The 121896-nt window shown below is 35.4% G+C and overlaps 3 protein-coding genes across 3 annotated transcripts; all 3 read right to left on the bottom strand.

The window, feature by feature from the left end:
- Positions 1-22661: 22661 nt before the first annotated feature.
- On the bottom strand, positions 22662-32619 carry LOC145989975 (uncharacterized). Its single transcript, XM_083125533.1, has 2 exons — positions 32554-32619; positions 22662-24195 (listed from the first exon to the last, which is right to left on the bottom strand). The coding sequence occupies exon 2, from the start codon at positions 24177-24179 to the stop codon at positions 23583-23585; it is 597 nt and encodes a 198-aa protein (XP_082981659.1). The 5' UTR covers positions 24180-24195; positions 32554-32619; the 3' UTR covers positions 22662-23582.
- A 26310-nt stretch (positions 32620-58929) lies between these two features.
- Positions 58930-98006, bottom strand: LOC145987014 (uncharacterized). The gene is made up of 12 exons (XM_083121478.1): positions 97898-98006; positions 93851-94127; positions 93161-93305; positions 91322-91492; positions 84449-84496; positions 83659-83730; positions 78843-79049; positions 74699-74930; positions 72648-72805; positions 71273-71352; positions 69837-70073; positions 58930-59779 (listed from the first exon to the last, which is right to left on the bottom strand). The coding sequence occupies exons 1-12, from the start codon at positions 98004-98006 to the stop codon at positions 59746-59748; spliced, it is 1770 nt and encodes a 589-aa protein (XP_082977604.1). The 3' UTR covers positions 58930-59745.
- Positions 98007-102489: 4483 nt separating this feature from the next.
- On the bottom strand, positions 102490-112926 carry LOC145989984 (uncharacterized). The gene is made up of 2 exons (XM_083125546.1): positions 112853-112926; positions 102490-104183 (listed from the first exon to the last, which is right to left on the bottom strand). The coding sequence occupies exon 2, from the start codon at positions 104165-104167 to the stop codon at positions 103106-103108; it is 1062 nt and encodes a 353-aa protein (XP_082981672.1). The 5' UTR covers positions 104168-104183; positions 112853-112926; the 3' UTR covers positions 102490-103105.
- Between the last annotated feature and the right edge of the window lie 8970 nt (positions 112927-121896).

Genomic DNA, 121896 nt, shown 5'->3' on the forward strand with positions numbered 1-121896 from the left:
TATATGTTCATATTTCTGAATTCAGCCCATTACAAGGATCTACATATCTGCCATTACCTGATAATATTAAAAACAGAAGAGCCGTGGTTAACATAAAAAATGCCGACCAGAAATGCTTTTTGTGGTGTATTTTAGCTGCTTTGTATCCAGTTTCAAGCCATCCTGAGAGAATAACTTATTATAAACAATATGAACACAATTTCGATGAGGCAATGGAGGGTTTGGAATATCCGATGTCTGTTCAGAATATTGATAAATTTGAAAAAAGGGCCAGGCACATCAACGGTAAACAATTATCTATTAATGTATTTATTTGTTCCACTGGTATTTGCCCGATAGCACCTCTCAGAATCAGTACATTTGATGATGAATCTGCTATTCCGATTGATCTGCTCTTAATTGAAGGGGATGGCAAATATCATTACACTCTGATACATAATCTTGAAGCTTTAGTGAGAACACAACTAGACAAAACTCATACAATATTTAAGTTGTGCAGAAGATGTTTAACTGTATTTGATGGTAGAAAAATGGTAAATGGGGTTCGTGAAAAAAATGCAGAAATTGCCAAAAACAAGTTAATTGAGCATCTGAAATACTGTGGCAACCATAAACCTGTTCATATGCTTATGCCCAATCCAAGTGAAAAAGCAAAATTCAAAAAGTTTGAAGCCTTGTTGGAACACCCAGTATTTATTGCATATGATTTTGAATCGAACCTCAAATCTCTTGCATTCTGCAATCCAGATCCTGAAGAATCTTCAAGTACACCATACCAGCTACATGAACCTTCCGGCTTTTATTATGTGGTTGTACAGGGTGGTGTGGTTAGTAAAGAATATTTATACATGGGACCAAATGCCGTCAAAATATTTGCACAAAGAATAGAAAATGAGTGCCGTGACATAGCATCTAACATCTTATTAAAATCAAAGCCTATGTTGCCTTTAACAGAGGAACAGATTGAAGATTTCAACAATGCAGAAAAATGCCCGGTATGTGATTCTGAATTTTCAGATGCAAATATCAAGGTACATCACCATTCTCATACAGATGGTCGATATAAACAGGCCCTGTGTAAAAGCTGCAATATTCAGATCAAGAGACCAAGATTTGTCCCCATATTTTGCCATGGAGCATCCAATTATGATTTCCATCATCTGATCAGATACGAGGGGTTTGACAAGCAGAATTTAAATATTTTAGCTGAAAATGATGAAAAATATATTGCCATTACCAAGATAATTAAAGTTAATGGTGTTCCTATTCAATTAAGATTTCTTGATTCTTACAGATTTTTATCTGCTAGCCTGGCTACACTGGCCACTCAATTACCTGATGATGAATTCAAAATCACACGTGCCTCGTTTCCAAATCAAGACCTGGAATTATTTAGGCGGAAGGGTGTATATCCATATGATTATGTCACAGATTTTTCTAAATTTGATGAGTGTTCCCTGCCACCACAAGAAGAGTTTTACAGCAAAATCAGAGGATCTGGAATCACTGATGATGATTATCACCATGCCCAGTTGATGTGGAACGATTTAAAATGCAAGACATTTGGTGATTATCACAAGGCATATTCGAAACTTGATGTAACCCTCTTAGCTGATATATTGCAGGCATTCAGAAAATCTTCCATGCAAAATTATGGACTGGACCCAGTGTATTTTTACAGTGTCCCGGGCCTAGCATGGGCTGCAATGTTTTTCAACACTAACATGCATTTGGATCTGATCCACGATCAAGATACGTATCTGTTTATGGAGAAAGGTATAAGAGGAGGGATGGTGCAATGTTCTCAGAGATATGCCAGAGCAAATAACAAGCATATTATGCTGCCTGATTATGATGCAACACGGCCATCAAATTATATACTGTATGTAGATGCAAACAACCTCTATGGTCACGCTATGATGCAAAAACTGCCATATGCAGGGCTTGAATGGGTTGAAGATTTCAATATTGAGGATCTTCAGGACTTTGATGACAGTGACTATGGCCTCATCTTAGAGGTTGATCTGACAATTCCTGATGATTTGCACAACAAATTTTCTGATCTGCCCCCAATTCCCGAGGCTCAGTGCTCACCTGGCTCTAAACAGAAGAAGCTCATGATGACACTGGAGTCAAAACAGGGCTATGTCATATATTACAAAAACCTCCAGTTCCTGATGCATCATGGTGTTCAAGTGACCAAAGTTGGAAAAGTTTTGAGGTTCAGGCACTCAAGATGGTTGGAGTCATATATTAATACAAACACAGAGCTTCGAACATCTGCAAAAAGCGAATTTGATAAGGGCTTGTTTAAATTGATGGTGAATTCTGTGTATGGCAAAACAATAGAAAATGTCAGAAAACATACCGATGTTAAAATAATTACTGACCCCAGCCTGAGCAAAAAATTGGTTGCAAAGCCTAATTTCAATTATAGAAGAATTTATGATGAGCACATGGCACTTTTCAACATGAAGAAAACAAAGATTAAGTTTGATAAACCTATTTATGTAGGGGCTGCAATATTGGAATCGTCCAAATTACATATGTTAACATTGTATTATGATGTGCTGAAACCTTTTTATGGTGATAATATAAAATTGATGTACATGGATACGGATAGTTTTATTCTTGATATTCAAACAGAAGATATTTATCAAGATATAGCACAGTCTGAATTGTTTCAATACTTTGATACCAGTGAATTGCCTGGCCATCTGAATATTCAACCCCACAACAAAAAGGTACCTGGCAAGTTAAAAGATGAGACACTTGGTGATGTTATTGTGAAATTTGCTGGGTTAAGTGCCAAGATGTATACTTTTAAAACATGTAGTGCTGTTGTCAAAAAGGCCAAGGGCATTGGCAGAGTAACCGTTGACAAAGAGCTTGAATTTGAAGATTATGAAAATTGCATCAAATCCCAGAATTCAATCAAAACATCAGAATGCAGAATTCAGAGTGTGGATCACTTGCTGACTAGCAATATTGTAAGAAAAGTGGCTCTGGACCCACATGATGATAAGAGATGCATTTTGTCATGTGGCATACATACTTTACCTTGGGGGCATTGTGATTTGAAAAATGGTAATCAGTGCCCAATTACAGAGCATGATTTGAAATAAATAAACATGCCCATGAACTTATTTGGGTTCAAAAAACAGGCTATTATGGACCTGCCAACACCACAACCCTCTCCTGATATGCTGTCTAAACTGAGTGGCTTGTTAATTATTCATCTGAACAGCATACTTACAGAAGTTGATGATGAAACAGGCAAAACATTGTACATATTTAACAATAATTTAAATCACTACCAATTACCTGTAGGTGGGCAATTGCAATTTATTACAACCCCTGAGGGTGATGTCAAGATTTCAGTAGGGAGAAATATTTACAGAATTAAGCACTCAAACATGATTTCTGGCACTGTATATACTGTTTCTGCTGGTGACTGCCTATATATTGAGGTCCCTGGATCATATGACAAGCTTATACCCTTTTTTATAGAATTAAGAATCAGATACTCTATAATAAATAACCGCTAAAACAAAAATGCCTAATGATATATTTGGCCATACAAGGCACGAAGATCACAGTGATGAGATTCTGATGCTTGATGTCAGAGTCAAGAAATTAAGAAGTGATTTACAAGCTTTACAAACCACACTCAATGCCAGTCTTCAATTAGAAATTACAAATTTGCAATCACAATGCATGGACCCTCTTCTTAAAATTGATTCTGAACTCAAATTGCTGCTTCAGAAATATACTGATCTGGCAACATTAGATAATTTTCAAAGTTTAGAAGAAGCTGTAGCAGCTCTTCAAGCCAAATTTAAGACCCAGGCTAACAACTCTGAGCAATTGAAACAACAATTGGAAGAGCAGATAAATAATGTCCAGACACAGCTCCAAACAATTGTCAAAAGCATAAAGTCACAAGAAGATTTTGATCTAGTGATTTCCACTCTAAAAGAACAGATTCAGTCACTCCAAATACCTAATCTGGACCCTCTGAACAATGCCATAGCCGAGGTTAAAGAAAAAATTGAGACACTTGAAAATTTTATGAACAATTTGCCATCTTCTGATGCTTTGAATGCAATAACTCGGAGTGTTGCCAACATTAAGCTGCAACTTGAAACATACGAAGATTTTGGAAAAATTCAAAGTTCCATAACCCATCTTGAAGGTACAATAGCAGCAGTGCAAAGTGATTTGGCAAATGTACTAGAATCCCGATTGCCTGGGATTGTAGATACCCTTGTCAGTGTCCAGCACCAAATCACAAAGCTTGAAAACCTCAACACTGAATCTGAACTGTCTCATTTTCATCACTTGATCGATGATATCCAAACAAAACTTGAAATTTTACAACAATCAACACCCACTCAGGCAGATATAGCCCTGCTCCAAAATGCTATGCAAAATGTGGCTGATGCTTCTGAATTAAACAATGTAAAATTGGCACTTGAATTTTTACAAAATACAGTATCAAATCTCCCTACATCACAGGAACTTAAAAATATAAAGAGGGCAGTGAATCGCATATTGAAATCAGAAGATATCAAGAATATCCAGGCAGAGATCAAACAACTCACTCAGACAGTGGCCACTCTACCAACCAATCAACATATTAATGAACTGCATGCCCTGTTTGAGGATATCAGAAGACAGGTCCATGATCTTACTGCTCAAAATTCAAAATTGGCAGTTGTTGAAAATTTGCAACAAATTGTAGCTAATATCAAGCAACAGCTAGGGACCATGGAATCCAATCAAGCAAATGCCCTGTCTGTTTTTGCAACCCAGCTACAAGAAATTGTGCAACAATACAAGAAACTTGTTGTGGACATAAAGATCAAGCCAGGCCATGACGATGTTGTTAGAACGATCAATGAGCACCTTGAATCTGTAACAAGCAGATTGCTCACAGCAGAAAAGGAAATAACAGGCATAATCGAGAATCCAAAACATACAGTAATTCTTGAATTGTACAGCATCCCCAACAAAGAATATGATTCACCATTTACACCAGGTGGCAAAATATATATGCTGTCCCCTGCACAATTTTATTACCAGTTTTTTGTTGGGGGCACATTGAGACCAATCAAGATCAAATATTGGCATCAACCACAGGCACACCACTACCCCACCTTATCAATAACAAATGCTGATAACAAAGTAAAAATCACCAGTGTAGAGTTAGAGGATTTTACAGACCCCAATACATTAGAAACAGCCTATACTGAAGATGATGGCACTCTGGAATTTAAAATACAAATAGGGGACAAATTATATTTAGAAAATCCTGCAGTCTCAGCTGCTGAACACCCCATAGTTGCAATATTCTTGTTTTCATATTATGTCTAGACAAATTATTGTTGATGAATTACACAGACAAGCCAGACATAATTTTAAGAGACTGCCAGTAGTCACAAAAGGCATAGATGATTTATGGCAGAGCGACTTGATTGAAATGGCAAGTGGACAGCTGAAAAACTTAGACAAAATCAACAAGGGCTACAAATATCTACTCACTGTCATAGACACATTTTCAAAATTTGCCTGGGCTGTGCCACTCAAATCCAAGACTGGAGCATGTGTTACAGAAGCCCTCAGGACAATCATCAATCAGAGTGGAAGATCACCGCGCTATTTGCAAACAGATAATGGCAAAGAATTTTATAATTCTGTGTTTCAACAATTTATTAAAAGCCAGTCAATAAAACATTATTCGAGTTACAGTGACCTCAAGGCCTCAATTGTAGAGAGATTCAACAGAACCTTAAAAAATCTTATGTATAAACAATTTACACTTCAAGGTAATTATAAATGGATTAATATTCTTCCAGAACTTCTACATAAATATAACAACTCGGTCCATTCCACAATCAACATGAAACCCTCTGAAGTAACTCCATCTGATGAGCAAAAATTGATCAGGACTGTTTATTATCCTAGATACCAGCCAACAACAAGAAAGGCCAAATACAGGGTGGGTGATCAAGTAAGAATCAGCAAATATAAGCACTTATTCAAGAGAGGCTTTACAAGAAACTGGAGTACAGAATTATTTACAGTGGTTCAAGTTAAACCCGGGACCCTTAACACATATATAATAAAAGATCACCGAGGAGAAATTCTCAAAGGCCGGTTCTATGAACAAGAACTCAGCAAAACTAAGCAGCCTGACACATATCTCATAGAAAAAATCATCCGCAGAAAAGGCAACAAGTTATTTGTCAAATGGCTGGGTCATCCGGAAAACAGCTGGATCGATGCAAACAAAGTGATAATATGAGCACCTGGGATGTTATAAAAAGGCTGCCAGAACCTGAACAGCAGAATAAGAGAAATGGCAACTTGCTGCCTGATAATATTAGGTGTCTTATTGTTGGACCATCTGCTTGTGGTAAAACTACACTAATGGCTGATAATTTTTTATTGGCACCCAACTGGTTAGACTGGAAAAACAGGCACTTGTATGTCTTCTCTAAGAGCTTGGAACAATTAAAATATCAACAGCTGATGAAGCTATATGATGGACTGGATATTGCCACTTTTGAACCAGATGTTAAGCCACTCCATGACTGTCTCGATAATTCTGTTGTTGTGTTTGATGACATTATACTGGATAATCAAAACAAAGTTAGAAATTTCTTTACACAGGGCCGACACAAAAACATTGATTGTTTCTACCTGGCACAGACTTTTTCAAAAATACCGAAGCAGCTGATCCGAGACAACAGCAATTTTATATGTGTGTTTCATCAAGATCATACCAACCTCAAACACATACATGATGAATATGTAGGTGGGGACTTGAGCTACAATGATTTTTCCAAGTTTTGCAGTAGGTGCTGGAACCAGGACAGTTATGGGTTTGTCACAATTGATATGACAAGAACACCTAATACTGGCAAATACAGAAATAAAATCAACGATTTTCTAGACGTTGAAACATAAATAAATAACCATGAAAAGGCCAATTATTGATGATCTTAAGTTAAGAGATTATCTTGTAAAAAGATTTAAGGGATGGAAATCAGAGAACCGGGGAATTTATGAAAAACACAAACAAGCAGAACAGCCTGTAATTGATGCTATTAATAATTTAGGTAAGAATATCAAAACTGTTACAGAGCAAAATCAAAATTTGATCACGGAGCTTGTACCTGTAGCTGCAAGGAACATATTAGATTATCCATTCACCCCACTTTCCAGTATTCATACACCTAGTCCTGTTGCTCCTAGAAGAATTGAAGCTACTCAGGATCCTATTGAATTGGGTCTTCTTGCTCAAAAATATTTAACCACACCTAAAGACAATAAAGATGAGGTGTTTGGGTTATATGCTGACACAGAGCGTGATGGTAGCATCATACATAGAATTGGCAATTTCAGAGTAACATTTATGGGAGATGATATAATTGTTTATTCAGAATCTCATCTTGGAGAAAGAGGTGCTTTTGTTAAGTATCCCGGCACGCCGGGATTGTGGGAACTGATGACTAGGAAGAGACCTGGCAGCTATACGGATCAAGATTATGATTATTACAAAGAAATATTAATAAAATCAGATGCTCTATACCAGAACAATGATCCCACACAAAAAAGAGTCAAGTCTAGCAGTGGAGCAAAATACAACAATTTAATCAAGCCCATATGGTCACAGATCAAGACTGGCAGTGGAATCAAACAATACAACACCCTGCCCAAAGAATTTGTGTGGGTTGATGATGTCAGGAAACTTGTAGATAGGTTATTGGTGATAGCTGGGGAGGAAAATGCTGGGAACCACAATTTTTACAATGAAAAAGTTGGAATTATGGACATGATAAGCACCAAATTGTCTAATTTTATAGTGAATGACACTAAGGGGATTGGATATCTCATAAAAATTATTAATACTCTACCACCTAAATTTTGGAATATTTCTGAGGGTCGGGGGTTGGTTAATGACATTATAAACAAGCTGCCATTTGAACTACACATTCCAGGCTATCAGTATTGTGGTCCAGGCACAAAATTGGACCATAGATTAAACAGAGGTGATCCTGGTGTTAATCCCCTAGATGCTGCTTGTAGAGACCATGACATAGCATACAACACACATTCTGATCTTGACAAGAGACATGTTGCAGACAAAAAATTAGAAGAGGCTGCATTTGGCAGATTTGTAAGCAAAGATGCATCTTTGAGTGAAAAAATAGCAGCATTGGGAACCACCATAGCTATGAGCACCAAACAAAAACTGGGGTGGGGGCTGTGAATATGTATATAATAAACCTACGATGAAGGCCAAGGGTGTTATGTATCAAATACCTTATGCAGGTCTCAAATCTCTTAAAACTATTGACAGCCTTTTGACCAAAAAGCAGCGCAAGAAAAAAAGCTCTTGTCTTGCAAAGGGGCATGGTATGAAATTGTTGCTTAGCACCCCCCAATTAAAAAAATTACAACAATCTAGAAAAAAATCACACGTGGGGGGATTTATATTTACCATCCCTGCCATCTTAGCTGCTCTCGGGGCCGTTGGGAGCTTGGCTGGGGGATCAGCTGCCATAGCAAAAACAGTAATAGATGCCAAGAAAAATAGGGCAGAATTAGATGAGCAGAGGCGCCATAACCTGGCCATTGAGAAACAAGGCAAAGGTGTTAAGAGAGCCATGAATAAGTTTAAAAAAAACAAGAGCCGCTTACAAACCAAGATATTGAAGCTTTAATCAAGCCACTGGGCATCAAACATTTTAGAGGTGTGTACATGTCTGATTCTTTGCCAGAACAACCACTCAACAAAGAGTGTGGCATAGTTAATTTGGATGAGTACAAAAATCAGGGCACTCACTGGATCTGTTATCTTAAATATTTAAAAGATGAGGCATTTGTGTTTGATTCATTTGGAGGTGTTCCACCTGAAAATTTAGTAAAATATCTAAAATCAGCTAATCTTTATTACAATAATGCCCGTGTTCAAAATTTCAAAGATGTTAATTGTGGACATTTGTGTTTATCTGTTCTTAGATATATGTCTCAAATAAATAAACCATCAATTGAAAATTTTCAAAAAGCCCTGTGGTATCTGAAACATCATGGGGGTATTCCATCTCACCAGCCAAAATTCAATATTGAAACTCAAATTACATGATGATATAGTGTATCCCAAAACAATAGCTCTCAGAGCATTTTACGGCATGTACCTGATCCCTAATATTACACGCCACAACAACACAATTGCAGTAGGGGATCAAAACATTGTCATCACTCCAGGGCAATATAATCTGTCCACTCTAAATGCTCAGTTACCCAGAGGTGTAGTGTTAAGTCAAAATTCTGTCACTCACAGAGTAGAAATTGTATCTGCTACAGAAACAGTGGATCTGAGTACTATAGGAGAGCTGTTAGGCTTTGAGAACAACACAAAACTTGAAGCAGGCATCAAACACACTGCTATGAATATACCTAAATTCTTAGCCATAGAGACTCTGAATATTCACTGTAATGTGGCAGAGGGTATGATCACCAAATCAAATGGCATAGGCTCTCACAAACAAACTGGCATCATTGCAACATTCAAACCTAATTCTGAATTTATGGAGCCCATCATCTACAATCCATCCCCAACATTATATTTTCCTGTGTGCCATAATAGAATAGATAACATTGAATTGATGGTCACTAATGAAAAAGAAGAATTAGTTGATTTTGCTGGAGCCACAACAACTGCAATCATAGAGATTAACATTTAAATAAAAATACATACAATGGAAAATATTGAGAGTTATGAGCTGCAATCATTCCCCCCAAACAGGAGGACATTTGCAAATTTAAATCAACCCAACACAGAGATAGAGGTGGATCTTGATGTAGGGGATGGCTTTATACACCCTCACAGAGCAGATCTATACATCAAATTTGATGTCGTAAAGCTCGATGGTACAGATTATCCGGCAAATACAAATATAAGACTTGTAGACAATTTTGTGCCGCATCTGTTTTCTGAAATTGAGATCAGAAAGCATGGCGTTGTTATAAACAGAATAGATTATCCCGGCATTACCTCCACAGCTTTGGCCACACTAAAATTATCCAAAACCGAGGCTTCTTACTACCAAATAGGTGGATTTGAAGCTGGTGAGAAAATATTATCCAAGAGCCACACTGTGCTGTTCCCCATGCGCCTGTTGCCAGGATTCTTCTCGGATTACAAAGATATTATGTGGAAGGGTGGGTTAAGAATCACGTTTAGGAGAGCTGCCAATGATAACAATGCTTTGATGAGGTACAGCACTTTAAACTCTACAGGAGAAGCTCTGCCTAATACCTTACCTGATGAGGGCAAGTGCATTATTCAGACTATGGAGCTAAGAATCCCAGTTGTTGAATATGAAGCCAGTTATGCTCTTAAATACAAAGCTGATATCCTAAAAAATCCACAGATTCCTCTGCAATTTTACACATATCAATCTGTACAGAAGCCCGCATCTGGTACATATTATGAGTTTGATGCTACAAATTCATTCTCCAGTATTCAATACGACATGCCTGATTTTGTGGTGGTACTGTTTCAGACTGGAAGACACAATAATCAGGAAAAAAATTCAAGTAAATTTGATAACTGCAACATCAAGAACATATATCTTAAAAATGGCAGAAATGAGGTCTTTCCTAGAGAAAATTACAATTTAGACATGTCCAAGGATGATTTCCTCAAATTATATGAAGCCTTTTCGGCTTTCAAGAGGGTCACTACAGGCAATACAGACATGTATTACACACCAGATGAGTTCAAAGCACAGAGACCCATGTTTGTCATCAACACTTCAAAAAGGAAACAAGTTGTGGTGAATGACAGGACAAACATTAAAATTATCTGTGAATTCCATGAGGCATTACCTGATGACACCATTTGTACTGTCATTCTCTTAGGTGAAAAATCATATGTTTATGATGTAAGAAATGAGAGGGTCACAGAGCAATTCTAGAAGATATTTGCTCTATTGTCCTGTTGTACAACACACAAACCTCAGCTGTATATCAGCTAGCAGTGAATATCTTATGTGTGGGCAGTTGTCAGATCGGGGGGCTATCAACGAGCAGTAATTATTCTCAAAATCTCACTTGTAGAGATATTATTTTGCAACATGTATTTCAATCTTAAATATTTTATCAGGACTCGAACCCTGAGCTTTTTGTTTACAAGACAACAATATTAACATTTTGCCATCAAGAGAGGCTTCACATTTTATGAGGACTTAAACCCGAACCTCCACACCTGAAAAATTAGGGTTTAAGCCCCTCTTGCCATTGTTTTAAGTATAGGTAAATCTATCTGTTGAGCCCTCGCCTTTTCTACACTAGAAATTCAGAATTTCTTAAAAATCAGAGCATATCACACCTGAAAAATTGGGGTATAGGCCTCTCTTGGCTTTGTTTTAAGTGTAAGCAAATCTGATTGTTCAATCAAATAGCCTCTCCTTTTCTACACTTATAAGTGGTCCTGGTTGTAGGTCCAATCCCACTACTAATATCTTCCATTAAGAAGCTGGTTCAAGAAAAAGTGCAAATTTCTTTCCATTTCTTAATCTTGGCCAAAAAAACAAAAACAACTGGATTTTTAAGTTTCCAGGCATCTGGGTATATTTTCAATATATCCGGACTTGGCTGTTACGCCCGCCCATAGGTTGATTTCCTCAAAAGTTTTGAAGGTTTTCTAGGTGATTTAAAAATATATGATCAAGAATCTACTGTATTTGAAAATTGTTGAGCTTAAGAAATTATCCAAGAGGATTCTTGTTTATAGAAAATCCAGATTTCAAAATATCTGATATCCATTTCGGATGCAACAGATAATTTGGATAATACAGCTATCTGGATATCAGATATCCCGATATCAAAGTATTGAGATAACCTGTGTCTGCAAATGGCTATTTACTTTTTCAAGTTCAGCAAGTTATTCTGGGAAGAATGGTCTGGAATTAAGAAAATAATTACCATGTAAAGGATCGGGACATCAAACAATGTTACATTCTTAACTGTAACCCTTTTACATTTTTGTTACGGTGGAAAACTGCATTTACACTGACCTTAGTAATGTAGATATAGATCTGTTTTAGTATAAAAAAAAGGTAAACATTTAAAAAATCTGCTGAGAATCCATAAAATGAATAAACAGATAGATTAGAAGAGGACTTTGAGAGAATCTATACAGTAGGATTAATATGACAATATGCGAAGAGCCCCAAAACAGATAAATAACAAACTGTCCAGAGAATCAATACATTCAGCTATTTCAGATAATTGTATAATCTGAATATGAAAATATCAAATTTCGGGATAGAAAATTATCACAAAATTTTGTGTTTGGTCATCTCTACATGCTATACATACATATGTAAAAAAAACCTCTGTCAGGGTTTATGGGCAATCAATTGAATGTTGCATTGCATCCTTAACTTCATGCACGCACCTATCAATAGTCACATAATAATCCTAAGTCAAAAACTTCTGAATGTACATGCACGGGTTTCCTTAGATAATAAATAAATTATACAATTAGAGAATATAAACATGCAGAATGGAGTGTTGCACAAAATGAATGCCAGAACATTAAACTGCACCACAGACAACACTCCTTCAGATGCCTGAACATGCTAATACACAATTTCAATGGGAAGGAAATCAATTTTCAAAACAAAAACAAACTTCCTTCAGCATCAGAAAACTTGTGGGAAACTCTGGCATGTAAGGAGATTTGCATTACCGAGAAACAATGTAAAACATGAAACGGCTGCAATTACTGAACAATACTTATAACCCCTACCTCTGCTGAATCGGGACCACCTCCGTATTCACTGAATCCTTGGTTTGGCCCACGTTGACCACGGGTAAAGGCCTGATGAGAAACGAAACTATCAAAGGACAAAAGCAAACCATGCTCCCAACATCCAATGCAGGTATTGGAGAAGGGATAGTTGGGAACCATAACTACAGTTCCCACTACGTAACACACTTGGGGACAACACCTTAATTTTTTTTTAAAAATTATGCAAGTTGCTCCTACTTATGCAGCTAACCAAATAGACAAAGTAAGCATGTTATTCATCATTCTTAAAAATAGCACATGATACAAGTATTAAGCAATAAAGCTACATTCTTCAGAGCAAAAATTTAACCACAAATTTCCTTAACATACAAGTAACCTTTATACCTATTCAAATTATAACAATCTGGATGTGAAAATAAGTGTACTTCAACTACCCTACAAGAATAACTGCATAGCACCCAAAATACACGTCCTCCAGGCACACCTTTCAACAATATGAACTAATCCATTTATTGACAAATAGGCCTGGATCTACTATACAAGTGATTTTTTATGCTCTTTCAATAACATTAAAATACATTCTTAATGTCACATCATAAGTATGTTTCATAAAAATGCCAAAGGCAAGCAGTGCACAAAAAATGACTAAAAAAATAGGTGACGAACTTCTATAATCTGTAAAATTCCTAGCTGGTAAATCAAGCAATACATAAAACTTTTAACAGAAGTCATACCTTTTTCATCAGGCATTACAAGGCGAAATAAATAGTGCTGAAGTGAATATTTACCTGCATTTCTTTCTCTGCTATCAGGTCATACACAAGCTGTTTTGCATACTGGAAGAGGAAAAAATAAAAACAAAAATTATTCATGAATTCTTGTAATTCAAGGCAAGGCCAGGTTTAGCATTAAATGCAGGAAAAAACACTAAACTAAGCCCATTCTGCAAACACTACATGTATGTTACACCCACAAATGCACAGAAGAAATATGTAAATTAGCAAAGCTCAGTCAGGATTAGTTGACCATCTAGTAATACTCTTATTTTAATATTTCATGTTCTTCATGTTAAGTATACAGTGAGTCACATAATTATTCAGACACACAGTAAATTTCTAACGTTTATGAGCGGGAAGGGAGTGAAATCTGTGTACAGCGTTGAAGTTGATTTTCGTTTAAAAAATGTCATGTTTAGCACAAAATTGGTCGATAAAAGGTTAAAAAACGAACATCAGCAACAATATAACGAAGGATGAATCCCTACCGTTGCAAAAATAGTGCCACAAAATTATTCGGACACATAGTAAATGTTTCCCCCAGAGAAGAGACAGTAATCTTGAGGAATATTAAAAAAAAAACAAAGATGAGTGCTCCAATGGTGTGTCCTGAGATAGCTGAGGAGTGTGGAAAGCATAGTCATCCTGAAACTATACGAAGAGTGCTCAGAAGGGCAAACTATCATGGCCGTGTAGCCAGGAGAAAGCCATTTGTAAGTAAGCCAAACAGGACAAAAAGACTGGTGTTCGCAAAGGAACACTTAGGAAAGGATCAGACATGGTGGAATCGGGTAATTTTCACTGATGAGAGTAAATTCAATATTTGTGAGTCAGATGGGAGGGTAACAGTGTGGCGTAAACCAAATGAGGAGCTCCGAGGGAAAAATTTGCAAGCAACAGTGAAGCACGGGGGTGGTCACGTAATGGTTTGGGGCTGCATGTCGGCCCAAGGCGTTGGTAAATTGGCTTTCATCGAACAGACAATGGACAGGTACCTTTACCTTGACATTCTGAAGTCAAATCTAAAGACTAGTGCTGAAATGATGGGCATTCTTTGTAACTTTATGTTTTATCAAGATAATGACCCGAAGCACACTTCCCGCGTAGTACAAGAATGGTTATTGTACAACTGCCCAAAAGTGCTCCATCCTCCACCGCAGTCTCCAGACTTGAACGTCATTGAGCACCTCTGGTGTAAGTTGGAAAAAGAAGTGAGGAAAACACCTATAACCTCGAAGGCAGACCTCAAGGAGAGACTTCAACATGAATGGGCCAACATATCGCCAGTGTACACCAGAAAATTGGTAGAAAGTATGCCAAATCGTTTATCCGAGGTATTAAAATTGAAAGGGATGCCTACCAGATACTGACATTTCTGTTCGTTGCTTTTCAAGCGTGTTCTCCTGTCTCTCCTTCCATGTGTCCGAATAATTTTGTTTAACCCACAAACAATGTTTGTTTTGTTTAATGAAAATATTTTACTAATATATTATATTAAACATAATTGAAGATAATTAACAGTGTGCTCATATTGTGTTTTGTTTGTTAAATAAATATTAAACATTTATCATCGTATTATATCACGACTACGTCAGTAAATATTCAGAAATCTTATCTGTCCGAATAATTATGTGACTCACCGTATATTTCTATAATGCTGAAGTGTTGGCATAAGCAACATTTGCAAGAGTACGGCCATAAGTAGGGCCCGGAACGTTATGTTCTATAAAACTGTAAAATATATATGTAATTATGTCAAAAATTGAAAAATATGTCAGAAAAAGGTAGAAATATTCCTAGTAAATCCAAAAATATGCACTACAGTACTTTTGAATTTCTCATAACATGGGATTCAGTATCTTCCAGGGAAGATAGACTAGGCTGGGGGTGGAGTATTAAATGAAGCCAGAATCCTGCACAACAATGAGTAGAGGCACATATTTTTGGTAAATAAAAAAGCAAAATATCGGTACAAAAACGGAGTCAATTTCGGGTTAAAAGCAGTAAATAAAATAAAATATCGGTGTTATAGCGGTGAAAAAATGGATGAAAAGTGGTATATAAAAAGACATATTGGTTTTAAAATTGTGAATATAATCCTAAATTTGATTTAAAAACTACACTTATTCCACAGAATTAACATTTCACTTCTAATATCACATTTATGTAGTTACCAGAGTATTAAGTTTATTTCAGACTTCAGAAGGTGTCGCGTCGGTGAATAAACCCTGAATTTCGTGTTTAAGAGTTAATTTCGCTTTTTGCAGTTCATTTCGCATTATTTCGTGACAAAATATGGTCACAAAATGCATCTCACACCTTTCAAAAACATGAAAAATTAACACTACAATGTTTTTTTTCAAATTTAGTTTTTTCATTAAAAACGAAATATGCATGCCCCTAACAATGAGATAACATCTTCCCTCAATAATGTTTCAATGAATATTAATTGTCAGCGGGATAAAAAAGGGGGTATTATTGTTCTATTTTCAGTTGGTAAAAGAAGACTGCAACTGCTTTTAAATTCTTCATTCGTCATTTCCTTATCCTAGCATCAATAATATGAACTATCAGTTGCGCTAAATATATGAAGAAAAATTAAATTATAAAACAACAGTATATGCAAGATAATTACGAAATTATACAGAAATATGTCTTATTACGAGAAAATTGAAGAAATTTGTAAAGAAGCAAAATTGGTAAAATATGTTAAAATATGCTTTATCAAGTTGGTCTACTTCAGATGATTTTCATCAGATATGTAAAGATCTCGTCCCAGTACACGATCTGATGCCAAATAAAAAATATGTTATAACCAAGTCCCGGGCCCAAGTCATAAGCATTGATTAGAATTTGCATTGGTTCAGACCTCAAGAACTGATAAACAAAATGCGCTATTATAAGTAGACCTGCAGCTTTATTGGTACAAGTTATAATACTTATCTAACACATCCTATCAGTTTAACAACTATAACAGAGTTCCTGCTTTTTATGTAAAAACATTTTCTTAGATATATCAAATTTCCAGATAATTCTGTAGTGTTTTCACTTACCCCAACTCTGTTTACACCTTAATTTTACGTTTCTCAAGGGACCGGGGTGAAGAAATTTAAAATTAAGTCTGAGCCAATGGTGATGTATTACTTAAAATTTAACCACTGATACCTGTAAACACTTTTCCAAGTTAAAAAAAAATGCCACACAATACTTCATAGAATTAATTCCGAAAAACGATGTAGAATTTAATTTAATTTTAGAAGGCCGAGTATTAGGATCTGAAAGTGACACCAACATAGGCTAATACTTTCCCCAAATCTGAGAATCTTGGTCCAGAGAAATGTCCTGCAACACTTCCATAGTGTGTCAATGTTATGGAAACTGCAAATTTCATATTTTTCATTATTTTTCTAACATCGTTGTGGGAAGACATGGAACTTGTAATACATTGGAAGTATGTGAAACTAGGACTATTCCCAACCAAAGCTGGTAGATTTCTATCATGTAATTCCAACAGTTTCACAGGTAAGCGTGTACTTCATTTCAGTATAATAATTTGCTATCTCAAGGACTTTAGTCGCAAATCACTGTTCAACTTGTAAAAAGTTCCATATCCATAAGTGTACAGCCTTTAATTGACATTGCAGGTTAGTGGGAAAACCGGCTTATGCACAGTTGAACAACGAGACTAAAATATAATGTCAACCATACTAGACCGATCATTAAAGAATCACATGGTGTATCCTTACCTCTACTTTTTGAAGATCTCCACTAATTCTGAGAGGTATCTCTTGTTCTTGCTGTGGACCATCCTGGATCATGACCATTTTTGCACCAGACTTCTCTTGAAGAGTCTTTATTGTTTCACCTCCTTTGCCAATTATCAGTCCAACTTTGGGTCCTGGTACCATAATTTCAACCTGGGTGAGGACAAAACAATTAAAATCCTTTTTGATTCATGGCTAAATAAAAAAAAATGATGTTCTTTGGAAGATGGTGACTTCATAATTGTTCCTGTTCTCTGTTGCGAGAGTGTAATGAACTGTGCCTAATGTAATCTGTCGATCAGAATTCTAAACCTAATCTAAGGATGTACATACATACTTATTTGGACCTATTTCCAGGTTCCAGGAATTAAAGTAGCCCAATAACACCCGGGGCTCCTGAGGAAGAATGTGGAAAACAAGTTCAAAACATTGGACAGAAGAGGACGTTAAACGACAAAAGACTTTGAAGCACAAACGTTTTTCATACTTTTCAAATTATCTTACGCTGTTATGTGGACATTCATATTAAAAAGTGTTGATATACATGAAGTGTAAAAGAAAATTTTGAGCAAGAAATGAGGTGAAATAAAACACCCTCTCATATTTTTAGAGGTTACATGTGTACGTTCAGCTCATGAAACTGTACTTAAAGGTTTGAAGACACTATTAGGCACTACCTGCTATTCGGTCTACCAGGAAACAGAAAACAAGATAATGAAAAATTCAGCATTCGGAGAGTGTGTCTTCTAGCATGTACACACGTGAATAAGTATTAGCTTCATTATGTTGAAAGGTAGTACAAAGTTGCCTGTGCATATTGTACTGTGCCATGAAGGAACATTTAGCGGATGTGGCAATAGGGCCCCACACATTGACCTCTTGCGATTTTGGAGGTGATCAGCACAGTGCTCCAACCACCTTTACATCCCCCGGGGTACCCATTTATTGAGGCTGGGTGAGCCACAGAGCTACTTTCTGCTGGGACAAGGCCAGAGAAATTCCAACTGACTAGACTACTGTGGCTCCATGTTGAAAGGCATGTGATAATTCTTATTGATGGCAAAATTTGTTCATAATATCACTAATTCTCAATTCCAACAAAACAAGTAAAAAAATGTTTTAATTAAATGTATTACTGTTTCAATTATGCTTATGAACAAGGTTCCCCCTCATTTAGCCAAGACTTTCAGGTTTTTGGATATCTTTTCAAAATTGCCCAGACCTTTCAATTCAACTTGATCCAATGGCGGACAGCAAATTTCGTGCAGCTCAAATGGGACACACTAGGAGTAGCCTTTTCGAAAATAATTTGATCCTGGTTAGATGTGTACTTTCCATGTCATATCAATTATAGATGAAAACTGAAGATTGCTGGTAAACCTGAGAAAACTTTTTTCTGGTCTTATTTGTACTGAATTAAGGATAAATGTAATATTTTTTTAATGTGCTAAATATAATCTATAAAGGCTTGCCAAAGTTTGTCCCTTTTACTTTCAAAAACCTTTATATCCATAATAATTTTAAAATTAGAATTTCGCAGTTATAGGCGATGTACAAGATATATCTGGCAGATAAAATTATTAGCAATGTTACCGATGACAGAAGAGAGATAAAGTGCCAATCCATCCCATCTCTATTTTCAAGAAATATCCGAGTAATGATAGTATTAATGATTATCACCAAAAACATATGCATAAATTATTGGTCATACAGCAGCAAGAAATCATAAAAGGGACGACCTTTGACAAACACTTATCTTACGTACTAAAATTAAATTACATACAGCAGACATCTTATCCCAGAGGAATGCTACAACTTACCAGTGTGCTTACCTGAGCATGATTGCCCATTCCTCCCATATCAGACATTCCTCCTCCTCCTCCTCCGCCACCGCCGCCACCTCCTCCTGGACCTTCCGTTCTACTCCGTTGATGTACAATATTCATTATAAGCTCCCGAGCACGACTGAAATATTAGTATTTATGAGTGAGTTAACATTCTTAGCACTATGAGAAGTAGAAAAAGCCACATTAAGATCGACAGTTTGAGGAAATACCAAAATTTACCTTTTGTTCGACGAGCTTATGGTATATGAATGGAACATCTGCTCTGTATATTCACAAGAAATTCAACAGGGAATTTCTTAAGTGTGCTGGAAGTTATAATATTTTGGTCTTCATATGCTCATCCAGAGTTAAAGAAAAACAGCCTGTGCAGCTAATTAAACAGCAGTAATACTTTTCATATTCAAAAGTAACAAAAATAAGAGGAAAACTACTAACAGATCTGTCAAGCATGTAAATCAAACCAATCTTATGTATAGAACAGCATATATTCCTTTTATGAAGCCACGATTTGAGCTAACAAATTTGGACAACAAACAACGGTGCTCAAATTATCAGGTACTAATCACTTGTCCTTTTCTTTGCAAAAAAAAAAAAAAAACAAGGCAGAAATTGCAAAGCTACCCTGAAATTGGAGAGGATTAAAAAAAATTCATTTGCATACTCACTCAAGCCAACCATCTTGTCCGGGACCCGAATGTCTTCTGACTGGACACCACCAAGGCCAGCATGTGGGACTGCTGCACCCGGTACACGAGGTTGGGCAGCCTGCACAGCCTGTGGTGGTGTCTGTTGGTTTTGCGTTGGTTGCGGCGTTGTTGCACCTTGTGACTGTGACTGTTGTTGTTGCTGCTGCTGTTGCTGTTGTTGCTGCTGCCTTAACACAGCCAATTGAGCACCACAAGGGTCATTCACTGCTGCTACCTTCTTGGCTTCAGGTTCTTAAAGGAAAACAGCAAATAAGCAATTAAGCTGCTGCCCTAAGTTCCTACTAAATTCAGAATTAATAGTATTGAAAATTGAATTAAAAAATTTTGAGCGATCGATTTAAAGAATCAGATCTTCTAAAGTACTTTTCTTTTACGTAGCAGGTTGCTTACTTTCGTCCGAGAACTTATATGCTTGTGTTCCTTTAAATCTGAGTGCCCACACTGTTGACAACACACACATACATCAACACAATTTTGGAAGGGGGTGAAAATTTACATAAAAAATCACATCCTAAATGAATGAGGATGGTTGCAATTGCTTCACTTCCTGCCGAAATAAATGGGTTCTCCTTATAAAGGAGGGCTAATTTGGAGTTTCAATAGACACTTTTTAAAAAATTCAAAGATTGCTATATAGATAGCATCAGTAATGTAAAAAGGAAAAGAACTGCAGTAGTTTGGCAAAGAATGGTAATTGCTGATGAATGAACCACATGGACATGTTTGGTACAAACAAGATGTTATTCATGTGGATTTTTTTTGGAGTAAGGGTCAGAATTAATGCCCAGTACTACTGCACATTGATCAAGGATGACATATGGAATGCAATTCACAAAAATACTGAGAATGTTATCTGAAAATGTCATTCTTCATCATGACAATGCCCAGCCCCACACAGTCAATTTGAATGCAACAACTCTCACTGAAATGCACTGGGAGGTTTTGATGTTATGTTCGTACACTCCGGACTTAGCCCTCAGTGATTAGATTATCAGTTTTGCTTGAGCTCCTTGGAAAGGCAAACAAGAGGGTAGAAATTGAAGAACGATGAAGCACTGACACAAAAGATGTCCTGCAGTGGTTAAGACAGCAGTCAACTTCCTTCTACGCCCAAGGATTCAGGGAACGACAACTGTGGTTGGATGCTCTGTGGAAATACTTGAAAAACCAGCTTAGTATGGTGCTTGTAGGACTTTCCATTATTTCCCCTCGCAATAGAAATCTGGTCAACCTTGAACGAACCTAGTACATCAGAAATCAAGGGAATAGAGAAGGAACTAGGTATTGTCTGAAGTAGACTGATGCCACTCCCTCCACGAGGTTGTCTGCAAAATTTTAAATTGACACACGGAAGGATGTAATTTGGCATTTTGAAATGGTATTGCCACGCATTAGCAGCTCGTTCAGCTACAGATCAAGAAGGAACATTTCATAGGACAGTAACTAATTTCTGTTGGTATACTTGAATTTAAAAGTAAATTTGTCAGTTTTGGCTCACCGAAACAATAGGGATATTAGACTAGACAAAACTGATGAAAGGATACAATGCAGAAAACAAATCCCATGTACTGGCTGTGTTTTCATGTTCCAGAGCCTCCTTTCTTAGTGTGCTGTGGCATTACATAGAACTACCGGAATTTCATCTCTGTATAATGTGCTTGTTATGGAAAGAGGTCCAGCCTATACAGTCTGTTGTCATGGAAAGGACGTAAGGGTGATGGGGGTGTGGGGTGGCAATGTTTTATTGAGAAATAAGATTTAAAAATGCTATAATTGTGGTACAAAACAGTGGTGGGAAAAATGTTTCAGACTGTTCTGTGTGATAAATGAGAACAGAAGAATGTGTGTGTACATAGATTGCATGAATTTCTTTAAAGCAAGGATGCAACAGACAACAGTGATACGCAAAAATGCAAGGCAAACACACAACCTCAATTGCCATGTTATGTGCATGTGAGATGTGGCAAATATTTTGCAAAAAGATGTGCACTTCATGGAAAACACAGGCATTTCATATTGTTTTGTGAATCTAATTGCATATTTTATCAATGGGGATGTCATTAGGAGCATGATCCTAAAAGTTACATCATATTTTGTACAATGCAAAAATTCAATCTAGGGCAATGCTGTAACGTTGTGGGTACATAGAAATTTTGCGTTGAATGATAATTTCAATAAATTAAACCATGGGTGTGACCAAGATAAAGCTAATTTCATGTAATATGAGCTTTAGTTAGATTCCCGAAATAACAAATCAAAATATATAATTTGTGAAGGTAAATTGAGTATTAATCCATGGGAATATTATAGTTCACATGACCAAAGGAAATAAACTGTTTCATTAAGCATGTTCACAACATGAAATGGCCAACTTTAAGTTCTATTGGAACTTTCATTATTCCATATCAAATGAGCCCAATTTCCAAGACGAAATGCAGCAACTTGAGATAATATTGTCTTAAAGCTTGCCATTAAATAGGAATCAAAATGTAGCACAGCAGATTCACTTTTCTGTAAACAAAAGAATGTTGTGATCACATATACAGACGTAGAAACAAGGCAAGCGAGAAGAAAATTTGAATTCTTGCACAACCTAGTTTCTATTACAGATAAACAAAGAAAAGCTATGCTCTGACAATATGAATGACCCAGACCCATGTCAACTATATGTTAACCAAATTTTCTTTAAACCGTTGTTGGCTTGCAAATGCTGAACACTGGTCAGAGTAAAAATCACAGTGTTTTGCTAGATTTGAGTCACCACCTACTTGGGCAAACCAGGCTAAATCCAAAAAAGACAAAACAAGGTAGCATAAACTACAAGAAGACTTTTTTACTCATTTCCAGCCATCCCTAGCTATAGGAGGGCAAAACAATAGATGAAACTGTTTACTAACAGCAGTGATACAAGTGGTATATCAACTTATGCCCCCCTTCCCTATACCCTTATAGGTCTCCAAAAAATATTGTTGCAGACATGTCAATTGAAATGCTTGCATTGTGCACCTGAAAGTAAATATGCTGTGCACACACTATTCTTCGACACAAAAATTGAAATTTCAGACAATTCACAAAATTTCTCAGTGAGTCTTCCATATATCACTAGAATGATCTGAATAAAATCCACATTCTAGCTGGTTTACTGATAATTTCCTAAATATGAATGTTTCATGCTTGTAAAGCTGCACTTCCTTACACTATCATGAGTACAAATTTCTTTTAAAACAATTCAAGGATTATTCTCAGCAACACTAATCAACAAATATTCTAAATATACATTAGTACAACAGTATGTTATAACTTTCCTGTCAGTTAAGTGAAAATTCTTTCTAAACAATTGTATCTGTTATTCACCTTGCACACAACATTTAAACTTTCAAGTAATATATACATAAGAAAGAATATAAAGAAGGCTGGCATAGTGGTGCCACATCAATCACCTTCATTCTTTCCTTTAACTAAAATATTTTTAACTGCACTTTTGTACCCTAAGGACTTATGCATGGAAAATTGAAACATTAGATAAAAACATGTACCTACACAACCTATAATACCAATGTGGATAATTAGAATTGTGGCAGTACACGTGATCTGCTTTCAACATATGGAGACTTAAAGCGACATTTTTTGGAAAGCATATTCTAATTTTCCTCAATTTAAAATGAGCTTTCTGCTAAAACCCAAGTGATGCTTCCATGGCCTCTTTCACATGATAACACCACTCCCAGCTTTTTCATGGCTTCCTCAAATGCACTTATCATTGCTTTGCTACAGAGAGCATTCTGAATGTCCTTCTTTGTATATTCGGGCAATAACCACACTACTCCATCAACTCCGCAATCCATATTTGCATGAGTCACAAATGACTCTATACACTCATCAAAAAAGTTGGCCTTTGTTAATCTTTCAGCTTCTGGTAACTTATCCATGTCACCGCGAATAAGATATTTACGATATTGGAGTTCTACATCCATCTTAGTGTAGTGTATCATCACTTGAAGCGTGATTCGTTTGGTGATGTCATTGAAGTCCCCTCTCAAAAATTCAATCAACTTTTGTGTAGTGCTAGGCTCTAGCTCCAGGCGTTGCTCTAAAATATTGTGAATGACACAGTCACGGAAAAGAACCACATTAAAGTCCTTCATGGGGGCCACAGCCTCTTGTGGAGTACTCGGTGGTCTAGACTGTAGAAACTCAAGAATCCTGAAGTTGTCTTTCTTGTAGTTGGCAACTACGTCATCAAAAAAACCCATCTTGCCTAGGTTGGACCTGAGAAAGAAAAAATTATAAACTACTTCAGGAAAAACAGGCAGTATAATATGGAGATATCAATTTCACTGGTAGAAGGGGATTTATCTCCAAAACTAAAGTCTTACGATCTAAAATATGATACCTAAAAGTTATTGCAATGACAAAAACCATAGCACCATGTCTAAAATTTAGAATCTTAAATTTTAACAAAATGTCACTACACCACATCTAAATCACAGCCTTTCCCTTTTTCTGGCTAGTATAAGAAATTCAAAAATTACACAAATGAGAAATTGTAATTATGAAACTGAATATTTAAACTAATTAAAGATTATTCAAGTCTTTTAGTGATCGACATTTTTTCAATGGTTCTTGAAATCTAACTTCCTTGCATTTTACATTATTTAACCCAGCTTCATTATTTGTATTAGATTTAGGTTTTACTATAATTTGTGATTTAACCTTTAAATTTAACATAAAACGCCCATAAATATCTCGGGGTGGTAAATTAACAACTCCTTTTTGATTATAGGATATATTATTGGCTTTTAAATATTTTACTACAGTTTTAGAATTAACTTTATATTTGTTGCAAAAAGAATTAATTGAATTATTTAAGAAATTTTAAGATTTTAAAAGTTTAACAAATTCATCTGGAGTAATCGGTCTTGACATCTTTTATTTATGTATATTATTTTTTATATTTGTTAAAGTATGGTATTATTGTAAAGTAGTGTAATTCAGTATCGTATTGTAGTATTATAGTATAGTAATACTGTAAGGTATGGTATTGCAAAATAGTAAGGTAATACAGTAATATAGTAAGGTAAAGAAATCCCGTAATATAGTAAGGTAAAGAAATGTGGTAAGGTAAATATTCTAAAATAAAATATATATATAAATGGAAAAACAAATCAAATTATTTACCCCCAGTGAGAGTGAATTAATAGGTTTAGATAATTTAATAACCAATGTACCTGAATTACAAGAATTAATTGAAGAATCGGGTTATAATATTTAAACTATCAATAATGGTGTTAAAAACCTAAAACGTCTTCCAGATTCATATAAAGAAATGATAATAAAATTTTTTAAAGCATTGAGTAACACACATATTACTAAACAAATATATAAATACTCCAATTTTAGAAATCAAGAAATAATTGATAAATTATTAGCCCGAGAACAGGAATATAAAAAAATTATAACAAAACAAGCATCTAAACACAATGACGAAAGTGGTATAGACGAAATGAACAAAATGTTTAGTACGATGATAATAGAAACAAAAGACAATAAGAAGATAAGTATGAATAAATGAAATATATGAATAAAACTTTAAAAGATATAAAGTTTCAAGATGATTTTAAACCTATATATGAATAAAACTTTAAAAGATATAAAGTTTCAAGATGATTTTAAACCTATATTTGAGAAGAAAGGTATTAATGAATATTCTAAAAAAGAATTATTAGAAATGAAAACTAGTAAAAAAGGTCCAACATTTAAAGATATTGAAAAAATCCAAATAGTTAATATTCCTGAAGGGAAAAATATAATTAACGGTAAAGTTAAATGATTTTTATAAAAAAATCTTATCAATGGGAAAATAAAATAAGAGATATTTCTAAGATTTACATATATTACTTATTATCTAAGTTTATTTTATAGCATACATAAATAATTGTACAACAAAATGTCAAGGTATTTAATACAATTTTATTTGTAAACCTAATTTGCAATAAATTTCTAAATTGAAAAAATATTGGGTATAAATAAATGAATCAAGTTGACACAACACAGATCGCTGAATTTCAAAGAAGAGTGAAAGGTTTATACAGATCAGAAGATTCTGCAACCAATGAGTTTGAAAGAATTATGATTAGAAATATGAACGCACAATTTAAAGAACACGAGAATAAAATAATAACTTTAGCTACATTAGGCGCGGTCAAGCTGCGGCTGCCTGCATAGCACCTTCGGTGCGTTTTATTGAAAATATCTTTTCCGAAATAAATGGACAACCTTGATCCTTCAAGTAGTCTCGCTGCGCTTCGTTGTTCTGTTTGTTTACTATTTAAACATCCAGATGAATTTTACAACGGTAAATATGTTGATAGAAGATGTAAACAATGCAAAATACTTTCAAATTGTGAACGTTTATTATGTGAATGTGGAAGATATTATACCAAAACACACTATCAAAGACACTTAAAAACTAAATTGCATAATAAGGGGGTAGGTGTTTATTGAATAATTTTTTTTATAATAAATTGGTTGTCTTAAAATGGAAGAACGTTTAAATAAACTTAAACTACCAGAATTATATAACATTGCAAAACTTTTAAAAATACAATATATTACAAGATATAAAAAAGCTGATCTGATTATACAGATAATCAGGCAATATGAAAGAAGGAAAAGAGAAAAAGAAAACAAAAAAAAATAATGATTTATTTCCATTTGATCAAGACATAATAGCACCTCCAAAGAAAAAAGAATAAAACAAATAAAATGTGATGTTTGTGGTAAGTATATTAAAGAAACTAGGCTACAGCTTCATAAAGCTAAACATAATCCTGAACCTGATTTTATTTTAGTTGAAGTTGCTTTTAAAGGAAGGTTATTAACTTATCAACATAACAATAAAGAAGGAGATTCTGATTTGTTTTACTATATGGACTCAATTAAGAATAAAGCGAATAATCTTATTAAAAATGCTTTAGAAATTCATAAAAATATTAAAATTAATTTAGAGTTAGAATGTGATTTTAAAAATTTAGAACATGAAATGGTTCATAAGTTTCAACTACCTAATGTAATAATCAGATCGTTGGAAGAACTTAATAATTTCTGGGATACACAAAGAGATTTATTTATAGCCAGATGTGATGAATTAGAAGCGAAAGGCTCAGGCTGGGTTATAAGCAGAATAAACAATTTAAGAATTAATATTAATAAATATAAACCATTAAGTGGAAGTTCATATATAAAATTACCTGAATTGATAGAAGCTAAGCAAGCTTGTATTAATGTTAAAAATGTTGATAATGAGTGCTTTAAATATAGTGTGTTATCTTGTTTATAGGAACCAGCAAAAAATAAAGAAAGGCCATCGAAATATAAAAACATTAATCATAACTTAGATTTTGATTGTGTAAAATATCCGGTTACTATTGATCAGATACCTAAATTTGAAGCAAAGAATAAAATTAATGTAACTGTATTTGGGTATGAAAATGGTAGCATATACCCATTATATCATAATAAAAAACAAGAGTTTGAAAATAATATTGACCTGCTTTATTTTGGTAACAGCACCAAAAACCATTACTGTTGGATAAAAAGTTTAAGTCGTTTATTAAATAACCAATTAAAAATTAATAATAATAAAAAATATTTCTGCAGAAGATGTTTAAATTATAGTGCTAGAACTGAAGAAGCTGTTAAGAAACATCAAGTAATATGTAATAACAATGAAACCTGCTTGCCTGTTATGCCAAAATCTAAAATTATAGAAAATGGAACAGAAAATAAACCTACAATATCATTTAAAAATTTTCAAAGAATGCTTAGACACCCATATGTAATTTACTGTGATTTTGAATCAATCTTAAAGCCAATTCAGACATGTGAACCAAACCCTAGTGAATCATATACCAATAAGATACAACTTCATATTCCTTGTAGTTATGGACTTTATGTAAAAAGCGTTTACGGAAACATAGAAAATCCTTTACACATACATAAGTGTGAAACTGCTGATAAATGCTTTATAAATAAGATAACTGAAAATGCAATAACAATACAAAAATTATTAAAGAAAAATGAAGATATGAAATTCACAAACAAAATAAAAATTAAACATTTAACAGCTACAGTATGTTATTTGTGTAATAATGAATTTACCAAAGATAATCCAAAAGTAAGAGATCATGATCATTATACTGGAAAATACAGAGGGGCTGCTTGTAATAATTGTAATTTAAAATACAAACAACCACTTTTTATTCCAATTTTATTTCATAACTTGTCCTCATATGATTGCCATCTGTTTATAAAAAATCTGGGAGAGGAGGCCCCCGGAGGGCTAAGTCCAAAGGACGCTGGGTGGTCGTCTAAATCAAAACTAAAACTAATTCCAAATAATGAAGAAAAATATATCTCGTTTAGTAAAGTATTGAGGACAAATGAAGGTTTAACTGAACTAAGATTTATTGATTCTTTTAGATTTTTAGCCAGCAGTTTAGATAATCTCTCATCGAATTTAGTACCGGAACAGCTAAGAGAAATAATAAAATACTTTTCAAATGAAGAATTAAATATAATATTTAGGAAGCAAGATAATCGAACTATAAGAAAAGGAATTTATGCTTACGAATATATGGACAGCTTCGCTAAGTTTAATGATACAAAATTACCAGCAATTGAAAAATTTTATTCTAATTTAACCAAAGAAAATATTTCTTGGAGTGACTATGACCATGCTCAAAAAGTATGGAATAAATTAAAAATTAAAGATTTAGGCGAATGGCATGATTTATATTTAAAATTAGACGTTTTATTATTAGCAGATGTATTTGAAAATTTTAGAGACTTAGGATTAAATAGTTCATATGGGTTAGATCCTGTTTGGTACTATACAACACCAGCTTTAGCTTGGGATTTTATGCTTAAATATACCAAGGTTCAATTAGAACAATTAACTGATTATGAAATGTATCTGTTTTTCGAAAAAGGAATAAGAGGTCGAATAAGTCAGTGCTCCAATAGATATTCTAAAGCAGACACGAACACACAAATTCACTATAATGATATGAATAATTTATATGGTCACTCATTATCACAGAAATTACCACAAAAGAATTTTAAATGGATGACTGAAGAAGAATTAAATAATTTAGAAAAGTCACTAACAAGCAGCGCACGAAGTGCTAGCCCTACTGGGCGCTCTGCTGCGCATATTTTAAATTCTGATGATAAAACTGGTTATCTATTAGAAGTAGATTTATCTTTTCCAAAAGATCTTCAAAATAAGTTCAATGACCTTCCACTTGCACCCGAGAATGCAACACCCCCAGGTGGTAAAGTACCAAAGTTGCCATGTCACTTCTATGATAAAAAGAATTATGTTGTTCACTATAAAATATTAAAACTATATACAGAATTGGGAATGAAAATAACAAAAATTCACAGAGGAATTAAATTTACTCAATCTGATTTTATTGCCCCATATATTAAATTTAATACTGAACAGCGACAGAAAGCAAAAAATGACTTTGAAAAAGATTTTTGGAAATTAATGTCTAATAGTGTATTTGGTAAATCTATGCAGTCAGTTAGAAAACAACAAAATATTAAATTATACTGTGATGACAATAAAGTCCAGAAAGCAATAAATAAACCTAATTTTAAGTCTAGAACCATTTTTAGTAAATACTTGGTTGCAGTTCATAATTATAAAACATCAGTTAAATTTGATAAACCTATTTATATTGGGCAGGCTGTGCTAGATTTATCTAAAGCTCTAATGTATGATTTTTACTATAATATATTAAAGAATGAATTTGATACTGATATAAAATTATTATACGTAGACACCGACGCATACATATTTGAACTCAAAAATCACGATTATTATACTTTTATGAAAAATAATTCTGATTTATTTGATACGAGTGATTATCCTAAGGATAGCGAATTATATAGTGAAAAAAATAAAAAAGTAATTGGAAAAATGAAAGACGAATTAAATGGCAAACCAATGTTAGAATTTATTGGGTTAAGGAGTAAAATGTATGCATATAGAACTGACGATAAGGTAGACAAACGATTGAAAGGAATTAAAAAAAGCTGTATTAAAGAAAGAAATCCAATTTGAGGACTATAAAAATTGCTTATTCAATCAAAAAGAGTGCTTGCATAAACAGCATGTTATTAGGAGTCATAAACATGAAATTTATACAGAAGAGTTAAATAAGAAGTCACTCAGTTGGAAAGATGATAAAAGATCTCTAATTCCTGGTAGTACAGATACGCTGGCGCATGGGCATGTGCTAGTACCACAGTAAGTCAATGACAATGCTAATGGTACATGATTATGAAGCGCTGGTACTTAGAGCGAATCACAATAATTAACATAATAGCTATAATACAGTATAATGTTGGACACGAGCTCACTAAAATGTTTTGTGATTTGAGAAAGGACCTAAATACATGGCTGTTCACTGTTTCAATAACCTTCCAAGTGACATAAAAATAATACAATCAGCTACCTCATATAAAAAGCATGTAAAAAAATACCTATTAGATCATTGTTTATATTCTGTTAAAGAGTACCTGACAATAAATTGCAAATTGTAACATCCTAAATGAACTCCTAGGACATGTATATGTATGTATTGATTTCTTATCTATTATATGTATGTAAATTACTGTAAATCTTGCAGCTAACAGCAAGGTTCTCTCTCCTTCTATATAGACCTATTTGGTACTAGTTGACTATCCTTCGGACACATTTATTTATTTGTACAGAAGAGACTACTTACCGTAATAAGTTCCTGTAGCATTGTCGAACATCGGGAAGGTGTTTTGTGTGATGTTGCAATGTTTCATAGCTGAAATTCATGTTGTTCGTTGAAAATTAATTCTCCGACGGAGATAGCGTTTGGCGCGTACATCTGCGTATACCATGAAGTTCGTACACCTTCATACACCATCACCTTCATACACCGTCATGACTATCATGACGTGTCGTGATTGTGTTTTGTTGGTATCCAGTGTTTCGAACTGCCTGCGTTTGCGACGAGAGTTAGAACTGTGGATCGAGGGTTTGGAGAATGACGTGTGGTGGGTGTGTTGTAAAGTTTGTGCCGGGTGTGGACAAACCATTGGGGCTAGCCCCACGAACCATTGGCGCGTGGATAGGTTAGTAGGGCCATGCAAAGGTTTCAATAGTGAAAAAGATAGTGCCACGAACCATTGGCGCGTGGATAGGTTAGTAGGGCCACGCAAAGGTTTCAATAGTGAAAAAGATAGCCCCACGAACCATTGGCGCGTGGATAGGTTAGTAGGGCCACGCAAAGGTTTCAATAGTGAAAAAGATAGCCCCCGAACCATTGGCACGTGGATAGGTTAGTAGGGCCACGCAAAGGTTTCAATAGTGAAAAAGATAGCCCCACGAACCATTGGCGCTAGCCCCACGAACCATTGGCGCATGGATAGGTTAGTAGGGCCACGCAAAGGTTTCAATAGTGAAAAAGATAGCCCCACGAACCATTGGCACGTGGATAGGTTAGTAGGGCCACGCAAAGGTTTCAATAGTGAAAAATTGGTTTCGAAAAACATATTCGTAGCCCCACACACCATTCTTGGATAGTCCAACGAACCATTGGCGCTAGCCCCACGAACCATTGGCGCGTGGATAGGTTAGTAGGGCCACGCAAAGGTTTCAATAGTTAAAAATTGGTTTCGAAAAGCATATTCGTAGCCCCACACACCATTCTCGGATAGTCCAACGAACCATTGGCGCTAGCCCCACGAACCATTGGTGCGTGGATAGGTTAGTTCAGTTAGGTTGGGATACATAGTTAAAATTTGGTGTCAGAACGCGAAAAATAAAGTTAAAAAGAAATAGATCTGATTAAGTTTGTCGACGGGCATTTCTTGGGTTCCGAAGGTTGAAACACTGCATAACAATTGAAAATCGAGAAAAAACAAGGCCGATGCGTCATTCCTACGCGTTATTATTTACGAAGGTGTCCGCGCCATGTTGTGTGTGAGGCAAACGGAAATGTAGGAGGAAGAAGTAGTCGTAAGGTGAAAAATTGCTCTTACTTTCATCAAAACAACGTCAATACACGTTCAGGAATGTTCCGCGAAGCAGATACGTAAGTTCGAATGTCAAAAATTTGGCAAAAGAGAAGCCGGACGCGCAATTATGTAGGAAGGTGTACTCGCGATATTGTGTCTCAGGCAAGGAAAAACACCTACCAGAAAGACGTTCTGGTAATGTGAAAAATTGCAATTAATTTCATCAAAACAACGTTAATACACCTTCAGGAATGTTCCGCGAAGCAGATACGTAAGTATCAATGTCAAAAATTGACGAAACCAAAAAAATAGAGGTGTCCGAAGGATAGTAAATTTTTACCAAGTCAGCATTATTTTCCTATAGCAAAAGACTACATCTGGGTACTGAACGAAAGACGTGTTGAAAAAGCTGGGGTACTCGTAAGCCTACTCTAAACAACGTCAATTTTTAACCTTATAAGTTAGTATGTATTAATTATTAAGTTAATACGCAATACGCTTTATGAGTTTAATAATTTAGACCATTAAATTTTTAAAAAATAGAAGAAATAAAAACAAACTTACTATTTTACAGTACTTTAAGCTCAACAACAGTGAAGCAAAAAGCAAACTAGCTGAACTGGCTGTTTCAGTCTTATGGGAGATTGGTTGACCGTAGTTAGTATTCTGTGTTGCTTGCTTGGTTTCATTAATGGCCTTCACCTGTTTTGGTGACTTTTGGCCAAGTTCAGACTCTCACTTTTCTTATTACGTTTTTTTTCTTTCTTTCTTTTTTTTTTCGATCTAAATTGTGTGTTGGGTAGTTCTGTTAGTTGATTCTAGACGATCACACAGTTTGGGAATGTTAGTATAGTTAAACATTTACTATTCTTCACTCCTTCGAGGCACACCGAGGAGTCTTCTTACTGGGTATCTTGTGCCCTGGTAGGGATAAAAAAAAAATGTAGACAAATTATATACACAGGGTTACATTTTATTACCTAGATGTCCATGTTGTTGTGTTTTTTTTTTGTTTTTTTTTTCCTTATTATATAGTGATTTGGGATTTCTTTATAAACTTACTAATGTTGTTTAGTATGTGTGGGTTTTGTGTAAAAATAAGTGTATTTAGTTCCGTGGGTGTTGGAATTTTCAGTTGAGTTAATCTTGCAATGAGTATGTCTCTTTCGTGTTGATGAAAGATGCATTCAAACATCATGTGTTCTATGGATCCAATTGCCTCTCCAGTATTCTGTGTTTCTACTGTTCCTCGCGAACCGGCTGAAGTCAAATTCGTGTCCATATTCACGAACCTTTTTTTCTACTAAATTTTATTTCGAGAATGTGAGTAGAATACGTGTAATATTTACAAATAGTACCAGCAATGTACGTATTCTACAACTCTTTCATTTACACAATATTTAGTTTCTAATTTGGATAAGTAGCTTCATCCGGCCGACCAATCTGCTTAATTCTTGTCATTAGAATATTATTTTGGGGATGCGGTAAGTGTTGCCTATTGTAGTTAATGAAATCGTAATTTAACATTGTATGAAATCACTGCGTAATACGTATCAAAGCTTTTTTTCAAATAGTGATAAAGAAGTATCGCCAAACGCGAACCAAATTCCGTTCATTTCATACATCAGTACAGGCTTGCATTCAGTATCAAAATCGAACTTTCTGATTGTAATTGCGTATCATTTGTTGTTTAAAATAAAATAAAAAAATCAGGAATTTTAATGAAATGGTAATAATATTATATACTGTTCTGTAAGGGCCAAGTTCCGTGTGTATAACTTAATCTGTGATGTTATGCTTCTACAATAACTTATTTTTTAATTCCACTCGTATTTACTTGCTTGAGTGGTTTAGGTGGACCAGGTTTGGTTCTCTTACTTTTATAATTATACACACGCGCGGAAATAATCAGATAATTAAACCTAATGATCCTAACCTACTTATGTTATGATTCCGGTAATTATTTTGTTAGTGAAAATAGCTCTACATGCTATTCTCACCACCTGGTGAAAATAGTCACAGCCTCTTTTTATTTGTATGTAGCTAATGCTTAAGGATCATTTGAGGTAAATGCAACTTTGTATTGAAAGCAGCATATTTTCAGTTACTATTACCCTATTTTCACCAAGTGGTCAACCTCGTTACCTATTTGTGCTAAACCTAAACTCATGATTCCTCACAATGTGGGAATTATTTTATTTTATAAAACATTTATGTTCTCTTGTAAGATTTTGTTTTGCATTGCTTGTTAGGTTCTATGTCTCAAAAAATAATCATCTATACCATGTGATATCACTGCTCTCTCTAAAAAGTGGTAATAATAATCAATAATCAGCATTTTTAATTTGTGTTAAGCTCTGTGGTTAGTTGAGTGATTTAACTTGCAAAAATTGACAATGTGTGAAATATAATAGCATCTGTACTTAATAATAAAGGTACCAGTGGTACCAGTTTCATAGATCGGAGACACATTAAAATCAGATATTTTGTGTTTTGCATGGTTCGTACTTACCAATTGTGTATTGCGGAACATAGTTCAAGGTGCCATTATGCTTTTTACATGAAAACAAACACTTTTCTACTGAAAAAACGCATTTGTCTAAGTGCTACTGAACGCACGTAACGGTGCATTATCGCTTCCTTTCTGAACGATATCGCTTCTTTTGTTTTCGAATATCCGTGTTTTCCAACCTTCTTTACCGAAAAATACCTACTATCGTTTCGTCACGTGTGCAAATTGTGCATTATGCACGGGAAGCCGACGGACAGCCCCACGAACCATTCCGATAAGATTAGGTTTGGTTAGGTTAGGCAAGCATAGTTAAAAAAAGGGGGGTTGGAAACACTGACATGATTTCCCGGTCAAATAGATACCACGATGAAAGAAAATACCTCGACTAACGTTGGACACCTTAGACAAACTCATTTCCGTTAGTAGTTTCTTCTGTAAAAATGAAGAAATGTGTCTCCGATGTATGAAACTGGTACCATAATAAAAAATAAAAAAACTGGTAAAAATAACTTGTTCTGCTAGTCTCAACACCTCATGAATGTAGTTGCACATTTTTTTTTATTTTGAGAATAATTACTGAAAATCATGGTTCCCATTGTGTGATTTTTTTTAGAAGCTATACAAGAGAATGAAATGGTGCTTTCAGTACTGCAAACAACTGTGGGAATAACTTTGCAGTTCGGAGAAACCTTTGTGTGGAAAAAAAACCACTTCATTTCCACAATTTATCTATTTTAAGATGAACATTTTTGTGTTCAGTAACATGCATGTATCATGGTACACACAGTACAGTAGTTACTGATATAACAGATTAATCAAGTCCAGTGAAATGTATGAAAGTAAGTAGTCTCTGCTGCACACTGTTTATGCTGTACTTCATTAAATACTAGTTGCTCATGTTTTAAAACTATGCGTAATAACTACAGAAAGGAGGCATGGAGTAGCAAGGTCCAATATGAATTTTTAATTTTTGTAACGGTGCTCGTATGTCCTTAGGATAAATCAGCCAAAGTTGATAATGAAGTCACTCATTTCTGAGTACATTAAGTACATTATTTTTGTTTGCCATAGCTTCGATCAACTTTATTTTTTCAAAGTGTACTCTCATTTACGTATGTGGTGATCACTCTAGCATGTTTCCTACTGAAATGTTAGTGTCACCAGGGAAACTATGTTACCCATTGGGCAGTTCCCAGTACATTTTTTTTAATAGTATTTGAACATGAAAATGCAAGAAAATTAATCCCACTGTACATCACTGTAGAGCATTTATTTAATTTCTAGGAATTATCCACCTGTGTGCATGTTTTATGCACACATCAAGATAGAAGAGATACAGATGCAAAGTCCGGTATGGGACTTGGACGTGGGAAGTGTAATAAAAATAGCACTTCTCTGTTTAAGTCTCGTATCAGCTGGCACAAAGTTCATCGTGGAGGGAAATAAATCACCATTTAATGGTCAGTGTCATGACAGTAAATTTGTGTTAAAGGCTGAACCTTTTCATAGCATTCAACCTAGTACTTTTTATTTATTTGATTTTTGAGAAAACTTCCTAGCATACTCTTGGTAATTATTATATTTTTTTCTGTGCAGACTAACCTATTTCTAATCAGTGCCATAAGCATGGGCGTCCGCAGGATTTTTTCGAGGGAGGGGCAAGTACGGCAATTTTTTTCCAGGGGGCAAAGGAGGCATATTTTCCCCCATAATAGTGATGTCCCTTCAAAAAACACTGCTTCAGTCTGATATTATTATGTTCCTTCAACGCCCTTATAATAATTAACATAAATTACTGACTGAAATGAAATTATGTGCGACATATATATAACTTTTGTCGGACATTCATTTTCCCGGGGGGGGGGGGGGCAAGGCCCCCCCTTCCGAACGTCCATGGCCATAAGGTATGTGAACTGATCCCTGACAGTATTGAAATTTTTATTATCGAATGGAGCATAGTTGCTGTATGCAGTCATTTTTTCCGTTTTAATATGTGGCAAACAAAATATTTTTCATTGATTGGTGTAAAATCTTGCAATACAATCCTGTATAGCCGAAGGATCAACCAGGATTTTTTTTTTTTTTTTTTTTTTTGCAAATATGGATTAGCATGACATAAATCGTTCTGAATTCTTGTATACTTATTTCATTCCATTTCTCCACCAAGAAAAAAAGTCACCTATTTTAAGACGGTCATTTTCGTATGATGATGAATGTTTCTAAAAATGCCTTTAGAGGAAATTATATATTTCCGCTCGAAGTAATAGTGCAATTTCAGGAAGTTTTGGTAATAGAACGTTTTCCATATAATTTTCATATACTTTTATTTTTGTGATAGAAATCAATTTTAATGCGAAAAGTTTGCAATGAAACGAAAGCATTGCATATAATTAATTTCCGCCCCTTTCTAACTACGTTCAGTCAATTTGCACGTATAATTTATTATACGCGCAAATCGCCTGAACGCAGTTAGAAACCATTCGGATAGCGAATGGTACGGCACACGATAATGTTTTGTCGTTTGGAGCAATCTGCGCGTGCTTGCGCATAGCGTTCGTCATCTGTTTTCCCCCGATGGTGCTGCCGTCGGTGGTCGCGAGGAAACGACCTTCCAGTGCTGCCATACTGTCAACCATTTTTAACCCGCAGCTGTAATATCTTGTAGTAGTATGTCTATGCTGAAAACAGCTGATCTGTGTTGCCAACACACAAAAATATTAAATCCTAATCCTACCACTCTGTCACAAAATCTAAATTTTCACCTTTTGTATATTGTATTATGGTGTTAATAAAAACTTCCCTTATTTTTAAAAAACAGACGAATGTTACGGAAATAATTAAAAAATTTAAAAAGTAATAGCAACTAACATCAAAATTAACGAAACGGCAACATTGGATTTTAGCGTTGATGCAAGCGGCAAGCGCCATAATGAAATTATTCTTTATTGAAACAACGTTCTGAAGAAATATCGCTTTTTTCGATTTTCGTAATTTAAGTTTTACGTTATAATCGTTGTTATCGTTTTTACGTTATTTTCGTTTTACTCGATTTTCGTTATTTTTAGTTTTTTATCGTTTTGACAGTTGGCAACTATGCTTGGAGAAGATGGCTGCCTTTTTGTTTACGCTGTCAGAAATGATCGTGGTTGTTTTTTAGGTTACAAATAAATATTTAAGTAATGTACAGAATAGAATTTTATTTTACAAGGTAAGGGAAGGTATAAATTATACAGTTTTATTCACGGGTTAGTTACATTTTCCTTGTTTATAAAAACATTTGCTCACAGAGGTGAGAGAGATTGAAGTTGTGTCGGCCTTATCTGCGTTTTGCCGTTTGCAAACACTTGAGCTGGGATAAAAATTTTCCTTGTGATTCATAACACAGTTACAAATCATATCACCATCAAGCCCAAAGTTCATGTGGCATATCTGTGCCACTTTTAACGAAAGTTCTGTTTTTGTTCTGGAAAAAGAACGAATGCATTAAATATAGATGGTAGTTTCGCATGTAAATCACTAAATGATAAGCCACACTGTAACAATTTTGGGTAATATTGTACATCGTGAAAAAACTTTCTCAATTTTCTTACTTGTCTCAAACTTATTCCAATGTTTCTTAATTCAAACCACTGCTTCCAGCTGTGTTTCACTTTTCGTTCGCTCTTTAGAATTTTAAAGCGATTAAAAATATTATCGAGAATATATCCTAAATTAAACGCTTGATGGGCTGAGTTGCTGTTGGCCTTAATAAATGCATTTGAGGCTCTGCGACAATTTTCTATGGCTTCATTTAACAGTAGATTATCGGGTACTATATAGGTGTTTGAAACATCACTATGGTACTGCATCAATCCTTTGGTTAAATTTTCCAATAATTCCCGTAGGCTGTTGCTTAGGTCTCGTTCCTTCTGGTCTTCCGTTTTAAGTTTTTGTAAATACTTTTCACTTTTTGTTTTGATAATTTCCACGAACTTTCTTCTACAGGTATCACTTGCCCCACTCTTACACATTCAGTAATATATGCCTCAATAGTTGCATTAAATGTAACAATCTCAGCAGCCATAATGTAAAATTGAGTGAAGTGCTGTATGGTATTGTCACAAATTGATCTAATCAGGCTTGTGATTCATGAGGAAAAGGCATTGGGTGTTGATAAACTGGTGAATAATATAGATTTACAAGTATATTAAAGTTAGGTGTATTAAGTAAGAAAGATTCATGGAAATAGATTAAGATGCTCATTTGGGGAAATAGCCCCATAAATTAAATAAATCAATCTAAAGGGATGATTTTTTTATATTTTGACTAGTAAAAAGGCTAAAATATATTAATTGTATAGGTACCTGTTTTTTTTTTTTTATTTAGCCCTAAATCAGAAAGCACCAATATATTTTAAGGAATGCACAAGGGTCTCTGTTTTATTATATTATTTCCTAACTTTTTGTATGGCTTGAAAATAGGTGGTTTTGGAAAGTTTACCCTAAAAATCATATCTTTTTTGTTATAAATGTGCCCTTAATTGAATTGCCCTAATGTTTTTTAGAAATTTAAAGCGATGCGGTAGGATTTGAAAGCATGTGTTAAATTTTGGGGGCGTGGTACTGTTTTTTGTTAGCTCTTAATTGGGGGTGCGCCAGGAATAAATTGACAGTTTAAGGGGATGTATTCTTTAGTAAAATGTGTTAAAATTTGGTGGATGGGTGGTTGTTTTTGATGGTTTTTGGGTGAAAAGGTGCTACTTAAATTTAGGTGAGCTCGTGTTTTTTTTATAAGGTTAAGGGTATTATTTTTAGTTAAATGTGCAAAAATTTGGTGGGTGGGTTATTGTTTTTGATGGTTTTTGGGATTAAAATTGTCCCTTAATTTTAGGTGAGCTCGTAGTAACATTTACTATACTACTCCCAAATTAATACATCCGTATTTATGACTGTTTAGCTTACCCGTTTTTTTATTGGACGCTAAATTATTAGTATATTTAAATGAAATACTACTAAAACGAGAGCGAGCGTGAGCAAATATTTGTTATTTAATCATTATATATTCCATATTTGAAAAAAAGATAAAAGAAACCATAACATTTTTGTCTGCACTTAATAGGGGCTATCCACCGGAAGGAAGTGCCTTCGCGCGGACGCCATATTTGTAGCACAACAACTTCCGGTTCGTAGGCTCACAACATGCCGCTAAAGGGAGCTGAGATTGTGTCATGTATGAAAGGAACGAATGAGTGTGTACAAGGAGCATGTAAACTACGATCAGGGCTAAATAATCTTTCATGGTTCTCTCTTCATCCATTTCCTCGAGATCTAGGCGCCAAATTATTGCATTCAAGCTGTCAAGCGTGAAAATTGGAAGACCATCAGCAGCAGTAGACTGCGCAGCAGTGTTGCCACAATCTGTAAGCACAATTTCCCTTTCCAAGGGGTAAAATTTCCCTTTTTCGCCCATTTTTTCCCTTCATCTAAAGAAGTATTATTATTATTATTATTAATTATTATTATTATTATTAATAATAATAATAATAAAATATTATCGTTGACCCATGTTCATATGTATGTATAAAATGTTAATCAATTTAACTTGTAAATGCTTCGACGCCAGGAGTACCGGGTTCGAATCCCGGTCTGGGCATGGCTGTTTGTGAGTGTCCATTCATAAATTTCATCATATCAATACTCATCCCCATATTTGCAATCAGCCAAAAGTGGCAGAAAAGCGAAGTAAAATAAACCAAATCAATAAACAATAACTTGTAAATGTTTTTTGGAAGATTTAGATTTTATTTCTAAACCAAGCTAATTTTTTTGTTTTGAGATGAAACCTAAAACTATGTTATAGTTGGCAACTGAAGATTTTCATCAGTAAAAAGCAAAACAAACAAACAGAGATTGGATTTAGGGAAGAAGAAAATTAAAAATGTTCTACACAAAATGCTGTTCTAGTAAGGCGCACATATGAAGAGTTTGTGTGGAAAATCACTTTTTTGCCTCCCCATAAAAATGTTAAGTTCGCGCATAGATATACGCGTTTTATCAAAAAGATATATAGTACATACCTGATCAAATGTTCTATTCTGGTAAATTTCACATTTTAGGTGGAAACTTCTAAAAGACAGCAAGTTTTTTATTAAAATTTAATCCATTGTTGGTCACTTCTTGCCACTCTGCACGGAATTTTTAAACTTGTTTCCGCGGTGTTTTTTCATCTTCCGTTCTCCACGACGTTTTCTAATATATTCTGGAGTTGCAGATAGTTTGCTTTGCTTCCCTTGTTCTCCCGTCGTCCAAGACGGGCACAGTCTTCCACCAAACACTCGCACACGACGAATAACCCACACAGTGTCCATTTGAAGTAAAGATAGGTTTGCGACAAAGATTACTTTATGGTTTGCACGTGTAGTGTTTGAGGCAAAATTCAGAGAACCGGGGAAAGCTTAAATAAACAATACCCTCGGACTCCCACTCCCATAAGGGTGAATGGCCAAAGACCTCCGGCCCCAAACGGTAGCCAGATGTGTGTCAACCCAAATTCCACCCTTCCTCTCAGAACAAAGTATACGACAAAATAAAAAAAATAATAAGTTCTCATTTTCAAAACTGGAATCTTTTATAATGTTTAATATAATTAATGTTTAGTCTGTCTTAAAATTTCCCTGAAAATTCGCTATTTTTCATCGAATTTCCCTTTTCCCTTAAAATTAGCTCCAAATTTCCCTTCAAAAAGGGAAATTTCCATTCATGTGGCAACACTGCTGCGCAGTAATGACAACGGATGTGCAATAACCCAACAAGTCGGGACAAAAAAAAAAAAGAAGGCATTCCGATCCAGACTTCGGAAAAAATGATAGTTTAAAAGTAGTTTATTCCCTACATTTTTTTTGTACTAAATGTCCGAAATTTATTAGCAGTTTTTATTCCAGAAATGCAAAGTAATTCATCACCCGAGGGTAAAATTGTGTGTATAATTAACATTTTTTTTAGTATCGAGTAATGTTGAATATTTTCCGCTCCTATAATCTCCCAATTTAGTCGGGAAATAACATTATTTTTCCCGTTTTGAACGTCAGGACTTTAAAAATACCCCGCCCTGTTTCCTTCCCAACCAAAAATTTTTCGTCCCGCACCCCTTGCACTTCATTAAAGGTAGAAGAGAAATCATTCAAATCTCGATTTTCTCTCTGTTTTAGTAATATGAGCAAAAATATTACTTTTCATTTCAAAAGATGCTCGGTCATAGTCAGCTAGGTTACACGTTACGTTCTTGAAGTATACACGAACTGTATTAAATTTTTGTGTAACCAGATTTTTTTTGTGTGTTTGTAACCAGAGGAAATAAATTTTTGTGCAACCAGAGGAAATATTTTTTTTGTGTAGCCAGAAAATTAAGTGCGGGTACTATTATTAATTTTCGTCTTTTGCAATGGGAATCTTTTCAACATTGATAGATAGAGTGTCTCCCCGATGGCGCAGTGGTAGCCTCGTCGCCTTGTAATCAAAGGGTTCCGGGTTCGATTCTCGGTGGAGGCATATAGTGGTTCGGATCCCAATTTAAACTGTAGGTCCAGTCCCGATTAGCCTTACTGTGCACAAAGTGGACTTAAAACACCAACTCAATCAATCAAATCAACATTGATGGAGAAGAGGTCCTAGGTTTGAACACCATGGTGAGGCAATGGTGTGTCATTGTGTTTGTCCCATCATTAATTTTTCCAGTTTATTATTCATCTTCATCGTCATGTTTAACACAAATAGCAGAAAATTGACTTAAAATAACAATGAGCGTTTTGTATTTCTGCGTTCAAACGAGAACGAAACCAGCAAGTGTGCATTATCGCATCCCTCTGACTAGTCCTGACTGAAGAAAGAAGAAAAGAAGCGCCTTTTTCCGTTTTTTATATGTCCGTACATCTCGCACTTTTTCACTTAAAACATAAATGTATGCATTTAAGCGCTCTCGCTCTGTAGGAAAAATTACTTTCTATTTAATATGTAGGCTACAAATATCGCCAATGAAACGACGATCAGCAAATGGATCTCATCTTGGAATAATGCCGTATTACTTCCTAGTTGCTCATCCAATTGATATGCAAAGGCCTCTACTTTGCCCTGATATCTCTTATTCTCCTCGTTGTCAAGTGCTTTTATATGATCCATTTCATCCGGTATACAAAACGAGAAGAAATGCCACAAGTACGCGCTTGAATTACCCGGCCGCCGTGAACCGGAAGTTGTTGTGCTACAGTTCGACAATCGATTGTGCCGTTCGATATGTTTTTGTTTACTCGTGGATAGCCCCTATACGAGTACGTTCCCATTCATATAGATACAAATAAAACTACATCCCATATTATACATACATATTGTACAACGTTTAAAAGGTTGTGTAAATAAAGAGAACATACTGAAAATTTTCCTCCAAGAGGATTTACAAAGGAATCGAAGGCAAAACAATTTCTCTATCTGTCCTATAGGAGATAGACTGGAGGACCTGAAACCACGGGCTTTCAACCATTGAAGCGGGTGGCGAGGGGGCAAGGGAAGTACAGGCAGAAATCTTCTCTTTCCCTTCGGGCAGTTGTCTATACCTGAAACTGGTAAGGCGGAAGAAGAGCCAGCTAGGGTATCCAGCCTTGCCAGCTGATCACATCGAGGGACGAGAAGCGCATGGAAAGAAGTATTGCATATGAACTGAGGCTTCCAGACAATAAATTCATGAGATTTGAAAATAATTAGAGACGTGAGATTGATTGATTGATCTATCTCTGCTAGACTAGCTACTCCTCAGTGCACGTCACTGCAGGTCATAATTAAAATGTTCAGGGGGTACTTTTATTACCATCAGCCCAACAAACTAACGAGAGAAATTATTTTCGTAAAAATTTACTATCCTTCGGACACCTCTAATTTTTTCGATTCGTCAATTTTTGACATTCGTACTTACGTATCTGCTTCGCGGAACATTCCTGAAGGTGTATCAACGTTGTTTTGATGAAATTTGAACTATGTTTCCTAACCTAACAGAACTAACCTAACCACGCACCAATGGTTCGCAATTATTTCCAATTTCTAGATCCTGATACTAACACGACACCAAATTTTAACTATGTTTCCTAACCTAACAGAACTAACCTATCCACGCGCCAATGGTTCGTGGGGCTAGCTATTCTCCGTCGGAGAATTAATTTTCAACGAACAACATGAATTTCGGCTATGAAACATTCCCACATCACATAAAACACTTTCCCGATGTTCGACAATGCTACAGGAACTTATTACGGTAAGTAGTTTCTTCTATAAAAATAATTAAATTTGTCCGAAGGATAGTAAACTAATACCATTATCTTTTCATAGTCTGTAAAATATCTGTTAGTTCCTATAACAAATATAATTTGACTAAACCTGAAATTTTGATAAAAATTGTCTCCTCAGAGGAGTACCACTTAAATCATGATTAGTATGATTGCAAGTCTTGAAATTTTGCATTTAAAAATTCATTTTTTTAAAAATGAAAACTGTAATTTTCAACTACTTTCTAACGTGTTCTCTAGAAATATGCATTATTTATTGAGAATGTTTTGTGTCCTACATTTCCCTTACAGCGATCTGGTAATCCTAATCTGTGACAGTCTAAATCTGTTGATATGCATTCCAAGTTCACCGACAAAAAGGGGATACCATTCTATTCAGTGCTCACCTGAACGAATGTGTTAATTTCAGAGATTATACAAAATTTTAGAACAGAGAACATTATGGGGTCCATGCAGCTCACCCATTCCACAACGGGGACAGCTGTATCTTATGTGCTGATCGAAGGTTGTATTATCAAAATGTCACAATAAAATTTTAGTTACAGTGCTTAGAATTTCACGTGAAAGATAATTTATGATACTTTGTCAAAACTGTGGGAAGAAATGTGCAAAATTGTAGCTTGCCTTCAATAAATTCATCCCTTCAGGAAAAACAATTGGTGTCATCCATTTTCTCCAGCAATAGGATGTTGGCTTTAGGAAAGACTTCCACCGTTCAGCAATTCGTGTACTTATAATTTATTTTTCCTTGTTCATATTTGAAAACCGTATCAAACTAAAAGTTGATGCTTTGTTCTAGCTCTCTCCACTTTTACCTTATCTTGCAGTTGGCGCGCTTACAAAAACATGGAAGTTCTGGCTGAAATCTTAAAACCCTGAGAAGCAAACTTCCATGCATGATAAAACACAATGACAGCTGTGTTTGGCATGCTGATATCTAAGATACTCAAGTACCATGAATTCTATTTCAGACACAAGGTCAAAAGCCAAAACTGTCAAACATATCGGCCCTAGAGTGATATAGATCTCCCGCCACAACTTGAGCTCTGGGGAAAGTGGGTTTTGTCAAGAAAAAGGCAGGCTGGTGGAGCAAATTCCAATGTTGCCATCTACAGACATAAACAATTAACTGGTCACTCAGTTTAGATGTAATTTGCATAATTCGGGGAAAAAAGGGGTTCTGCATTGCGAAGCCAGGCGAGAAATGTGGGAGAAGCCTCATTTCCGAAGATACTCGCCGATATCCGTTGCGGAGTGGCTAGCACAGTGTGCTACAACATGAGGTAGCCCGGGTTTGAATTCCGGCTTGTAGATGGTAGTGTTTCTGTGCGTGTCCCTTCATCAATATCATCACTCATTGTCACGACTAGCCAGAGGTGGCAAAAAGCGAAGTACAATAAACCAAATGAATGAATCCAATTTGGATAAACTGTTATTAATGGATTGATTGATTTTATTTATTTTACTTCGCTTTTCTGCCATTTCTGGCTAATCACGAAGATCAGGATGACTGATAAGACGGAACTGACAATCACAAAGAACATCCATGCTCAAGCCAGGATTCAAACCCAGGACCTATGACAATGAAGCACACTGTGCTAATCACTCCGCCACAAACCGTAAAAAGGGGTCATTAGAAAGCTTGCAAGGGATTCTTACGTTGGGGACAATACTGTACCTACACCTATCACAAAAGTTGAGAAAAAAAATCAATTTTAGATTTGGGGTCACATTATTGAAATATTTACTTGATCTTTATTTCCCTTATTAAAGAACTGAAACCAGTAGGAGGTTTTGATGGAGAAACCAGATATTATTGTTGTGCACGCTGATTTCTTTGAGAAATTCATGACTTCCCAAACATTGAAGACCAGTGTACTATTTAAACAAGACACAAACGAACATCACACGGTGCTAAAATGTGGCAGTGTGACAAAGACATTGTAAGGCCTTTACCACCAAGTGGAGAAGGAAGAAGAGACTTCTAATGGCAACCATCGATGTAGCACAGTTTCGTGTGGCCTTTCCCAAGTAAAATATTTGGGGCCTTAGTGAAAAAATACATCAAGAAGAGACGTACGTGTATACACATTGATGACATCAGAGGGATGGACAGATGTTTTAATCCATTACGAAAAACGAGAGAAGGTAATGGGGGGTGAAGAGGAGCTCACAGCATTGCATACAAAGCAAACATGGCCGTAATAGGTTGGAAGGTAGATACTTTTTTTTTTTTCAATTAAAAGAACTTAGTGTATATACATACAGCTTTGCTAAGAGATGCTCTTCGTTATCACAGGCATTCTGGTAATATATTGTGAATAGCAAGAAATGAGTGTGGTTGCAAACACTACATTTGAAGGGCGGAGAACTCATTATGAGGGTTGTCACTGCCTCCGTGGTCAACTAATACTTTCTCCTCGGAGCTAAAGTTGTGGCGTGAGACCTATAGTAAACTAAGACTTGACAATCTCCTTTGAATCAAACCTTTACCTACTCCACCATGAATAACAAGCTGCTGCAGATTTTGGAAAACTCATTGACCAGAACATTGAGGGTCTAATTCATGTTAAATTTTTCCAACATATTTTGTATTTTGTGTTGTGTAAAATTTACAAGGACAGGTTACAGCTTGGGAAATTAAGTTTGGGACAGAACTTCAAACCTGGCAGCCAGACAATATCTTCTAATGAGGGAGGCTTGTAAAGCTTCGAAACTAAGGAGTGTTATTTTCTCAGAAATGGCTGGCTAGTGTAATCTAGCACCTTGTATCCTACCACTCAAGGAACGCATCTCAAAGTCAATTTCCCCAGCTGTAGCCTCTCCTTGTTAATGTTATTCTATCAAGATTTTCAAATTCCCAATTCAGAAACACCAAAAATCTCTCTCAACCACCTGAAAACATATTCACACACTTTAGGTTTTATTTTCTCAACTTTTTGTTAATCGATAACTGGGAATTTAAACATTAGCTTCATGTACACTTCTCCAAATATTACCTGACCACACCGAAAGATTTTCCAAGTCCAGAAATCGTTAATTTGGGAACATAGCTCTTGAGAAACAGCTGAGAGTAGCCAACTTTACTGCATGTCCCTCTACTAGGCAAGAAACCCTGTGGTAAAAGATTTACTTTCTTGTTTATAGCATGAAGTCAAGCTATATTCGTCCAATATATTAGTAGAGAACAAAAATGGAAAACTGAAGTATGAGGAATAATTTAAGAGAATACTCACGATTCGGTATGTTAAAATTGGAATCGGAGAAACATGAGAGGTTGGAAACTGAACTCGCTCGTGGTCCACCTGGAGGAAATCTGTGGCCAGTTTGAACACAAAAGGGTATAATTACGAGAGTTTATACACTTAAAATATAACACCACCTTGCAAAGTACTGTCTAACGAATGAAAATAAATGTTTGTTGCATAGAAAAGTGGTAGCTTGTGCAATCAACACGTTTCAATGTAAGTTTAACAGCGACGTTGTCGAGTATAGGTAAAATACTCACGTCAGATTTAAATGACAAAAAACTTAGCATATTTGGCATCTCGTGTTTAATTATTTTCCCCCTTGGAATGGTTTTTTTTTGTACGACATTCAGATATGTTGAGTACGGAGTTTAGTAATTAAGTTGAAACATTTTATTTCAGAATTATTCTTGCGATTTTTTTTTCTGGCAGTAAGGTATAAATTTAGAGATGAGATTTACTTCAAACATGTGATAAGTCTGCAATTATTTTGTAACTAATTCACACAACATATCCTTGATTATTATTACCATTTACTCCTAATTATTTTTATTATTTAAAAAGCAATAGGAACATTCATCAATTTGGATCGAAAAGTGTCAATTGTTGTCATATTCCAACAGAGTATTTGGTCAAACCATGAACATGCCGACTAGGGCTTGGAAGTTGAAGAAGAATAATCATCCTTTCTGAGCCTTCAAAACAATGCTAAACCTGATATCTGCCAGTTTTCCTTCAGATAGAACCAGAAACATTTTTTTGTGTTTGCCAACCCCTTTTTGGCTTTTAGATCATTTTCAGTATTTTTTGCCTTTGTTAATTTTCTTGAAAAGGTTTTTGCTGAAATGAAGGAGGCCTGAGCTGAACATGAAGGAACACTTTCTTGACCTTAACGCTAGGCTGGACCTTTGGCCCATACCAGGGCATCCTCCCTTCTTTTCGCAAAAACCTGTATGATATTCGAAAATCTGAAAAATTTTATCTGTGTAGAATTCCTTCTAGAGCATTCATGATAATTTTCGTATGGTTTACTTTCTCTGTTGTCTAGATATTATCAATGCTTTAATAGACTTACATAATCACGACACTACTGATAATATCTAGGCAACAGCGAAAGAAAACCACCTGAAAATTCTCGTGAATGCTCTAGAAGGAATTCTAAACATGTATTTTTCTTTTATCCTAGCAGTTTTTCGAAAAGAGGAAGAAGCTGGCCTGGCACAGGCCAAAAATACAGCTAAGCCTTAATGTTGAAACAGCTGTTCCCAACATGCTCCCTGCTTCTGCTACACTACACTACAATCCAATGCTCTCTACTTCTATCATGGCTAGGATATATATTGTTTGATCTGAAAAAAAAATACACAAAATATTTAATATTTTTTTTTATTGTGACAAGATACTACACAAAATGTTTACAGTAAAATATGTCCTTACATTGTCTGTGTGAATAATCACGTTTCAGCCCATTCCCTACCCCCCACCCTTGTCTCCTTTGCCTGATTAGTGTCACTTTTCACCATCCTGGTAGGGTTTTTTGGAATGTAGTGATTACTGCACAACACTAGTTTTTTCTTTCTTTTTTTCTGTATTACGGATGCACTCAACTCAGGCCACTGAGGTGGTGGGCGCTGAGATTAGATACATGAACATCTGTGGACGACACGTCAAAGAGACCGTCTCCTCAAAGTATCCTTACATGACCCAATTCTCCGCTGCTGCCACCTTCCTGGTGTTCCTCTTCTTGCATTCTGGGCCCACGTCCCTCCCCTATTTTGTAACTTTTCGCCCTGGAATGACATTCAGCAGCACAAACACATCCAATATTCAAACGTAACAGCCCTTGACATATGCAATAAGGTATGACATAGCAAGAATACAAGTAGGACAAAAAAGGAAGGCTAATTTTTAGGCAAAAAACTAAACAACTCACCTGTTAAGAAAAATTACTAACGTAACAGAACAATGAAAAATTTGTAAGAGCCAAAGAGGTATCCAATCTTCACTGTATCGAGTGAGAAACGAACCATGACTGGCAATCCATTTTAAATGCAGTTTCTGCTGAAACAAACATGTTGCAATAGAAATTTAAATCATTCTATGACAATTTAAATAAAACAAAACAAGTCACTGAAGTAGTAATGGGGTTGTATTAATTCTCTGCATCAAAACATTTGCAAATGCGAAAATCGATATATGCACACAAGGATATTTTTAATATAATTAATGATTAGTCTGTCTTAAAATTTCCCTGAAAATTCACTATTTTTCATCGAATTTCCCTTTTCCCTTAAAATTAGCTCCAAATTTCCCTTCAAAAAGGGAAATTTCCCTTCATGTGGCAACACTGCTGCGCAGTAATGACAACGGATGTGCAAAAACCCAACAAGTCGGGACCTAAAAAAAAAAAAAAAAAAAAAAAAAAGACATTCCGATCCAGACTTCGAAAAAAATGATAGTTTAAAAGTAGTTTATTCCCTACATTTTTTTTGTACTAAATGTCCGAAATTTATTAGCAGTTTTTATTCCAGAAATGCAAAGTAATTCATCACCCGAGGGTAAAATTGTGTGTATAATTAACATTTTTTTTTAGTATCGGGTAATGTTGAATATTTTCCGCTCCTATAATCTCCCAATTTAGTCGGGAAATAACATTATTTTTCCCGTTTTGAACGTCAGGACTTTAAAAATACCCCGCCCTGTTTCCTTCCCAACCAAAAATTTTTCGTCCCGCACCCCTTGCACTTCATTAAAGGTAGAAGAGAAATCATTCAAATCTCGATTTTCTCTCTGTTTTAGTGATATGAGCAAAAATATTACTTTTCATTTCAAAAGATGCTCGGTCATAGTCAGCTAGGTTACACGTTACGTTCTTGAAGTATACACGAACTGTATTAAATTTTTGTGTAACCAGATTTTTTTTGTGTGTTTGTAACCAGAGGAAATAAATTTTTGTGCAACCAGAGGAAATATTTTTTTTGTGTAGCCAGAAAATTAAGTGCGGGTACTATTATTAATTTTCGTCTTTTGCAATGGGAATCTTTTCAACATTGATAGATAGAGTGTCTCCCCGATGGCGCAGTGGTAGCCTCGTCGCCTTGTAATCAAAGGGTTCCGGATTCATCTTCATCGTCATGTTTAACACAAATAGCAGAAAATTGACTTAAAATAACAATGAGCGTTTTGTATTTCTGCGTTCAAACGAGAACGAAACCAGCAAGTGTGCATTATCGCATCCCTCTGACTAGTCCTGACTGAAGAAAGAAGAAAAGAAGCGCCTTTTTCCGCTTAATATAATAATTTAATTTAAGGAATAATTTAAGAGAATACTCACGATTCGGTATGTTAAAATTGGAATCGGAGAAACATGAGAGGTTGGAAACTGAACTCGCTCGTGGTCCACCTGGAGGAAATCTGTGGCCAGTTTGAACACAAAAGGGTATAATTACGAGAGTTTATACACTTAAAATATAACACCACCTTGCAAAGTACTGTCCAACGAATGAAAATAAATGTTTGTTGCATAGAAAAGTGGTAGCTTGTGCAATCAACACGTTTCAATGTAAGTTTAACAGCGACGTTGTCGAGTATAGGTAAAATACTCACGTCAGATTTAAATGACAAAAAACTTAGCATATTTGGCATCTCGTGTTTAATTATTTTTCCCCTTGGAATGGTTTTTTTTTGTACGACATTCAGATATGTTGAGTACGGAGTTTAGTAATTAAGTTGAAACATTTTATTTCAGAATTATTCTTGCGATTTTTTTTTCTGGCAGTAAGGTATACAATTTAGAGATGAGATTTACTTCAAACATGTGATAAGTCTGCAATTATTTTGTAACTAATTCACACAACATATCCTTGATTATTATTACCATTTACTCCTAATTATTTTTATTATTTAAAAAGCAATAGGAACATTCATCAATTTGGATCGAAAAGTGTCAATTGTTGTCATATTCCAACAGAGTATTTGGTCAAACCATGAACATGCCGACTAGGGCTTGGAAGTTGAAGAAGAATAATCATCCTTTCTGAGCCTTCAAAACAATGCTAAACCTGATATCTGCCAGTTTTCCTTCAGATAGAACCAGAAACATTTTTTTGTGTTTGCCAACCCCTTTTTGGCTTTTAGATCATTTTCAGTATTTTTTGCCTTTGTTAATTTTCTTGAAAAGGTTTTTGCTGAAATGAAGGAGGCCTGAGCTGAACATGAAGGAACACTTTCTTGACCTTAATGCTAGGCTGGACCTTTGGCCCATACCAGGGCATCCTCCCTTCTTTTCGCAAAAACCTGTATGATATTCGAAAATCTGAAAAATTTTATCTGTGTAGAATTCCTTCTAGAGCATTCATGATAATTTTCGTATGGTTTGCTTTCTCTGTTGTCTAGATATTATCAATGCTTTAATAGACTTACATAATCACGACACTACTGATAATATCTAGGCAACAGCGAAAGAAAACCACCTGAAAATTCTCGTGAATGCTCTAGAAGGAATTCTAAACATGTATTTTTCTTTTATCCTAGCAGTTTTTCGAAAAGAGGAAGAAGCTGGCCTGGCACAGGCCAAAAATACAGCTAAGCCTTAATGTTGAAACAGCTGTTCCCAACATGCTCCCTGCTTCTGCTACACTACACTACAATCCAATGCTCTCTACTTCTATCATGGCTAGGATATATATTGTTTGATCTGAAAAAAAAATACACAAAATATTTAATATTTTTTTTTATTGTGACAAGATACTACACAAAATGTTTACAGTAAAATATGTCCTTACATTGTCGTGTGAATAATCACGTTTCAGCCCATTCCCTACCCCCCCACCCTTGTCTCCTTTGCCTGATTAGTGTCACTTTTCACCATCCTGGTAGGGTTTTTTGGAATGTAGTGATTACTGCACAACACTAGTTTTTTCTTTCTTTTTTCTGTATTACGGATGCACTCAACTCAGGCCACTGAGGTGGTGGGCGCTGAGATTAGATACATGAACATCTGTGGACGACACGTCAAAGAGACCGTCTCCTCAAAGTATCCTTACATGACCCAATTCTCCGCTGCTGCCACCTTCCTGGTGTTCCTCTTCTTGCATTCTGGGCCCACGTCCCTCCCCTATTTTGTAACTTTTCGCCCTGGAATGACATTCAGCAGCACAAACACATCCAATATTCAAACGTAACAGCCCTTGACATATGCAATAAGGTATGACATAGCAAGAATACAAGTAGGACAAAAAAAGAAGGCTAATTTTTAGGCAAAAAACTAAACAACTCACCTGTTAAGAAAAATTACTAACGTAACAGAACAATGAAAAATTTGTAAGAGCCAAAGAGGTATCCAATCTTCACTGTATCGAGTGAGAAACGAACCATGACTGGCAATCCATTTTAAATGCAGTTTCTGCTGAAACAAACATGTTGCAATAGAAATTTAAATCATTCTATGACAATTTAAATAAAACAAAACAAGTCACTGAAGTAGTAATGGGGTTGTATTAATTCTCTGCATCAAAACATTTGCAAATGCGAAAATCGATATATGCACACAAGGATATTTTTAATATAATTAATGATTAGTCTGTCTTAAAATTTCCCTGAAAATTCACTATTTTTCATCGAATTTCCCTTTTCCCTTAAAATTAGCTCCAAATTTCCCTTCAAAAAGGGAAATTTCCCTTCATGTGGCAACACTGCTGCGCAGTAATGACAACGGATGTGCAAAAACCCAACAAGTCGGGACCTAAAAAAAAAAAAAAAAAAAAAAGACATTCCGATCCAGACTTCGGAAAAAATGATAGTTTAAAAGTAGTTTATTCCCTACATTTTTTTTGTACTAAATGTCCGAAATTTATTAGCAGTTTTTATTCCAGAAATGCAAAGTAATTCATCACCCGAGGGTAAAATTGTGTGTATAATTAACATTTTTTTTAGTATCGGGTAATGTTGAATATTTTCCGCTCCTATAATCTCCCAATTTAGTCGGGAAATAACATTATTTTTCCCGTTTTGAACGTCAGGACTTTAAAAATACCCCGCCCTGTTTCCTTCCCAACCAAAAATTTTTCGTCCCGCACCCCTTGCACTTCATTAAAGGTAGAAGAGAAATCATTCAAATCTCGATTTTCTCTCTGTTTTAGTGATATGAGCAAAAATATTACTTTTCATTTCAAAAGATGCTCGGTCATAGTCAGCTAGGTTACACGTTACGTTCTTGAAGTATACACGAACTGTATTAAATTTTTGTGTAACCAGATTTTTTTTGTGTGTTTGTAACCAGAGGAAATAAATTTTTGTGCAACCAGAGGAAATATTTTTTTTGTGTAGCCAGAAAATTAAGTGCGGGTACTATTATTAATTTTCGTCTTTTGCAATGGGAATCTTTTCAACATTGATAGATAGAGTGTCTCCCCGATGGCGCAGTGGTAGCCTCGTCGCCTTGTAATCAAAGGGTTCCGGGTTCGATTCTCGGTGGAGGCATATAGTGGTTCGGATCCCAATTTAAACTGTAGGTCCAGTCCCGATTAGCCTTACTGTGCACAAAGTGGACTTAAAACACCAACTCAATCAATCAAATCAACATTGATGGAGAAGAGGTCCTAGGTTTGAACACCATGGTGAGGCAATGGTGTGTCATTGTGTTTGTCCCATCATTAATTTTTCCAGTTTATTATTCATCTTCATCGTCATGTTTAACACAAATAGCAGAAAATTGACTTAAAATAACAATGAGCGTTTTGTATTTCTGCGTTCAAACGAGAACGAAACCAGCAAGTGTGCATTATCGCATCCCTCTGACTAGTCCTGACTGAAGAAAGAAGAAAAGAAGCGCCTTTTTCCGCTTAATATAATAATTTAATTTAAGGAATAATTTAAGAGAATACTCACGATTCGGTATGTTAAAATTGGAATCGGAGAAACATGAGAGGTTGGAAACTGAACTCGCTCGTGGTCCACCTGGAGGAAATCTGTGGCCAGTTTGAACACAAAAGGGTATAATTACGAGAGTTTATACACTTAAAATATAACACCACCTTGCAAAGTACTGTCCAACGAATGAAAATAAATGTTTGTTGCATAGAAAAGTGGTAGCTTGTGCAATCAACACGTTTCAATGTAAGTTTAACAGCGACGTTGTCGAGTATAGGTAAAATACTCACGTCAGATTTAAATGACAAAAAACTTAGCATATTTGGCATCTCGTGTTTAATTATTTTTCCCCTTGGAATGGTTTTTTTTTGTACGACATTCAGATATGTTGAGTACGGAGTTTAGTAATTAAGTTGAAACATTTTATTTCAGAATTATTCTTGCGATTTTTTTTTCTGGCAGTAAGGTATACAATTTAGAGATGAGATTTACTTCAAACATGTGATAAGTCTGCAATTATTTTGTAACTAATTCACACAACATATCCTTGATTATTATTACCATTTACTCCTAATTATTTTTATTATTTAAAAAGCAATAGGAACATTCATCAATTTGGATCGAAAAGTGTCAATTGTTGTCATATTCCAACAGAGTATTTGGTCAAACCATGAACATGCCGACTAGGGCTTGGAAGTTGAAGAAGAATAATCATCCTTTCTGAGCCTTCAAAACAATGCTAAACCTGATATCTGCCAGTTTTCCTTCAGATAGAACCAGAAACATTTTTTGTGTTTGCCAACCCCTTTTTGGCTTTTAGATCATTTTCAGTATTTTTTGCCTTTGTTAATTTTCTTGAAAAGGTTTTTGCTGAAATGAAGGAGGCCTGAGCTGAACATGAAGGAACACTTTCTTGACCTTAACGCTAGGCTGGACATTTGGCCCATACCAGGGCATCCTCCCTTCTTTTCGCAAAAACCTGTATGATATTCGAAAATCTGAAAAATTTTATCTGTGTAGAATTCCTTCTAGAGCATTCATGATAATTTTCGTATGGTTTGCTTTCTCTGTTGTCTAGATATTATCAATGCTTTAATAGACTTACATAATCACGACACTACTGATAATATCTAGGCAACAGCGAAAGAAAACCACCTGAAAATTCTCGTGAATGCTCTAGAAGGAATTCTAAACATGTATTTTTCTTTTATCCTAGCAGTTTTTCGAAAAGAGGAAGAAGCTGGCCTGGCACAGGCCAAAAATACAGCTAAGCCTTAATGTTGAAACAGCTGTTCCCAACATGCTCCCTGCTTCTGCTACACTACACTACAATCCAATGCTCTCTACTTCTATCATGGCTAGGATATATATTGTTTGATCTGAAAAAAAAAATACACAAAATATTTAATATTTTTTTTTATTGTGACAAGATACTACACAAAATGTTTACAGTAAAATATGTCCTTACATTGTCTGTGTGAATAATCACGTTTCAGCCCATTCCCTACCCCCCCACCCTTGTCTCCTTTGCCTGATTAGTGTCACTTTTCACCATCCTGGTAGGGTTTTTTGGAATGTAGTGATTACTGCACAACACTAGTTTTTTCTTTCTTTTTTCTGTATTACGGATGCACTCAACTCAGGCCACTGAGGTGGTGGGCGCTGAGATTAGATACATGAACATCTGTGGACGACACGTCAAAGAGACCGTCTCCTCAAAGTATCCTTACATGACCCAATTCTCCGCTGCTGCCACCTTCCTGGTGTTCCTCTTCTTGCATTCTGGGCCCACGTCCCTCCCCTATTTTGTAACTTTTCGCCCTGGAATGACATTCAGCAGCACAAACACATCCAATATTCAAACGTAACAGCCCTTGACATATGCAATAAGGTATGACATAGCAAGAATACAAGTAGGACAAAAAAAGAAGGCTAATTTTTAGGCAAAAAACTAAACAACTCACCTGTTAAGAAAAATTACTAACGTAACAGAACAATGAAAAATTTGTAAGAGTCAAAGAGGTATCCAATCTTCACTGTATCGAGTGAGAAACGAACCATGACTGGCAATCCATTTTAAATGCAGTTTCTGCTGAAACAAACATGTTGCAATAGAAATTTAAATCATTCTATGACAATTTAAATAAAACAAAACAAGTCACTGAAGTAGTAATGGGGTTGTATTAATTCTCTGCATCAAAACATTTGCAAATGCGAAAATCGATATATGCACACAAGGATATTTTTATATTAAAAAAGAACATTGCAAATATAAAAAAGAACATGAAATTTTGCCCTGTACCAGTCGCCTCCACAACTAGTCGCTCTCCCCTTTTGATAGATGCCTGAAAAAATAAAACTAGGAGAAACTGTTTTTTGGCATGCGGATTGATTTAACGCGTAGCACATGGCATGCAATGGAAACATTGCTAGAGCATTAAGTTAGTCTAGTGAAGATTCATTATACATATATTTAAAGAAACAATTGCATATCAGTATTTAATAACACGAACATGATGCAAACAGGATAATAGACATGTATCAGTCAAATCACTACAAAACATTTAAAAATTGGAGAGAGAAAGAGAGACAGAACAAAGCAGAAAAAAATTTTGTTCATCAAATATTGAATCAGAAAATGGGTTGTTCCTCTCTAGTTTGGAGCTGGCTGTTTTTTATGAACTGGAAATATGAGGATCAGAACAGTAAAAAAACCAACTTTGAAATAAATATAAATAATCACTTTATGAAAAACTTCAATGCACAGAATTATGCTAAATGGTATATCAAAGGAATGTTTATGTCGAAAACACATTATAAAACATCTCAAAACTACTGTCAGCACAAGTAATATTAAACATACAACAAAACAGAAATCTCTAACCAAAACACACTGATGAAAAATTAAAGAGGCATTCTATTTTATCTAGGTAAATAGTTTATGCTAAGGCTATAAAAATTGGTGCCAGTCATGGATTTTCTCTGTAAGATAACAGCGAAATGACCTTCCAAAAAAACAAGAATATATACACACACATATATATCCCAGTGCCTTTCAAGGGCTATCAAGATAAGATTCCCCAACCCGACCACCCCAATCATAGTTTCTTCCCCTTGGGTTGCATTCTTTTGTTTTGTACTAAGGTTATATTTCTATACAATTGTTCAATAGAAGGAAAAAAAAATTATATGCACAGAGCCAAGACATCACCTGCCTTCGAATGCTCTAAAAGTGTAGTACAGACCTCCCTATGAAGTGCAAGAACAGACAATTCGTGAACAAAAAAAATAACCACTGCTGGCAAAAATGCATCGTCACAGTTCAATGACAAAATTCTTAATTTACACAAGCACAATATAGATTAGGTATGCCTTCATATCTGCCGATACACTAGTACTAGTATCACTGTTCCCTTGAAATGATCAGTGGCATTACATCTTAATCTAACAAATGGGAACATCAACTTGCAAACAATACATTCTGTTTGGGGGCACATGCCATAATGCAGAATCACATATGATGGAGGATCTGGGATCAATTTTGGGGAAATATCTGAAAAGAACATAAAAACACAGCATTTATGCATATTCAATTGCAAGTAAAAGGTGGGATATCCTGAAATAAGAAGAATGAGCATTTTATATACAGGGAGATACATTTGAGCATAACATTTCAAACAAGGTACTCACACTTACCTCATTCTATACTCACCAAGAGGCCATCCTAATACAGATTAGGTAGCCATCTTGTTTGTTGCCCTGTGAACAACAGGATCAGTTGATATTTTGGCAACAGGAAGTTGTATTGCTTTCCATTTCCAAGATACCCACCTAGCTAGTAAATAAGGGCACAGCAAGAACCACAACAGAACACAAGCAATTGCAAAACTCCAAATATAAGACAGACCTCATGTTACACTTGGAATACAGGCACCATAAACATCCCATCAGAAACTTACACATGTACATATATACACACATCTTTCTAATGAAACATGTAAGCTTACAAATATCAGTCTTTAAAGATGAAGTACTGTAGAAAAAAGGGTGTTATAAAACAAGCGCAATTATTATTTCTTAAAGTTGGATACGTAGATATTGATATATTAGACTACTTGTTACTAATTCAAGTATAAAATCTAGTACATGTGCATTAATTAATGTACTGCAAATAATCTTCCACTAAACAATCATTCAAATTACTCTGTAAAAGGTGACATGTAGTCCAGGAAATGGCAATGAATTTCATATTTTGTTCAATGTATTCTTTGTCACGCTGCAGATGTAAGTTTGGGCTTACGAAAAACTATGTTGTTGACATATTGGTACCACAGAAGCATCAAACATTTCTTTTCCATGTTTCCAATTTACTTTCACAAATTCCACATACATAATGGATGATCTCATGTTTACAAGAGAAGTTTAATGCATTAAAAGCATGTTTTACAAAAGGTTTATCCACTTTCATTTCTGTGCTGATATTTGGGACACACACGGATGCAAAATATTACATCTTTCTAAGCTGAGAGTGTGGTTGGGGTAACTGAGTTATGGATGAATAATGATTCACTTGGCATTCAAAGCTAGGATTCTTAGTTTTGCAACTTTCAACACTAGCACTAGAGAAAAAGTTGCAACAACTGAATACAAGAAATGCAAACAATTTACATCATTTTTCCTTAATATCTAAAATTTAAGTGGTAGAATGCCATACATGAACTATAATAGGGAACTTGATTGTGGATTAGTACTAATTAATGTAGTCCTTCAGTAATAATGGAATATGTTCTCAGGTTGCATATGTATAATATATAAATTATTCACGCTCCCATGCAAGTCAGTAAATATGTGACTTACCAGAATGGCTTCAAAACACTTTGTATTTACATACAACAGATGGTGAAATTTAAATTTGACATTAAACAGCGGCAATTACAAATTTAAAAAGGAACCACGTCTTCCTTCAATTTCGCACGATGTACAAATTTAACATATGCAGAAAATTGAACCAAAACAACGACAAAAAAACAAAATGAAATTATATACAGATGCTGGACATTGAGCACAAACTTCCAAGTTTCAGGTTTCCCCCCTTCATTGCATACATATTTATTTGATGGCTTTATCCTTAATTTATTACTTCTTTCTTCATGACAGAAAAATAAGAACTTATTTACTAATGTTTTCCTGTAATTTATTTCGTACAAGGAGTGCCCCTTTTTCCAGCCACACTGCTTCATATCTGAATATGCATGTGACGTTATCTCATTATTATAAATACGTGAATGTAAGAACGCATTAGTTAAAAGAACTAGAACTTTAAACATTCGAAAAATAACAGGTTACTTCCCCTAAGCTTCCAAAATAAACAAATCCATGAATGTATATAGAATTCATGCCAAATTAGTGGTCAGACTCAAAAGTGTATTACTGCATTACTATTCATTAAATTTACATTACTGTAAATCAGCTTGAAATTCCTTCTTACATGATCACTATACATCCTCTATTGGGTGAGCAAGATAAAAGTATAAATATATACACATATGTATATACAAACAAATATGGAAAAGCCTACATATTTCTGGTGCTCCTCATATCACATTAGCACAGAAAAATTCACACTGGATAGGACTCACCCGCATGATGCTTATTTTTTGCGATACCAATGGAAGATTCCACTAAGATGGGAACTATCGATGCAGTTTGATCTCCGCTTAAATAGATTCCTACAAATGCCAGCCATCAATGACCCCTGGTCGTTTAGGGCTAATAACAGTTGCTCTCGCTACCAACGTGAAGTCATCGTTTAGCAGCTGTTACGTGAGTTGCCCTGGATGGAGTGTCTGGTTGCTGAGAAAAAAGGCCCAGGCATCTACAGTCAATTGCACTAGTGTTATCTATATACACAAGGCACACATCGACATGTAGGTTCGGTGAATTATGTATAGTGAGACATAAGCAGAAGCCAGCATGGATTATGAAAAAATGTCACAGGAAAGAAATCACACCATGAAACCCATATACAAGTTCCATTTAGAAATGCACAGAACAATATAGAAAATGGCAAAGTATACCAGCATGCAGAATCTCCCAATTTCTTTGAACAGACCCCAGGAGATTCAGTTTCTACGTCTAATGAGAAGGCAAAAGAAATTAATGAAAATAACCTAGGACATGAGGAAAACACCATATTAAAAAAAAAATAAGACAGAACAGGGTATATGCTACATGAATAGTCATTAAAATCTCAAGCATAAATATATATATATTTAATAAAATATGAACCTAATGTACAAAAGAAATGAATATACTCTACAATTAAGGCATACAACAGTGTCAGCAAGCACAAAGTAACATAGAAGCATTAACTTGAGTTATGGGGGGCAAGAAGAACAAAAAGACCAACCTCTTGACAGGGCATTTCTTGGTGTGGAAACCAGCTACCAAACTTTTCAGGATGACCCCAATAATGGTACACAATTGAAGAAACCCAGGAATAACGTCATAAAATATATCTTCAATCTCCAAAATGTTATATAAATTCCATGCTTAACCCGGTGGCTTAACCTTTTGCTGCCCAAGTGTCTCAAACGAGATACCCAAAAGTAACCCTCACGGAACCAAGCATCTCGATTGAGACGCTGTGTCAAGGTCGTAGCTTTTACGTTATAACTTTTCTACTTTTGGCTAGAATTTTGATTTTATTTTTTTATATTGTTCCTAACACATGTATTTAACAGAAATGGTATTTTGCATTTTTTTTGTCTTCATGAAAATGGAGGGGAAAAGGTACTTCTCTTTTGCAGCTCTTTTCAACCTCAAATTTTTCCGACAAAAGGAAGACCAGCTTTGTTGTTCTAAAGCAATGCTTTTCACGTCCTCCTGCTAAGTGCATTCGAAGGAAGCTTGTTTATAAGTATCCGATGTCAAAATGAAAGTTTTCCGTGAGGGCGGAAGCAGGGGGAAAACTGGTCGTTGAATCTGCTTTGTGAGAATGGGAATTCGAAGCGCGCTGAAGGAAACCTTTGTTTTTTTTGAGCACAAGTGTTCCACAATGTTGAACAAAGGTCACCAAGCATGGTCTAAAAATAGAATGTCAAGCAACTGCAAGAATTGGCGTTCATTTTTCACTACGTTCTAGCTTTTTGTCCGTGAATGTTGTGTGTAGGTGTCGTTTTGTGCCCAAGTGAGAGGACATTTTTTTAGGTGAAGTGAATTTTTTAAAATAATTTTTTGGGGTTTCCTCCCTTCCCCTCCATATATACACATCAAATTTGCATAAATTTTGCATTTTGTGCATTGACATTTTTTTTCGGGGCAAGGGGGGCGGGGGAAACAATTTTTTTTATTAAGAAAAGTATTTTTTAGGGGATTTCCCCCCTTTCCCCCTCCATATGTACGCCGAATGTGCATAAATTATATATCGTCTGAATCTGCGATTCATTCTGCGTACAACGGTATATCTTTCATATCTCTAGGGCATCTAGTTTCTGAGTTATAGTCATTTCAAGGTACCGCTGCATTTTGAAGCTTGAATCAGTGGCGTGCCGACCATTCCTTTTGGGGATACAACAAGTTACATTGGTCATACGACAAGGATGCAAATATTTTGTGTTTCTTACATGCCAGCGATAATTTCTATGTTAATTTTGAACTTTTCATATCCCTTTTTTCGGGGGGGGGGGACCCCATTTTTTAAAAAAAAACAACAGTATTTTCAGGGGATTTCCCCCCTTTCCCCCTCCATATATACGCCGAATGTGCATAAATTATACATCGACTAAATCTGTGATTCATTCTGCGTACAACGGTATATCTTTCATATCTCTAGGGCATTTAGTTTCTGAGCTATGGTCATTTCAAAGTACCGCTACATTTTGAAGCTTGAATCAGTGGCATGCCGACCATTCCTTTTGGGGTACAACTCAAGTTACATTGGTCATATGATGATAATGCAAATATTTTTGTGTTCCTTACATGTCAGCGATCATTTCCATGTGCATGTCGACACTGTCATGTACTTTTTTTCTTGGGGGGGAGGGTGGGGGAACCAATTTTTTTCCCCCGAAATTTTGGAATTTTGAGAGTTAGCCCCTCCCCCCACCACATAAATGCCGAATTTGCAAAAAATTCATATAGTATGAATCTCTGGTTCATTCCGCATACAACGGTATATCACTCATCTCTCTAGGGCAATTAGCCTCCGATCTACACTCATTTAATTGAAACTCTGCATTTTACTCAAAATCGACTCGGGCAATATAGAGGCTTACATGTGAAAAACGCTTTGGGCTGCAAAAGGTTAAAACCACTACAATGTGTAAGTGTCAGCAATAACTGTGTGGTCCTTACGTTTTTGATATGAGTAGATGCTAATCTCTCTCTCCTTAAGTTTTTGATGTGTAGATGATAATCTCTCCTCTAAGTGTGCAAATTCATTTTATACTCATTAGAACAACCTACAGTTTCACTGTGCAATGTGTTTCCACAGAGACCCATGATTACCAAAGGGAATCTCTGTAAGCAATATTTTTCTTTTAAAGTAAAAATACATAATTTTTATCAGCTTTTTATATAACGTAGATCTAATGAACACCCATATAAGGAATCTCCAGGTACATAAATTAATTTCTTTCAATTGGCAAACCTGCAATAAAAAAAAGTTGCTTGAAACTGAATGAGCTTTACATCCCAAAAGAAAGTTTTAATTAAATTTAATTATTTAAAGGTATATGCATACATGCCATGAAGACATGGGGAAATGTGGAGGTACAGCTCCACATATTCTTGATCTTAGCCATAATTCGGATGATGTGATCAGCATAATGCCCAGCCACCTTTAACCCCCAAGGAACACATTTCTACAAAGCTGGGTGGGCCTCAGAGCTGTGCAGAAACAGAGAAATTACTTGGAAATTTCCTGGTCCAGATCACCTGTCACGGGATTCACACCCAGGTCTTCCGCTGGTAGTCAAGAAGCTCTACCAATTGAGCTACCGTGGCTCATACTAGCTGACAAAAAAATTCTGAATAAAAAAATTCCAGTTCCCTTTCACTTGTGACCAATTGTTACGTTTATCTATGACAGCTATTTAAGACATGATAATTTCAGGCAGTCCCAAGCTTGATCCCCAGTGGAAGCTTGATGCACTGACCAGGCTTTGAATTTCAGAGTGATGTCACGTCAAAGTTTAAGCTGTGCATTCCAAACAGTTTCTTTTGTTTTTTCAAGGAGCAAGTAATATCAAAATTATTAAGTTTTAAATAGAAGTAAACAGTTTCAAAAAGGTTCATACCAACATTATCATGGACTCATTTGTCAATTAGCATGTTTTTTGTCAGCTCATGTGAACTTTTCTGCAAAAGCTTGTGCATTTTACAGAAAAAAACAAACTATTAACCTTTTTTCTTTCTTTAAATTCAGGTTATTCATTCCTAGAAAATTACAGAAATATTTCCAACATATAAGTGTAATTCTAAACCCTTTTTGTTTGTTTCCATCTGAGAATATTTAATCTTGTTTCAGCATCATGATCAGATTACATGATGTACCCCCATGTGTAAGAACGAATAATTATGAATTAATATATAGTTCACATAATCCCTACCCCCGCAACCTTTACTGTTCTTATTAGAACATAATGGAAAAACCTATGTACATATCTGCAAATAGTTCACCCCTCGCACCACTACCACAGAAACAGTGCAGAAAACAGTTCACAAATATTGTATAATAAAATTCCTGGTTAAAGGGCTAAGTAACTATTCCAACAGAAACATACCTTCAATATTCATATTTCAAACAAAATAGTAATCAGTTTACATCATTTCGCCACTACCTCAATTGTTCTGTAAGCATCGTGATGTGAAAAGAACTTGTCTATGAGCAGGTATGAATTTCTTCCCTGTCCACAAAATGACATACAATTTTGTATAACAAGAAATTCACAGAATATATCTATTTTCAAGAATAAATGAAAGAATAAAGTCAAATGTCACAATGCCACACAGACATATAAATATCACCATGTTCCATATTGCAGTGTAATATTTCCAGGACATCAATATTTAAGATCCTACGGATAAACTGATACTGGACTTTGCAAAGCATTTTATTTTACCTGTGGGAGCCTTTATATCATCTTGTTTTAGTGTACATAGGTTGCACTCGGGAACTTAAACAATGAGATCTGTTATACACATTTTATATTATTTATTTACTACACTTGCTAATACCCTTAACTAACATGTATATTAATTTATTCAAATAATTTATGAAACTGTTCTGCTTGCTATTTGAGTAGAGTAAAGGGTTTGTCAGATTCAATAGGGAGTATGCACATACAAATTTGGTTTCATGTCTCTTGCTGAAGTATGTTGAGTTAGTAAAACTGAGCAATACATATAATTAATGCTGAAATTTTATGAGGAACAACAATCAATTCAAAATTTGACAGAAGAACCTTTTGTCTTAGTAAATTTATGGGACATTTGATCATCAAGTATGCACTAATATTACATAACCAAGAGTCCATTGCACACCTGTTTACAAAATTAAGTAGAAAAGGAAATTTATAGAATCATTTTTTGAGGTAGCTACTATTTTGTTCTGAAAATTGTTGCTAGATCACACAGAGAACCAGGGATCAAAGTCATACATGTGCTCTTATCAACAGAGCCACAAATCATGGGAGTTAGCTTAGTAGAGCACTCCAAGTCAAGGCACAATTTTCAATACTTATTCAGTTATTTCACAACTGTGTGCTCATATTAACTTAATGTGTTTGAAGTGGAGGCAATGAAAGTACACAGTTCCAGCCTGTGCAAAGTTCACCATTAGAACTACGGTAAGATAAACTAGTCACAAAAAATGAAAGAAAATAACCAATTTAGAGCATCAATATTACACTACACATTACAATTGTTTAGATGAATGCAGTTTTTCTTGAGCAGGAGTGACAACTTTTATTTGTGCAGGGTGAATAGCTACTTGAGGAATTGGTCTCTGGACACATTAAATTAATTTACACTACATATATTACTTAAAAAAAATAGATTACAAAGTTCTGTTAATGTATTAAACTTGATATAAGAGTTAAATATGAAAACTTTAGGTGCCAAGTAACAACTTCATATTCTAATCTTTCATGATTGTTACTTTGTTCCAATTCTCTTTTGCAAAATTCAGTGTATCTTCACTATCATCTTAATGCAGTTTTCAAAACATTCAGAACTTGACAACAGAATCTGGCACCTTTTGGTTTCGCAGTGTGAACTTTTCCTCTGATTTTCGAGTCATATTGTTACTAGACATCAAATTCTACAATTGCCTCTAACGTAAGTTTTCATTAAGTACTAAGAAAGAAGAAGAAAAGGTTGGCCTGAGGGAGTATGCCAGCAATAGCCACTAAATTTTACAAAACAATGTGGTAAGTCTCTTCATGCTCAAAGAATCTCTTTGGACAAATAAACTATGAAAAATGGGTGACTTCCTTACTTATAAATAGTGCTAGGATTTTTATGACCTAAAATTTTACAAAATATGCACTAGAATTTGAAAAATATGACTGTTTCAAACATCAACATCTAATAGGCTATATGCTGAAATATTTTCACATACGAAAAAATTTTAGTTCAATTTAAAATATGCTGAATATGACCGAAAATCCATCAAAATATGCTCCATCACATATAAATAGCCAAATATGCCAAATTTTGGCCTTAAAAAGCACCTTAATTGAATTAGTTTCTTCACAATATGAAGTTCTATATATTTAGGGAACACATCACCCTTACCAAAAAGAAAAAAAATATGCTGTCATGAAAATCCTAGCCTTACTCATAAACTCAGCATGAATGAAGACACCTACTGCAACCTAACGCAAGAGCTCACCACAAGCACTACATTATATATATATATATATATATATATATATATATATATATATATATATATTGATAGAACATAATGGACATTATGGATGAATATTTCATCTCTAACTCACAATATTCACGTTTACAGTGTGTTACAATGTAGCTTCTCTGCGACAATCTACTTTGGTTGAATTAGTTCTCTCAATTGCAGGGAGATGGCACTTTTATTCACATGGGTCAAGGATTTTTAAAAATGCAATGAAAACCCATGGATTACAGTCACAGACACTTCTGGGTTCTAACCACCCCATTATTACTACCCAGACATGATAGTGATAGCACATATAAACAATAATTATCAACCTAGTAAAAACGAACCCAGGATTTGTGTTGACAAGCTATAGAGAAAAATTGGGAAACCCTAGTTTCCAATGTCAGAAAAACAGCAGCAATGAAACTATTCAGTGTCCACGTATCACCAAATGAAAAAGAACTCTGAAGCCTTGGCTCTTTAAGGACAGTAGTGCAATGGAGTATAGTTTATATCAATGTTTCAAATCACAAAAATGACAAAGATCTACAAATCTGAAATGTTGCACAATGTATTCCATTAGCTTCTTCTCCTCCTTACCATGTGCAATTACTGAACATACCATTTCCAATGTCATATTAAAAAAACGAGGTCCCGACAGCAAATGAGGACCCACGATCCATGAAATTTCAAACCTACCGTCAAGAGAGTATGCATCAATACGAATAAACCAGGTTCCAAATTTACCTAAGATGTGAGTAACATGAATGACACTAGATTTCCGCAACTGCCAAGTTGCCCACAAAATCTTTACCAATTCTCACCTGCTGCACAACTGTTTAGAAGCAACCACATTAAGCATTATGCAAGATGTGAAAAAAAATTCCATAGCAGCATTTCAGAGTTGTTTTTATCCATGTCTACACAAATGCTGTGGCTGTAGCATTAAATTAACGAAACACCAACTAACACTCCCACAATACAAAGACTTGCAACCAGACTAGCATTATCACAGTAAGAAAACCTTCTTCTAATTGATCCATGCCAAAATTATCTACACAAACTCATTTTGGACATTTGGCAATATACACCAAGTTAAGAAAACTCTATTAGAAAGCTAAGGCAAATGCATTCTTTTGTTGATAATGCAAATATGAAAATTTAAATTGTAAACAGTTCATTCTCTCGAGTTATACTTAATGCCAGCTGAACAACTTTTCCTGCAATAATCATAGTTACCAACTCTGAAGCATCCATTATTTTAATCTTCTGGTAATTACGTTCATTTGCACATTCCAAATGGAACAGCTGTGAGCACAATGTGAATTATCTAAACTCACTCACACCCTCCTACATCTATAACACAATGGCAATATTTGTACAAATACACTTAATTTCAGTTTCAAGAACGTAAGAATGTGGAAAGCAATAATACATAAGCACGAGCATACACGCATGAACAAAATACAGTATAGTTGTTACACAATCTCACATTTCACGTAGCCCCATGTTAACCTACTGCCAATAATTTTACGTAGCCCCATGTTAACCTCCTACTGCCAATAAAGCTACAAGTTCAGACAATCCTCCTGAAATTTTCATTTCCCACAAAATTTTTAGCCACAGACCCATGAAAAATGTATAATAAAGGTGTTCCTGCTTGTAAGACATGTGTATATATACACACCACAAGCTGGCACACCTGTATTTTCATATACATTCTGATAATATATGAATACTGAAGTAAAAATATGCTATCAAAATGCATGCTTAGCATGGGGTCAAATTTGATACATTGAAAAGTAAATAGGAAAAAAAATTCCTTAGACTGGCGAGTGTTTCCTTACTTCAAAATATCACCAAACATATTACCACATCTGCAGATCAATGGCTTTCGAGTTACGAAGTGAAAAAGATCCATCCGGGGGTCAAGAATGTCAGAGCATTATCGTGCAAATGTTAACAGTTCTAATGAACGAAACACACTTTTTACCTCTGATAGTGCTTATATGTTTCTCATTTCCTTATATATAGATGCAGTAATGCAGTGAACTATTAAATTGATTGATTGGTTTGCTTTCTTTTACTACGCTTTTGTGCCACTTTTGGCTAATTTGCAAAGATGGGAATGAGTGTTGATATGATGGACACTCACAAACATCCAGGCCCTGGCCAAGATTCGAACCTGGGACCCCTGGCATCATAGCAGGATGTGCTAACCACAGGGGCCGGCAAACTATTAATTGTCTTTGTAACTGGCATTTCCTATTACTACAAAAGCATTTCTCTGTTCTAAATGGTTATGTTATATTTGCAGGGATTTTTCAACAAGCTGCACTTTGATAGTTGGGAAAAATCTTCAGGAACTTTCCAATAAAATTAATGTCTTTCAAATGCATGGTTTACACAAAACAAGGTTTTCGGAAGAATATCAAGCATTTTTACAGGGCAATTTTTAGGGCTGATTCTATGCCACTTTGAAGCAATGCAGTTTTAAAATTTCCTACAGATAACTGTATCAGTGCTTGAATAACGTAATTAAAAGTTTTGTTGACAGTATTTAAAAAAAAAAACTTATTTTTAAGTATTCCATTGTAACCACATCACATCAAACCACCTGATTTTTGCGTTAATATGTTCAAAGAAATTAGAGATGGAACCGATTAATTGGCACTCTATCGGTATCAACAGATATAGGTATATCGGTGTATTGGTATAAATATCTGATATATTAGTGCAAAATTCTGCCATTTTGTTGTAATTATGGATAATCTCCATGCTCTACTTTCTAAAAAAGTAAATGTCTAAATATGCAACTTCTTTTGCACTGCAGTCACATTGAAACAATTTATTAAGGAGGTGAATGAACCTTTCAGGTTCTTCAAAGACAATTTATAATTTTATATCGGATCGGTAGAATATCGGTATCGGCCAAAATTTCATACTGGCCCATCCCTCAAAGAAATACATTAAAAGAATAATTGAAACAATTTTTTAATTGTGAAATTCACCATTGTGACAATGTTGGCTGAGGGCGGAGGGTGCATTTTGCATAACAGACAGGTTACACTCCGCGAAAAGTGTCATGTGGCATTCTTTGAGGGTTCTACGATGACTGGATTCCATGTCTGTATCTGCTCAGCACACTTGATATTTTGTAAATGACATTTCCTTTCACTGCAAGGAACCAAGTTTTGTGGCTTTCTGAAAATCTGTGATGGAGAAATTTTTCTAGATCCCATTGACAGAATTACCTACTTGCTTCAGAACAAATGATGAATAATTTCCCCAGGGGATTTTCTTGAAAAGTTTTGCAGAGTTTCAGTTTCATAGCATGGTCGAAAGGGGCAAACCAATAGTGTTTTGACAGAACACATTGCAAAGCACCATAATCTAAACACCCAATCTCAACATATATATTCTTGAAGCCCATCATGCATGTTGCCCAGAGTTTTTCCTGTGTGTAGTGAAAATAGATTTATTGAACAGTAAACATATTCTATTTAAGCAAGTGGCTTTAAAATTGCCAAGGGATAGTCACAAATTTTCCAAAAGCCATAAAACAGGTATTGAGTGTCGAGAACAAATGGTCCTGAATAAGAAAATTACAAGCTTCACTATATTGAGAGACTTTTGCCCCACGGTTCTTTCCCTTGTGGTCCCTCTACAAAAAAGTTGTGAAAACAATGCTATTTTGTCATCAATGAGGGATAATCATTTGTATTACCTAAATGAGCCAACAGACAGACATCTTCTTCCATCAACTAACGAACTAAGTTTTATTTTATATATGAAAATAAACCACAAACTGATTTTTAAGGGGGAGGGGGTTGATTCGTAGCTGCTATGCATGTGATGACATTTCAAAAAATGTCTGCTTTGTTGATTCCAAAATTCTTACTATTAATGGTGCCTATTTTCCAAAGTAATACATAACACCTCCATTCCAGCAATCTAGTGTTATACTAGCAAAACTCAATAAGATATTTTATATTTACTTACAATACAAATGTCGATCTTTGAGCGACGAGTTCATTGATTCTCCGGACCCTGTGGAGGCTGAGCGTAGCCACCGTAACCAGGATAATTGTATGGTTGATTCTGAGGTGGTAGTCCACCATAGTAACCACCATAACCATATGGCTGGTAGGGTTGAGCAGGCATCTGACCTTGATGTTGTCCAGCAGCTGGAGCAACAGGTTGCTGTGGAGCTTGACCAGCCGCAGGCTGCTGACCGCTCTACAGAAAATAATTATTTCAAATTAAGTATGGCGCATACATTTGGAATATCAGTGAATCAATGGTTCTATCGGCTGATCCGATACTACTCTCAACTAATGTCAATACTCTTAGAGATTCCTGCTGATACAGTTGAACCTTAATTTACATTTTCCCGCATTATACATTGAATCTTGATGGTCCCAACATAACAAAATGTTACAAAATTGTCATCGATTTTACATTTTCCCACCTTTTTTTCAGTAAATGTAAAAAAAAATATATAAAATGTAAAAATCGAGGTTTTACTGTACTTAGAATTTGTAAAACTTAAAAAGTTGTTTAAATATTGATTGATATTAGTGTGCAAGTATTCCAATCCAATTATGTGTCTCAATTTACAGGGAGGTTTGTTTTAAAATATTCAAGAATTACATCAGAATAGGAAAATACATGCTATGTAATCACAAAATTCAGTGTTTACACACACAAAAAAAGCAACGATTTCCAGAATAATTAGGCACCATGGAAGTGTTACAGAGCTCATTTGCGATCGTGAAAGCTCAGAATGCCTGAAAGTTCTTCTGTAATAAGATCAGTTCAATCCTATTCTATATTATTGTTAAAACTGTCATTGCATTAGACTTCACTATGGAAGTATAAACTGTGTAAAGTATTTGACATGTACCTTAGGATGTGACAAATTGATTTCCAATGCATGAATGAATATTGGCTGAATATCAAATATTTAAAGAGACTTGAATGCCTTTCAAAATTTCGATGACAAGAGGATCCTATTGATAGTTCTCGTAAAAGAAAACCTAACAATGGTGTTGTTTTGAAATTAACTGATAAAAGGACACAAACACACGGCCAACCTAGGATCCCTGGCATAATATTATGACAACACTGGCAATATTCTACTGTTGTTAAGACATGGAAAACTTGCTCAAAAGAAAATATCACCCCCTTCTGACGAGCGTGGATGCACTTTAAAAAAAAGAGGCAACGAATTTCTATTTCAATACTGTTCATACCTTGACAGAGACTAAACTTACACCACACTTAAAAAACCACAGCACTCTCCCCCCCCCCTTTAATTAAAATTAATTAAAACTAACAATTCACCACTTCCATGTGCTGTGGTTTTTAAAGTGTGGTGAAACTTCAGTCTCTGTCGTAAATTTCAAAGTAACAACATTGACTGTCTTGATACTTACCCACCAGGTCCAGGACCCTGACCAATAGGATACTGCGTCGGAGGTGGGGCAGGCCCCGGCTGGGACTGAAAATACACATTCTGCTTCAATTTAGCAGCCTGTTCATCCTCCCATAGGAACTGGTAACAAATACATAATTGGCATACCTCTGGAATCTTTAGTATTGCTGAAGGCTATTTTACCTTCTTATAATGAGTAAAATTTAAGTAATTTTTACACGTTACACATGTTATTAAAGTAGTGACAAAATTCATCTTCACTATGTTTTGACATAGTATCTTGTGAAACAAAAATATGTGTAATAAAAAAAAGGTTACAAAATCAGTTCTCTTCTTACAATAAGCACAAAACATTATGGAGAACATATGAATAGAAGTTTATGCCTTTACAAGAATTAGCAGTTGGGGATGAGCCAATATCAATGCCAGTGCATAGGTAAGGAGGAGGAAAGTATCCGTTGCAACTTATATACTGATGCCTGGCATTTGTGTCTTTTCCAATGTCTGCACAGCATTTTCAGTCTTATTATCCTTGAAATTGTGCAAAATTTGAAGCTTTCATTTATTTTGCACCAACATTGAGGAGAAAAATGCATTTTTTTTGTTTACATACTGGGTATTTTAATATTTTGATGCTACTTCTTGAATATTTTAAAGCAAGTTGATGCATATAATTGGAATGCAATATATACACAATAATATCTGTTACATTTTCAAGACTCAGTATCAGAAGGAATCTAAGAGTTTTGGCATTTTTATGGATATAGGCTCAGCCATAATTAAAATATAATGCAAAACATTTCAAAATTGTTACACTAGGAATAAAACAATAAATAATATAAAATAATAACTATTAGGAAACTGCTCTAGAGGAAGGAAAAAAAACTGTTATCATGTAATAGTCTGTGCAAAGAAACTGGAATATGGATCGTAATATGTAAAGCTTTATGTTGGTGTGTTTGGAAAGTTATCCAAACAACTACAACAATATGATTAAGAAATTGTTATTCTAGAATTGTAACTATACTTACTACTCATAAACAACTACTCCGGCTACATTTGACTATATATTTTAATACAAATATTGTTCTTACTCTTGCAACATTAATTTAGATTTGGTGCCTTCCTCAACATGGATTAGACCATAATTTATGTTAACAAAAGCAGAGATTGAAATTTATATCACAAGAATAAGAAAAAACATTCAAAACCAAAGCAATTTTTAATATAATATCCTGAAAGATATTACTGCACCACACCATGAACTTATAATTTATCTCGCTTTACAAATACCAAGGCATTTTCTCAGCCAATAGTGTGCTAGTTTCAAGATTGGGGGAATGTTGTGTGTGCATGCAACAGATTTCAATAGTTACCATTCCTATCTTCTCTGTAATGAGCCTCTTTGCATGTTCTATCTGGTCTGGAGCACCTCGAATGACAAACACTTTCTCGTTAGGATTGGGTGGTGGCCTTCGGTCCAGCTCACAGTGTGCACCTGTTTGTTGGTTGATTTGCTTAATTGTTTCACCACCTAATGGAGGAATAGTAAACAGAATATAATATACACACCAAAATACAATCCACAATTATTAGTTAACTCAAATGTGTAATTACTTACTCTGGTGGAAGTTTGTCCTACAAATGAGATCCATTATTTAGAAAATCATAAAATGTAGGCCAATTTTAGTTTTATACCGGAGAAATAAAACCACATTTATGTGAGAAAGTTTCAGATTACAGAAATTTTTGATAAAGACTGATCAATATTGTCCTGATTAATCTGCTTCAGTCTTACTGTGGATATAATGTAGTGACATTTCAGTGAAACTGAAAAGTTATTAAATTTAGTTGACTAACTTTAGAAGTTCAGTACCCTGATATAGCCTTCCTGCAGGCAAGACACTTACTAGTGTCCTACTAGATGACTAAGTCACAGGTGGAAATGCTTGATACTTTCTTCATACAGATTATAGATCTCTCCACTATTGACTGATCTAACTATGATTCTGCATCAATATTTGTTCAACAATTTCATCTAAACACTTAAACTAAACTAAAATGAAACTCCATGCAGTAGTAGCCTCCTAAAGGCCAGGGCTTCCCAAGTGCCCTTTTCTTTTTTAATTTGGAGCCTGCTACTTCTTTCCAAGTATTTCTCTAATTGTCTACATGATGCTGCACAAAGACCAATAACATTGTTGGTAACAATCCATAATCCCCTAATGTGGGCATATTTATTTATCCCATTTTCACATTGGGCTTCAACCCAACACCCCTATTGGCATGTGGGCATATTTATTTATCCCATTTTCACATTGGGCTTCAACCCAACACCCCTATTGGCATGATCCTAATACATTTTTTAATAATTATTTTCCTGTAGTTTATGGTCATTACAAGCGTAAGAAAACAATTTTTAGTTGCTCAGGAGAACACACGCTCCCTTAATCATTTATTTTAATATTGACTAAAGATACAGTTATAACAATGGTTAGCAATTTTTTCAACAAAAAGAATCCGTTATATAATGGATGTTGTCAATGTTACATTGTTGTAATATAGCAACCTAACTGTGAAAAGAAGCAGTCTGTTTTATTTTTATTTCAGATAAAAAAAATATTTTGATCACATCTGAAATGTCACAACAAAAAACTGTTTTCTTATGCGTGTAATAACCGTAAACTACAGGAAAATAATTCTACAATCCAAGCAATGCATACATACAAGAAAAACTATTTTTTAATAATTTTCAATATCTCATGATGCACATTAAGATCAACAATTTTGGTGAAATTTGGCCAAAAAAACAAAATCAGAAATATGTGGATCACTGTAAGGGTACTATATTTTAGTCTCTGAACAACTTTTTTTTTTCAGTATTAACCGTGTTTGTGCATGTACAATGTGAACTTTTCTGGAATTGCATGTAATTAACTTATAAATACGGTACTTACAAGAACAGGTATATTAAATATACTTTTATTCATAAAAATAATTAAATGGCAAATTTGTGCTACATTATAGCCTATTTATAGATATATTACAGCAATGGGTTTACCAATACATTACAGACTTACCAATCAATAACCAAATTGTAGCATAAGTGATGCCCAATATTCCTATGCATTTCATTCATGGAGGATGGCTGGAATTGTTAGTAAAGAACTAATGCCGCACGAACCCCCCCCCCCCCTCCTTCCTTTCAATGGGACCAGAAATGATAACAGTACAAATTTTTCAGTTCTATACATTGGCATTAATGCACAAAAATGGTCAAAGGTTCAGAACCAATCATAAGAATGCACAAAAATGGCCAAAGGTTCAGAACCAATCATAAGCCTCTCTGAAATACTGTATTTTTTGATGTTTTGCAAACATGTATGAAATAGGCAACAGCATATTTTAAATATTTGTATCTACACACCTCTACCAATTATTATTCCACACTTGGCTGCAGGTACAGTGAAAGTAACTTCTTGCTTGTCACCCATTTGGTTGGGTGGCTGCATTCCTCCTGGTCTTCTGTCCCAACCACCGGGCCCTCCTGGTCCGGGACCATACTCGCCCCCTGGTCCTCCGCGACCCATTCTATCAAAAGGTGGTGGAGGGCCACCTCGACCTCGTCCTCGTCCTCTTCCCATCTCATTGTCCCTGCGCTGGAAAGAATATCGTTAACAGTTATTAGTGAACATAATTCGCAAATATTGTACATGTCTCTGGGAAAATTTTACAAAAACATCCAATTTGTGATAACAGCCAGACAACTTTACATGTGTTTTTGACCCCATGCCGAAGCAAGAAAATGGCACCAACATAGAGGACCATGGAGTGATTTCTATTTAGGTTCAGGGTTACATTCAAACAAATTTAACCATTTCAGGATGGCTGGTTTGGAACAAAACCAGAACCACATGGCAAATATACAAATAGTTTTCTCTTTTTTGTTTATTTATATTAGGGATGGGTCGATATGAAATTTTGGCAGATACCGGTAAAGTACAGATATAAAATTTACCGATACCGATATTCTACCGATCCGATATAAAATTAGAAATTGTCCTTGAAGAACCTGAAAGGTTCACTGACCTCTTTAATAAGTGTGTGTTTCAAGGTGACTGCAGTGCAAGATAAATTGCATATTTAGACATTTACTTTTTTGGAAAGTAGGGCATGGATATTATCAATAAAAATTACAACAAAATGGCAAAATTTTGCACTAAATTATCAGATAATAATCGATATATCGGATCGGTAAAATAATCGGTAATTTTATCGATAAATTGATACACCGATATGCCTATATCGGCCCATACCGATTAATCCGTCCAATCCCTAATTTATATGCATATAAAGATATGACATACTGGAATGTCAAATATTGTTACTACATTTAACAAACTCATTTCGGAAATGTCCTTCGAAGCAACAACGCAAGATTTTAATTGTTTTTTTTTCTCTAAGAAGTATCTAAAGATTATCAAAGTAACTTTGCAGTTCTAGGACTCCTGTCATCCTGCAAAAACAAAAAAACCGATAATCTATGAATGTCAATTACAGTCAAGTCTCGATTCTACGTCCCCGAATATAACGACCCTCTCCAAGTAATGACCCTTTTCCCAGGAAAATCGGCCAAAAAATACGTTCATATACGTATTGCTGTTGCTTGTATTGTAGAATTATTTCTCCTGTAGTTTATGGTTCGTACAAGGTTATAAACCCAAAATTTTACAACCTTTCGGAAGAACACATACTTCCTCCATCAGACATTTATTCTTAGTTTCATGAATGTTGCAGTTATAATATTGTAAAAATGTCTGATGAAGGTGCATGAACAGAAATAAGCTGTCACGTGTTGACTCACGCCATGTCAAGTGGTTGGTCACAGTGTTTTTAGGCTTGGTGTGTAGTGGGCAGAAAACCATTGCTGGTACAATAGATGCTCCCGCGAGGTTAATGATGTAATATGGTTTTGCAGGTGCAAGCCCATAGCGCAGCTGGAAGCTTGAAATCATTTGTAGAATGAGTGTCATGCATGGAGAGAAAGTCATGAGTGAAGGTTGTGTCAGGAAATGGTGCCGGAAATTTCAAGAGGGAAGAACTCATGTGTGTGATTAAGGAGGACAAGGAAGACAGTCTGTTGTGCTGGATGACCTTGAATGAGTGGATAACATGGTTTACGAATACTGCCACTTCACAATATACAGTACACAAAGAGTCAAGAATTTCCTGAAATTGGGCAACCCCCTCTATGAGACAGCCTGTGAGGCTGGGTTATCAAGTTTTGTGCAAGATGGGTACCAAAATTAGGAGCTGATGGATGGTGTTTGAGAATGGCAGATTCCCTGGTGGCAACGAGGGTATACAGAAGAAAGTGCGTTCACTGACAAATGCCTGATGAATTTAGATGGCAATTATGTTGTAAAATAGTTCACATGTGCAACTTTCATGTATAACAAATATATGTTTTCCTTATTTCATGCCTCTCGGGAAGTTTGATTTCCGAATAGCACTCTTGTAATTTACCCAGTATTACAGTGCACACCAGACTAGACAAGTTTAGTACAGCATCTCACAAGGTGCAGAGGATGTTTTTGTACAAACATTAACAGAAGGATAATGGAAGCCATGAATAAGCCAGGGGAGAAGATAAGTGTCATGTGAATTCTAGAGCTTTGTGCACAACTGGACTGTGGTCTCAATGAGATGCAGAAGGTGACAGAAGATTGTAAAGTGTTTGCAAAGTTGGTACCAGTCGACACCCAAAATAAAGTGGATAAGAGTGAATATCTGCTCTAATCTGTTGGACGAGCTTGTAGCCAATCATGAAAAGTTCTCTCCTGATCTGGTGACCTTATGAAATTTGGGCATATCTTTATGATCTGGAGATGAAGAAATTAGTCCTTCCACACCGCTTCTCTCCAAGGCCTAAGAAGGTTGTGAAGAAATACATATACAACAAACAATGCCCACCTGAATTTTTTCCAAGATAATTTAAAAGTTGTGTTCAATGTTTGTGCAAATGCATTTATTGCAATAAAGACAATGTTGCAATCATGATCTTATGTCACATTATCTCTTAAGAAAGCTAGAACTGCATACATCATTACTCATTTTTTACCAAGAGGCTTTCACAGGTTAGGCATTCTTGCCTAAATCACATTTTTCACATGTATAAAGATAAAAAAGAGGAAATCAGTTTAGTGCATACTTTTTTAAAATTGTTTCATTTTATATTTTCAACCGGTATATTAATGATAAAGCTCTACTTTTGCAACCATTGTTAAAAAAACAGCTTTGTGGTACAGCACACAACAGAAAAACTTTGTAATTGTTACAACAATAATGAAGAAAACAAAAATCCCTGATTTATACAGTTTGCTTCAATTGTAATCTCCTTAAGTTAATAAATTATTATTTTAATACTGAAAGCTGGCATGCATCAGTTTCAAGAAGTCTTTAATACAACCAAGCTGATCAAATAATCACATAGTGGTAATGATGTATTTACCATGTGATTACTTTTGCTTCAACACTGTATTTCACTGCAAAATTATTTACTAGATATAAATCACAGGTACATTAGTAGCCTACATTATTTTAACTTAAGGACTAAAAAAAAAAATCTATAACATGTATACTAAGATACATCATAATGTGTATATCTATTTACTCAATTTACTCCCAACATATTATATCGCACCCCTCTGTGCCATACACATGCATGTGCATGCGCCCACACACTACTAGAGCTTCAGTTTCTATAACTAGAGTTTATTATATATAATATCACAGACTTATGCCACTATTCCATTACCTGGATCTTCAGAATAAGCATTTATATGATATTTTACGACCTCTCTATCATGTGCTATTTCAATAATAACGAATGACATGCTTGCTTGCTTTAGTAATTGTCTATTACTTAACATATGTTGTTATAGGAGAATATAACTATAGTGCTAATTCTAGCTTTAACACTATAAGATAATGATCAAAAACAGTTTTGCACGCTTACAGGAATGAAGTAGTAGCCACTGTCTTACCTTCCATTCTCAGAAGCACTTTACCAGAAGCATGATCCAAAATCCATTCTTCACTTTGTTTCTGGCTACACATTTCAGACTGAAATATCAGCACCACTTAAACTGTGGAGTTGAAGACAACCATCTTTGTGCAAGGAGGGAGAAAGACTAAAAGAAACTGGTAATGTGGCAAACTAAAAGTTTACCCCCTTCCCCCAGGTACGTCCACATCAAATTTCAGGGATTGCCTCACCACATTCCCATAATCATTGGCAGACATTCTGGATTCCAGATGACAATACCGAAACAAAATGAAAAAGCTCTGAAACATTCCACTGACTTTTGGGCATGAAGCAAAATTTCGAAGCCATCGTGTCATCCGAGGCAACAAGCATGTCTCACTTTATTTCCTTTTCTTTTTTGTCATGCGAATTCTGAATTTGTGGCACACACAATAAGGTCTCCCCGACACTACTGTTGCCCTCCCAAGAATGAAGACCATCTGCTTTCATTCGCAATGGTTACAGGAGGTGTGTAACTGCTTACCAACACACTGTCGATGAGGTCTTCAATCCGTCTCCTAGCCTGTTCTATTTGGTCTGGCTGCCCTGTTAAGAGACACCTCCTGTCCCCAGGGCCATTGTCACAATCTTGCTGGAACTGCACCCACGCTCCTGTCTCAGTCTGTATCTTCTTAATCATGTCACCACCCTTTCCAATGACAACACCCACCACTGCCCGTGGGACAGGAACCTTATCACACAAAAGCAACACATTATTAATACAGATAACATCTTTTCATGTTATTTAACAAAGCATGTTCATTTATGGGTAAGGTGGGGCAAACTAGTTAGGGAATAGCCAATTGTTACTGAATGCTTTTTTTTTTAGTTATTCCCTTTCCACAATCCAAATATTAAGGGATGATGAAAGGGGCAAGGGGTAGGGTAAAAAAGGAAATTTATTTACCATATTTACTCATGTATAATGCGCACTTATTTCCAAAATGTTTGCGCCCAAAAACTGTGAATTTGGACAGCCCCATGGAATTACACATGTTTTCACTATGTCACTGCATATAACATGTATATATTAACAGGTGCAAATACAAATTACCAGGTTTGGTTTCTTGAGCAATTAATTATAATTTTAAAAACCATTCAAGTCTGGCCATTTCCCATGATTTTTCACATTGTAACGACCATGTTTTGTAACACCGAGAAAAGCGGTGCAATTTTGGCGGATTTTGTGCACGCACCTCGCATCATGCAGGATGTGTATCACAATGGTATTTATTGGATGACAAATAGAAAATAACTTCCTGACCATTGCAAATCCATAACATAATTTTGATCTTTCTTTCTTCTACTACCCAATAAACAATGTGGTTCCAGAAGTGAGTCTTGGGGTGCTAAACACAGTGGAGGGAGAGGGGGGGAGCATGAGTTGGCGGCTCATTGTATGCACAAGAGTATATTCTAATCTTGGTCCACATAGAAACAGGTGACTCCTTGAATAGGTATGATGTCCATTGCTCTTCATCGGTATAGCAACAGATTTACAACCTAAAACTAAGGAAGCCATTCTTGAACCTGAATTGTACTGCGCATTATATATGGGATAATTGTTGCTTTTCCCTATCCAAAAGCAGGGTCCCTATCCAAAAGCAGGGTGCGCATTATACACACGTAAGTATGGTGCTGTATAAATATATATAAAAGGAGTTTAGTATGAGTGGTTCTTTTGATCCATAGGTGGTTATTTGTGGCCGATTTGGGTTTCTGTAAGCCCCTCTTTTTCTCTTTTTGCCCAACTACAGTCACAAGGCAGAGAAATAATGCTGATGGGCAATTCCAGTGCTGTTAAAAGAGTTTGTTTCGGATTACAATGCACTCGGGAGATATGATGAGTTTCAGATCAGTGGCATGAAAGCAGTGGTCCAGTCTCCTACAGATCATGCAGTGTTACAAGATGCCAATGATGCCTGTGTTTTGAAATGCACTACAGAAGCAGTCAGTGGAATGTTAGTAACAGACCTTTGTGAACGAACTTTGTAGGAGATCCAAACATTTCACCTCAAAAAAAGAACTAATTAGAAAATGTGCTATCAATAGACTATGACAAATGAAATGCTACACCACCTATTTTAAGTGCTCTACACACAAAAGCCCAGCAAAACACCACTATAATAATAATTTTTAAAGTTTTGATGAAACTGGTTGTTTGTTGTCCATCACCAGAGCAAATAGCAGACATGTTATAGTAAAAAAAAAATCTTTCTGCACATAAGCACTTTGTTTGGCATGGGTATGCATTAGTTGACATTTAAAAATTGCATAACAAGAAAATATAATAATCTGGTAGAGTACTCTACCACATATTATTTGGAAGAATAGCAATACCTAATAGAGTGGAACATCGATTTTACATTTTTCAGGGGACCAGGGTGGAAAAACTTGAAATGCAGAAAAATTATATAACATTTTGCATGTTGGGACCATCAAGGTTGAATGTATAATGCATGAAAATGTAAAATCTGGGAACATAAATTCAAAGTTCCAATGTGTATATATATATATAGTGGAACCCCAATTTTACGTTTCCGGTTTCAAACTCCCCAACATAACAAAATGTTTTAAAACTTTCCTTGATTTTACATTTTCCTGCATTTTGATTTCCCAGCTTGGTCCCTTGAAAAACTTAAAAATTGAGGTTCCACTGTATATCACATTTTAACATGCTACTGCTAACAAGACAAACATGTAAATCTGAAAATAGTAATCTTAATCTTTAAATGAAAAAAAAAAATCTTACATGTACAAGTACAAATTGCTATCCTACTACAGGGCAACCTTGTGTTTTTCAGGGGACACACTAAAGAACTTAGCATGTAGGAACATGTAATATATAAGGAAGTTTTTTTAAAATGTCACCTTTTTTTGGGACCTTGAAAGTAAAACAATGTGGAGAAATTTAAAATCTGGAAAAATCAGTCTTCCACTGTAATTGCAAATCATTGAGATTTGTTTGTAAAATTTAAAAAAAATACAAACAAAATATTTTAAATGGTGCATGTCTTTCAAAGACAAAGATGGCATGATTTCTCCATTTTAAAGGTATCATTATGAAATATTGCTTACTTTAGGGACATAACACCTTCAGGAGTCCTACTTTGAAGTCCACTTATGCTCAGGCTAATTGGTACCCAAGCTACCATGGTATCCCAATCTCTGGTATGAATGAGCCTCTTTCAGTTCTTCAGGAGTAAACTCACAGATGTACATCGAGATGTGCACATACACGAAAACATTCTGGGGACACACATTTGTTTTTGACAAACACAATGTGAGAATACACCCAAACGTTTATTATTGGAGAGTTCAAAGGGTACAAGGTGCATTCCTGCCATGTTTAGCATTGCTTTTAAGCAACTTTGGCTAACTAGAATAACGAGAATGAATGATTAAGATGAAATTTACGGAGGGCACTCGCATACTCAGATCAGAACTGCCCCAGAGGCAGCTCCATATGAATACATAAAACAATGCAAAATGACAAAACTACTCTTACGTACATTCAACTTTTATTCACCGTTAACGTGTTTACATATACAGCATGTTAAGTGTGTGTGTGTACAAACATACATCTCACAATCACATTCTAAATGAACTATTGCACTCGGACCATGTGACTGACAAAAAAAAAGTCCAAAATGAAAATGGGAACTAATAAAACTGCAGTTATGACATGCATGTATTTACTGTATTTTCATGTTGAGGGAAGGGTTACTTTTATGCAAAGTAGCATTCCACTTAAAATAAAACATCTTACACTATTTCTTAAAATAAACTGATATCACTAATATAACAAGTAAAAAGGAGGAAGTTGTGAAATAGCTTATTTGTTGCATTCAATAAATATTCACATGGATTCTCCATTTTACATTCCCCTTACTCCCTAATGGTGTCAATACAACAAAACCTTCCATATGTTAAGGTCTTAACAGGGTTTCCTACTTATTTTGACAAAACTAAATTCCTGGGTTTCTACAGGTAATTTAGACAATTTTAGACTTGCAGATCTTTTGGTGGCATTTCAAAAGTGCAAATTTCTTTCCATTTCTTAATCTTGGCCAAAAAAAACAAAAACAACTGGATTTTTAAGTTTCCAGGCATCTGGGTATATTTTCAATATATCCGGACTTGGCTGTTACGCCCATAGGTTGATTTCCTCAAAAGTTTTGAAGGTTTTCTAGGTGATTTAAAAATATATGATCAAGAATCTACTGTATTTGAAAATTGTTGAGCTTAAGAAATTATCCAAGAGGATTCTTGTTTATAGAAAATCCAGATTTCAAAATATCTGATATCCATTTCGGATGCAACAGATAATTTGGATAATACAGCTATCTGGATATCAGATATCCTGATATCAAAGTATTGAGATAACCTGTGTCTGCAAATGGCTATTTACTTTTTCAAGTTCAGCAAGTTATTCTGGGAAGAATGGTCTGGAATTAAGAAAATAATTACCATGTAAAGGATCAGGACATCAAACAATGTTACATTCTTAACTGTAACCCTTTTACATTTTTGTTACGGTGGAAAACTGCATTTACACTGACCTTAGTAATGTAGATATAGATCTGTTTTAGTTTAAAAAAAAAGGTAAACATTTAAAAAATCTGCTGAGAATCCATAAAATGAATAAACAGATAGATTAGAAGAGGACTTTGAGAGAATCTATACAGTAGAATTAATATGACAATATGCGAGGAGCCCCAAAACAGATAAATAACAAACTGTCCAGAGAATCAATACATTCAGCTATTTCAGATAATTGTATAATCTGAATATGAAAATATCAAATTTCGGGATAGAAAATTATCACAAAATTTTGTGTTTGGTCATCTCTACATGCTATACATACATATGTAAAAAAAACCTCTGTCAGGGTTTACGGGCAATCAATTGAATGTTGCATTGCATCCTTAACTTCATGCACGCACCTATCAATAGTCACATAATAATCCTAAGTCAAAAACTTCTGAATGTACATGCACGGGTTTCCTTAGATAATAAATAAATTATACAATTAGAGAATATAAACATGCAGAATGGAGTGTTGCACAAAATGAATGCCAGAACATTAAACTGCACCACAGACAACACTCCTTCAGATGCCTGAACATGCTAATACACAATTTCAATGGGAAGGAAATCAATTTTCAAAACAAAAACAAACTTCCTTCAGCATCAGAAAACTTGTGGGAAACTCTGGCATGTAAGGAGATTTGCATTACCGAGAAACAATGTAAAACATGAAACGGCTGCAATTACTGAACAATACTTATAACCCCTACCTCTGCTGAATCAGGACCACCTCCGTATTCACTGAATCCTTGGTTTGGCCCACGTTGACCACGGGTAAAGGCCTGATGAGAAACGAAACTATCAAAGGACAAAAGCAAACCATGCTCCCAACATCCAATGCAGGTATTGGAGAAGGGATAGTTGGGAACCATAACTACAGTTCCCACTACGTAACACACTTGGGGACAACACCCTAATTTTTTTAAAAAATTATGCAAGTTGCTCCTACTTATGCAGCTAACCAAATAGACAAAGCAAGCATGTTATTCATCATTCTTAAAAATAGCACATGATACAAGTATTAAGCAATAAAGCTACATTCTTCAGAGCAACAATTTAACCACAAATTTCCTTAGCATACAAGTAACCTTTATACCTATTCAAATTATAACAATCTGGATGTGAAAATAAGTGTACTTCAACTACCCTACAAGAATAACTGCATAGCACCCAAAATACACGTCCTCCAGGCACACCTTTCAACAATATGAACTAATCCATTTATTGACAAATAGGCCTGGATCTACTATACAAGTGATTTTTTATGCTCTTTCAATAACATTAAAATACATTCTTAATGTCACATCATAAGTATGTTTCATAAAAATGCCAAAGGCAAGCAGTGCACAAAAAATGACTAAAAAAATAGGTGACGAACTTCTATAATCTGTAAAATTCCTAGCTGGTAAATCAAGCAATACATAAAACTTTTAACAGAAGTCATACCTTTTTCATCAGGCATTACAAGGCGAAATAAATAGTGCTGAAGTGAATATTTACCTGCATTTCTTTCTCTGCTATCAGGTCATACACAAGCTGTTTTGCATACTGGAAGAGGAAAAAATAAAAACAAAAATTATTCATGAATTCTTGTAATTCAAGGCAAGGCCAGGTTTAGCATTAAATGCAGGAAAAAACACTAAACTAAGCCCATTCTGCAAACACTACATGTATGTTACACCCACAAATGCACAGAAGAAATATGTAAATTAGCAAAGCTCAGTCAGGATTAGTTGACCATCTAGTAATACTCTTATTTTAATATTTCATGTTCTTCATGTTAAGTATACAGTGAGTCACATAATTATTCAGACACACAGTAAATTTCTAACGTTTATGAGCGGGAAGGGAGTGAAATCTGTGTACAGCGTTGAAGTTGATTTTCGTTTAAAAAATGTCATGTTGGTCGATAAAAGGTTAAAAAACGAACATCAGCAACAATATAACGAAGGATGAATCCCTACCGTTGCAAAAATAGTGCCACAAAATTATTTGGACACATAGTAAATGTTAACGTAAATTTGCGATACAGTGACAATTTCGATTTACGAATTGATTCATACTCTGTTCATATATATTAACTCTGGTTTCCTGTAGGTTTCTGTAGCAATTACGATCGCGTTTTGTTTAACAAAGTTGTGATATAAGAACATTTTCTATGCAGAAATAGGTCGAAGAGGAAAGGAAAGTTCATTTGAACAACGTCAGTTAGTGATATGGCACCACGCTAAGGGTAAAACTTACCGTACAATTGCCTCAATGTTGAAAATGAAAAAAGTACAGTTGCAGATATTATTAAGCGATTTAAAGATGAAGACAGGATCGAGTCCCATGGTCATACAGGGAGACCAAGAATTTTTTCCCCCAGAGAAGAGACAGTAATCTTGAGGAAAATTAAAAAAAAAACAAAGATGAGTGCTCCATTGGTGTGTGCTGAGATAGCTGAGGAGTGTGGAAAGCATAGTCATCCTGAAACTATACGAAGAGTGCTCAGAAGGGCAAACTATCATGGCCGTGTAGCCAGGAGAAAGCCATTTGTAAGTAAGCCAAACAGGACAAAAAGACTGGTGTTCGCAAAGGAACACTTAGGAAAGGATCAGACATGGTGGAATCGGGTAATTTTCACTGACGAGAGTAAATTCAATATTTGTGAGTCAGATGGGAGGGTAACAGTGTGGCGTAAACCAAATGAGGAGCTCCGAGGGAAAAATTTGCAAGCAACAGTGAAGCACGGGGGTGGTCACGTAATGGTTTGGGGCTGCATGTCGGCCCAAGGTGTTGGTAAATTGGCTTTCATCGAACAGACAATGGACAGGTACCTTTACCTTGACATTCTGAAGTCAAATCTAAAGACTAGTGCTGAAATGATGGGCATTCTTTGTAACTTTATGTTTTATCAAGATAATGACCCGAAGCACACTTCCCGCGTAGTACAAGAATGGTTATTGTACAACTGCCCAAAAGTGCACCATCCTCCACCGCAGTCTCCAGACTTGAACGTCATTGAGCACCTCTGGTGTAAGTTGGAAAAAGAAGTGAGGAAAACACCTATAACCTCGAAGGCAGACCTCAAGGAGAGACTTCAACATGAATGGGCCAACATATCGCCAGTGTACACCAGAAAATTGGTAGAAAGTATGCCAAATCGTTTATCCGAGGTATTAAAATTGAAAGGGATGCCTACCAGATACTGACATTTCTGTTCGTTGCTTTTCAAGCGTGTTTTCCTGTCTCTCCTTCCATGTGTCCGAATAATTTTGTTTAACCCACAAACAATGTTTGTTTTGTTTAATGAAAATATTTTACTAATATATTATATTAAACATAATTGAAGATAATTAACAGTGTGCTCATATTGTGTTTTGTTTGTTAAATAAATATTAAACATTTATCATCGTATTATATCACGACTACGTCAGTAAATATTCAGAAATCTTATCTGTCCGAATAATTATGTGACCCACCGTATATTTCTATAATACTGAAGTGTTGGCATAAGGAACAATGGAGGAACAATCTTCCCTCATAAAAACTGTCACAAAATTACTTGGGTTTCACCAGATAGCATTACAGAAAACCAAATAGACCATATAACAATAAGCAGGAAGTTTAGGAGATCGCTAATGGATGTAAGAAATAAAAGAGGAGCAGATGTAGCCAGCGACCATCATCTTGTGGTAGCCAAATTTAAGTTAAAAATAATGTCAACATCCAAGAAGTTCGAAGGAAGAAAAAAGAAAATTAATGTTCAAAGATTGACAGAGAAAGAAAAACAAAAGGAATTTAAATTAGAAATAAATAATAGATTACAAGCTCTCTCGGAAAGTACACAGCATGAACCAGATATTGAAACAAATTGGGAAAATGTGAAGAAAATCTACTTAGAAACTGGAGAGAAGGTACTTGGAATTAGAAATCAACTACAAAAAGACTGGATGTCTGAAGACACTTGGGAAGTAATAAGAAATAGGAAAGAAGCAAAACAAAAAATAAACCAAAGCAGAACAAGACTACAGAAAGCAGCAGTCCAAACAGAGTACTCGGAAATAGATAAAAAGGTGAAGAAATGTGTGAGGAGAGATAAGAGGAAATGGGTAGAGGACTTAGCACAAAATGCAGAAGAGGCAGAAAAGAGAGGTGACTTAAAACAGTTGTATGACATAACTAAGAAATTATCCAGAAAAACATTCAGGAAGAGTAAACCGGTGAGAGACAGAAATGGTAATCTATTGCTAACCCAAGAACAACAAATGGAAAGATGGAGAGAATATTTTTCAGACATATTGAATAGAGATGGGAAAAGAGAAGAAGAAACCTGTAATCGAACAAGAACAGAAGGAAATAGAAAAGATACCAAAATTAAATTAGGGCCCCCAACTAGAGCAGAAGTTAGGCTAGCAATAAAGCAAATGAAGAATGGCAAGGCTCCTGGAATGGATAACATAAATCCGGAACTAATTAAAGCTAATGTGGAAACTTCCATTGATCTCTTACAACCTATGTTAGAGAAAATATGGAATGAAGAAAAAGTTCCATTAGAATGGAGAGAAGGTTTAATAGTAAAGCTGCCAAAAAAGGGAGATACAACTAACTGTAAAAACTGGAGGGGAATTACTTTGCTAAGTATACCAAGCAAGATACTATCGAGAATAATCTTAAATAGAGTGAAGGATGTTGTAGAATCAAGATTGAGGAAAGAACAAGCTGGTTTCCGCAGACAACGTAGTTGTGTCGATTTAATAAATACTCTAAGAATAATTCTGGAACAAAACAATGAATGGCAAGCCACCTTATATCTTACGTTCATCGATTTTGAAAAGGCTTTTGACTCACTAAATAGAAGAGTCATGTGACAGACACTAGCAGAATATGGCATTCCAACGAAGGTATTAAACCTAATGAAAGATATGTACGAAGGTTTTAGGTGCAAAATCCTACATGAAGGGCAGCTTACAGAATACATAGATGTTACAAATGGAGTGAGACAGGGCTGCATTCTATCTCCGACAATATTTCTGCTAGTACTAGATGCAGTTATGAAGAAAACGATGGGTTGCAGGAAAAGAGGAATACAATGGGGACTCAAAGATAGACTAGAAGATCTAGATTTTGCGGACGACATCTGCTCATTATATCAAAGACTTGGCGACATGAAGGAGAAACTAAAAAGACTACAGGAAGAAGCAAAGATAGCAGGACTCACTATTAATGTGAACAAGACTAAAGAAATGAGAGTCAATACAAGAGGAAAAGAAAAATTGAATGTTTGTCATGAGCTGGTTGAACAAGTAGAGTCATTTACATAATACAGAAATATGTCTTATTACGAGAAAATTGAAGAAATTTGTAAAGAAGCAAAATTGGTAAAATATGTAAAAATATGCTTTATCAAGTTGGTCTACTTCAGATGATTTTCATCAGATATGTAAAGATCTCGTCCCAGTACACGATCTGATGCCAAATAAAAAATATGTTATAACCAAGTCCTGGGCCCTAGTCATAAGCATTGATTAGAATTTGCATTGGTTCAGACCTCAAGAACTGATAAACAAAATGCGCTATTATAAGTAGACCTGCAGCTTTATTGGTACAAGTTATAATACACTGCTCTCCATAAATTAAGCAACAAATGGTGATCATCCAATAGAATCAACAACAAGGCCGGAGGGTGTACATATTTTATTTGTAACGAAAGAAACAAGTGTCCCACGCCTTACAGAACAGAAGAAACACAAAACAAGGTACACTCGTGGGCAAAAGAAATGAAATGTACGCATGGAGCATCACAGGTGGTAAACGTTGGAGACGGAAAGTGACCATTATCTGACACTAATAAGGGATATGATCACCGCGCGCAGCAATGCACGCCTCACAACGCCGCCGCATGCTGCCAATAAGGTTGTCCACCAACTCATTGGGTATGAGAGTCCATTGTTGGGAGAGAGACAGTTGAAGGTCTTGGAGTGTTTGTGGAGGGGGCACAAGACCAGCGAGACGTCTCCCCAGAGCATCCCACATGTGTTCAATGGGGTTAGGGTCCGGGGAACGGGATGGCCACACCATGCGTTGAATATGGTGTTCGTCCAAGAACCGATCGACTAGTCCTGCCCTATGGGGACGGGCATTATCGTCCTGCAGAATGAAGCCCGGACCTCGTTCTCGTGCGAATAGTTCCACATAACGTGCAAGGACCTCATCCCTATAGCGCTGACCTGTCATGGTGCCACGTGGGAGGATATAGAGGTCAGTACGTCCACCAATAGAAATGCCACCCCATACAAGCACACCTCCACCACCATATCTGTCCCTTTCAACAATATTGGAGGGATGGAAACGAGTTCCTGCCTCTCTCCAGACCAATCGGCGTCGCGAATCACTGTCCAGTGAGAATCTGGACTCATCAGTGAAGAGAACGGACTGCCACTGGTCCAGTGTCCAGTTCACATGTTCTCGTGCCCAACGTAAGCGGGCTGTCTTCTGACGCTGGGTGAGTGGTATACACAACACTGGTCTCCTGGCATACAACCCACCCTCGCGTAGCCGTCTGCATACTGTACTCGTTGACATAGGCCGTCCTGTGGCAGCAATAGCCGCTGCACGCACTTGGGTAGCTGTTGCGGACCTGTTACGCCGACTTGTCAAACGGATATATCGGTCATCCCTGACCGATGTCACACGCGGTCGACCTCCACTGAAACTCCGCGATGCATTTTGCGTTCTCTGGAACTTGTTCCATAACCTACTGACAACTGAACGATCGACATTGAGCCATCTGGCCACTTCGTCCTGACGCTGCCCTGCTTCTAGTCTACCGATGGCACGCCACGCATCAGCCAAATGATGCCTGGTTGCCATATTCGACCCTTTCCGCACACTTGATTCACCTCTGCACTCTCCAGATAGAGACACACACCTCTTCCGTGAACGCGCGTCTTCGACTCCAATACCTGGTACGCCAGAAATCCGTGCGAGGGCACGATGATCGCAATTTATGACTCACCTGTTTTCCCTAACGCATTCGTTGCTTTCTTTCAGCGTGCCCACCACTCTTCTTCTCTTTTCTCCAACTGTTTTCTCTTTTATCTCGCATTTTCTTGTTGTTGCTTAATTTCTGGAGGGCAGTGTACTTATCTAACACATCCTATCAGTTTAACAACTATAACAGAGTTCCTGCTTTTTATGTAAAAACATTTTCTTAGATATATCAAATTTCCAGATAATTCTGTAGTGTTTTCACTTACCCCAACTCTGTTTACACCTTAATTTTACGTTTCTCAAGGGACCGGGGTGAAGAAATTTAAAATTAAGTCTGAGCCAATGGTGATGTATTACTTAAAATTTAACCACTGATATCTGTAAACACTTTTCCAAGTTAAAAAAAAATGCCACACAATACTTCATAGAATTAATTCCGAAAAACTATGTAGAATTTAATTTAATTTTAGAAGGCCGAGTATTAGGATCCGAAAGTGACACCAACATAGACTAATACTTTCCCCAAATCTGAGAATCTTGGTCCAGAGAAATGTCCTGCAACACTTCCATAGTGTGTCAATGTTATGGAAACTACAAATTTCATATTTTTCATTATTTTTCTAACATCGTTGTGGGAAGACATGGAACTTGTAATACATTGGAAGTATGTGAAACTAGGACTATTCCCAACCAAAGCTGGTAGATTTCTATCATGTAATTCCAACAGTTTCACAGGTAAGCGTGTACTTCATTTCAGTATAATAATTTGCTATCTCAAGTTTCTTTCCCCAGAAAATGATAATTTATTAAATTTTTAAGTATTTTGAATTGTTACAATTTACAGGCTGAAGACAATGTATCCTACCCCCTTCCCCCACATATAATTCTGTGATAAGCTTTAACTTTTAGGTGCCCAAGCGTCTCGATCGAGACGCTGAGTCCAGGTCGTTTTGAGAGTTAGCCCCCTCCCCCCCCGCCACATATACGCCGAATTTGCAAAAATTTCATATAGTCTGAATCTCTGGTTTATTGCGCGTACAACGGTATATCACTCATCTCTCTAGTGCAATTAGCTTCCGAACTACACTCATTTAATTGAAACTCTGCATTTTGCTCAAAATCGGCTTGGGCAACCGAGGCTTACTATTGAAAAAGGGCTTGGGCGTCAAAAGGTTAAGTGGAAATTAGCCCTAGTTACTACATAAAGCATATTTTTAACACTTTAGTCGCAAATCACTGTTCAACTTGTAAAAAGTTCCATATCCATAAGTGTACAGCCTTTAATTGACATTGCAGGTTAGTGGGAAAACCGGCTTACGCACAGTTGAACAACGAGACTAAAATATGATGTCAACCATACTAGACCGATCATTAAAGAATCACATGGTGTATCCTTACCTCTACTTTTTGAAGATCTCCACTAATTCTCAGAGGTTTCTCTTGTTCTTGCTGTGGACCATCCTGGATCACGACCATTTTTGCACCAGACTTCTCTTGAAGAGTCTTTATTGTTTCACCTCCTTTGCCAATTATCAGTCCAACTTTGGGTCCTGGTACCATAATTTCAACCTGGGTGAGGACAAAACAATTAAAATCCTTTTTGATTCATGGCTAAATAAAAAAAAAAATGATGTTCTTTGGAAGATGGTGACTTCATAATTGTTCCTGTTCTCTGTTGCGAGAGTGTAATGAACTGTGCCTAATGTAATCTGTCCATCAGAATTCTAAACCTAATCTAAGGATGTACATACATACTTATTTGGACCTATTTCCAGGTTCCAGGAATTAAAGTAGCCCAATAACACCCGGGGCTCCTGAGGAAGAATGTGGAAAACAAGTTCAAAACATTGGACAGAAGAGGACGTTAAACGACAAAAGACTTTGAAGCACAAACGTTTTTCATACTTTTCAAATTATCTTATGCTGTTATGTGGACATTCATATTAAAAAGTGTTGATATACATGAAGTGTAAAAGAAAATTTTGAGCAAGAAATGAGGTGAAATAAAACACCCTCTCATATTTTTAGAGGTTACATGTGTACGTTCAGCTCATGAAACTGTACTTACAGGTTTGAAGACACTATTAGGCACTACCTGCTATTCGGTCTACCAGGAAACAGAAAACAAGATAATGAAAAATTCAGCATTCGGAGAGTGTGTCCTCTAGCATGTACACACGTGAATAAGTATTAGTTTCATTATGTTGAAAGGTAGTACAAAGTTGCCTGTGCATATTGTACTGTGCCATGAAGGAACATTTAGCGGATGTGGCAATAGGGCCCCACACATTGACCTCTTGTGATTTTGGAGGTGATCAGCACAGTGCTCCAACCACCTTTACGTCCCCCGGGGTACCCATTTATTGAGGCTGGGTGAGCTACAGAGCTACTTTCTGCTGGGACAAGGCCAGAGAAATTCCAACTGACTAGACTACTGTGGCTCCATGTTGAAAGGCATGTGATAATTCTTATTGATGGCAAAATTTGTTCATAATATCACTAATTCTCAATTCCAACAAAACAAGTAAAAAATGTTTTAATTAAATGTATTACTGTTTCAATTATGCTTATGAACAAGGTTCCCCCTCATTTTGCCAAGACTTTCAGGTTTTTGGATATCTTTTCAAAATTGCCCAGACCTTTCAATTCAACTTGATCCAATGGCGGACAGCAAATTTCGTGCAGCTCAAATGGGACACACTAGGAGTAGCCTTTTCGAAAATAATTTGATCCTGGTTAGATGTGTACTTTCCATGTCATATCAAATATAGATGAAAACTGAAGATTGCTGGTAAACCTGAGAAAACTTTTTTCTGGTCTTATTTGTACTGAATTAAGGATAAATGTAATATTTTTTTAATGTGCTAACTATAATCTATAAAGGCTTGCCAAAGTTTGTCCCTTTTACTTTCAAAAACCTTTATATCCATAATAATTTTAAAATTAGAATTTCGCAGTTATAGGCGATGTACAAGATATATCTGGCAGATAAAATTATTAGCAATGTTACCGATGACAGAAGAGAGATAAAGTGCCAATCCATCCCATCTCTATTTTCAAGAAATATCCGAGTAATGATAGTATTAATGATTATCACCAAAAACATATGCATAAATTATTGGTCATACAGCAGCAAGAAATCATAAAAGGGACGACCTTTGACAAACACTTATCTTACGTACTAAAATTAAATTACATACAGCAGACATCTTATCCCAGAGGAATGCTACAACTTACCAGTGTGCTTACCTGAGCATGATTGCCCATTCCTCCCATATCAGACATTCCTCCTCCTCCTCCTCCGCCACCGCCGCCACCTCCTCCTGGACCTTCCGTTCTACTCCGTTGATGTACAATATTCATTATAAGCTCCCGAGCATGACTGAAATATTAGTATTTATGAGTGAGTTAACATTCTTAGCACTATGAGAAGTAGAAAAAGCCACATTAAGATCGACAGTTTGAGGAAATACCAAAATTTACCTTTTGTTTGACGAGCTTATGGTATATGAATGGAACATCTGCTCTGTATATTCACAAGAAATTCAACAGGGAATTTCTTAAGTGTGCTGGAAGTTATAATATTTTGGTCTTCATATGCTCATCCAGAGTTAAAGAAAAACAGCCTGTGCAGCTAATTAAACAGCAGTAATACTTTTCATATTCAAAAGTAACAAAAATAAGAGGAAAACTACTAACAGATCTGTCAAGCATGTAAATCAAACCAATCTTATGTATAGAACAGCATATATTCCTTTTATGAAGCCACGATTTGAGCTAACAAATTTGGACAACAAACAACGGTGCTCAAATTATCAGGTACTAATCACTTGTCCTTTTCTTTGCAAAAAAAAAAAAAAAAAACAAGGCAGAAATTGCAAAGCTACCCTGAAATTGGAGAGGATTAAAAAAAATTCATTTGCATACTCACTCAAGCCAACCATCTTGTCCGGGACCCGAATGTCTTCTGACTGGACACCACCAAGGCCGGCATGTGGGACTGCTGCACCCGGTACACGAGGTTGGGCAGCCTGCACAGCCTGTGGTGGTGTCTGTTGGTTTTGCGTTGGTTGCGGCGTTGTTGCACCTTGTGACTGTGACTGTTGTTGTTGCTGCTGCTGTTGCTGTTGTTGCTGCTGCCTTAACACAGCCAATTGAGCACCACAAGGGTCATTCACTGCTGCTACCTTCTTGGCTTCAGGTTCTTAAAGGAAAACAGCAAATAAGCAATTAAGCTGCTGCCCTAAGTACGTACTAAATTCAGAATTAATAGTATTGAAAATTGAATTAAAAAATTTCGAGTGATCGATTTAAAGAATCAGATCTTCTAAAGTACTTTTCTTTTACGTAGCAGGTTGCTTACTTTCGTCCGAGAACTTATATGCTTGTGTTCCTTTAAATCTGAGTGCCCACACTGTTGACAACACACACATACATCAACACAATTTTGGAAGGGGGTGAAAATTTACATAAAAAATCACATCCTAAATGAATGAGGATGGTTGCAATTGCTTCACTTCCTGCCGAAATAAATGGTTTCTCCTTATAAAGGAGGGCTAATTTGGAGTTTCAATAGACACTTTTTAAAAAATTTAAAGATTGCTATATAGATAGCATCAGTAATGTAAAAAGGAAAAGAACTGCAGTAGTTTGGCAAAGAATGATAATTGCTTATGAATGAACCTCATGGACATGTTTGGTACAAACAAGATGTTATTCATATGGATTTTTTTGGAGTAAGGGTCAGAATTAATGCCCAGTACTACTGCACATTGATCAAGGATGACATATGGAATGCAATTCACAAAAATACTGAGAATGTTATCTGAAAATGTCATTCTTCATCATGACAATGCACAGCCCCACACAGTCAATTTGAATGCAACAACGCTCACTGAAATGCACTGGGAGGTTTTGATGTTATGTTCGTACACTCCGGACTTAGCCCTCAGTGATTAGATTATCAGTTTTGCTTGAGCTCCTTGGAAAGGCAAACAAGAGGGTAGAAATTGAAGAACGATGAAGCACTGACACAAAAGTTGTCCTGCAGTGGTTAAGACAGCAGTCAACTTCCTTCTACGCCCAAGGATTCAGGGAACGACAACTGTGGTTGGATGCTCTGTGGAAATACTTGAAAAACCAGCTTAGTATGGTGCTTGTAGGACTTTCCATTATTTCCCCTCGCAATAGAAATCTGGTCAACCTTGAACGAACCTAGTACATCAGAAATCAAGGGAATAGAGAAGGAACTAGGTATTGTCTGAAGTAGACTGATGCCACTCCCTCCACGAGGTTGTCTGCAAAATTTTAAATTGACACACGGAAGGATGTAATTTGGCATTTTGAAATGGTATTGCCACGCATTAGCAGCTCGTTCAGCTACAGATCAAGAAGGAACATTTCATAGGACAGTAACTAATTTCTGTTGGTATACTTGAATTTAAAAGTAAATTTGTCAGTTTTGGCTCACCGAAACAATAGGGATATTAGACTAGACAAAACTGATGAAAGGATACAATGCAGAAAACAAATCCCATGTACTGGCTGTGTTTTCATGTTCCAGAGCCTCCTTTCTTAGTGTGCTGTGGCATTACATAGAACTACCGGAATTTCATCTCTGTATAATGTGCTTGTTATGGAAAGAGGTCCAGCCTATACAGTCTGTTGTCATGGAAAGGACGTAAGGGTGATGGGGGTGTGGGGTGGCAATGTTTTATTGAGAAATAAGATTTAAAAATGCTATAATTGTGGTACAAAACAGTGGTGGGAAAAATGTTTCAGACTGTTCTGTGTGATAAATGAGAACAGAAGAATGTGTGTGTGTACATAGTTTGCATGAATTTCTTTAAAGCAAGGATGTAACAGACAACAGTGATACGCAAAAATGCAAGGCAAACACACAACCTCAATTGCCATGTTATGTGCATGTGAGATGTGGCAAATATTTTGCAAAAAGATGTGCACTTCATGGAAAACACAGGCATTTCATATTGTTTTGTGAATCTAATTGCATATTTTATCAATGGGGATGTCATTAGGAGCATGATCCTAAAAGTTACATCATATTTTGTACAATGCAAAAATTCAATCTAGGGCAATGCTGTAACGTTGTGGGTACATAGAAATTTTGCGTTGAATGATAATTTCAATAAATTAAACCATGGGTGTGACCAAGATAAAACTAATTTCATGTAATATGAGCTTTAGTTAGATTCCCGAAATAACAAATCAAAATATATAATTTGTGAAGGTAAATTGAGTATTAATCCATGGGAATATTATAGTTCACATGACCAAAGGAAATAAACTGTTCCATTAAGCATGTTCACAACATGAAATGGCCAACTTTAAGTTCTATTGGAACTTTCATTATTCCATATCAAATGAGCCCAATTTCCAAGACGAAATGCAGCAACTTGAGATAATATTGTCTTAAAGCTTGCCATTAAATAGGAATCAAAATGTAGCACAGCAGATTCACTTTTCCGTAAACAAAAGAATGTTGTGATCACATATACAGACGTAGAAACAAGGCAAGCGAGAAGAAAATTTGAATTCTTGCACAACCTAGTTTCTATTACAGATAAACAAAGAAAAGCTATGCTCTGACAATAGGAATGACCCAGACCCATGTCAACTATATGTTAACCAAATTTTCTTTAAACCGTTGTTGGCTTGCAAATGCTGAACACTGGTCAGAGTAAAAATCACAGTGTTTTGTTAGATTTGAGTCACCACCTACTTGGGCAAACCAGGCTATGTCTAGCAAGACCAGTAGTGGGTTGGGCTTTTTTCGCATCTGCTAGGTGCTGGTCTTGCTAGACATATCAAATACAATAGCCATAAAATTCAAAAGGTTCGAGTCAAACACACTACCCACACGCTCATAGACACCAAAATCAAGGAAACGCACGCCATAATGCACTTCCCGCACGAACTAAACATCGTTAGCGGGCAAGCGCACCATACTTGGATTCCACTACTGCAGCAGTTATCGCCCGGAAATAGCAGACGACGCACCAAGACGCACAGCGCACCTAACGGCAGCCAGAGAACTACGAACAAAAGACGCACGCCAAGCAACAGTGCAGCAAGTTCCAACGAGGATGGTGGCAGTGGCCACTGAAATTAATCGAAAAAGAAAAAACAGCTTTGCAGATAAAAGTGAGTACTAGTTTCTCCGTATTTATATACTACCGCGTCTCTCTTTTCCCAATCATGAATACAACAGTATGTTATAACTTTCCTGTCAGTTAAGTGAAAATTCTTTCTAAACAATTGTATCTGTTATTCACCTTGCACACAACATTTAAACTTTCAAGTAATATATACATAAGAAAGAATATAAAGAAGGCTGGCATAGTGGTGCCACATCAATCACCTTCATTCTTTCCTTTAACTAAAATATTTTTAACTGCACTTTTGTACCCTAAGGACTTATGCATGGAAAATTGAAACATTAGATAAAAACATGTACCTACACAACCTATAATACCAATGTGGATAATTAGAATTGTGGCAGTACACGTGATCTGCTTTCAACATATGGAGACTTAAAGCGACATTTTATGGAAAGCATATTCTAATTTTCCTCAATTTAAAATGAGCTTTCTGCTAAAACCCAAGTGATGCTTCCATGGCCTCTTTCACATGATAACACCACTCCCAAAGTGGGAAACAACTTTAATGCATAACTCAAATGAGACTATAACATTTTAAACGTCCATGACATGGGTATTTACGAATAAGAAATGGGGACATTTGGTAATTACAGGTCATAATATGCAAGTAATCACAAACATTAGAATTTTAATGGAGAATTCTATCGTAATATATTTGAGAGAAGAGCTTTTGCAGGTTTTTCGATACACAATGTACAGGGTCTCTCTAAATTAGTTATACAAAAGTAACCGTTAATTGTGAAGAAATTTATGTGCAACAGAAATGGTTTATACATCAATGAATACAATATACCTTCAAGTTTATTGTCGCACGTCATTTGCTTCCAGTTGCTAGTTTCAGACGCTGCCACTGGAGGTGTGAGCCTTTGCTTATCTGTCAGAGGCATATCATACCTGGACATGCTTGAGAATTATCTAATGTCACAATTGCGTGAAGATGTGGGTGCTGATTTGCATTTTTTTAAAGAAGTAACCGCCTACCTCAATCGTGAAGTACAGACTTGGATTGGTCGAGGAACGATTCCATGGCCACCTTGTTCGCCTGATTTGACCCCATGGATTCATCTATCTGGGGTTACATAAAGAAAGTGTATTTGTTCCCACCATCTTCCCAGCAACGTCGATGAGCTATGGGTCCGAATAACGCAGGCAGCTGCGACCATCGACGCAGACATGCTTCAAAAGGTTTGGCAGGAAATCTAATACCGCTGGGACATTTGCAGTGTGATGAAAGGATCACATATTGAACACTTGTAGAGAAAATATGAAGATATGCTGTATTCATTGATGTATAAAACATTTCTGTTACAAATACACATTCTTCACAATTAACTGTTACTTTTGTGTAAGTAATTTATAGAAACCCTGTATAAAAGAATAATTAATTTTGAACTATGTTCGTATCTATTTCATTGTGGAAAATATTTCTTGGAATCTATATTTCACTAAACCTAGGTAACTGTCAAGAAACAAACATCCTGTATGGAGGTACAAATGACATCTTCAACCTAATCCTCATAACTAGCCAAGCAGCTTACTTCAAACATTATGGATTAGCCCAACTCTATATCAGAAATTCTGGACTAGTTCTAGTTATTTCAGCAAAATTAGCAGCTAGTAAATATATTTTTGAATAAATGAAAATCGTCAGCATAGAAGACTGGATGAATATACAGCATAAGAGAAATTAGTAAATTAACAGGGAAAATTAAGCCTCAATTACAAAAATAAGCAGCCTTGTTCACAGCGAAAAATAATAAAGCTGTATGCACATTATCATGAATCCACAAAATTGGTATGAATAATGACAAAATTCCAAATAATATACAATATTCAAGCAAATAAACTTGAAATCAATGCACATTAACAATGCCCTTTAAACCTTATTTATTCCTAACTTCATTTCACAGATATTGGTATTTCTCATCAATGCCTCAATCTTCAACATGCTATTAAGTTTTCAAATTGGGTTAATAAACTTACAGGATTACCCCATACAACTAGATAACTTTAAAAACTACATACATAGCTTTCATATTATAAGTACAACAGTGTTACACATGTAAAACTAGAAGGGGGCAACAACATGCAATTACACAGCTTGCTTCAATAGAACATATTAGCAAAATACAAAGTTAAGACTTATTTAGTGTATTTTTAGAATTTAGAATTTAGAATTTCTTTATTCATGGGCGAAGTTCAGCCTGTGGCTGCTCTACCACTCAACCCGCAAAATCTACTACAATAAAACAAACAAAATACAATTACCACTATAACATACGAATTCCATTACATTTTCACTTTTCAGTAATTAACACACTAAAAAGATAAAAAACAATTTTTCTCATTCACACACATCAAAATGTTCATCTTGGGTTCGAATCTGATCATTTTTTGTTTTGATTTCAACGTAAGCATGCTGAATCTAATCATGTGTACTGAGGATTTGTCCTTGCTCATGTAGAAGTACTTTTGTTACTGCCCTTTTAAAGCTGTTATATGTCGCACACGAGGTATCATCTGGTGGCAGCGCATTCCAACAATATGCAGAAGCAGCTTTGAAGGATGACAGGAATATGGATTTTGAGAATCTGTCCAGATTAAGTTTCTTAGAGTGTCGAGTCGTGTAGTTGTGTATGTCGTGTCTAAATTGGAGTCTGTCGTATAAGTATGTGGGTGTTTTTGTTTGCAGAATTTTGAATATTGTGCAGGCCAGATGTAGTTTTCTGCGTCGCGTCATATTCAGCCAATTAACGTCATTTAAATAAGGCAGTATGTGATCCCTTCGTTTCAAGCTAAATGCAAAACGTATACAAGAATTCTGTACTTTTTGTGCAATTTTAGCATTCTTTTTTGTTAAATTAACACCGTAAACAACGTCACAGTAATCGAAAATTGGAAGAACTAGAGCTTGCATAAGGCGCAATTTAACATCAGTCGAAAGTAAGTGCGATGATTTATATAGTGATCTAAGTATACCATAAGCTTTTGAACTCTGAGACGTTACGTGGTTTTGCCAGTCAAGTTTCTCATTAAATATCACACCTAAGTTCTTAACAGTTGTGCAGTGTGGGACCCTCTCATCATTAATATTAATTGATAACCCATTTATTTGAATTTTATTTAAGGCAGCGCTAGAACCAATTAATGTAAAGCAGCATTTAGAGGGGTTCATTACAAGACCATTACGTTTACACCATTTGTAAATAGCATGAAGGTCACGGTTCAGGAGACCAATTGCTGGTTTTGCATTTTTGGGGTCTACTGGCATCATCAGCTGCGTGTCATCTGCATAACAATGAGGTACATTGTGTCGTACATTTAGGGGTAGGTCGGCGGTGAAGAGGGAATATAGAAAAGGGCCTAGAATACTTCCTTGCGCAACCCCTGAGGGTATCGTAAGGGGAGTCGATGTAGCTCCTGAGGGAAGCGTCACCGATTGCACTCGCCCAGTAAGGTAAGACTGGAACAATTTTATTGCTCCCGGCGATAAACCATAGTAACTCATTTTTGAAAGGAGTAGCTGATGAGATACAAGATTAAACGCCTTGGACAAGTGAAGCAACACCAAGACTGCAGCCTTACTTTCGTTTAGTGTTTGTAAAATGTCGTCTGTTACTTTCATGAGCGCCGTTGCGGTGCTGTGGGAAGGTCGGAAACCAGACTGTACTGCAGGCAATATTTGATTTTTGGTAACAAAACTTTCTATCTGCTTGTACACTGATTTCTCGATAACTTTTGATAAGACAGGTAATATACTAATTGGTCGTAAGTCGTTCATGTCGGTCACGTGTCGTTTCTTCGGTAAGGGCAGGATTCTAGCCTCCTTCCATGCAAGGGGAAAGGTGTTCTTATCTAACGAGAAATTTATCAAGTGAGTCAGAGGTGAAAGAATGTGTGGAAGAATTATCATTTTTAGGTTTATGCCGTCTGTGCCACAGGAATTGGAATGGATTTTGGACACGAGTTGTGCAATTTCTACTTCTTTGACGGGTCAAAAGAAGAAGGTGTCACCGTTTTCAGTAAATGTAGTTGTAAGGAAGCGTTCGCACTCTTCGAGGATGAGATCGGTTTCTTGGTTAGAGGGACTGGCGCTGTCAATAAAGTGGGTGTTTAAAAAATGCGGATCATTTAAAAAGTGTGGGACATTCGGCTCCACCTTTCCGTAAATGCCACATTTCTTTATCTCTTTCCACATTAATTTCGAATCATGAACGTTTCTATTGATGTGGAACGAGAGGTAGGCTTTCTTCTCCTATCTTATAACCGACGTGGTGAAATTCCGCAGTTCTTTATAATAATCCCAATGTGACGGATTGTTCGTCAGTTTATATTTTCTGAGAGCATTATCTCTAAGTTTCATTAATAGTTTGGTATTGTCGGTTACCCACGGTACTTTTTTCTTGGCTATTCGTGCAGTACGTGTAGGGGCATGCTTATCGAAAATAGTCTTAATACCATTATTAAGAAAGTTTACTTTTTTGTCAATGCCACATGCCACATGAACTTTGGGCTTGATGGTGATATGATTTGTAACTGTGTTATGAATCACAAAGAAAATTTTTATCTCAGCTCAAGTGTTTGCAAACGGCAAAACGCAGATAAGGCCGACACAACTTCAATTTCTCTCACCTCTGTGAGCAAATGTTTTTGTAAACAAGGAAAATGTAACTAACCCGTGAATAAAACTGTATAATTTATACCTTCCCTTACCGTGTGAAATAAAATTCTATTCTGTACATTACTTAAATATTTATTTGTAACCTAAAAAACAACCACGATCATTTCTGACAGCGTAAACAAAAAGGCAGCCATCTTCTCCAAGCATAGTTGCCAACTGTCAAAACGATAGAAAACTAAAAATAACGAAAATCGAGTAAAACGAAAATAACGTAAAAACGATAACAACGATTATAACGTAAAACTTAAATTACGAAAATCGAAAAAAGCGATATTTCTTCAGAACGTTGTTTCAATAAAGATTAATTTCATTATGGCGCTTGCCGCTTGCATCAATGCTAAAATCCAGTGTTGCCGTCAAGTAGGCACGTTAGCTCAGTTGGTTAGAGCCATGCTGAATGCTGATAACGCGGAGGTCGTGGGTTCGACCCCCATGCTGGCCAGGATATTTTTTTTCTCACCCTTCGTCTCGACTTTCTCTAAATCGCAATTATATACTTTGCTTATCGCAATATTCTTATAATGGACATGAAAAGAGCTGAATTTTCAGAATTACTATGAATTGAATTGAATTGAATTGAATTAACTTTATTGCTGGGCGAGGTTCAGCTGTTGCTGGTCTACCACCTGTACATCCAGAATCCATTTACAAATTCGTCAGGTACAAAAATGAATAAACAGACTAACTTAGCTCAACAATATTATATTTAGAAGCATCAAGAAAGTAGACGTCAAAACAACAACAAAAAATGCTCCGGATATACCATGCATTGGAAATGTGTTTTTGGAATATCTTATACATCCATATCTTTCACTTCCATAGTTCATAATTATTTTCAAATAGCTTCTTCCAACTCAAATGTTCTGTTTACTCTACCAAATCATTTGAAGATATATTACATGAGTTTCAAAATGATATAATGTACTGAAACATGGTGCAATGGTCCTTCATTCAACGTAACACAACATACAAGAAAACCAAAAAAATTGTAGGGTTTGCCACCCCTATCTTTCAAGACAAATCCCAATCAGGAATTTATGCACACACAAACCCGGTTACAAAAAATATTAATTATGTAAGTGCAGAAGACTTTTTCAAGGATCACACAAATCCCACACAAGGAGTTTCATAATTTTGTACATATAGTATTGTATTCCAGAACCCATAGAGATATTTCATTTATACCTAATGTACACATACTCATTATTTGCAAACCGTTAATCAAACTGCTTGGCGATTTGCAACGCTTGTTGAATGCTTTCGTTTCAAACAATATTAAAGTCTCCAACAGGAGCTGTGTTGTCCCACTTAACAATAAAACTAGCAAAAGTAGTCTTTGTCTTCAATATCGATTCCAAATGGCGGAGAAGCAGGTGTACGGATTCTTAAGCCTAGTGTCTTCCGCTCAGTTGACCTAATAATTGGATAGGTTGTATAGGTATGCAAACGGGTGTTAAATATTGTAGCGACTTCTTCTGTGGATGCATCCCAGTTTGGTTGGACCCCTTCAAATAAAAGTAGCTCTGTATGCCGTCCCATTTCTAAGGATGTATCTGGAAGAACTTGATCAAGTCGTTTTTGACAATCATCACTCAAACATTTGCTTGGGCTTGAAAAGTTAAAATCATTGAACATAAGACGTCCTAAAAAATGGGTACATTCATGCGCGGAAAGTGTTATCATGTCAGCCTTATTAATAGCAGTTCCTTCATATCCCGCCAAATTGTTGATGCAAAGCAGGATCCCATCTACTAAGGAGGCTCCACGCAAGTTCCTCAAGGGAGCAAACTTCTTAACACCGTATATCTTCAGATTAGCAATTTCTTTGCCAAAATCTGGAATGGGTGTGCTGCCCAGCTTTTTCATGGCTTCCTCAAATGCACTTATCATTGCTTTGCTACAGAGAGCATTCTGAATGTCCTTCTTTGTATATTCGGGCAATAACCACACTACTCCATCAACTCCGCAATCCATATTTGCATGAGTCACAAATGACTCTATACACTCATCAAAAAAGTTGGCCTTTGTTAATCTTTCAGCTTCTGGTAACTTATCCATGTCACCGCGAATAAGATATTTACGATATTGGAGTTCTACATCCATCTTAGTGTAGTGTATCATCACTTGAAGTGTGATTCGTTTGGTGATGTCATTGAAGTCCCCTCTCAAAAATTCAATCAACTTTTGTGTAGTGCTAGGCTCTAGCTCCAGGCGTTGCTCTAAAATATTGTGAATGACACAGTCACGGAAAAGAACCACATTAAAGTCCTTCATGGGGGCCACAGCCTCTTGTGGAGTACTCGGTGGTCTAGACTGTAGAAACTCTAGAATCCTGAAGTTGTCTTTCTTGTAGTTGGCAACTACGTCATCAAAAAAACCCATCTTGCCTAGGTTGGACCTGAGAAAGAAAAAATTATAAACTACTTCAGGAAAAACAGGCAGTATAATATGAAGATATCAATTTCACTGGTAGAAGGGGATTTATCTCCAAAACTAAAGTCTTACGATCTAAAATATGATACCTAAAAGTTATTGCAATGACAAAAACCATAGCACCATGTCTAAAATTTAGAATCTTAAATTTTAACAAAATGTCACTACACCACATCTAAATCACAGCCTTTCCCTTTTTCTGGCTAGTATAAGAAATTCAAAAATTACACAAATGAGAAATTGTAATTATGAAATTGAATATTTAAACTAATTAAAGATTATTCAAGTCTTTTAGTGATCGACATTTTTTTCAATGGTTCTTGAAATCTAACTTCCTTGCATTTTACATTATTTAACCCAGCTTCATTATTTGTATTAGATTTAGGTTTTACTATAATTTGTGATTTAACCTTTAAATTTAACATAAAACGCCCATAATTATCTCGGGGTGGTAAATTAACAACTCCTTTTTGATTATAGGATATATTATTGGCTTTTAAATATTTTACTACAGTTTTAGAATTAACTTTATATTTGTTGCAAAAAGAATTAATTGAATTATTTAAGAAATTATAAGATTTTAAAAGTTTAACAAATTCATCTGGAGTAATCGGTCTTGACATCTTTTATTTATGTATATTATTTTTTATATTTGTTAAAGTATGGTATTATTGTAAAGTAGTGTAATTCAGTATCGTATTGTAGTATTATAGTATAGTAATACTGTAAGGTATGGTATTGCAAAATAGTAAGGTAATACAGTAATATAGTAAGGTAAAGAAATCCCGTAATATAGTAAGGTAAAGAAATGTGGTAAGGTAAATATTCTAAAATAAAATATATATATAAATGGAAAAACAAATCAAATTATTTACCCCCAGTGAGAGTGAATTAATAGGTTTAGATAATTTAATAACCAATGTACCTGAATTACAAGAATTAATTGAAGAATCGGGTTATAATATTCAAACTATCAATAATGGTGTTAAAAACCTAAAACGTCTTCCAGATTCATATAAAGAAATGATAATAAAATTTTTTAAAGCATTGAGTAACACACATATTACTAAACAAATATATAAATACTCCAATTTTAGAAATCAAGAAATAATTGATAAATTATTAGCCCGAGAACAGGAATATAAAAAAATTATAACAAAACAAGCATCTAAACACAATGACGAAAGTGGTATAGACGAAATGAACAAAATGTTTAGTATGATGATAATAGAAACAAAAGACAATAAGAAGATAAGTAGATATATGAATAAAACTTTAAAAGATATAAAGTTTCAAGATGATTTTAAACCTATATTTGAGAAGAAAGGTATTAATGAATATTCTAAAAAAGAATTATTAGAAATGAAAACTAGTAAAAAAGGTCCAACATTTAAAGATATTGAAAAAATCCAAATAGTTAATATTCCTGAAGGGAAAAATATAATTAACGGTAAAGTTAAAAGATTTTTATAAAAAAATCTTATCAATGGGAAAATAAAATAAGAGATAATTTCTAAGATTTACATATATTACTTATTATCTAAGTTTATTTTATAGCATACATAAATAATTGTACAACAAAATGTCAAGGTATTTAATACAATTTTATTTGTAAACCTAATTTGCAATAAATTTCTAAATTGAAAAAATATTGGGTATAAATAAATGAATCAAGTTGACACAACACAGATCGCTGAATTTCAAAGAAGAGTGAAAGGTTTATACAGATCAGAAGATTCTGCAACCAATGAGTTTGAAAGAATTATGATTAGAAATATGAACGCACAATTTAAAGAACACGAGAATAAAATAATAACTTTAGCTAGATTAGGCGCGGTCAAGCTGCGGCTGCCCGCTTAGCACCTTCGGTGCGTTTTATTGAAAATATCTTTTCCGAAATAAATGGACAACCTTGATCCTTCAAGTAGTCTCGCTGCGCTTCGTTGTTCTGTTTGTTTACTATTTAAACATCCAGATGAATTTTACAACGGTAAATATGTTGATAGAAGATGTAAACAATGCAAAATACTTTCAAATTATGAACGTTTGTTATGTGAATGTGGAAGATATTATACCAAAACACACTATCAAAGACACTTAAAAACTAAATTGCATAATAAGGGGGTAGGTGTTTATTGAATATTTTTTTTTATAATAAATTGGTTGTCTTAAAATGGAAGAACGTTTAAATAAACTTAAACTACCAGAATTATATAACATTGCAAAACTTTTAAAAATACAATATATTACGAGATATAAAAAAGCTGATCTGATTATACAGATAATCAGGCAATATGAAAGAAGGAAAAGAGAAAAAGAAAACAAAAAAAATTAATGATTTATTTCCATTTGATCAAGACATAATAGCACCTCCAAAGAAAAAAGAATAAAACAAATAAAATGTGATGTTTGTGGTAAGTATATTAAAGAAACTAGGCTACAGCTTCATAAAGCTAAACATAATCCTGAACCTGATTTTATTTTAGTTGAAGTTGCTTTTAAAGGTAGGTTATTAACTTATCAACATAACAATAAAGAAGGAGATTCTGATTTGTTTTACTATATGGACTCAATTAAGAATAAAGCGAATAATCTTATTAAAAATGCTTTAGAAATTCATAAAAATATTAAAATTAATTTAGAGTTAGAATGTGATTTTAAAAATTTAGAACATGAAATGGTTCATAAGTTTCAACTACCTAATGTAATAATCAGATCGTTGGAAGAACTTAATAATTTCTGGGATACACAAAGAGATTTATTTATAGCCAGATGTGATGAATTAGAAGCGAAAGGCTCAGGCTGGGTTATAAGCAGAATAAACAATTTAAGAATTAATATTAATAAATATAAACCATTAAGTGGAAGTTCATATATAAAATTACCTGAATTGATAGAAGCTAAGCAAGCTTGTATTAATGTTAAAAATGTTGATAATGAGTGCTTTAAATATAGTGTGTTATCTTGTTTATAGGAACCAGTAAAAAATAAAGAAACGCCATCTAAATATAAAAACATTAATCATAACTTAGATTTTGATTGTGTAAAATATCCGGTTACTATTGATCAGATACCTAAATTTGAAGCAAAGAATAAAATTAATGTAACTGTATTTGGGTATGAAAATGGTAGCATATACCCATTATATCATAATAAAAAAGAAGAGTTTGAAAATAATATTGACCTGCTTTATTTTGGTAACAGCACCAAAAACCATTACTGTTGGATAAAAATTTAAGTTGTTTATTAAATAACCAATTAAAAATTAATAATAATAAAAAATATTTCTGCAGAAGATGTTTAAATTATAGTGCTAGAACTGAAGAAGCTGTTAAGAAACATCAAGTAATATGTAATAACAATGAAACCTGCTTGCCTGTTATGCCAAAATCTAAAATTGTAGAAAATGGAACAGAAATTAAACCTACAATATCATTTAAAAATTTTCAAAGAATGCTTAGACACCCATATGTAATTTACTGTGATTTTGAATCAATCTTAAAGCCAATTCAGACATGTGAACCAAACCCTAGTGAATCATATACCAATAAGATACAACTTCATATTCCTTGTAGTTATGGACTTTATGTAAAAAGCGTTTACGGAAACATAGAAAATCCTTTACACATACATAAGTGTGAAACTGCTGATAAATGCTTTATAAATAAGATAACTGAAAATGCAATAACAATACAAAAATTATTAAAGAAAAATGAAGATATGAAATTCACAAACAAAATAAAAATTAAACATTTAACAGCTACAGTATGTTATTTGTGTAATAATGAATTTACCAAAGATAATCCAAAAGTAAGAGATCATGATCATTTTACTGGAAAATACAGAGGGGCTGCTTGTAATAATTGTAATTTAAAATACAAACAACCACTTTTTATTCCAATTTTATTTCATAACTTGTCCTCATATGATTGCCATCTGTTTATAAAAAATCTGGGAGAGGAGGCCCCCGGAGGGCTAAGTCCAAAGGACGCTGGGTGGTCGTCTAAATCAAAACTAAAACTAATTCCAAATAATGAAGAAAAATATATCTCGTTTAGTAAAGTATTGAGGACAAATGAAGGTTTAATTGAACTAAGATTTATTGATTCTTTTAGATTTTTAGCCAGCAGTTTAGATAATCTCTCATCGAATTTAGTACCGGAACAGCTAAGAGAAATAATAAAATACTTTTCAAATGAAGAATTAAATATAATATTTAGGAAGCAAGATAATCGAACTATAAGAAAAGGAATTTATGCTTACGAATATATGGACAGCTTCGCTAAGTTTAATGATACAAAATTACCAGCAATTGAAAAATTTTATTCTAATTTAACCAAAGAAAATATTTCTTGGAGTGACTATGACCATGCTCAAAAAGTATGGAATAAATTAAAAATTAAAGATTTAGGCGAATGGCATGATTTATATTTGAAATTAGACGTTTTATTATTAGCAGATGTATTTGAAAATTTTAGAGACTTAGGATTAAATAGTTCATATGAGTTAGATCCTGTTTGGTACTATACAACACCAGCTTTAGCTTGGGATTGTATGCTTAAATATACCAAGGTTCAATTAGAACAATTAACTGATTATGAAATGTATCTGTTTTTCGAAAAAGGAATAAGAGGTGGAATAAGTCAGTGCTCCAATAGATATTCTAAAGCAGACACAAACACACAAATTCACTATAATGATATGAATAATTTATATGTTCACTCATTATCACAGAAATTACCACAAAACAATTTTAAATGGAGGACTGAAGAAGAATTAAATAATTTAGAAAAGTCACTAACAAGCAGCGCATGAAGTGCTAGCCCTACTGGGCGCTCTGCTGCGCATATTTTAAATTCTGATGATAAAACTGGTTATCTATTAGAAGTAGATTTATCTTTTCCAAAAGATCTTCAAAATAAGTTCAATGACCTTCCACTTGCACCCGAGAATGCAATACCCCCAGGTGGTAAAGTACCAAAGTTGCTATGTCACTTCTATGATAAAAAGAATTATGTTGTTCACTATAAAATATTAAAACTATATACAGAATTGGGAATGAAAATAACAAAAATTCACAGAGGAATTAAATTTACTCAATCTGATTTTATTGCCCCATATATTAAATTTAATACTGAACAGCGACAGAAAGCAAAAAATGACTTTGAAAAAGATTTTTGGAAATTAATGTCTAATAGTGTATTTGGTAAATCTATGCAGTCAGTTAGAAAACAACAAAATATTAAATTATACTGTGATGACAATAAAGTCCAGAAAGCAATAAATAAACCTAATTTTAAGTCTAGAACCATTTTTAGTAAATACTTGGTTGCAGTTCATAATTATAAAACATCAGTTAAATTTGATAAACCTATTTATATTGGGCAGGCTGTGCTAGATTTATCTAAAGCTCTAATGTATGATTTTTACTATAATATATTAAAGAATGAATTTGATACTGATATAAAATTATTATACGTAGACACCGACGCATACATATTTGAACTCAAAAATCACGATTATTATACTTTTATGAAAAATAATTCTGATTTATTTGATACGAGTGATTATCCTAAGGATAGCGAATTATATAGTGAAAAAAATAAAAAGTAATTGGAAAAATGAAAGACGAATTAAATGGCAAACCAATGTTAGAATTTATTGGGTTAAGGAGTAAAATGTATGCATATAGAACTGACAATAAGGTAGACAAACGATTGAAAGGAATTAAAAAAGCTGTATTAAAGAAAGAAATCCAATTTGAGGACTATAAAAATTGCTTATTCAATCAAAAAGAGTGCTTGCATAAACAGCATGTTATTAGGAGTCATAAACATGAAATTTATACAGAAGAGTTAAATAAGAAGTCACTCAGTTGGAAAGATGATAAAAGATCTCTAATTCCTGGTAGTACAGATACGCTGGCGCATGGACATGTGCTAGTACCACAGTAAGTCAATGACAATGCTAATGGTACATGATTATGAAGCGCTGGTACTTAGAGCGAATCACAATAATTAACATAATAGCTATAATACAGTATAATGTTGGACACGAGCTCACTAAAATGTTTTGTGATTTGAGAAAGGACCTAAATACATGGCTGTTCACTGTTTCAATAACCTTCCAAGTGACATAAAAATAATACAATCAGCTACCTCATATAAAAAGCATGTAAAAAAAATACCTATTAGATCATTGTTTTTATTCTGTTAAAGAGTACCTGACAATAAATTGCAAATTGTAACATCCTAAATGAACTCCTAGGACATGTATATGTATGTATTGATTTCTTATCTATTATATGTATGTAAATTACTGTAAACCTTGCAGCTAACAGCAAGAACAAGGAGAATCAACTATAATGTAATCAATGTTTTTTAAATGTTATGTATAATATCTTCACACTTGTACCTATTTGAAAATAATTATTAACTGTAATGTGCTGACATGTTCCATACCATGTGTGGAAAACAACCACTGTACAATGGTCAAAGGAATGAAATAAATCATATCATATCATATGATGTACTGTATGGTACCTATATTGTTGACAGTAATTTGTTCATTTTGTGTTGCTTGCTTTGTAGGGGGAGAGCCAAACAATGGCTAAGCATCAGTGTCATTTTTTTCTATATTTAAATGCTGGGCTAGGCTACTGTTTACTTAAACGCTCTTTTTGCTTGCTCTGTAACCCTCTGTAAGGTACCTTTTAATTTATTTCAATGGACCGTCAACAAAGACCCAAATATGTTGGCTTTGGTATTGGAAGACTACACAAAAGCAGAAGTTATAGAAGAAAGGGTGGTTCTCTCTCCTTCTATATAGACCTATTTGGTACTAGTTGACTATCCTTCGGACACATTTATTTATTTGTACAGAAGAGACTACTTACCGTAATAAGTTCCTGTAGCATTGTCGAACATCGGGAAGGTGTTTTGTGTGATGTTGCAATGTTTCATAGCTGAAATTCATGTTGTTCGTTGAAAATTAATTCTCCGACGGAGATAGCGTTTGGCGCGTACATCTGCGTATACCATGAAGTTCGTACACCTTCATACACCATCACCTTCATACACCGTCGTGACTATCATGACGTGTCGTGATTGTGTTTTGTTGGTATCCAGTGTTTCGAACTGCCTGCGTTTGCGACGAGAGTTAGAACTGTGGATCGAGGGTTTGGAGAATGACGTGTGGTGGGTGTGTTGTAAAGTTTGTGCCGGGTGTGGACAAACCATTGGGGCTAGCCCCACGAACCATTGGCGCGTGGATAGGTTAGTAGGGCCACGCAAAGGTTTCAATAGTGAAAAAGATAGCGCCACGAACCATTGGCGCGTGGATAGGTTAGTAGGGCCACGCAAAGGTTTCAATAGTGAAAAAGATAGCCCCACTAACCATTGGCACGTGGATAGGTTAGTAGGGCCACGCAAAGGTTTCAATAGTTAAAAAGATAGCCCCATGAACCATTGGCGCTAGCCCCACAAACCATTGGCGCTAGCCCCACGAACCATTGGCGCGTGGATAGGTTAGTAGGGCCACGCAAAGGTTTCAATAGTGAAAAAGATAGCCCCACGAACCATTGGCGCTAGCCCCACAAACCATTGGCGCGTGGATAGGTTAGTAGGGCCACGCAAGGGTTTCAATAGTGAAAAAGATAGCCCCACGAACCATTGGCGCGTGGATAGGTTAGTAGGGCCACGCAAAGGTTTCAATAGTTAAAAATTGGTTTCGAAAAACATATTCGTAACCCCACACACCATTCTCGGATAGTCCAACGAACCATTGGCGCTAGCCCCATGAACCATTGGTGCGTGGATAGGTTAGTTCAGTTAGGTTGGGATACATAGTTAAAATTTGGTGTCAGAACGCGAAAAATAAAGTTAAAAAGAAATAGATGTGATTAAGTTTGTCGACGGGCATTTCTTGGGTTCCGAAGGTTGAAACACTGCATAACAATTGAAAATCAAGAAAAAACAAGGCCGATGCGTCATTCCTACGCGTTATTATTTACGAAGGTGTCCGCGCCATGTTGTGTGTGAGGCAAATGGAAATGTAGGAGGAAGAAGTAGTCGTAAGGTGAAAAATTGCTCTTACTTTCATCAAAACAACGTCAATACACGTTCAGGAATGTTCCGCGAAGCAGATACGTAAGTTCGAATGTCAAAAATTTGGCAAAAGAGAAGCCGGACGCGCAATTATGTAGGAAGGTGTACTCGCGATATTGTGTCTCAGGCAAGGAAAAACACCTACCAGAAAGACGTTCTGGTAATGTGAAAAATTGCAATTAATTTCATCAAAACAACGTTAATACACCTTCAGGAATGTTCCGCGAAGCAGATACGTAAGTATCAATGTCAAAAATTGACGAAACCAAAAAAATAGAGGTGTCCGAAGGATAGTAAATTTTTACCAAGTCAGCATTATTTTCCTATAGCAAAAGACTACATCTGGGTACTGAACGAAAGACGTGTTGAAAAAGCTGGGGTACTCGTAAGCCTACTCTAAACAACGTCAATTTTTACCCTTATAAGTTAGTATGTATTAATTATTAAGTTAATACGCAATACGCTTTATGAGTTTAATAATTTAGACCACTAAAATGTTAACAGATAAAAGAAATAAAAACAAACTTACTATTTTACAGTACTTTAAGCTCAACAACAGTGAAGCAAAAAGCAAACTAGCTGAACTGGCTGTTGCTGCTTGCTAGCTTGGTTTCTTTAATGGCCTTCACCTGTGAACTGGCTGTTTCAGTCTTATGGGAGATTGGTTGACCGTAGTTAGTATTCTGTGTTGCTTGCTTGGTTTCATTAATGGCCCTCACCTGTTTTGGTGACTTTTGGCCAAGTTCAGACTCTCACTTTTCTTTTACGTTTTCTTTCTTTCTTTCTTTTTTTTTAGATCTAAATTGTGTGTTGGGTAGTTCTGTTAGTTGATTCTAGACGATCACACAGTTTGGGAATGTTAGTATAGTTAAACATTTACTATTCTTCACTCCTTCGAGGCACACCGAGGAGTCTTCTTACTGGGTATCTTGTGCCCTGGTAGGGATAAAAAAAAAATGTAGACAAATTATATACACAGGGTTACATTTTATTACCTAGATGTCAGGGTTGGCAAAATTTGTGTTTTTTTTAAAAAGAACAAAACAAACTGTTTTTTTTGTTTAAAACATGTTTTTTTTGTTTTAAACATAGTTTTAAACATGAGTTTAAAAAACATGTTTTAAACATGTGTTTTAAACAAAAGAAAGTCAACTTTTCCCAGTAAATTATAGTTAAAGTCGTTAAAGAAAACATTAGGGGTGTGTGGAATCCCGAAGAGTCGGGACCGGGATCTGGAAAAAAAAATCCCGACTTTTCGGGTTCCCGAGCAGTTAGTTTTTGTACCAGAAGTGCAAAACAAGTACTTAAGATGAAAATTACGTGTAGAATTCGAGATTTTTAGAGCTTCGGGAAATTTCGATCATTTCCCGTCCCGAAAATTTCCTGACTTTGTCGGGAAATGGCGAATATTTCCCGTCCCGAATGTCGGGATTTAAAAAAAAATTCCTGTCCCGATCCCGTCCCAACCAAAAACATTCTGTCTCGCACACCTATAGAAAAAATACTTATTTTTTTGAAACTATATTACTGAAGTACACTGGCTGCAAAGACAGTTTATATCCCTTTGGAGATAAGGTTTACCATACTGCAGGGAAAAGGTGTGCGGGACAGAATTTTTTGGGTCGGGAAGGGAAATTCTTTAAATCCCGACATTCGGGATGCGAAATGTTCGAAATTTCCCGAAGCTCTTGTAATCTCGAATTCTACCCGTAATTTTCATCTTAAGTGTTCGTTTTTGCACTTCTGGTACAAAAACTAACAATTTCCGATACGTTCCAGACATACATTTACATTGAAGAAAATGTCCAGAATAGACGACTTTTTAAAATGACCATTCTGTATTTCCCTACTGCTTGGGACCCCGAAAAGTGGGGATTGGGACGGGAATTTCTTTTCCCGATCCCGGTGCCGACTCTTCGGGATCCCGCACACCTCTACTGAGGGACAAAAGTAGGGGGTAATAGCCCCCATTTTCCGCCACTGCTGAAGTAGATTAGGATTCACATTCATCTAAATTTCAAGAAACTAAATATTATAGAATTACTATTTTCGTCGTGGAAAAATCAGTGTGAAATATTTCCTGCTGCCTGAACAGTTTATATAGGAGAAAACAACCTGCAGTGTCATAATAGATTCTCCAGATCAATTTATATATCCAAAGTACAAAATTGTGTTACCAAAAGTAAGCGTCTGCGCTTTATTCAGTTATACAAACGAATGAATCCTATCGCAAGAGAAAAAAAATTCACATCATCAAAATCACGCATTGTGTATTCATATACTTCCACCAGTCTCAAACTTACAGGACGGTACGAAACAAAGAACTGAGAAGTTTCCATTTCTACAGTAAAGTACGGGCCCTTCTTGTCGGAAAACAGTTTTTCTACCTTGTGCATACATAGCTAGCCTGCCTAACCAACGTAGCCCGTGATGTCAGAACATAAGTTTGGTCACGTGTTGTGCGATAAGTGAGACCCGTAAAAAATATCACAGACTATAAAATATCAAGTACCAAAATGTGTTTTAAACACTTCTAAAAAAAACATGTTTAAAACACATTGTTTTAAACGTTTAAAACATTTGTAAAAAAAACAAAGCCGTGTGTTTTAAACGTTTAAAACAAAGTGTTTTAAACACTTTTGTTTTAAACATGCCAACCCTGCTAGATGTCCATGTTGTTGTGTTTTTTTTTGTTTTTTTTTTCCTTATTATATAGTGATTTGGGATTTCTTTATAAACTTACTAATGTTGTTTAGTATGTGTGGGTTTTGTGTAAAAATAAGTGTATTTAGTTCCGTGGGTGTTGGAATTTTCAGTTGAGTTAATCTTGCAATGAGTATGTCTCTTTCGTGTTGATGAAAGATGCATTCAAACATCATGTGTTCTATGGATCCAATTGCCTCTCCAGTATTCTGTGTTTCTACTGTTCCTCGCGAACCGGCTGAAGTCAAATTCGTGTCCATATTCACGAACCTTTTTTTCTACTAAATTTTATTTCGAGAATGTGAGTAGAATACGTGTAATATTTACAAATAGTACCAGCAATGTACGTATTCTACAACTCTTTCATTTACACAATATTTAGTTTCTAATTTGGATAAGTAGCTTCATCCGGCCGACAAATCTGCTTAATTCTTGTCATTAGAATATTATTTTGGGGATGCGGTAAGTGTTGCCTATTGTAGTTAATGAAATCGTAATTTAACATTGTATGAAATCACTGCGTAATACGTATCAAAGCTTTTTTTCAAATAGTGATAAAGAAGTATCGCAATTGCGTATCATTTGTTGTTTAAAATAAAATAAAAAAATCAGGAATTTTAATGAAATGGTAATAATATTATATACTGTTCTGTAAGGGCCAAGTTCCGTGTGTATAACTTAATCTGTGATGTTATGCTTCTACAATAACTTATTTTTTAATTCCTCTCGTATTTACTTGCTTGAGTGGTTTAGGTGGACCAGGTTTGGTTCTCTTACTTTTATAATTATACACGCGCGCGGAAATAATCAGATAATTAAACCTAATGATCCTAACCTACTTATGTTATGATTCCGGTAATTATTTTGTTAGTGAAAATAGCTCTACATGCTATTCTCACCACCTGGTGAAAATAGTCACAGCCTCTTTTTATTTGTATGAAGCTAATGCTTAAGGATCATTTGAGGTAAATGCAACTTTGTATTGAAAGCAGCATATTTTCAGTTACTATTACCCTATTTTCACCAAGTGGTCAACCTCGTTGCCTATTTGTGCTAAACCTAAACTCATGATTCCTCACAATGTGGAAATTATTTTATTTTATAAAACATTTATGTTCTCTTGTAAGATTTTGTTTTGCATTGCTTGTTAGGTTCTATGTCTCAAAAAATAATCATCTATACCATGTGATATCACTGCTCTCTCTAAAAAGTGGTAATAATAATCAATAATCAGCATTTTTAATTTGTGTTAAGCTCTGTGGTTAGTTGAGTGATTTAACTTGCAAAAATTGACAATGTGTGAAATATAATAGCATCTGTACTTAATAATAAAGGTACCAGTGGTACCAGTTTCATAGATCGGAGACACATTAAAATCAGATATTTTGTGTTTTGCATGGTTCGTACTTACCAATTGTGTATTGCGGAACATAGTTCAAGGTGCCATTATGCTTTTTACATGAAAACAAACACTTTTCTACTGAAAAAACGCATTTGTCTAACTGCTACTGAATGCACGTAACGGTGCGATATCGCTTCCTTTCTGAATGATATCGCTTCTTTTGTTTTCGAATATCCATGTTTTCCAACCTTCTTTACCGAAAAATACCTACTATCGTTTCGTCACGTGTGCAAATTGTGCATTATGCACGGGAAGCTGACGGACAGCCCCACGAACCATTCCGATAAGATTAGGTTTGGTTAGGTTAGGCAAGCATAGTTAAAAAAAGGGGGGTTGGAAACACTGACATGATTTCCTGGTCAAATAGATACCACGATGAAAGAAAATACCTCGACTAACGTTGGAAACCTTAGACAAACTCATTTCCGTAAGTAGTTTCTTCTGTAAAAATGAAGAAATGTGTCTCCGATGTATGAAACTGGTACCATAATAAAAAATAAAAAAACTGGTAAAAATAACTTGTTCTGCTAGTCTCAACACCTCATGAATGTAGTTGCACATTTTTTTTTATTTTGAGAATAATTACTGAAAATCATGGTTCCCATTGTGTGATTTTTTTTAGAAGCTATACAAGAGAATGAAATGGTGCTTTCAGTACTGCAAACAACTGTGGGAATAACTTTGCAGTTCGGAGAAACCTTTGTGTGGAAAAAAAAAACACTTCATTTCCACAATTTATCTATTTTAAGATGAACATTTTTGTGTTCAGTAACATGCATGTATCATGGTACACACAGTACAGTAGTTACTGATATAACAGATTAATCAAGTCCAGTGAAATGTATGAAAGTAAGTAGTCTCTGCTGCACACTGTTTATGCTGTACTTCATTAAATACTAGTTGCTCATGTTTTTAAAACTATGCGTAATAACTACAGAAAGGAGGCATGGAGTAGCAAGGTCCAATATGAATTTTTAATTTTTGTAATGGTGCTCGTATGTCCTTAGGATAAATCAGCCAAAGTTGATAATGAAGTCACTCATTTCTGAGTACATTAAGTACATTATTTTTGTTTGCCATAGCTTCGATCAACTTTATTTTTTCAAAGTGTACTCTCATTTACGTATGTGGTGATCACTCTAGCATGTTTCCTACTGAATAGTTAGTGTCACCAGGGAAACTATGTTACCCATTGGGCAGTTCCCACTACATTTTTTTAATAGTATTTGAACATGAAAATGCAAGAAAATTAATCCCACTTTACATCACTGTAGAGCATATATTTAATTTCTAGGAATTATCCACCTGTGTGCATGTTTTATGCACACATCAAGATAGAAGAGATACAGATGCAAAGTCCGGTATGGGACTTGGACGTGGGAAGTGTAATAAAAATAGCACTTCTCTGTTTAAGTCTCGTATCAGCTGGCACAAAGTTCATCGTGGAGGGAAATAATTCACCATTTATTTCTTCATTCATGTTCAGCTATTTAGTAAATGATGAGTATTTGGTTTTTAAATAAGCTGTTTTATGTAAGAGATATTGTAGATATTATTTTTGTTAATATTTTCTGTTTGTTTTTTTTAAATAGTATAGTAGGTGCTGCTGCACTTGCTACAATAAGGTATGAAATTTCACTTCAACTTAATGGGCAGTGTCATGACAGTAAATTTGTGTTAAAGGCTGAACCTTTTCATAGCATTCAACCTAGTACTTTTTATTTATTTGATTTTTGAGAAAACTTCCTAGCATTCTCTTGGTAATTATTATATTTTTTTCTGTGCAGACTAACCTATTTCTAATCAGTGCCATAAGCATGGGCGTCCGCAGGATTTTTTCCAGGGAGGGGCAAGTAAGGCAATTTTTTTCCAGGGGGCAAAGGAGGCATATTTTCCCCCATAATAGTGATGTCCCTTCAAAAAACACTGCTTCAGTCTGATATTATTATGTTCCTTCAACGCCCTTATAATAATTAACATAAATTACTGACTGAAATGAATTTATGTGCGACATATATATACCATTTGTCGGACATTCATTTTCCGGGGGGGGGGGGCGAGGCCCCCCCTTCCGAACGTCCATGGCCATAAGGTATGTGAACTGATCCCTGACAGTATTGAAATTTTTATTATCGAATGGAGCATAGTTGCTGTATGCAGTCATACAGCCGTTTCCGTTTTAATATGTGGCAAACAAAATATTTTTCATTGATTGGTGTAAAATCTTGCAATACAATATTGTATAGCCGAAGGATCAACCAGGATTTTTTTTTTTTTTTGCAAATATGGATTAGCATGACATAAATCGTTCTGAATTCTTGTATACTTATTTCATTCCATTTCTCCACCAAGAAAAAAAGTCACCTATTTTAAGACGGTCATTTTCGTATGATGAAGAATGTTTTTAAAAATTCCTTTAGAGGAAATTATATATTTCCGCTCAAAGTAATAGTGCAATTTCAGGAAGTTTTGGTAATAGAACGTTTTCCATATAATCTTCATATACTTTTATTTTTGTGATAGAAATCAATTTTAATGCGAAAAGTTTGCAATGAAACGAAAGCATTGCATATAATTAATTTCCGCCCCTTTCTAACTACGTTCAGTCAATTTGCACGTATAATTTATTATACACGCAAATCGCCTGAACGCAGTTAGAAACCATTCGGATAGCGAATGGTACGGCACACGATAATGTTTTGTCGTTTGGAGCAATCTGCGCGTGCTTGCGCATAGCGTTCGTCATCTGTTTTCCCCCGATGGTGCTGCCGTCGGTGGTCGCGAGGAAACGACCTTCCAGTGCTGCCATACTGTCAACCATTTTTAACCCGCAGCTGTAATATCTTGTAGTAGTATGTCTATGCTGAAAACAGCTGATCTGTGTTGCCAACACACAAAAATATTAAATCCTAATCCTACCACTCTGTCACAAAATCTAAATTTTCACCTTTTGTATATTGTATTATGGTGTTAATAAGAACTTCCCTTATTTTTAAAAAACAGACGAATGTTACGGAAATAATTTAAAAATTTAAAAAGTAATAGCAACTAACATCAAAATTAACGAAACGGCAACATTGGATTTTAGCGTTGATGCAAGCGGCAAGCGCCATAATGAAATTATTCTTTATTGAAACAACGTTCTGAAGAAATATCGCTTTTTTCGATTTTCGTAATTTAAGTTTTATGTTATAATCGTTGTTATCGTTTTTACGTTATTTTCGTTTTACTCGATTTTCGTTATTTTTAGTTTTTTATCGTTTTGACAGTTGGCAACTATGCTTGGAGAAGATGGCTGCCTTTTTGTTTACGCTGTCAGAAATGATCGTGGTTGTTTTTTAGGTTACAAATAAATATTTAAGTAATGTACAGAATAGAATTTTATTTCACACGGTAAGGGAAGGTATAAATTATACAGTTTTATTCACGGGTTAGTTACATTTTCCTTGTTTATAAAAACATTTGCTCACAGAGGTGAGAGAGATTGAAGTTGTGTCGGCCTTATCTGCGTTTTGCCGTTTGCAAACACTTGAGCTGGGATAAAAATTTTCCTTGTGATTCATAACACAGTTACAAATCATATCACCATCAAGCCCAAAGTTCATGTGGCATATCTGTGCCACTTTTAACGAAAGTTCTGTTTTTGTTCTGGGAAAAGAACGAATGCATTAAATATAGATGGTAGTTTCGCATGTAAATCACTAAATGATAAGCCACACTGTAACAATTTTGGATAATATTGTACATCGTGAAAAAACTTTCTCAATTTTCTTACTTGTCTCAAACTTATTCCAATGTTTCTTAATTCAAACCACTGCTTCCAGCTGTGTTTCACTTTTCGTTCGCTCTTTAGAATTTTAAAGCGATTAAAAATATTATCGAGAATATATCCTAAATTAAACGCTTGATGGGCTGAGTTGCTGTTGGCCTTAATAAATGCATTTGAGGCTCTGCGACAATTTTCTATGGCTTCATTTAACAGTAGATTATCGGGTACTATATAGGTGTTTGAAACATCACTATGGTACTGCATCAATCCTTTGGTTAAATTTTCCAATAATTCCCGTAGGCTGTTGCTTAGGTCTCGTTCCTTCTGGTCTTCCGTTTTAAGTTTTTTGTAAATACTTTTCACTTTTTGTTTTGATAATTTCCACGAACTTTCTTCTACAGGTATCACTTGCCCCACTCTTACACATTCAGTAATATATGCCTCAATAGTTGCATTAAATGTAACAATCTCAGCAGCCATAATGTAAAATTGAGTGAAGTGCTGTATGGTATTGTCACAAATTGATCTAATCAGGCTTGTGATTCATGAGGAAAAGGCGTTGGGTGTTGATAAACTGGTGAATAATATACAGAGTGATCACAAAGTCCCATTACCCCCTATCGCGTGTCCACATCATCATAGATGGTTGCATTGTATTAATGTGAGATCATGGCAGAGGACAACTCGGAGGTAGTGTGACTATTCGTTATGATTTAGTCATTAGTGTCTGTGTGTACACCATCATTTTCATAACAGAGTATGATTCTCCGCCATGTACGATGGCAAATTCTCCTCTACTTGGACTCATCAGCCATGATTTAGATGTAGATCGTGCAACAATAAGAAACAACAATTCATTAACATCTATGTAATACATAGGGGGTAATGGGACTTTGTGCTCACTAACATGTATGTAATACATAGGGGGTAATGGGACTTTGTGATCACTCTGTAGATTTACAAGTATATTAAAGTTAGGTGTATTAAGTAAGAAAGATTCATGGAAATAGATTAAGATGCTCATTTGGGGAAGTAGCCCCAAATAATTAAATAAATCAATCTAAAGGGATGATTTTTTTATATTTTGACTAGTAAAAAGGGTAAAATTTATTAATTGTATAGGTACCTGTTTTTTTTTTGTTTGTTTTTTTAATTTAGCCCTAAATCAGAAAGTACCAATATATTTTAAGGAATTCACAAGGGTCTCTGTTTTATTATATTATTTCCTAACTTTTTGTATGGCTTGAAAATAGGTAGTTTTGGAAAGTTTACCCTAAAAATCATATCTTTTTGTAATAAATGTGCCCTTAATTGAATTGCCCTAATGTTTTTTACAAATTTAAAGCGATGCGGTAGGATTTGAAAGCATGTGTTAAATTTTGGGGGCGTGGTACTGTTTTTTGTTAGCTCTTAATTGGGGGTGCGCCAGGAATAAATTGACAGTTTAAGGGGATGTATTCTTTAGTAAAATGTGTTAAAATTTGGTGGATGGGTGGTTGTTTTTGATGGTTTTTGGGTGAGAAGGTGCTATTTAAATTTAGGTGAGCTCGTGTTTTTTTTATAAGGTTAAGGGTATTATTTTTAGTTAAATGTGCAAAAATTTGGTGGGTGGGTTATTGTTTTTGATGGTTTTTGGGATTAAATTGTCCCTTAATTTTAGGTGAGCTCGTAGTAACATTTACTATACTACTCCCAAATT

This window comes from Lepisma saccharinum, chromosome 1 (genome assembly GCF_977018435.1).
Source record: "Lepisma saccharinum chromosome 1, izLepSacc3.1, whole genome shotgun sequence".
NCBI classification, from domain to species: Eukaryota; Metazoa; Arthropoda; class Insecta; order Zygentoma; family Lepismatidae; genus Lepisma; species Lepisma saccharinum.

What these genes read in the sequence shown, in the direction of transcription:
- LOC145989984 (XM_083125546.1), bottom strand. Translation starts at nt 104,167, where the DNA reads ATGGGTTTTTTTGATGACGTAGTTGCCAACTACAAGAAAGACAACTTC.
- LOC145989975 (XM_083125533.1), bottom strand. Translation starts at nt 24,179, where the DNA reads ATGGGTTTTTTTGATGACGTAGTTGCCAACTACAAGAAAGACAACTTC.
- LOC145987014 (XM_083121478.1), bottom strand. Translation starts at nt 98,006, where the DNA reads ATGTCCAGGTATGATATGCCTCTGACAGATAAGCAAAGGCTCACACCT. An exon ending in ACCTCATCGACAGTGTGTTG is followed by an intron (nt 74,931 to 78,842) that starts GTAAGCAGTTAC and finishes TATTCTTTCCAG; the next exon opens with CGCAGGGACAATGAGATGGG. An exon ending in TTACAGAGAAGATAGGAATG is followed by an intron (nt 71,353 to 72,647) that starts GTAACTATTGAA and finishes AAATTGAAGCAG; the next exon opens with AATGTGTATTTTCAGTCCCA.